At 42.9% G+C, this 132,659-nt stretch overlaps 1 protein-coding gene and 1 pseudogene across 1 annotated transcript in view; both read right to left on the bottom strand.

Moving 5' to 3' along the window:
* Window positions 1–11,842: 11,842 nt before the first annotated feature.
* On the bottom strand, window positions 11,843–105,193 carry LOC135511080 (ryanodine receptor 2-like; annotated as a pseudogene).
* A 9,769-nt stretch (window positions 105,194–114,962) lies between these two features.
* Window positions 114,963–132,659, bottom strand: part of LOC135511079 (alpha-actinin-2) — a 20,427-nt gene continuing 2,730 nt past the window's right edge. The window contains exons 2-21 of the mRNA XM_064932590.1: window positions 128,945–129,059; window positions 128,727–128,846; window positions 128,315–128,401; window positions 127,998–128,085; window positions 127,712–127,790; window positions 126,239–126,320; window positions 125,609–125,694; window positions 124,962–125,054; window positions 124,484–124,714; window positions 124,106–124,253; window positions 123,758–123,908; window positions 121,178–121,286; window positions 118,995–119,135; window positions 118,475–118,657; window positions 118,237–118,371; window positions 117,878–118,057; window positions 117,574–117,720; window positions 116,575–116,640; window positions 116,247–116,405; window positions 114,963–116,052 (exon numbers count right to left, since the gene is read on the bottom strand). Of these exons, the coding sequence (XP_064788662.1) occupies window positions 115,894–116,052; window positions 116,247–116,405; window positions 116,575–116,640; window positions 117,574–117,720; window positions 117,878–118,057; window positions 118,237–118,371; window positions 118,475–118,657; window positions 118,995–119,135; window positions 121,178–121,286; window positions 123,758–123,908; window positions 124,106–124,253; window positions 124,484–124,714; window positions 124,962–125,054; window positions 125,609–125,694; window positions 126,239–126,320; window positions 127,712–127,790; window positions 127,998–128,085; window positions 128,315–128,401; window positions 128,727–128,846; window positions 128,945–129,059 (2,559 nt within the window). The 3' untranslated portion in view covers window positions 114,963–115,893. The remainder of the gene's footprint in view (window positions 116,053–116,246; window positions 116,406–116,574; window positions 116,641–117,573; window positions 117,721–117,877; window positions 118,058–118,236; window positions 118,372–118,474; window positions 118,658–118,994; window positions 119,136–121,177; window positions 121,287–123,757; window positions 123,909–124,105; window positions 124,254–124,483; window positions 124,715–124,961; window positions 125,055–125,608; window positions 125,695–126,238; window positions 126,321–127,711; window positions 127,791–127,997; window positions 128,086–128,314; window positions 128,402–128,726; window positions 128,847–128,944; window positions 129,060–132,659) is intronic.

Below are 132,659 nucleotides of genomic sequence, written 5' to 3'. Positions count from 1 at the left end.
AAGCAAGTCTATTCTTATTATTGGTGTCCTTTAGTAGTAGTTTCTTTACAGCAATTCGAAGGCTGGATTCATGCAGTCTCCACTGAACAATTGATGTTGAGATGTGTCTGTTACTTGAACTCTGTAAAGCATTTATTTGGGCTGCAATCTGAGGTGCAGTTAACTCTAATGAACTTATCCTCTGCAGCAGAGGTAACTCTGGGTCTTCCTTTCTTGTGGCGGTCCTCATGAGAGCCAGTTTCATCATAGTGCTTGATGGTTTTTGCGACTGAACAAATTTTCCAGATTGACTGATCTTCATGTCTTAAAGTAATGATGGACTGTCAATTATCTTTGCGTATTTGAGCTGTTCTTGCCATAATATGGTCTTGGTCTTTTCCCAAATAGGGCTATCTTCTGTATACCACCTCTACGTTGTCACAACACAAATGATTGCCTCAAATGCATTAAGAAGGAAATAATTTCCACAAATGAACTTTTAACAAGGCATGCCTGTTAATTGAAATGCAGTCCAAGTGACTACCTCATGAAGCTGGTTGAGAGAATGCCAAGAGTGTGCAAAGCTGTCATCAAGGCGAAGGGTGGCTACTTTGAAGAATCTCAAATATAAAATATATTTTGATTTGTTTAGTTACTACATCATTCCAAATGTGTTATTACATAGTTTTGATGTCTTCACTATTATTATACAATGTAGAAAATAGTAAAAATAAAGAAAAACCCTGGAATGAGTAGGTGTGTCCAAATTTTGACAGGTACTGTAGATCAGGGCTTGGCAGCCAACCCTCTTGGAGAGCTACTTCTTGGCAGGATTTTCTACAGTTCTATTTTAGAGGGATAGGGCACCCAAATTAATTACATATTTACATGTTGGTTTCTTATGGACAAGGAGAGACTGCAATCCATCATATGGTTAGTCACTGCCACCAACCATTAACATGGGCATTTTCTAACCAAAAAACAATGCCATACAATATCCCCCAGTGAGCAAATATTATATCTTTTTGGGCTTCTTGCGGTCAATTTGCAGTCTACAAATGATTTGTTCTGGCCCCTTGACCAAGCGCTCAAGAAGAAAATGGACCCCGGCTGAATCTAGTTGATGATATCCCTGGCCTAAGCTTTGTGATAATATGTAGAATTGCAGGAAATTAGCTTTAAAACGGTTTGTTTTCTATGGGAGGGAGGGGGTCCTGCACAACTCCCACCTCGGTCACTCTGGCAGGCGGTTCATGTCACCCATGACCAAAACCACCCACCACCTGAACAGTTTCTTCCCCCGGGCTGTGGGCCTCACCATCTGGCCCATAGAGACTAAAGGACTATGCTGTGGGCCTCACCCACTGGCCATCTGGCCCATAGAGACTAAAGGACTATGCTGTGGGCCTCACCAACTGGCCATCTGGCCCATAGAGACTAAAGGACTATGCTGTGGGCCTCACCAACTGACCATCTGGCCCATAGAGACTAAAGGACTATGCTGTGGGCCTCACCAACAGACCATCTGGCCCATAGAGACTAAAGGACTATGCTGTGGGCCTCACCAACAGACCATCTGGCCCATAGAGACTAAAGGACTATGCTGTGGGCCTCACCCACTGGCCATCTGGCCCATAGAGACTAAAGGACTATGCTGTGGGCCTCACCATCTGGCCCATAGAGACTAAAGGACTATGCTGTGGGCCTCACCATCTGGCCCATAGAGACTAAAGGACTATGCTGTGGGCCTCACCATCTGGCCCATAGAGACTAAAGGACTATGCTGTGGGCCTCACCCACTGGCCATCTGGCCCATAGAGACTAAAGGACTATGCTGTGGGCCTCACCCACTGGCCATCTGGCCCATAGAGATTAAAGGACTATGCTGTGGGCCTCACCATCTGGCCCATAGAGACTAAAGGACTATGCTGTGGGCCTCACCCACTGGCCATCTGGCCCATAGAGACTAAAGGACTATGCTGTGGGCCTCACCCACTGGCCATCTGGCCCATAGAGACTAAAGGACTATGCTGTGGGCCTCACCATCTGGCCCATAGAGACTAAAGGACTATGCTGTGGGCCTCACCCACTGGCCATCTGGCCCATAGAGACTAAAGGACTATGCTGTGGGCCTCACCCACTGGCCATCTGGCCCATAGAGACTAAAGGACTATGCTGTGGGCCTCACCAACTGGCCATCTGGCCCATAGAGACTAAAGGACTATGCTGTGGGCCTCACCAACTGACCATCTGGCCCATAGAGACTAAAGGACTATGCTGTGGGCCTCACCAACAGACCATCTGGCCCATAGAGACTAAAGGACTATGCTGTGGGCCTCACCCACTGGCCATCTGGCCCATAGAGACTAAAGGACTATGCTGTGGGCCTCACCCACTGGCCATCTGGCCCATAGAGACTAAAGGACTATGCTGTGGGCCTCACCCACTGGCCATCTGGCCCATAGAGACTAAAGGACTATGCTGTGGGCCTCACCAACTGGCCATCTAGCCCATAGAGACTAAAGGACTATGCTGTGGGCCTCACCAACTGGCCATCTGGCCCATAGAGACTAAAGGACTATGCTGTGGGCCTCACCCACTGGCCATCTGGCCCATAGAGACTAAAGGACTATGTTGTGGGCCTCACCCACTGGCCATCTGGCCCATAGAGACTAAAGGACTATGTTGTGGGCCTCACCCACTGGCCATCTGGCCCATAGAGACTAAAGGACTATGCACTCTATCCTGCACATCGCAGCAAGGAATCTCTTAACTGTACACTAAATAACTGCACTAAACTGCATTGAACTCTGTCCATCTCTCTGCATTTAGAAATACTCATACTGATACTGTAAATTTGTACATCCACTGTATATGAACCGTATACAAACTGTACATCTGCTCATTCTCTTATAGCTCTATGCGACTCTGCCTAGTTGTATATAATGTATATCAACTTTGTTTAAACTCTGTTGCCTGTATTCTGTCTCTAAATGTTGTCTATCACTAGAAGCACCATATCACCAAGTACAATTCTGAGTATGTGTAAATGTACTTGGTGAATGATTCTGATAACATGAGTTACCTGTTCATATAAACCTGGTTGCTGGGTTGCTAGGCAATTCAGTTTTGTTTTGAAACACCATGTTAACTAATAGGAGTTTTTGGAGTTACAAAAAGTTTAATATTGTATAAGGTATAATAGTTTAGATTGATTTTTATGAGGTTTGGAGTGTGCATCTTAAAAGGTGTATGAACAGTAGTGTTCCAAGAATGTCCTATTTTGGTCACCATAGACCTCTATGTTAAATGGTTTAAAAGTATGATGTTGAGTAGCAAAAATAAACATGTAGGCAACTCAAGTTAGATATATGGTATTTGAGATCAAGTTAGTCTGAAGGGATAGGAGTTTTTCATATATATTTTTGTTGAGTCATAAATATGGAAAGACAGACATAAGCAATGGTAAATAATCTGACCCAATTAGTCAACTGAACTTCCTCAGAATGGCAATGGTAGCCTCTGAGCTATGAGCAAACTCACAGAGCTGTTTACACCCATTTATTTCCTTTTGTCATATTTTATTGATTTATGGCCGGTATTATATTTTCCTATATTCTGCTGGTGTTTGGGAAGAAGGAAGTATTAGGATGATTTCTTGAGTGATCCAACAGTATCTACCTTGCCTTGATGCATATACACAGATGTTCTGTTCATGACTTTTTAAAAGAAAATCATATTCCTGACTCCCAGCCACACGCACATTTTCTGAATGCTTTTGTATAATTTGGACCTTTGGGCAGAGTTGATGGATCCATTCACATTGAAATCACATTGAAGCCTGACAACTGGTTCTAATAATTACAATTTCCTTTATGTCACATTTTTTAAGTTAAATCATTTAGCAGACACTCTTATCAAATCAAATTGTATTGGTCACAAACACATATTTAGCAGATGTTATTGCGGGTGTAGCGTAATGCTTGTGTTTCTAGCTCCAACAGTGCAGTACGTAACAATTCACAACAATACACACAAATCTAAAAGTAAAAGAATAGAATTAAGAATATGTAAACATTAGGACGAGCAATGTCGGCGTGGCATTGACTAAAATACAGGAGAATATAATACAGTATATACATATGTAATGAGTAAAGCAGTATGTAAACGTTATTAAAGTGACAGGTCCATGTCTATGTATACGGGGCAGCAGCCTCTAAGGTGCGCATTTGAGTAACCGGGTGGTAGCAGTCTAGTGATCGCTATTTATCAGTCTGGTGGCCTTGAGAAGCTGTTTTTCAGTCTCTCAGTCCCAGCTTTGATGCACCTGTACTGATTTCACCTTCTGGATTGTAGCGGCGTGAACAGGCCGTGGCTCACGTGGTTTTTCCTTGATTATATTTTTGGCCTTCCTGTGACATTGGGTGCTGTAGGTGTCATGGAGGGCAGGCACTGTGCCCCCGGTGATGCGTTGGGCAGCCCGCACCACCCTCTGGAGAGCCTTGCGGTTGCGGGCGGTGCAGTTGCAGTACCAGGTGGTGATACAGCCTGACAGGATGCTCTCAAATGTGCATATGTAAAAGTTTGTTAGGGTCTTAGAGGCCAAGCCACATTTCTTCAGCATCCTGAGGTTGAAGAGGCACTGTTGCACCTTCTTCACCACACTGTCTGTGTGGGTGGACCATTTCAGATTGTCAGTGATGTGTACGCAGAGGAACTTGAAGCTTTTCATCTTCTCCACTGTGGTCCCGTAGATGTGGATAGGGGCCTGCTCCCTCTGCTGTTTCCTGAAGTCCACCATCAGCTCCTTAGTTTTGTTGACGTTAGGTTATTTTCCTGGCACCACTCCACCATGGCCCTCACCTCCTCCCTGTAGGCTGTCTCGTCATTGTTGGTAATCAGGCCTACAACTGTTGTGCCATCCGGTCACGCAGTCATGGGCCAACAGGGAGTACAGGACGGAGCTGAGCAAACACCCTTGTGGGGTCCCTGTGCTGAGGATCAGCAAAGTGGAGATTTTGTTTCCCGCCTTCACCACCTGAGGATGGCCTGTCAGGATCCAGGACCCAGTTGCACAGAGTGGGGTTCATACCCAGGGCCCCAAGCTTTATGATGAGCTTGGAGGGTACTATGGTGTTGAAGGCTGAGCTACTGTATAGTAAATGAACAGCATTCTTACATAGGTATTCATCTTGTCCAGATGGGATAGAGTAGTGTGCAGTGCGATTGCATCGTTTGTTTATCTATTGGGGCGGTATGCAAATTGAAGTGGGTCTAGGGTGTCAGGTAAGGTAAGGTAGAAGTGATATGATCCTTAACTAGCCTCTCAAAGCACTTCATGATGACAGAAGTGAGTGCTACGGGGGGCGATAGTCATTTAGTTCAGTTACCTTTGCTTTCTTGCGTACAGGAACAATGGTGGACATCTTGAAGCAAGTGGGGATAGCAGACTGGGATAGGGAGAGATTGAATATGACTATAAACACTCCAACCAGCTGGTCTGCGCATGCTCTGAGGATGCGGCTAGGGATGCCGTCTGGGCCGGCAGCCTTGCGAGGGTTAACACGCTTAAATGTCTTACGTCTGCCACTGAGAACAAGAGACCCCAGTCCTTGGGAGCGGGCCCGCCGTCGGTGGCACTGTATTATCCTCAAAGCGGGCGAAGAAGGTGTTTAGATGGTCCGGGAAGAAGACAACATGGGTGCCTTTCCCTTTGTAATCTGTGTTTGTCTGTAGTCCCTGCCATATACGTCTCGTGTCTGAGGCGTTGAATTGCGACTCCACTTTGACTCTGTACTGACATTTGCCTGTTTGATTGCCTAACGGAGGGAATAACTACACTGTTTGTATATTCCCAGTAACCTTACTATGGTTAAATGTGGTGTTTTGTGCTTTCAGTTTTATTATCCAAAGCAATTTAAAGGAAGAATTAGGGTTAAGCACATTTCACTTAGTCGGCTCAGGGATTCAAACCAGCGACCTTTAACCGCTAGGCTACCTGCCACCCTATATTCTATATTATTGATTTATGTCATTGACAGAAAACCTAGTGGGGATTTGACCCAGGAGATATGAGACCTTATGCAAACTATTTCTATTCTCCAGTATTTGCATGTGTGTTCTTCTTTGTATGGGGTATAATGTGCCTACCTAATACAATATATACAGTATATCTGTACATAAGCCACTCTTGTGTAGTTGGCAGCTGCTACAGATAGCTGCAGCTCTCTACTAACTGGACTGTGGTCGGCATTGCTATCAGATAGCCCGGGCTGTGCTGCTGTCCACAGTTCTCCATTAGCCCCAGTAATGAGGCTGATCACATGTGGCCCTCTAGTCCATACTCTACCGCAGCAGCCAGGCACAGACGTGTTGCAGACTGCAGAGCCAGGACCAGCTGTCTTCAACATGACTCAACTACTGTTTAAGGACGTTGGGAAACGGCGCCGTCTGGTCTGCTACGTGGAAATAGCATTGCTGTCTGCTTTGCTATCATCCATCTTGTCCTGGGTGCCTTTGATCAAGGCTCGGTGGCCGGTAGCCACTAAACAAAACGTGTTTTATTTGGGTTGGTTTAAGGACGAGTGTCTAAGGTTCAGCACACTGTGTTCCTGTAACAATCGTTTAGAATGCTGCTCAGCTGGTTCAACAGCTAGCTTCTGTTCGTCGAGGGAACCACAAGGCAAGTTGGGCATCTGTTCTTTATTCACATTGGAATGGGATACCTTTCCAAAGGGGAGAGGGTTTCGATGAGAGGGGTTTCATGTCCTTGCTCTAGACGAGGAAGGATGTGACAACCATAGATAATCTCAACCATCCATGCCCTGGGATAGTCTGTTTTACTGTAGGTAAATTTGGGTGGCCTCCTTTATGTTCAATATGTTAGAGACATTCCTTTTCCCCAAGGAGCACATTTCCAATGGAACAATTGCCACGTTATGTGCAAAGGACACAGCAATGGAGTTTTTATTGTTGTTGTTACAATGAACATAATCCAGGTCCATTTATGATTTTATGAAAAGACCCTTGAACGAGTTCATTGAGATCACAATGATGAACAGGGAACGTATTCAACCTGTCTTTGTTCAATCAACTGGAGTAAAACAAAGCAACACTAATTCCCTGCTAGGTCTTATGAGACAAATCAAAACATGGCCACAGTAATACCCTGCTTCCTCCTTGACCTCAGCATAATGAGGACGATATATGCAGGTGGCACGCAGGGCCCCGTCTCGCTCCTGCCAATCTCATACACACAGCATTTAATGGTTAACTGTCCTCGCCGCGGTCCTGTAATCACTTTGTTGCGCTTAGAGCCTCTAAGAACTCGCTAGGGCCCTCTGAAGCAGTGGTCCATCATGCTGTTAAGCATGGGCGATTCATTTCACAGTCATGGTGAGGGTTTGGCCCTGCACCGCTCCGAACGTTGTTCAGACTGGAGAGTCAGCCTGATAATAGAAGGGTGAGAGGAACAGATGTGAGAGCTAAAGTGTTTATCGCTGTGTAAGAGAGGCATACCAGAGAGACATGGCTCTGAATGGACAGATTGGAGACTGACTGAAGATTTGACATGCTCCTTATATTCACACAACTTTTGTTTGCTACTTCTTGGTAATACTCAAGTAGTAGAATCCAAAATGCGTATAAAATATGACTGGAAGCAAAACTACTGATGTACAGTTAATGCACTTGGAATTAATGTGACATTTATTACATGTAAATTTGTAGTTTTTTATGTGAAATAGCTGTTTTACATTTTACACATGAAACTATATTTTCACATGTATTTAATTTAGTTCACATGTTAACACCACCTTTTCACATGTAAGGCGGATAACATGTTGTCACCTCACATGTGAATTTCAGTATCAAATTTGTGGTTTCATGTGAAAATCGTATATTCACTTTCACATGTGAAAAACATTCACGTGATTGTTTTTCACATGTGAACTTACAATTCCATTGGTGAAAGTGAGATTTTCACATGAACGTTTTTCACATATGCATTTATTTTTAAACATGTGATTGTTTTTCCCGTGAACTTGCAATTCCAATTTGAATTTGCCGTTTCACATGTAAAAAAATGGAGTTTAAGTAACTTTATATTCTCCTCGCATGAGAAAAGATAGTGTTAACATGTTGCGCTATCAATGTTCCACAGGGTGGAATTAGGGTGATCACATCTAAAATGCCCAAATGCAGAACAAGGGAACGATTTTACAGGACATTCGCAGAACAGTTTTTGGGGGGCAGGTTAATGGATCACATTCAAATGGCGACATAGTTCTACTGTATGATGGCATCTGCCTGTTAAAGGGGCAATCTTTAGTTGCTACATCCATTTTTGGACATATAAATAAATTATATATACCCATTGATTCTTAAAGAATATAACGCATAAGTTTAGTTCAGCTGTTGTTACCCATCAGAACCCAAAATATAACCTTGTTTTCCTGCAATGTTTGTTAACAACTACTGCATAGCCTCAAAACATGGTTAAAATTATAGTTTTGATATCATGGACAGTCAGCTTGTGCCATCAAACCCCTGCAACTTATTCAGGACAGCAGTCCCTATCCCTCTTCCGAAATCACCTGAAACCCTACCTCTTCAAAGAGTGTCATAAATAATACCCCTTCTCATCTCAACCAGACTTTGCTGATAGCTACTTTATTGAGGAAAAGTGTACATACTATGACTGTGATATGTGTTTGTCCCACCTAGCTGTCTTAAGATGACTGCACTAACTGTAAATCACTCTGGATAAGAGCACCTGCTAAATAACTAAAATGTTAAATGTAATCCATAGTGTAGTCTATAGATTTCAGAGGGGTTGCATTTCTCCAGCCCTGCCCACAGCTTTTTACCACAACTGTGGCAGGGAGTCAACTTTGTTAATGTTTCAATTAAGGATTGCTGCTTTAAACACATTTAATAGAGTAATAGTGTTATTATATGGTGCAATCCTCTAGTGACTGAGTTACTTTTGTGCTGTTAATATCAAGCCAAACTTATGAAATCATTGCAAGGAAATAATTTTGAAATGCGAGAAGAAATACATTTTAAATGGATGAAAAAAAAAAAAATTCAGTCATTGTTTTTATGGTAACACGATTTTAAACACGATTTTAAAATAAACACGTCCTTCTTTCCTGCAATTTTCCCTATCTTTGGATGTTACCCTGGCCTATGCCTTTCCTGCCTTTTTTCCAATTGTAGGTTTTGGCACATTCATTCCAGCAACATAGCACCCTGCATCCCCTGATGGTTTGCCACTGAGGCTAAGCAGGGTTGGTCGTGGTTGGTCCCTGGATGGTAAACCAGATGTAGCTGGGAGTGACGAAAAATAACATGTGAACTCAAAAAAAAACATTTGTCTGACTCATGAGAAGATAAAAATATATATTTTTTCATCTTGTGAACATTTTCCCATGATTTGTTCACACGTGCCTGAAAACCATGTTTTTTTGTAAGGGCAGTCATCTCAGAACAACCAGCGCTGGTGAATTTAAGTGACTAATTCTCTCCACACAAAACACATACATTATGCTTTCAGACCAAGGATAAACGTGGATATCATCCTTCTACATTTGACAGTCCACATTCGTCACTCTGGATTATACATAGGAAGATAGGAAATCTACAAAATGAGTGGTAAACTGTGTTAACAGATGCAGTGTTACAAAAAATAAATAGATCATTAAGCTATAAGGCACGAGGGGGTGTGGTATATGGCCAATAAACCACAGCTATGGGCTGTTCTTACGCACAACGCATTGCGGAGTGCCTGGACATAGCCCTTAGCCTTGGTATATTGGCCATAAACCACAACCCCCCGAGGTGCCTTATTGCTATTATAAACTGGTTACCAACATAATTAGAGCAGTAGAAATAAATATTTGGTCATACCTGTGGTATACTGTCTGATATATATCATATATCAGTACATATCAAAGCTGCAGGCTAACAGGATGACTACACCGCTCGCATTGCAAAATACATTTCGAAATCTATATCATTCAATTATTGCACCCACACTGCTCGCGCGTGCCAACGAGCTTCTGCGTTGCCAAGGGCTAAAATAGAAGTCAGTTATATTTGTGACGCAGATCGCGCTGCAAGTCCTGCCTCTCCCATCTCCTCATTGGTTTATAGAAGCAGGTACCCACGTGCCATCACCTGATTGGTTATACCCACGTGAGTGACTGAAAGACGAACAAGGTCAGTGGCGCTAATGCACCTAATTTATGAAAGTTGCCAAATAAAAAATATAAAGTCAAGAGAAGAAAAAGCCTAGGAGAGATGACTAGAAACGATTCAGTTCACCGTTTTATGTGTGGATTAATTGTCGGAGTAGAGGACCTTGTGCATTTCAGGTAAAATAACAACTCAATGTTTATATCCCAGAACAAATTAGCTAGCAACAGCAAGCTAGCTAAATAGGACAAATTAGCTAGCAAGTGCAAGCTAGCTAGCTAAATTGTCATGAATGTTTAATGCTTTTCGACCTGTCCCCAAATTAATGTAATTGGTTCAGAGTTTGTTTTGATATTTTTTTTTCCTGCGTGTCGTGATCGCATTCGGTGTGGGGGGACAAAATATATTTATGCATGATGCCGCACACGCGCATCCAGTTTGGGTTCCGTGTAAGGTTAAATCTAGACTTGGTTTTCTCTATCGTAATTGCTCCTCTTTTTTTATTTTATTTGATTCACCCCAGCTGCCAAACTAACCCTGATTTAGATGACCATCCTACCCATGCTAGATTACGGAGACGTAATTTATAGATCAGCAGGTAAGGGTGCTCTCGAGCAGCTAGATGTTCCTTGCCATCCGGCCATCAGATTTTCCACCAATGTTTCCTATAGGACACATCACTGCACTCTATACTCCTCTGTGAACTGGTCATCTATGTATACCCGTCGCAAGACCCACTGGTTGATGGTTATTTATAAAACCCTCTTAGGCCTGACTCCCCACTATCTGAGATATCTACTACAGTCCTCACCCTCCACGTACAACACTCGTTCTGCCAGTCACATTCTGTTAAAGGTCCGCAAAGCACACACATCCCTGGGTTGCTACTCTTTTCAGTTTGCTGCAGCTAGCGACTGGAACGAGCTGCAACAAACACTCAAACTGGACAGTTTTATCTCCATCTCTTAATTTAAAGACTCAATCATGGACACTCTTACTGACGGTTGCGGCTACTTCACGTGATGTATTGTTGTCTCTACCTTTCTTGCCCTTTGCTGTTGTTTGTGCCCAATAATGTTTGTACCATGTTTTGTGCTGCTACCATGTTGTGTTGCTACAGTACCATGTTGTTGTTGTGTTGCTTCCATGGTGTGGTGTCATGTATTGCTGCCAAGCTGTTGTTGTCTTAGGTCTCTCTTTATGTAGTGTTGTCTCTCTTGTCGTGATGTGTGTTTTGTCCTATATTTGTTTTATTTTTAATCCCAGCCCACTGTCCTCACAGGAGGCCTTTTGCCTTTTGGTAGGCCGTCATTGAAAATAAGAAGTTGTTCTTAACTGACTTGCCTAGTTAAATAAAAATAAAATATACTGGGTAAGTCTCTAAGACCTTTCCACACCTGGATTGTGCAACATTTGCCATTTACTATTTTTATATTCCTCAAGCTGTCAAATTGGTTGTTGATCATTGCTAGACAACCATTTTCAGGTTTTGCCATAGATTTCCAAGTAGATTTAAGTCAAAACTGTAACGAGGTCAATAACAGGACAAAAACCTTCCTTTGCTTAGCTCTATTCCGTTTCTTTTTATCATAAAAAACTCCATAATCCTTGCCGATGACAAGCATACCCATAACATGATGCAGCCACCAACATGCTTGGCCCCAAACATTTTTGTTTTCTGGACATAAATGTAAAAAATTTGCCACAATTCTGTAACTGTTTTAAAGTTACCATTGGCCTCATGGTGAAATCCCTGAGTGGTTTCCTTCCTCTCCGGCAACTTAGTTAGGAAGGATGCCTGTATATTTTTTTGTGACTGGGTGTATTGATACACAATCCAAACAGTAATGACTTCACCCTGCTCAAAAGGATATTACATTTTTATCCATCTACCAATAGGTGCCCTTCTTTGCGGTTGAATCTGTGCTTGAAATTCACTGCTCGAATGAGGGGCCTTACAGATAATTGTATGTGTTTGGTACAGAGCTGAGGTAGTCATTCAAAAATCATGTTAAACACTATTGTTGCACACAGACTGAGTCCATGGAACTTATTATGTGACTTGTTAAGCACATTGTCACTCCTGAACTTATTTAGGCTTGCCTTAAGAAAGGGGTTGAATACTTATTGACTCAAGACATTTCAGCTTTTCATTTGTAATTAATGTGTAAAAATGTTGAAAAACATAATTAGACTTCTACATTAGTGTGTGGGGTAGTGTGTATAGGCCAGTGACACAAAATCTAAATGTAATCCATATAACATTTGGGCTGTGACAACAAAATGTGGAAAAAGTCCAGGGGTGTGAATACTTTCTGAAGGCACCGTGTCATCCTATATGATGATGTTATCATGAGACATCAGATATCCCTCATCCCTTCAGCAGAGCTGGTCTTCATATTGTTTACGGAAACAGTCACCGACAGGAAAGAATTCCCAGCATCGCTCCTGGTACATTTTCCATACGTAGGATTCCTGTCAAGGACAAGTCAACAGTGTCAAGGGCAACAGGAAATCATATATTAGGCTACATCATGATCTTTCATGTAACTTTATGCACAGAATAGGTGGATATCAGCAGTATTACCTGGCCCGTGTGTTCTGTTTCATCTTTGTTAATGAGGTACATCACAAAGAATCTGTCAGGAGAGAACAGGTTGAGAGACACATTGAGAAACCCCTACCAATATGTGACTGTTACAGGCAGTAGAACATGGTCGATTTGGAAACAGGGTTGAGGCTTTCACAACAAAGAAATGGAATCTCATTCTACTCTATTGAAAATGTACGCTATACGTAGAAAAATACATGTTGAAAGTTACAGTACACAATAACAGTAAGTGTAACGGAGTCAGATCGTACCGGATAAACTCACCCCACAGCTTGAATTGGCGCCAATGAATTTAATCCTTTTTAGTGGGCAACTAGTTAGTACATTCTAAAGCAGCACAGTCACGTGTTGGCGAGGCAGAAGGCTTGAGCTAGTGGTGCGCGGGTCAGCTGTTTGTTCACCTGCAACCGCTAATAACCCATCCGCCCGACTTTATTATAAGGACGGCTCACCTCTCACAGTCCTGGGCGACTTTAACCTCCCCACGTCTACCTTTGACTCATTCCTCTCTGCCTCCTTCTTTCCACTCCTCTCCTCTTTTGACCTCACCCTCTCACCTTCCCCCCCTACTCACAAGGCAGGCAATACGCTCGACCTCATCTTCACTAGATGCTGTTCTTCCACTAACCTCACTGCAACTCCCCTCCAAGTCTCCGACCACTACCTTGTATCCTTTTCCCTCTCGCTCTCATCCAACACTTCCCACACTGCCCCTACTCGGATGGTATCGCGCCGTCCCAACCTTCGCTCTCTCTCCCCCGCTACTCTTTCCTCTTCCATCCTTTCATCTCTTCCCTCTGCTCATACCTTCTCCAACCTTTCTCCTGACTCTGCCTCCTCAACCCTCCTCTCTTCCCTTTCTGCATCCTTTGACTCTCTATGTCCCCTATCCTCCAGGCCGGCTCGGTCCTCCCCTCCCGCTCCGTGGCTCGATGACTCATTGCGAGCTCACAGAACAGAGCTCCGGGCAGCCGAGCGGAAATGGAGGAAAACCCGCCTCCCGCGGACCTGGCATCCTTTCACTCCCTCCTCTCTACATTTTCCTCCTCTGTCTCTGCTGCTAAAGCCACTTTCTACCACTCTAAATTCCAAGCATCTGCCTCTAACCCTAGGAAGCTCTTTGCCACCTTCTCCTCCCTTCTGAATCCTCCTCCCCCCCCCCCCTCCTCCCTCTCTGCAGATGACTTCGTCAACCATTTTGAAAAGAAGGTCGACGACATCCGATCCTCGTTTGCTAAGTCAAACGACACCGCTGGTTCTGCTCACACTGCCCTACCCTGTGCTCTGACCTCTTTCTCCCCTCTCTCTCCAGATGAAATCTCGCTTCTTGTGACGGCCGGCCGCCCAACAACCTGCCCGCTCGACCCTATCCCCTCCTCTCTCCTCCAGACCATTTCCGGGGACCTTCTCCCTTACCTCACCTCGCTCATCAACTCATCCCTGACCGCTGGCTACGTCCCTTCCGTCTTCAAGAGAGCGAGAGTTGCACCCCTTCTGAAGAAACCTACACTCGATCCCTCCGATGTCAACAACTACAGACCAGTATCCCTTCTTTCTTTTCTCTCCAAAACTCTTGAACGTGCCGTCCTTGGCCAGCTCTCCCTCTATCTCTCTCAGAATGACCTTCTTGATCCAAATCAGTCAGGTTTCAAGACTAGTCATTCAACTGAGACTGCTCTTCTCTGCATCACGGAGGCGCTCCGCACTGCTAAAGCTAACTCTCTCTCCTCTGCTCTCATCCTTCTAGACCTATCGGCTGCCTTCGATACTGTGAACCATCAGATCCTCCTCTCCACCCTCTCCGAGTTGGGCATCTCCGGCGCGGCCCACGCTTGGATTGCGTCCTACCTGACAGGTCGCTCCTACCAGGTGGCGTGGCGAGAATCTGTCTCCTCGCCACGCGCTCTCACCACTGGTGTCCCCCAGGGCTCTGTTCTAGGCCCTCTCCTATTCTCGCTATACACCAAGTCACTTGGCTCTGTCATAACCTCACATGGTCTCTCCTATCATTGCTATGCAGACGACACACAATTAATCTTCTCCTTTCCCCCTTCTGATGACCAGGTGGCGAATCGCATCTCTGCATGTCTGGCAGACATATCAGTGTGGATGACGGATCACCACCTCAAGCTGAACCTCGGCAAGACGGAGCTGCTCTTCCTCCCGGGGAAGGACTGCCCGTTCCATGATCTCGCCATCACGGTTGACAACTCCATTGTGTCCTCCTCCCAGAGCGCTAAGAACCTTGGCGTGATCCTGGACAACACCCTGTCGTTCTCAACCAACATCATGGCGGTGGCCCGTTCCTGTAGGTTCATGCTCTACAACATCCGCAGAGTACGACCCTGCCTCACCCAGGAAGCGGCGCAGGTCCTAATCCAGGCACTTGTCATCTCCCGTCTGGATTACTGCAACTCGCTGTTGGCTGGGCTCCCTGCCTGTGCCATTAAACCCCTACAACTCATCCAGAACGCCGCAGCCCGTCTGGTGTTCAACCTTCCCAAGTTCTCTCACGTCACCCCGCTCCTCCGCTCTCTCCACTGGCTTCCAGTTGAAGCTCGCATCCGCTACAAGACCATGGTGCTTGCCTACGGAGCTGTGAGGGGAACGGCACCGCAGTACCTCCAGGCTCTGATCAGGCCCTACACCCAAGCAAGGGCACTGCGTTCATCCTCCTCTGGCCTGCTCGCCTCCCTACCATTGAGGAAGTACAGTTCCCGCTCAGCCCAGTCAAAACTGTTCGCTGCTCTGGCCCCCAATGGTGGAACAAACTCCCTCACGACGCCAGGACAGCGGAGTCAATCACCACCTTCCGGAGACACCTGAAACCCCACCTCTTCAAGGAATACCTAGGATAGGATAAGTAATCCTTCTCACCCCCCCCTTAATGACTTAGATGCACTATTGTAAAGTGGCTGTTCCACTGGATGTCAGAAGGTGAATTCACCAATTTGTAAGTCGCTCTGGATAAGAGCGTCTGCTAAATGACTTAAATGTAAATGTAATGAAACTCAGAGGCCCGCAACCAACCCTAACCCACTAATATACAAAAATGCCTTGTAGGCTTCAGTCAGAGACAGCGGGGGAAAAATTGACAGGGGGTGCAGGATTTTTTTTGTCTGATTTAGTTCATGTTTAGACATTGGTAGGCTACTTGTCTATAATTAGATACATGCAGCTTCCTTTCTGTCATTATATGTTGTCCTAGAACACTAAATAAACTGTTGCTCACCAGAATAATGTCAGAAATGATAGAATGAATGCTTAAATCTAGTTGACATCTCTGTCATCTCTGCTTTTTTTGAAGAGCAAAGACATTTAGGGACCATGGAGAAAATGCAATAACTTTTCTTTACAAAATTCCCAAATGACATCAGTTTGACCGAATGTAACGAAATAAAAAGCTAGGAAAACCTAACATGTTTCTGATAAGGTTTCAGTTTGGCTTGGATGCATATTTTATGGAGTTGAAATAGTATCAGTTTTTATGATGCTTATAAAGCACCTCTACACTCTTTTTCTTTCCACGTTGTTACATTATATCCTTATTCTAAAATGGATTCAATTTAAAAAAATCCTTAGCAATCATGAAGTTTTTAGAGTGATTAGAGAGACTGCCAGGCCATTAGTGAGGGCCGTTAGCAAGTTGGGTAGGCTACCCATCAGCGCCATTAATTTGCCCAGTTTTAGATGTGATTACCATGACCAACAATAACAGGGAATTTGACTGCCATCATGACTCGTGACTGCCATCATGACTCGTGACTGCCATGGTGGCGGGAATATTGTCACGTCGAGAGCTCTAAGTCAGTGTCCAGATTTCAGTTTCCATTTAACCCATTTGAAGAGTAGGCTACAGTTCCCTTGACGTACCATAGGCCTATTTGAAATCTCTGTCTTGTGACTGTTGAATTTGTATAGCGCCTCACAATCATCACACAACATACCCGCTATCATCCTCTTTTACCACTTCAAAATCTTTCCCAAACATTACTTTTCTGGCCCTCCCTTCTCTTTATTTACAACTTTCCATTTCACAGCTTTTCTCCTATTGAATGAAACTCCGACATTGTCCTTTTTGCCTCTGTGGATTGACGTTAACTTTACGAGTCAACCCGCGCATTACTAGCGTGAGCACAAGTACTGGCAAGGATATTGTGAGCAAGGAAGCAATACTGCTAAGCAGCACAGTGATGACTGTTACATAACCACATGCAATGTTAACTGGCCTTAGTAAACTACTGTGGACGTATTGTCTATTTTTGATGGGGAGGCCGGTATAATTGACTCGCCAATTATAACGATATCAGTGATTTCCAACTCATAATAAAATAATAAGTCTCAGCTTACATGATTAGAGATGCATATCAACCAATAGTGCTAAAATAAAACACCCTAAATAATTAAATGGGTTATTAATATTGACATTAGTAATAAACTGTTGAAGAGAGCTAAGAGTGGCCATTTAAGCATTGAGCACCACATTTAATGTAATAGTATGTATTGACATCTATATACAGTGGGGCAAAAAAGTATTTAGTCAGCCATACAAGACCACTGAAAATATCCCTTGATCTGGGGCTCCACGCAAGATCTCACCCCGTGGGGTCAAAATGATCACAAGCAAATCCCAGAACCACACTGGGGGACCTAGTGAATGACCTGCAGAGAGCTGGGACCAAAGTAACAAAGCCTACCATCAGTAACATACCACGCCGCCAGGGACTCAAATCCTGCAGTGCCAGACGTGTCCTCCTGCTTAAGCCAGTACATGTCCAGACCGTCTGTAGTTAGCTAGAAAGCATTTGGATGATCCAGAAGAAGATTGGGAGAATGTCATATGGTCAGATGAAACCAAAATATAACTTTTTGGTAAAAACTCAACTCGTAGTGTTTGGAGGACAAAGAATGCTGAGTTGCATCCAAAGAACACCATACCTACTGTGAAGCATGGGGGTGGAAACATCTGCAAAGGGACCAGGACGACTGATCCGTGTAAAGGAAAGAATGAATGGGGCCATGTATCGTGAGATTTTGAGTGAAAACCTCCTTCCATCAGCAAGGGCATTGAAGATGAAACGTGGCTGGGTCTATCAGCATGACAATGATCCCAAACACACTGCCCGGGCAACGAAGGAGTGGCTTCGTAAGAAGTATTTCAAGGTCCTGGAGTGGCCTAGCCAGTCTCCAGATCTCAACCCGATAGAAAATCTTTGGAGGGAGTTGAAAGTCCGTGTTGCCAAGCAACAGCCCCAAAACATCACTGCTCTAGAGGAGATCTGCATGGAGGAAGGGGCCGAAATACCAGCAACAGTGTGTGAAAACCTTGTGAAGACTTACAGAAAAGTATTGAGATAAACTTTTGTTGTTGACCAAATCCTTATTTTCCACCATAATTTGCAAATAAATCCATTAAAAATCCTACAATGTGATTTTCTGGATTTTTCCCCCTCATTTTGTCTATCATAGTTGAAGTGTACCTATGATGAAAATTACAGGCCTCTCATCTTTTTAAGTGGGAGAACTTGCACAATTGGTGGCTGACTAAATACTGTTTTGCCCCACTGTACATTTCCTGTTGGACAAGTGAAGCTCCACATGAATTGAGATGCAATCAAATGTGGACATGATAATGATTCCTTCAATCATTGACTAATCACAGAGCAGATCTTTTAAATGGCTATACCTAATCATGGTCATCTTACTGCCCACAAAACTACATTACACCTGTAAAAATATCTGATGGAAGTACATGACAAGCAATTACCTCATTTCAAAAGTAAAAAAAAAATACTATAAGAAAATGTTCTGCTTAACAAGTCGTGTAAGGCAGAGGTATGATATGTCTGCAATCATCGTATGACAGGCATGTTATTCCTGTGATTGTGGGTTGGCAGTGTTACGAGCATGTTAGTCCAAAGCCTAGACGTCTGGCACATGACGCTACAGATGGCAGGTTTATTTAAGTAAAGTGTTACATATCAGTGAAACTAGACCGCAGGTATCAACTCACAGATAGTTGGCCAGGTTGTGTTCCTGCAGAGTGTGTGTTTCAAATCCATGGGGCACATTGTCCAAGTAGTCATTCCCGATTCCACAGATGAAACACTTGGTCTACAGGGAATAAAGAGAGAGGTATCTCACATTTACATAACACATTTATAGCACATGCATATTGTTCCATGTGAATAACATAAAAAGACAAGCAACAAGACAAGTACTTATTGTGTTAAAGATAGTGAATGCATTCCCCTAATTCTAACTCTGCTTTAGTTGTTTTCATATACTAGAAGTAATTTGTAATATTGTAAAAGGTCATTCATTGTAGACTAGGAAATCATGAGGGCTGTTAATCAGTTAACTCGAGTTAACGTTTTTGTAATTTTAGTGCACAATTTTTTTAAATAATTGAAAATACACTGAAAACATCCAAAATACATAATCTGCAGTGCCTTTGGAAAATATTCAGAGTATTTTTCCATATTTTGTAACATTACAGCCTTATTCTAAAATGGATTAAATACAAAAAAAAAATCTGAATTAAATCGACACACAACACCCAATAACGACAAAGCAAAAACAGGTTTTTAGAAATGTTTGCAAATGTATTAAAGATACATAACAGAAATACCTTATATGCATAAGTTTTCAGAACCTTTGCTATGAGACTCAAAATTGAGCTCAGGTGCATCCTGTTTCCATTGATCATCCTTGAGATGGTTATACAACTGGATTGGAGTCCACCTGTGGTAAATTCAATTGATTGGACATGATTTGGAAAGGCACACCCCTGTCTATATAAGGTTCCACAGTTGAAAGTGCATGTCAGAGCAAAAACCAAGCCATGAAGTCAAAGGAATTGTCCGTAGACCTCCGAGACAGGATTGTGTCTATGCACCAATCTGGGGATGGGTACAAAAAATGTCTGCAGCATTGAAGGTCCCCAAGAACAGAGTGGCCTCCATCATTGTGGAAGAAGTTTAGAACCACCAAGACTCTTCCTAGAGCTGGCCACCCGGCCAAACTGAGCAATCAGGGGAGAAGGGCGTTGGCCAAGAACCCGCCGAGTTCCACTGTGGAGATGGGAGAACCTTCCAGAAGAATCCGCCCCATTTTTAAAATGTTGTCTAAAATGACATACACAAATCTAACTGCCTGTAGCTCAGGCCTTGAAGCAAGGATATGCATTTTCTTGGTACCCTTTCAAAGGAAACACTTTGAAATTTGTGGAAATGTGAAAAGAATGTATGAAAATATAACATAATAGATCTGGTAAAAGACAATACAAAGAAATAAACAACCGTTGTTTTTGTATTTTTTTCGTACCATCATCTTTGAAATGCAAGAGAAAGGCCATAATGTATTATTCCAGCACAGGTGCAATTTCGATTTTGGCCACTAGATGGCATCACTGTATGTGCAAAGTTTTAGACTGATCCAATTAACCATTGTATTTCTGTTTAAAAAAATTGTAACATGACTGCCCAAATGTGCCTAATTTGTTTATTAATATGTTTACATGTTCAAAATGGTGCACTCTCCTCAAACAACAGTATGTTATCCTTTCACTGTAATAGCTACTGTAAATTGGACAGTGCAGTTAGATTAAAAAGAATGTAAGCTTTCTGCCAATATCAGAGATATCTATGTCCTGGGAAATGTTCTTGTTACTTACAATCTAATGCTAATCACATTAGCCTACATTAGCTCAACCGTCCCGTGGAAGGGACACTGATAAAAGGCACATGACAGCCTGTTTTGAGTTTGCCAAAAGGCACCTAAAGACTCTCTGTTCTAATGAAACCAAGATTGAACTCTTTGGCCTGAATGCCATGAGTTGCGCCTGGAGAAAAACTGGCACCATCCCTACGGTGAAGCATGGTGGTGGCACCATCATGCTGTGGGGATGTTTTTCAGCAGCAAGGACTGGGAGACTAGTCAGGATCGAGGGAGATGAAAGGAGCAAAGTATAGAGAGATCCTTGATGAAAACCTGCTCCAGAGTGTTCAGGACCTCAGACTGGGGGGGGGGGGGGGGAGGGTTCACCTTCCAACAGGACAACAACAATAAGCACACAGCCAAGACAACGCAGGAGTGGCTTCGGAACATGTCTCAATGTCCTTGAGTGGCCCAGCCAGAGCCCGGACTTGAACCCGTTCGAACATCTCTGGAGAGATCTGAAAATAGCTGTGCAGCGACACTGTACATCCAACTTGACAAAGCTTTAGAGGATCTGCAGAGAAGAATGGGATTAACTCCCCAAATATAGCTGTGCCAAGCTTGTAGCATCATACCCAAGAAGACTCAATGCTGTAATTGCTGCCAAAGTTGCTTCAATAAAATACTGAGTCAAGGGTCTGAATACAAAAATGTATAAAAAACTGTTTTTGCTTTATCATTATGGGGTATTGTGTGTAGATTGACGAGGGAAAAAAATGATTTAATCAATTTTAGTACAAGGCTGTAACGTACCAAAATGTGGAAAAAGTTAAGGGGTCTGAATACTTTCTGAAGGCACTGTTTCTACCTAAAAATCTACAATGCGATGTAAAAACAAATTGACATTGAGGTTAAAGTGTACTTCTCAACAACGTGATTAATCACAGCACATCTGACATTTAACATTTTACGAGAGACACTTATCCAGAGCAACATAGTAGTGAGTGGATACAGTTTCAGATTTTTGGGGGTTTATACTGGTCCCCCATGGGAATCGAACCCACAACTCTGGTGTTGCAAGTGCCATGCTGTACCGTCTGAGCCACACGGGACTTGACTATATTTATTTTCTTCATTTGACAGCCCTAGTCATCAAATTATGAAATTAACACATTTGCATTTCACAAGATCAAGTCATTATGCAGCAAATACACTCTCCGACTTTCAGAACATATTATTCCTTAAAGTGGTGTGTGCACGTGCACATGCATCTGAGTGTTGTCTCTAAAAGGTTCCCATCTCCTTCAATTTAAAGATGTATAGGGATGCAAATATGTATTTTCTGATAAACCACAGCCCAGGTTATCTGAATATGCAATTTACAACTTTTTTTCAAAACATGGTCTAATTATCTCCATCTCATTAGAGATAAGTGTATCCTCATTAAGACTACTGATTGAACATTGAACATGCTCTGACAACACTCTCTGAATCCGCTTAAAACATGAGCCACAGTCTCATCAATTTACACACTGATTAGAGTTGACCTCAAGATAACATATGGCAAAACCAATATTGTTACCGCACCCAAAAGTGCACTAGGGTAGGGTAAGGATAACTTCCTTTGATAAGACACTTTTACAGATAATGTTTTAGGAAATGTTTGAAAGAGAGAATTACAGGTGCGGTAGGTTCTACAAATAATTACATAGGTGTGTGTGTGAATGTTTTAAAGAAAGCACATAACTTATCTCACCTCCATGTCCTCTTTCACCTGCTCCTGCTGGTCACGGAGCTCCCCAAAGGCATCAATTATCAAACCTACAGGAAACACAGACTTGAGTGTTTAGTGTCACAAGTATTTGTGCATGATTAACTGACAGGTTACATGAGAACTTTAAGAGACTGGAGGGATAAACAGATACATTAGCATTGCTCTATTCTCAATAACATATGACATATTCATAAAGACTGACAAATCTATCTGACCCACTGGTGAATAACGGAGAAGAATGTGTGTGTGTGTGTATAGCGTCTACATTCTGTCTCACCCTGAATGATGGCCAGGAGGATGACGATGACGAAGAAGAAGAAGGTGATATCAAAGATGATCCTGACCACCTCAAACTCGTCCCCGGCCGGGTCCTCAATCTCATCACCGATGCCACCCCCCGCTCTCACGCCCACATACATGTGGAACATATAGCACTGGAGAACAAGGAGTAGTAGCCAATTGACTTTGCTACTTAACATTGCTGGGGTAGTCCATGGGGCATTCACAGCTCTTATTGTGAACAAGTTGAGCAGTCTTATTCTTTAACTAAACATGTCGTTGCTGAGATACTGCATGCATGTACATATCTATGTGCCATACTAACATTACTGGTGAACCTTCAAGTCTGGTGTATTGTATTGTAATGCAATGCATTTCTAAAGCATAACAAGTCTGTCTGTCCTGAATGAGTGACAGTGAAATCCATATTGGAATAAAACAGACAAGACCATATTAAAGTGGAGAATTCATTCCCAGTGAGACAAAGAGCCCAGCTCAGGCTGGAGAGGGTTATCTTAATCCAAGTGTCCATCAATCTAGGGTGGATATAGAGGGGCATTAAGGCAAAGGCTATGTTCACCTCAACTATGGGGATCACTGTCAGAAATCCTTCTCTTTGGCTTCTCAGACTCCGTGGCTAGTTTAGACTATGTGTCAGTGTGTCTTCATGCATGTGCTACTACATGTGCTGAACTCACAGTGAGCATGTCGTCACATTTCATATCCAGAGCTACTCCATCTTCACTCTTGTTGTAGAACTTGCGGAAGAAGTTGAAGGCCACCACGGTGTAGAGATACACCACCACTGCCAGCAGCCCCAAAGTCAGGACCAGCTGACAAACATATACAGCATTATAAAAATTTAATATTCTCTAACCCCCCCACCACCCCACACGGCAACAGGGTTTTATAGTTGCCTATACTGTACCTGTTTTCCATTGTGGGTAACAGAGGTCAGGATGGTTCTAAGGGTCTTAAAGCCCATGGCAATATCCAACAGGTGAGCAGCGAAGAAGAAGTTATTATAGTGGCCCAGGACAGACATGGTCATATACCATGCCAGGTACAGGAAGGACTGTGTACACACACGAGATAAGACAGGAAGACAGCTTGGGTACATCACAGACACTATAGCAGCTATCATCGTATGGTCTACATTATTATCTATGGAAAGCAATGACTATAAAACACATACAGTGGGGCAAAAAAGTATTTAGTCAGCCACCAATTGTGCAAGTTCTCCCACTTAAAAAGATGAGAGAGGCCTGTAATTTTCATCATAGGTACACTTCAACTATGACAGACAAAATGAGAAAAGAAATCCAGAAAATCACATTGTAGGATTTTTAATGAATTTATTTGCAAATTATGGTGGAAAATAAGTATTTGGTCACCTACAAACAAGCAGGATTTCTGGCTCTCACTGTCATTCACCTCTTTAAGAGGCTCCTCTGTCCTCCACTCGTTACCTGTATTAATGGCACCTGTTTGCACTTGTCATCAGTATAAAAGTGTAACGGCGTTCTTCGTTTGTTGAAAGAGAGTCGGACCGAAATGCAGCGTGTTGGTTACTCATGTTTTTAATGAATGAATCGCGGTACATGAAATAACTGATATAAATCAATAACAACAAAAACGGAACGTGAAACCTAATTACAGCCTATCTGGTGAAACTACACAGAGACAGGAACAATCACCCACGAAATACACAGTGAAACCCAGGCTACCTAAATACGGTTCCCTATCAGAAACAACAAGAATCACCTGACTCTGATTGAGAACCGCCTCAGGCAGCCAAACCTAAACTAAACACACCCCTAATCAACCACAATCCCAATGCCTACAAAAACCCCAACGCATCCTGGGATAATCCACCCTCGCCGCCGACCATGGCCTAGTAGTCCTCACCCAGAACCCCACTGGACTGAGGGGTAGCTCGAGACAGAGGGGCAGCTCGGGACAGAAGGGCAGCTCGGGACAGAAGGGCAGCTCGGGACAGAAGGGCAGCTCGGGACAGAGGGGCAGCTCGGGACAGAGGGGCAGCTCGGGACAGAGGGGCAGCTCGGGACAGAGGGGCAGCTTGGAACAGAGGAAGCCCAGCACTGAGAGGAAGCCCAGCACTGAGAGGAAGCCCAGCACTGAGAGGAAGCCCAGCACTGAGAGGAAGCCCAGCCAGGCAGTTGAATCCGGCAGATCCTGGCTGGCTGGCGGTTCTGGCAGATCCTGGCTGACTGGCAGATCTGGAAGAGTCTGGTCGACTGGCAGATCTGGAAGAGTCTGGTCGTCTGGCAGATCTGGAAGAGTCTGGCCGAATGACAGATCTGGAAGATCCTGGCAGATCTGGAAGAGTCTGGCCGACTGGCAGATCTGGAAGAGTCTGGCCGATTGGCAGATCTGGAAGAGTCTGGCCGACTGGCAGATCTGGAAGAGTCTGGCCGACTGGCAGATCTGGAAGAGTCTGGCCGACTGGCAGATCTGGAAGAGTCTGGCCGACTGGCAGATCTGGAAGAGTCTGGCCGACTGGCGGATCCTGGCAGACTGACGGCTCTGGCTGCTTCATGCTGACTGACGGCTCTGGCTGCTCCATGCTGACTGGTGGCTCTGGCTGCTCCATGCAGATTGACAGCTCTGGCGGCTTTTTACAGACTGACAGCTCTGGCTGCTCCATGCAGACTAACAGCTCCTTGCAGACTGGCAGCTCCTTGCAGACTGGCAGCTCCTTGCAGACTGGCAGCTCCATGCAGACTGGCAGCTCCTTGCAGACTGACAGCTCTGGCTGCTCCATGCAGACTAACAGCACTGGCAGCTCCTTGCAGACTGGCAGCTCCATGCAGACTGGCAGCTCTGGCTGCTCCAAGCAGACTGACAGCTCTGGCTGCTCCATGCAGACTGGCAGCGTTGGCTGCTCCATGCAGACTGGCAGCTCAGGCTGCTCCGAACAGGCAGGAGGCTCCGGCAGCGCTGTAGAGGAGGAAGGCTCTAGGAGCACTGAACAGGCGGGAGACTCCGACAGCGCAGGAGAGGAGAAAAGCTCCGACAGCGCAGGAGAGGCGAGGCGCACTGTAGGCCTGATGCGTGGTGCTGGCACTGGTGGTATTGGGCCGAGGACACGCACAGGAAGCCTGGTGCGGGGAGCTGCTACCGGAGGGCTGGGGTGTGGAGGTGGTCCTGGATAGACCGGACCGTGCAGGCGCACTGGAGCTCTTGAGCACCGAGCTTTCCCAACCTTACCCGGTTGAATACTCTCGGTCGCCCTGCCAGTGCGGTGAGGTGGAATAGCCCGCACTGGGCTATGTAGGCGAACCGGAGACACCGAGCGCAAGGCTGGTGCCATGTAAGTCGGCCCAAGGAGACGCACTGGGGACCAGATGCGTAGAGCCGGCTTCATGGCATTTGGCTCGATGCTCAATCTTGCCCGGCTGATACGCGGAGCTGAAATATACCGCACCGGGCTATGCACCCGCACTGGGGACACCGTGCGCACCGCTGCATAACACGGTGCCTGCCCGGTCTCTCTAGCCCCCCGGTAAGCACAGGGAGTTTGCGCAGGTCTCCTACCTGGCGTAGCCATACTCCCTGTAAGCCCCCCCAATAAATTTTTGGGGCTGATTCCCGGGCTTCCATCCACGTCGCCTTGCTGCCTGCTCATACCAGCGCCTCTCCGCTTTAGCCGCCTCTAGTTCCTACTTGGGGCGGCGATATTCACCAGGCTGAGCCCAGGGTCCTTTTCCGTCCAGTTCTTCCTCCCATGTCCAATTCTCCAAGTGGTGCAGCCTCTCCCACTGAAGCTGCTTCTGTTGCCTCTTCTGTGGCTCCTGCCTGTTAACACGCTGCTCGGTCCGTGTGTGGTGGGTGATTCTGTAACGGCGTTCTTCGTTTGTTGAAAGAGAGTCGGACCGTAATGCAGCGTGTTGGTTACTCATGTTTTTAATGAATGAATCGCGGTACATGAAATAACTGATATAAATCAATAACAACAAAAACGGAACGTGAAACCTAATTACAGCCTATCTGGTGAAACTACACAGAGACAGGAACAATCACCCACGAAATACACAGTGAAACCCAGGCTACCTAAATACGGTTCCCTATCAGAAACAACAAGAATCACCTGACTCTGATTGAGAACCGCCTCAGGCAGCCAAACCTAAACTAAACACACCCCTAATCAACCACAATCCCAATGCCTACAAAAAACCCAATACGACAACACAATAACATAAACCCATGTCACACCCTGGCCTGACCAACTAATTAACTAAAACACAAAATACTAAGACCAAGGTGTGACAAAAAGACACCTGTCCACAACCTCAAACAGTCACACTCCAAACTCCACTATGGCCAAGACCAAAGAGCTGTTAAAGGACACCAGAAACAAAATTGTAGACCTGCAACAGGCTGGGAAGACTGAATCTGCAATAGGTAAGCAGCTTGGTTTGAAGAAATCAACTGTGGGAGCAATTATTAGGAAATGGAAGACATACAAGACCACTGATAATCTCCCCTGATCTGGGGCTCCACTCAAGATCTCACCCCATGGGGTCAAAATGATCACAAGAATGGTGAGCAAAAATCCCAGAACCACACGGGGGGACCTAGTGAATGACCTTCAGAGAGTTGGGACCAAAGTAACAAAGCCTACCATCAGTAACACACTATGCCGCCAGGGACTCAAATCCTGCAGTGCTAGACGTGTCCCCCTGCTTAAGCCAGTACATGTCCAAGCCCGTCTGAAGTTTGCTAGAGAGCATTTGGATGATCCAAAAGAAGATTGGGAGAATGTCATATGGTCAGATGAAACCAAAATATAACGTTTTGGTAAAAACTCAACTCGTCGTGTTTGGAGGACAAAGAATGCTGAGTTGCATCCAAAGAACACCATACCTACTGTGAAGCATGGGGGTGGAAACATCCTGCTTTTGGGGCTGTTTTTCTGCAAAGGGACCAGGACGACTGATCCATGTAAAGGAAAGAATGAATGGGGCCATGTATCATGGGATTTTGAGTGAAAACCTCCTTCCATCAGCAAGGGCATTGAAGATGAAACGTGGCTGGGTCTTTCAGCATGACAATGATCCCAAACACACCGTCCGGGCAACGAAGGAGTGGCTTCGTAAGAAGCATTTCAAGGTCCTGGAGTGGCCTAGCCAGTCTCCAGATCTCAACCCCTTAGAAAATCTTTGGAGGGAGTTGAAAGTCCATGTTGCCCAGCAACAGCCCCAAAACATAACTGCTCTAGAGGAGATCTGCATGGAGGAATGGGCCAAAATACCAGCAACAGTGTGTGAAAACCTTGTGAAGACTTACAGAAAACGTTTGACCTCTGTAATTGCCAACAAAGGGTATATAACAAAGTATTGAGAAAAAATGGTATTGACCAAATACTTATTTTCCACCATAATTTGCAAATAAATTCATTAAAAATCCTACATTGTGATTTTTTGGATTTATTTTTTAATTTTGTCTGTCATAGTTGAAGTGTACCTATGATGAATATTACAGGCCTCTCTCATCTTTTTAAGTGGGAGAACTTGCACAATTGGTGGCTGACAAAATACATTTTTGCCCCACTGTATGTAATGATATATATATCCCATTTAGCAGACGCTTTTGTCCAAAGCGACTTACAAGTCGGCTGGGGCCACTACTTTTACATATGGGTGGCCCCAGCGGGAATCGAACCCACGACGCTTGGCGTTGCAAGCGCCATGCTCTACCGACTGAGCCATCATCATATATACAACACAGTAGGATGATAAAGTAAACGTCTGCTTTACTTACATTGTCAGTGAACACTACTCCTAGTTTCCACACCTGATACTTGACATCAATGGAGTTTAATCTGAAACAGACATATCTAGTCAGTCTTTTTAGGCATGGATACATCCCTGTCTGGTCTCTTCATTTAAGGGGACACCCTCAATACAAATAAGAGAGTCTAACAGGTAACTGTAGAGTTCAAAAAGTACTTACTCTCAAAACCATGAAAAGGAATAACCCAAGGAGACCGAAATGCAAAAATATTATCACTGATTTAATTCATGCTCAAAAGAATACAAAAAGTGAGAGTGCAAGGTGCTATATAAAAATTCAAAAGGAACGGAGCATGTCGGCCTCCTTGGGTAATTCCTTTTCATGGTTTTGAGAGTGAGTACTTTATTATATCTACACATATTTTCTCTCCCACGCACCGGCCGCCTTTCATTCCAGCCTGAGCACAAACCCTCATACTAGCTTTCTTCATGCGGGTAACTGCCATAATAAAAGGAACACTTGAGTAAATGAGGGATACAAAGTATATTGAAAGCAGGTGCTTCCACACGTGCTGTTCCTGAGTTAATTAAGCAATTCAAATATTTATATAGCCCTTACATCAGCTGATATATCAAAGTGCTGTACAGAAACCCAGCCTAAAACCCCAAACAGCAAGCAATGCAGGTGTAGAAGCACAGTGGCTAGGAAAAACTCCCTAGAAAGGCCAGAACCTAGGAAGCAATTAACATCCCATCATGCTTAGGGTCATGTATAAAAATACCCAGTTGCCCATTATTTTGGCTACCATGGCTAGAAGAGATCTGAGGGGTCTCAAAGGAGAATAGGGGGTTTAAAGGATGTGTGTATGTCTCAGTCACCAGATCGCAACCCAATTTAATACTTTTGGGAGATTCTGGAGTGGCGCCTGAGACGGTGTTCTTCATCACCATCAACAAAACACCAAATTATGGAATTTCCCGTGAAATAATGGTGTCGCATGCCTCCAATAGAGTTCCGGACACTTGTAGAATCTATACCAAGGTGCATTGAAGCTGTTCTGGCAGCTCGTTTATGTTGGTGTTTCTTTTATTTAGGCAGTTAGGCAGTATATTGTACTTAACATAGAACTCCTTGAGTTTGAATAACCACATATTACTCAGATATGTAACCAAAAGGACTCACACGTCCTGTTTTATAATTTGTCATTACCATTTACAAAACACATTGGATTATTGCAATACAACCTGATTCAAACTGCACATTTCCGCCACCTTCTGTCAAGACACTTCAGAATGTAAAGTACAACATATTCTGTTTTATTCTCATTTCTTCAAGTAAGTGATACACACAGACACACCCATGCCTGACATCAGTGCTGTCACTTTAGCCGATAATGCTCAAAGTGCTGCTGAATACAAGGTCATGTTTTCTTTGTAAAGTGTCTGTTGTTGAAGTCATGAGGTGGATAACAATAGCCAAACATCCTTAAAGCGTATCTAGAATTACAATTACATATTCTATTTAGTTTAGAGACAAACATTTGTGGGGATTCTATAGATGGGTTGGCTGGCAATGTCAAGAAAATGATGGGTGCGCATCGTTGAGGCAGAAGTCCGTGTGGTGTTATGATTCTGAACGGTCAGATAGCTAGCAACAACAAGAAGCTGCCATGTGGGGAATCGTAGGTGGCTCGTTTCAGATAGTTTTATGTTCTTATTGATACCATGTCTTGTTTGGAGACATTTTGACTCATATAGCTAACCAACAACTGAAACAATGTACCTGAGAGACAAGTGCTCATTGTGCAAATGTATGTTTTCAATAAACATTGGAGACGAAATATAGTTTACATGTTGTCAACTATCTAAGCCAATCCGGTCTGTTTTGCCACACAATTATGCACACGTCGGTTTTGATGCTAAACAACCAACACGTCTATCTATTCCTGGCTAGTGAAGGGTGTGGCTACAGCCGACTTAGTTCAGCGATGTAAGTTTGTGACTGATAGACCTAGACTCTAGCCTCACACAGAAGGTATGTACAGTACAGAACAGTATAGTACAGTAAACAGTACATGGATTTAAGGGATCACACATATCCACTCACAGAGCAGTCCAGGCTCCCTCTCTCCTGGGCCTTCTCCTCTCTTGTCCCTCGGAGCTGAAGTCGAGAGCAGCCTTATCCAGCCCCAGCAGCTCACTGATGCGGTCACAACCATAAAACTTCCCATACTTGTCCATCACCTGAAGAGAAAGGTTGAGGGTGATTGACTTTAACGGCAATGCTATGGAGAGAGTATAATTGCTTAAGCCATTACATGGTTCATAGATCTCCAGTCTCTTTTTATTACACTAGTCTGTGCTGTGATATATGTGTAGACGCTGACGCAACTATACACAGAGAATCATGTGAGCTGAATAGGGCTACTGTACCTACCTTCCTTTTCACAAATTTATCCCAGTAGTTACTGGGAAATGATCTGAAACAAAAAACATAATCGAGCATCATAAAACACAACTTATTGTTTTGTAGAATAAATCAAAGAGTTCTACAGTAAAAGTTGTAATGGTCTATGAGAGTCTATGAGAGAGATCTGCGCATGCACAGTGATGCACTGACAAACTGGTTCTGTATGTCATTCCAGAATTCAGCCTGCTCCTCACTGAACTACACGGAACTGTAGATCAGATGAATGTAGGACTTTAGAGTGTTGTAGTTAAACCATGTCTTGTTAGCCAATAGACAGGGTTTATTAAGCAGCTATAAAGGCCCTATGAGAGGACTGACTGTGTGGTGATGACAAGCCTGTCCCATTGGCCTTTGATGTCCTCATCAGGTGGCTGCTCAGTGACATAGAGGCCGTCAAACTCCATCTTCCTCGACACGTCTTTCTCCCGCTTAAAAATAACCAGCGGGACCTACAGTAGCAGCCAATCACAAACAACAAAGTGATACAGTAAGTAGAAAAAACACTATTACTTTAAAGCTCACATTTAAAATGCACTACATTTTATCCTTACACTCTTATAAAAGATATGCTATCTAGAACCTTAAAGAGTACCTCGGCTGACCCCACAGGAAAACCCTTTTGGATTCCAGGTCGAAACCTCTGTATAAAAGGTTCTACACGGAACCCAAAAGGGGTCTACCTGCAACCAAAAAGTGTTCTCTCATGGGGACAGCCAACCAAAGATGTGTAGCCCTCATTTAATTACTAGCTACTACAAACTAAAGACAGAATATGATGTAATGTAGAATGACGCAACACTCATTGGTATGCACTGTCACAGAGGACTGATTGGCTGTCTGTTCCCTGTGAGCTGTTGTACCTTCAAGCAGTAGTAGCCAATGATACAGCAGAAAGAGATGAGGGTGTGAGCGATGGACAGGAAGCGGAGAGAGGGCTCCATGTAACCAGTGCTCTCCTCCAGGACAAACTGCATACTGCCTGAGGTGTTGTCATTGATCAAGGGGCCTTCTTCATCCAGGTCCCCTGAGCTGTCATATAGCACTGCCAGCTTCTCCTCTTCCTCACTTACAGAAGATGATGACACCTGGGACACAGTAACAATGAGACAGTTAAGGACAGTGAGACAGTCATTCAATTTCACAGACCAGCCAAAAATGTCAATTTAAATATTTGCACTGGCAGTCACACAATAACTCACCTTGTAGAAAAGGAGAATGAAGTTGATAGAGAAAGCAACAAACAAAGCCAGCATCCGCATGTTGTAGAAATTCCTCGCAAAGTAATTCTGAGAAATGAGATTATGGTCAAATTCAGAGGAGAGAGAAAATACTTGTGTGTGTCTGTGTGTGTGTGTATATATCTGTGTGATAGAGAGTTTCTAACCAAAAGTCTCTTCTGGTGAGTGGTTATCATTTCCCAGAAGGCTGATTCCTTAGGCTCTGTCTCCTCAGGTTTGCTGGAGCATATCCTAACTCTCCGTTTAGCCTTTGCCTCCTTCTTCTCAGAATCTTCCCTTCTGCAAAGTCAGTTTTAAACTTCAGCTCAAAGTCAACCTAAACAGTTTTATATTTATATATAAATTATGCTAACACAACAAAATATTCAGTCATTTTCTTAGTTTCAATTTGCCTGAAGTTATTCTGATGCTGGATTACAGTCAGCATGTAATCAGGTCTTTAAATGTGAATTTGAAAAATACTCACTCTGCTTTCTCCAACTCAGACTCTTTGTCTTCTCCTTCCTTACTATCTCCTTCTCTGGCACCTTCAACCTGAAGCCATTAATAGGATATGCATTAAACATGACCCAAGAGTACATTACTAACCTCTTTCACACAATAGTGTTTGGACAAACTGTCAACAGGTTTCGACCTAAACTGAGCAAAATGTTGAAGGGAAAGATTTTATGGAATAAATACAGCATGGTTCTCTGGCACCAACAAACCAAGCATGCCATATCCAGCTCATGAAGGACAAGTCACAAAAATCTGCAATAATACCTGTTGTTTCCCATTGGGCTCAGCAGGGGATTGTTGGCCAGTGGCTGTGTTGAACAGGTCAGTCAGACTGGCTGTTAAGTCATGAGTCATTAGTCTGTATTGACCTCCTTCTCTCCTCACTCGCAGACCGAAAATGTCTGACAGGACATTGGTGTCACTGGAGGAAACTGTTGACTGGCCTAGCTCCCTCAGCTCCTCCCGGGAGGACCTTGTGCTGTATCTCCTCTCCCTGTAACCCCCTGACCCCCCTGTAACCTCATCGAGTGTGGGGTCAAGGATGCCTCCAAAAAGGTCGAACACCCTTATCTTCTTGGCCCCCTCTATGAGTCCTCCACTTACAAAAACAATATACAGTACATATAAGAAGAAGCGAACTACAGAACAGACAAAGTGGACCAGACCCATGATCATGGCCTGGAAGAAGGAAGCAAATACCATGACTAAATCTCTCAGAGTTGTCTTCTTAATATGCTTCTTCAGGTCTTTCACAGAGAGCATAGACATCAGCATCATCAAGCCATAGGGTAGAGCGAAGACGATGAGCCAAATTGTAGACATGGAGAAAAATCCCATTTTTGATCTTTCCAACTCCTCCTCGTCATTCTTCCCCCTGTCTTTTACTTCCTCTTCTTCAGCCTCTTTGCCTGCGGTCCTCTCCACAGTGTCTGTCCCTGATATCTGGGCAGCCAGCTGCATCTCAAAGATGGTGTCTTCGCAGAAGTTGACAAACATCTCCATCTTCTCTTTCCCGTCGCCCTCATTGACCACGTCAAATATGAACTGTCTCTTGGACTCTTTGACCTGAGGCTTCTCCCACTGCGTGCGGCTGGACTCGCTGATCTCAAAGTAGACCCTCTCGATGCGCTTGCCACTGCCAAGGATCTCAATACGGCCCAGGTAGGGCTGGAAGTAGCTCAAAACACACTCTGCAAGCTGCAGAAAGGTACCAAGACGTGAATCGTGAGGCATGTGCTCAGACAGGTTGGTTAGGAGAACAGCAATGTTGAAGCCAATGTCTTTGGCTGGCTCGTGGAAGCGATCCACGAAGGCCTCATAATCCAGGAGCTCACTTTCATCCGTCTCCGTGCAGGAGAGGAGGAACTGGGTCTCGGATTGAGAGTATCGCTTGTAGGCCTCCATGGCCTTCTGGAAGTCCTTTTTGGAGATGCGACCTTCGCCGTCGTGATCATACTCTTTGAATGCGTCAGAGGATGTCAGGTCTTTGAGTTTGAGGAACATGTCGAAGAACTTTAGGATCATCTCAACATTGCTAGATGATTCCACCAACATGTCCACCATCTGCTTGCCAATTGTTCCATTTATCACATTACCTAGAGAAGAAAGTGAGATGAGTTCACAAGTTTAGCTTTGTCTATTGCAATTCACAAATATATTCACCATGTAAACAACTCAACTAGTTTGAATCTTACCTTCTAACATGGACAACAACATAACAACCATGTCCTTTTGCAAATCCATCAATTCTTTCAGAAGTTCAATTTGGCTAGAATCCTATAAATGACAAAACACCAAAACAAACCATGTAACAACTAGTTTGATTAAGTGTAAAACCTAAACAAAGAAACGGCCCATTGAGAAAAAGGGAAAGCTTGTTAAGCTCTACACGCATTCTTTACCTGACCCTGGTCCTCCACCTCTTGAGTTCTACACTACACTGACCTGAGACAGCTTCATCTGCATGTGAGCAAAGACATGGAGAAAGCCCACCACTGCATCCCATAGGCGACTGTGGGCCAGACTCTGCTGGTTACCAGTACACGGCCCCTGGAGAAGATAGTAATACAATGAGCCAGTTAGCTTCCCAGCTGGGTAAACTGTCAATAGCCAGAACTGAGACAAACACACATACTGTAAGAACACAAATAACAACATTCACAACCTTTAAATACATGAAATACCATTTGAAATGGGTCATCCTCTCAGTGGAGAAAATGACACCCATCCCACTGGGCAGAGATGTCAATTCAACGTCTATTCCACATTGGTTCAACGTAATTTCCTTGAAATGACGTCGAAAACAATGTTGATTCAACAGTGTTCGCCCAGTGGGATGAATCAGCACCTAGGGCTCAACCAACCTGGATGTACTCTGTGAGAGAGTTGAAGACCTGTTTGGCCACATTGATGGCCTTGGAGAAGTTACGTTGGCCATGTTCGTCAATCACATCCTTCCCAGAGTAATACCAGTAGAAATCACTTATCGACTCCTGGAGACATATTAGTAGGAAGGAGATTCAAATCATGATAGTACCAACATATTTAAAAGGCTTGTAAATTATATTGAATCAGGTTACAGGCCAAATCAATCAAAATGTATCATACAGATAATGTCTCGTAGATCAAATTGTTAACCTGCACTCTGAGAAGGTAGTCCACAGTGGATATAATGATGTTCACAGTCGTGTTGTTTCCTGTTTGTGTTCTCAAATAATTCTGAAAATCTATGGGACAATTTGCAATCGTAATCAGTAAACAGCCCAATAACACACCTCTGCCATAACACACAGAGAGAAGTGCACTGTGGTTGAAACGGTTAAGGGTGAGCACCTGAGTTGTGTCCTTCACAGAGGAGCTGTAGGAAGCGAAAAAGATCACAGGTCAACTTCTCGTCAGGCATAACCTTCTCCCCTGAGAGAGAGAGAGCGAGAGAGAAAGAAAATAGATATGTACAGAATGACAGGTCATGAGTACGCATCAGAGCCAAGGTCCTTTACATTCAATCTTAACTCACTTCAGCTGTCAGATCTTAGCGGTCAGTGGATTTTTCATTTCCATAATGTACCTGAGCTCTCCTCGATGACCATCCCTAATCCTTCGGCTTTGTTCTGCCTCTCAAACGCATTCAAATCCAGCACACTGAGTCAGAAAAGACAACAAAAGATGTAAAGAGGATGAGAGCAGTCCCTGCATGTGAGTCCTGTCATGTTCACCAAGTATAGCCTCTGTGACAGATGATATTGAGGATTATGTTACCATGTACACAGGGCCAGCCATAGCCTTTTGTGGGTCCCACACTTTGCGGCAAAACATTTCAGTGGCCACCCAACATTTTATGCTAATTTTCTTCAGTTCTACACATTTTGCCATGGGGCGGAGAGAACATTTTGCAATTTTACAACACATTTCATGCAATTTTTTAAAAACAATTCACATTTTTTTTTGCAATTCTACACATTTCGCTATGACTTATGCCATGTTAATATGATATCTCAATGAGAATGACTAACCAAATCAAATGGGGGCCACCTGGAGGTCAGGGCCCCTGGGCATGTGCACTGTGTGCCCGGTCAGATTTCGGCCTTGATTACTACAAATTTAGATAGCTGGCAAGACTAACAACCAATCAAATAAAAAAATTGTTAGCTGACATGGCTAATTGAGTGACTGTCATTGGCTGACATAAGAGAAAAACTTTTGATATTTATACAGTATCAGTCAAATGTTTGGACACACCTACTCATTCAAGGGTTAATCTTTATTTTTACTATTTTCTATATTGTAGAACAATAGTGAAGACATCAAAACTATGAAATAACACATGGAATAATGTAGTAACCAACAAAAAGTGTTAAACGAATCTAAATATGTTTTATGTTTGAGGTTCTTCAAAGTAGCCACCCTTTGCCTTGATGACAGCTTTGCACACTCTTGGCATTCTCTCAACCAGCTTCATGAGGTAGTCACCTGGAATGCATTTCAAGTAACAGGTGTGGCTTCTTAAAAGCTAATTTGTGGAAATTCTTTCCTTAATGCGTTTGAGCAAATCAGTTGTTTGAGCCAATCAGCAGAGGATAAGTTCATTAGAGTTACCAGCCTCGGAAATTTCAGCCCAAATAAATGCTTCAGAGTTCAAGTAACAGATCCATCTCAACATTAACTGTTCAGAGGAGACTGCGTGAAATCAGAACTTCATGGTCGAATAGCTGCAAAGAAACTACTACTAAAGGACACCAATAATAAGAAGAGACTTGGTTGATCCAAGAAACACGAGCAATGGACATTGGACCAGTGGAAATCTTTCATTTGGTCTGGAGTCCAAATGTTTGATTTTTGGTTTCAACCTCTGTGTCATTGTGAGATGCAGAGTACGTGAATGGATGATTTCTGCATGTGTGGTTCCCACCGTGAAGCATGGTGTAGGAGATGTGATGGCGATGAGGATGCTTTGCTGGTGACATTGTCAGCGATTTATTTAGAATTCAAGGAATACTCAACAATCATGGCAACCACAGCATTCTGCAGCGATACACCATCCCATCTGGTTTGCGCTTAGTGGGACTATCATTTGTCTTTCAACAGGACAATGACCCAACTCACCTCCAGGCTGTGTAAGGGCTATTTGACCAAGAAGGAGAGTGATGGAGAGCTGCATAAGATGACCTGGCCTCCATAATCACCCAACCTCAATCCAATTGAGATGGTTTGGGATAAGTTGGACAGCAGAGTGAAGGAAAAGCATCCAACAAATGCTCAGCATATGTGGGAACTCCTTCAAGACTGTTGGAAATGCATTCCAGGTAAAGCTGGATGAGAGAATACCAAGAGTGTGCAAAGCTGTCATCAAGGCAGATGGTGGCTATTTGAAGACTCAATTATAAAATATATGTTGATGTGTTTAACACATTTTATGTTTACTACATGATTCCATATGTATTATTTCATAGTTTTGATATCTTCACTATTATTCTACAATGTAGAACACTTGACTGGTACTGTATATTTCCAGTGGCTTGCGAAAGTATTCACCCACCTTGGCATACTTCCTATTTTGTTGCCTTACAACCTGGAATTAAAATGGATTTTTGTATCATTTGATTTACACAACATGCCTACCACTTTGAAGATGCAAAATATTTTTTATTGTGAAACAAACAAGAAATAAGACAAAAAAACAGAAGACTTGAGCCTGCATAACTATTCACCCCCCAAAGTCAGATACTTTGTAGAGTCACCTTTTGCAGCAATTACGGCTGCAAGTCTCTTGGGGTATGTCTCTATAAACTTGGCACATCTAGCCACTGGGACGTTTGCCCATTCCTCATGGCAAAACTGCTCCAGCTCCTTCAAGATGGATGGGTTCTGCTGGTGTACAGCAATCTAAAAGTCATACCACAGATTCTCAATTGGATTGAGGTCTGGGCATTGACTAGGCCATTCCAAGACATTTAAATGTTTCCCCTTAAACCACTTGAGTGTTGCATTAGCAGTATGCTTAGGGCCATTGTCCTGCTGGAAGGTGAATATACGTCCCAGTCTCAAATCTCTGGAAGACAAACAGGTGTCCCTCAAGATTTTCCCTGTATTTAACGACATCATTCCTTCAATTCTGACCAGTTTCCCAGTCCCTGCCGATGAAAAACATCCCCGCAGCAAGATGCTGCCACCACCCTGCTTCACTGTGGGGATGGTATTCTCGGTGTGATGAGAGGTGTTGGGTTTGAACCAGACAGCGCTTTCCTTGATGGCCAAAAAGCTAAATTTTAGTCTCATCTGACCAGAGTACCTTCTTCTATATGTTTGGGGAGTCTCCCATATGCCTTTTGGTGAACACCAAACGTGCTTGCTTATTTTTTTCTTTAAGCAATGGCTTTTTTCTGGCCACTCTTCTGTAAAGCCCAGCTCTGTGGAGTATATGGCTAAAAGTGGTCCTATGGGCAGACACTCCAATCTCCGCTGTGGAGCATTGCAACTCCTTCAGGGTTATCTTTGGTCTTTTTGTTGCCCCTCTGATTAATGCCCTCCTTTCCTAGTCTGTGAGTTTTGGTGGGCGGCCCTCTCTTGGCAGGTTTGTTGTGGTGCCATATTCTTTCCATGTTTTAATAATGGATTTAATGGTGCCTGTGGGATGTTCAAAGTTTCAGATATTTTTTATAACCCAACCATGATCTGTACTTCTCCTGTCCCTGAACTGTTTGAAGAGCTCCTTGGTCTTCATAGTACCGCTTGCTTGGTGTTGCCCCTTGCTTGGTGGTGTTGCAGACTCTGGGGCCTTTCAACAAAATAAAGAAACAACTTTGAATGTTCTAAAACCTTTGACTGGTAGTATATATATATAGTATATATACCGGTTAAACATTTTAGAACATTTAAGGGATTTTAATTTTATTTTTTACATCCATTCACCCACACCGCGTCTCACAAAGACACGGCGGATGGAACCAAAAATCTCCAATTTGGACGACAGACCAAAGGACACATTTCCACCGGATCCTGGACTTCTTGACGGGCCACCCCCAGGTGGTAAGGGTAGGTGACAACACATCCTCCACGCTGATCCTCAACACGGGAGCCCCTCAGGGGTGCGTGCTCAGTCCCCTCCTGTCCTCCTTGTTCACTCATGACTGCATGTCCAGGCAGGACTCCAATACCATCATTAGGTTTGCCGATGACACAACAGCGGTAGGCCTGATCACCGACAATGAGACAGCCTATAGGGAGGAAGTCAGAGACCTGACCGTGTAGTGCAAGAACAACAACCTCTCCCTCAACGTGATCAAGACAAAGGAGATGATTGTGGACTACAGGAAAAGGAGGGCCGAGCACGCTCCCATTCTCATCGATGGGGCTGTAGTGGAGCAGGTTGAGAGCTTCAAGTTCTTTGGCGTCCACATCCCCAACAAACTAACATGGTCCAAGCACACCATGACAATAATGAAGAGGGCACGACAAAACCTATTCCCCCTCAGGAGACTGAAAATATTTGGCATGGGTCCTCAGATCCTCAAAAGGTTTTACAGCTGCACCATCGAGAGCACCCTGACGGGTTACATCACTGTCTGGTATGGCAAATGCTTAGCCTCTGACCGCAAGGCACTACAGAGGGTAGAGGGTACAGAGGGCCCACTACATCACCTGGGCCAAGCTTCCTGCCATCCAGGACCTCTATACCAGGCGGTGTCAGAGGAAGGCCCTAAATATTGTATAAGACTCCAGCCACCCTAGTCATAGACTGTTCTCTCTGCTATCACACGGCAAGCGGTACCGGCGCGCCAAGTCTAGGTCCAAAAAGCTTCTAGACAACTTCTACCCTCCAGCCACAAGACTCCTGAACATCTAATCAAATGGCTGCCCAGACTATTTGCATTGCCTGCCCCCCCCCCCCCCCCGCTGCTGCTACTCTCTGTTAATATCTATGCACAGTCACTTTAATAACTCTACCTACATGTACATATAACCTCAATTACCTCGACACTGGTGCCACCGCACATTGACATTGACTATGTACCGGTACCCCCTGTATATAGCCCCGCTATTGTTATTTACTGCTGCTCTTTAATTATTTGTTATTCTTATCTCACAATTTGTTTTGTATTTTCTTAAAACTGCATTGTTGGTAAAGGGCTTGCAAGTAAGCATTTCACTGTATTCAACGCATGTGACAAATAAAATTTGATTTGATTAATGTGCATTGCTCGTGTTTCTTGGCCCAAGCAAGTCTCTTCCTCTTATTGGTGTCCTTTAGTATTGGTTTCTTTGCAGCAATTCCGTCATGAAGGCTCTCCTCTCAACAGAGGATGTTGAGATGTGTCTGTTACTTGAACACTGTGAAGCATTTCTTTGGGCTGCAATTTCTGAGGCTGGTAACTCTAATGAACTTATACTCTGCAGCAGAGGTAACTCTGGGTCTTCCATTCCTGTGGCGGTCCTCATGAGAGCCAAAATCATTATTGTGCTTGATGGTTTTTGTGACTGAACTTGAAGAAACATTCAAAGCTCTTGAAATGTTCCGTATTGACTGACCTTCATGTCTTAAAGTAATGATGGACTGTCGTTTCTCTTTGCATATTTGAGCTGTTCTTACCATAATATAGACTTGTCACAATACAACTGATTGGCTCAAACGCATCAAGAAGTAAAGAAATGTCACAAATTAACTTTTAAGAAAGCAAGCCTGTTAATTGAAATGCATTCCAGGTGCCTACCTCATGAAGCTGGATGACAGAATGCCAAGAGTGTACAAAGCTTTCATCAAGGCAAAGGGTGGCTATTTGAAGAATATAAAATATAAAATATATGTTTTATTTGTTTAACACTTTTTTGGTTACTACATTATTCCATGTGTTATTTCATAGTTTTGATGTCTTCACTATTATTCTACAACATAGAAAATAGTAAAAACAACAAAAACTCTTGAATGAGTAGGCGTTCTAAAACTTTTGACCAGTAGTATATACAGTTGAAGTCGGAAGTTTACATACACCTTAGCCAAATACATTTAAACGCAGTTTTCACAATTCCTGACATTTAATCCTAGTAAAAATTCCTTGTCTTAGGTCAGTTAGGATCACCACTTGATTTTAAGAATGTGAAATGTCAGAATAATAGGAGAGAATGATTTATTTCAGCTTTTTTGTCATTCACCACATTCCCAGTGGGTCAGAAGTTTACATACACTCAATTAGTATTTGGTAGCATTGCCTTTGAATTGTTTAACTTGGGTCAAATGTTTCAGGTAGCCTTCCACAAGCTTCCCACAATAAGTTGGGTGAATTCTGACTCATTCCTCCTGACAGAGCTGGTGTAACTGAGTCAGGCCTCCTTGCTCGCACACACATTTTCAGTTCTGCACACAAATTTTCTATAGGATTGAGGTCAGGGCTTTGTGATGGCCATTCCAAAACCTTGAATTTGTTGTCCTTAAGCCATTTTGCCACAACTTTGGAAGTATGCTTGGGGTCATTGTCCATTTGGAAGACCCATTTGCGATCAAGCTTCCTGACTGATGTCTTGAGATGTTGCTTCAATATATCCACATCATTTCCCAATCTCATGATGCCATCTGTATTGTGAAGTGCACCGGTCCCTCCTGCAGCAAAGCACCACCACAACATGATGCTGCCACCCCCGTGCTTCACGGTTGGAATGGTGTTCTTTGGCTTTCAAGCCTCCCCCTTTTTCCTTCAAACATAACAATGGTCATTATGGCCAAACAGTTCTATTTTTGTTTCATCAGACCAGGGGAAGGTTTTCCAAAAAGTACGATCTTTGTCCCCATGTGCAGTTGCAAACCGTAGCCTGGCTTTTTTATGGTGGTTTTGGAGCAGTGGCTTCTTCCTTGCTGAGCGGCCTTTCAGGCTATGTCGATATAGGACTCGTTTTACTGTGGATATAGATACTTTTGTACCCGTTTCCTCCAGCATCTTACGAGGTCCTTTGCTGTTGTTCTTGATTTGCACTTTTCGCACCAAAGTACGTTCATCTCTAGGAGACAGAACGCGTCTCCTTCCTGGACAGTATGATGGCTTCGTGGTCCCATGGTGTTTATACTTGCATACTCTTGTTTGTACAGATGAACGTGGTACCTTCAGGAGTTTGGAAATTGCTCCCAAGGATGAACCATTTACCATTTTTTTCTGATGTCTTGGCTGATTTCTTTTGATTTTCCCATTATGTCAAGCAAAGAGGCACTGAGTTTGAAGGTAGGCCTTGAAATACATCCACAGGTACACCTCAAATGATGTCAATCAGCCTAAAGCTTCTAAAGCCATGACATAATTTCCTGGAATTTTCCAAGCTGTTTAAAGGCACAGCCAACTTAGTGCATGTAAACTTCTGACCCACTGGAACTGTGATACAGTGAATTATAAGTGAAATAATCTGTCTGTAAACAATTGTTGGAAAAAGTATTTGTGTCATGCACAAAGTAGATGTCCTAACCGACTTGCCAAAACTATAGTTTGTTGACAAGAAATTTGTGGAGTGGTTGAAAAATTAGTTTTAATGACTCCAACCTAACTGTGTGTAAACTTTAGACTTCATCAGCTTAGGTCACTTATGCCTGGAGCCGGCCCCATATGTACCCACCTACAAGACTGCATGAGTCCTGCCACACTCTGGAAGAAACCCACATCCCTCTTCTCTTTCAGGTAATCCAACATTTTCTGTGAAACAAAACATCAAACAATTAGCTGAATATAGGATGAGACAATATTGCATGACTAAGAGAAAAGGATATTCCTCTTGTTGAGAATATCATCATGATGTTGTATGTAACAGCCATGTAACTTGCAGTACAGATGCAGGATCTTAATTTGATCACCCTGTTGCAGGATAACTGTCCTGCAATGCTGGAAATGTAAAACTTGTAGTGTATTTGGGTTTCTGAAGTTTGTAATTTCCATTGAGAAATTTCAGACTAGATTTTCCCTTACGAAAAATGTATCAACCCCTAGAAAAATGGCCATTCATTATAATCCACATAATAATTCACATTTCTTATTGCTGCAGGATTATTTTCCTGCTGTTGCAAACTGGCTCAAATTAAGATCCTACATTTATATAGAGTGAAAAAAAATGCTTGGAGAAAGTGTGGAACAGTAACAAATATAGTTTATTCTTAACCTGAGCAGTGTTTACCTGAACCAGCATTCAGAACAAAGTGTCCTGATCTGTAGCTAAAATCGGTAACTAATTATGTTATCAAAGACTAACCGTACCTGCTGAACAGTGGTATTTCCTCCATTCAGAATAGAAATACCAAGCTTCAGAGTGGAGGCCACCATGGACCCCATGTCACCTTTGTGAAATAAATAATTACATCAACTCAATGCCACAAATTGCAACAATCACAAGCCATTTTTCAATTGACTTTCAATCTTTAAACATTACTGTATTTTGGATTGTAGGTAACTTTGAATACTTTAGTGATATCTACAAAGCCACATTCAAAAACAGTTGGTACTCTGGTTACCTTTACTAGCACTGATAGTCTGGAGGACCATCTGAGCAGCTCCACGGTCATGCAGCCTGGCCTGCTGATACAATAACTTCTGTTTCTCCATCTCCTTCTCCTGATAATCCATAGATCCATCAACAAAATAATCAAATCAATCTGATGTCAGTCAGTTAATCAATATTGGACTGAATAATCAATTTGCAAACAAAGCAACAGACCACTCAATAAACGAATTATCAACTCATTAATAAACCAATACAATCTCATGATTAAAATGATCAAAATTAATGAAATATAAAAAAACATACTACACAGGAGAGAAATGAGTCACTTACTTCAAAGCTTTTCACCTTATCTTCCTCTGTAGTGTATTTATTTTACAAGTGTCTATCTTTCCATAATGAGATTGTATTTCCATCATGAGATTGTATTGAAAGGCGGAATTGAGTCACTTACTTCAAAGCTTTTCACCTCCTCATCCTCTTCACCACAGCAACTCTGGGGAGATTTGATTGGCCAGAAAGATGGATTGAGCAGAAGTTGAGAATCTCAGATGAACAGTGATGAATAAGAACATTCCCAAGTATAGAAATACACACTGCTACTGTATTCTCTGTCTTACCTTTGCCATTATGGCAGCATAGGACATGTAAAGACTGTCATCGCCAAGCTTACTGTGGACATGGGAAGTGGCAGAGAAATGTCAGCGCAGGCAAGGCTAATTGCTTTAGAATTTGAATAAACATTTCAATTAACTTTCCTTTGCAACTGAGGATAGGAAAAGATAATGACTCATTGCACAGCCGATAAAACTAAACTATATTGCTTCGAATAAAAAATGGATAAGGCAAATGTTTCTAATTCAATAAAATTAGGAAGTTTAATAATCTGATGTTTGTTTTTTATTTACTCCCTTTTTCTCCCCAATTTTGTGATATCCAATTGCGATCCAATTAAGATCTTTCCTCATCGCTGCAACTCTCCAACGGGCTCAGGAGAGGCGAAGGTCAAGTCATGCGTCCTCCGAAACATGACACACAAAACCGAGCTTCTTAATACCAGCTTGCTTAACCCAGAAGCCAGCCGCACCAATGTGTCGGAGGAAACACACCCTCAGGTGCCTGGCCCGCAACAAGGAGTCGCTAGAGCTTGATGAGCCAAGTAAAGCCCCCCCAGCAAAAATCTCCCCTAACACGGACGACACTGGGCCAATTGTGCGCCGCCCTATGGGACTCCCAGTCACGGCCAGTTGTGACACAGCCTGGGATCGAACCCGTGTCTGTAGTGATGCTTCATTCACTTAGACTGCTGCCCCACTTGGGAGGCCCAATATTCTGATGTTTTACCTCTGATCATCCTTAATACAGGAATAACACTGGAGTACACACACACACACACACACACACACACACACACACACACACACACACACACACACACACACACACACACACACACACACACACACACACACACACACACACACACACACACACACACACACACACACACCTCCTCTCGGTCAGAGCACTCCGACTGAACAGTGTGATGAGCTGCAGGAGCGGATCAATCTGTTTGTCATCGTCCTCTCCATCCCCTTCCTCCTCTCTCTCAGAACACTCCTGCTTTCCAGCTCTCTGCAACGTAAACACACCACTAATCAAATATAATTTTATTTGTCACATGCGCCGAATACAACAGGTGTAGACCTTACTGTGAAATGCTTACTTACAAGCCCTTAACCAACAATGCAGTTTTAAGAAAATAGAGTTAAGAAAATATTTACTAAATAAACTAAAGTAAAAAATTATAAAATAAATAAGTAACACTAAAATATCAATAATGAGGCTATATTCAGGGGGTACCGAGTCAATGTGCGGGGGGTACAGGTTTGTCGAGGTAATTTGTACATGTAGGTAGCAGTAAAGTGGCTATGCGTAGATAATAAACAGCAGTGTAAAAACAAAGGGGAGGGTGTCAATGCAAATAGTCCGGGTGGCCATTTGATTAATTGTTCAGCAGTCTCATGGCTTTGAGGTAGAAGCTGTTAAGGAGCCTTTTGGCTCAACACCCACTCTGTACATGTGCGTCACACTGACCGTCTAGCTACAGTATAGGCGCCCATGCCTGACCCCCCCCCCCTCAGACCCAATGTCATATACATCAATTCAGTCACCCATCCCTTAAGCCAATGAGTTCCACCGTAACGCTGGCATGATTTAGGACTTCTATCCGCTTTTGTACATAGTGTGCTTGAGATACAGACTTCTGGGTTGTACCAGATTCTGTATACATTGGTAACAATCATTAGTGTGTGTGATTGACGGGAACGTAGAGCGGTGTTCGTGAGACAAGGGATGATCCCTTGACAAAAACGTCTGTAGAGTCCAAATGGTTTGAGCTACAAACTATTAAAAGCTACTTTAGCTTTGAAAAGCTGAGACTCTCAAAAACATGCACATGTATGTTTTGCTCTATGGCACAAGCTACACAAGAGTTAGAAGGTAAGGGGTTCCTCTGCATAGAAGATAAAAGGAAATCCCAGGACATAGTGTCTATAATACTGTAATAAGCTCACATACAGTGCCTTCAGAAAGTATTCAGACCACTTGACTAATTGCACATTTTATTGTATTAGAGCCTGAATTTAAAATGTATTAAATTGTGATTTTGGACAACTACACACAATACCCCATAATGTCAAAGTGAAATTATGTTTTTAGAAATGTTTATAAATTAATAAAAAATTAATAGCTGAAATGTCTTGAGTCAATAAGTATTCATCCCCTTTGTTATGGCAAGCCTAAATAAGTGAAGGAGTAAAATGAGTTTAACAAGTCATATAATAAGTTGCATGGACTCACTCTGAGCAATAGTGTATAACATGATTTTTGAATGACTGCCTAATTTCTGTACGCCACACATACAATTATCTGTAAGGCCCCTCAGTTGAGCAGTGCATTTCAAACACAGATTCAACCACAAAGACCAGGGAGTTTTTCCAATGCCTCGCAAAGAAGGGAATCTATTGGTAGATGGGTAAAAAAACTGACATTGAATATCTCTTTGAGCATGAAGTTATTAATTACACTTTGGATGGTGTGTCAATACACCCAGTCACTACAAAGATAGAGGCGTCCTTCCTAACTCAGTTGCCAGAGAGGAAGGAAACTTAGGGATTTCACCATGAGGCCAATGACTTTAAATGGTTACAGAATTGTGGGAAAGAAATTAACTTTATATACTGAATACAAAGCATTGTGTTTGGGACAAATCCAACACAACACCTCACTGAGTACAGTACCACTCTTCATATTTTCTAGCATGGTGAATCATGTTATGGGTATGCTTGTCATCAGTAAGGCCTAGGGAGTTTATATGGATAAAAATAAATGGAATAAATCCTAGATTACCTGGTTAAGTCTGCTTTCCAACAGACACTGGGATACAAATTCACCTTTCAGCAGAACAATAACCATTTTGTCAATATGGGGTATTGTGTGTGAGAATGTTTTATTTAATCCAATTTGAATTCTGGCTGTAACACATCAAAATGTGGAATAAGTCAAGGGGTATGAATACTTTCTGAAGGCACTGTAGTTGCTATCACAAACGCCAAACAGTTATCTCTGACTAGTTGGATATTAATTTCCCACTGAGTAAACCATGTCTGTACTTACAGCATTAATATAAATTCATTTTTTATTAGCTTTTTGCTTTGGTGGACCTTTAAACTTATGAATGCAACTGTTAATGTCAAATTGTTTTGTGCTCTGGTTGTCCTGAAAATAAAATGGTAAAACACTTTATTGTGAGGCTAAATATAAGGGCTGGACATGCAGATAAATGAAAGTCAGATAAATGAATAGCAGATTTTTGCAGTGGTTTTGGGACTGATAGGGTTAGCACCCTTTTTAGCACTCTATTTAGTTGTTAAGCCCACTGAGTGCCGGAAGTGTCTGGGAATTGAGCTTTGCCATGTTATTTCCCCCAATCCTACTTCCATGGAGAGAAACAAAGTTCTAATTGAACCCAGAGTAACAATGCCCTCACAGAAAAACTGTATGATTTCAGATGTTGAAAATCACGTGTTTTTTTACGTAAGGGTGACAACCCAAATAATAGAGCCCTCACAAATAATCACTAGGTAAAACTCAATGGCAAATGTGTCCATTCAAACAATGAATTAAGTAGTAATGAAACACCAGAAAACTGATAACATGAATGAATGGATAGCTATAATAGGACCTCGTGAAAGAGTCGTACAAAGATGAAGTAATGAGTTGAATTAAACTTTCACACTGTTGCCGGTTGAGAATGCTCACACTGACACTTACAGCCAAATCGTCAACCAACTTTTCTTCAAAGGAGTGATCCTCAGCATATATCCAGGACTTGTCATAGCCCTGTAGAAAGAGGTTGACAGCCCGGTGCCTATAGAGGAGGTAAGTGAAGCAGGGGAGAGAGGGAGAATCGAGACACAGGAAGGAATAGTGTATAGGAATGAGTTGTGATTAGAATCATGAGTTCAAGGCTTCTTATTTAATCTAACTCAGGCTCCTTTTACATTGGACAGATGGTAGAGAATTGTCTTGGGGCTGCTAGTTTATATGTTAATCTTGTATGTAAATCTAGAAGTTATATCACTGTACAAACCCACAAGCCTTTTACTATGCTAACATTGCTGTGTTCATATAACCTGCCTGACAGGGGTATGATTATATGGACTTCCCACTGAGAACACCACGCCATTTCAACATGGATAATTGGGTAATATTTGGTTGATCAATGAGATTACAACCTATATTCACCCACTCAAGAAGACAGCCAAAATGTTGTTGAATTTATAATGTGTTATCACTATGCTATCAACCATCTTAAAGCACAACAAAATTCCAGTGGAAAACAACGTCAGATTTTTGGTTTAGTTGTCACCCAAATGTCTTTCCCTAGCCGGAATTCTTACTGGTTGGTAGGTGATCAAATACTTGCAATAAACATGCAATAAAATGCAAATTAATTACTTAAAAATCATACAATGTGATTTTCTGGGTTTTTGTTTTAGATTCAGTCTCTCACAGTTGAAGTGTACCTATGATAAAAATGACAGACCTCTACATGCTTTGTAGGAAAACCTGCAAAATCGGCAGTGTATCAAATACTTGTTCTCCTCACTGTACATCTCTTTTAATGTTGATATTTGGTTGCATTGTCAACCAAACACAATTCAATATCACTTTTCATCATTACAATTGAATATTACTTGTAATAATTGATATGCTGGAATCACATCAAGAATAGGACTAAATCAAATCAAACCTTAAACACATTTTAAATTATGTTTGATTTAGTCCTATTGTTTAGTTTAGATTTCTGGTTGAGATGGAGATGTGAATCCAACATATCAATTATTAATTTGCAGACAAACTGAATTTAAAGCCAGTCTAAGTCAGTGGCACAGATGGAACTATCCAAGCAGAATATACTGTACATCTACTTCAAATGTTGATATTTGGTTGCGTTGACAACCAAACACAATTCAATATCACAAAATATCATTCCATTTGAAATCAACCAGAGCTTGAAACACTAGGCATATTATATTGTCTATTTTTAGTTGAATTATGGGTTGAATTGAAACAATAGCTGTTGATTACTTTGCAGATGCTATATACTGTAGGCATAAATAGCATCATTGATGATATTTGAGTGATAAAGTCTGGTCACATTTGATTGTCTCTGCTAAATCTACTCTTTGGAATGACTTTGATAACAACAATGAATCTATTTAGTTTTTAAGTGGAGATCTCTTTACAATCATTCTCGCGATAGCACATTGGTAATAGCCAGTGACAAACATCATAGCTAAACTGGACTTGGTTAAAACCCTGGACGGGGGAACAAAAGGTAGCTGTAAAATATATTATCCAGTAGGTGTACTGTCCAGCCCAAAAAATGTTTTCTGATAGTGGATATAACATTGAAGATCTGACATATTTTCTAAAGGGTTTGTCTATATTGAAATTTGGTTACCAGGATGACAATCTTGTGGTTGAAATTTCATCATCAAAACAACAGTTGAGGGTTGATTACTTTTTTCAAATCAAATGCATTTTACGCATAGTTTCCACGTCACAATACATTGACAAATTACGCTGAAACAATGCTGATTCCAACCGTTTGTGCCCAGTGGGTCATCTCTGGGTTTTACAGTGCATCCCAATCACCAACACACTTCAATATCCTGCTCTGCCATTTCATATTCTCACTGTACTTACCAAATGAACCACTGTTTACTGTGGTCTATTGGTAAATTAAACTGTGCCCATGTCTTTTCTATTAAATCTGACACCACTCATCCACTAGCTGAGGTTTCTACGATACCTGGGTAGGTTGTAGAGAGGAGCCATTCTAAGGCAGGCCACCACAGCTCTCTTCCTCTGTTTGGATAACACCTTGTGCCACACTGCCTTCTTCCTCTGGGGATGCTCTACCTATAGACAAAGGCAAATGTTCAGATAACAATCAAATTGCATTTTTAGCTACTTTTTAAAAGGTATTTAGCCAAGTCTAAATAGCTTTGGGAGCCAGAGAGTAGCTAACTTCTGTGATTCAAGGCTTTACTAAAAGCTCTACTATTAGCATATCATAGGGTAAGAGAGCAGCATTCGCTAAGCCCACCTGGTCCAGGTGGTAAAGCACACAAGCAATGTCCAGGACCCTTTCTACTGTCCTCAGAGGGTCCGAGGTGTCCCGTTTGGGGCCTGGGAAGTCCCTGAACAGGACATCCTGCCACCGAGCCCCTGGGGCCTCCCGCTGGTACAACACAGAGAGCAGACTGTTAGCACAAGCGTCCCTGGGACTTGGCACATACACATTCAGTGTTTCCCATATATGCATTTAACAGCTCCACTGCAAAAATGTTTTATAAATGTAATTATAATGAAGTGTTAATGTATGCCCCAGGAAGGCCCCATCCGCTGCCCCCCGCAGGACAACATCAGTGTGTTAAATAGACTGTTTAGGAAAAGTCAAGGACAGGGGGGCATGACTTGAAAAATGGCAGAGATATTACAATTTTCAATTCACATGATGCTCAAAAGACATCATTGGCAGTTCTAGTTAGTGGGGTTAGATTACTGGAGCTGATCATGTGTGTTTTATACATGGATGTATTCAGTTCATTTATGTCATATGATAATTGAAGTGGCAAAATAAGCATTGTTGTAATAGCTACATAAGATGCGGGCAAGTTAATACATAGTTTGGACCTATGGTTCCTGTGTGCTATGAGTACGACAAGGAAAACTATTGGGGTTTAAATCAGAGGTACTATGACTGCAATTACTTTGCTCTGAAGACATAGCAGGCCATTATGAATGCTCTCTCGAATCTCGTCTTCTGTGTCCTTCTGTGAAAAGCAGTGAGCTGTCATTATTAACGATAGCAGATTGGAGACACAAAACATGGGGTTTGCACATTGCAGTTACATGACATACAGTGACAAAACATCTTTGAGCAGTACCAGGTATAGACATGTCATTTACGTGCTGCACTCGGTCCCTGACAGGTCATCATTGTAAATAGGAATTTGTTCTTAACTGACTTACCTGTATAAATAAAGGTGAAACAAAATAAATAAATAATTGTAGTTCACTGTGCAGTGAAAGATGGTGTGTGTTTAGTACTCCACATAGCTCTGAATCCACAATACGGCAGAGGTTGAAAAGCCATAACACATACGTTTTTTCAACAACAGGTTATTATTGACCATAACATGCTGTTGAAAAAAAAACATATGTGTTATGGCTTTTCAACCTCTGCCATATCGTGGATTCAGTGCTATCTATCTAATAGAACAAAGGGTTTTCTTTAATAGAAGCTTCTCTAATGTCAAACATATAAAGTGTGGTGTAGCACAGGGCAGCTCTTTTTTCTATTTTTACCAATGACCTGTCACTGGCATTAAACAAAGGATTGATATGTAGGCTACGTGTGCCTTTTACATTTTTTTAATGCAGTTCTGTCTTTGAGGGGTTCTTGTCTATTGATGTCCTGTATTATGTCATTCTGTATTATGTTTTGTGTGGACCCCAGGAAGAGTAGCTGCTGCTTTTGCAACAGCTATTGGGGATCCTAATAAAATACCAAATTCCATACCTGAGTGAAGCGGCTCTTGGCCAGTGTGATAAGGCTGCGTTCTGCTGGGGAACACACACTCAGTCCCACAGGAAGCAATCTCTTCAGGGAGGCTACGATGAGAGAGGTTTGTGTGGAGTAGCGATCCCCTTTCCGCTTCATCTTCCTCCTCTCCTGGTCTGACACCTGCTCATTAAAAACCATGAATAGAAATACATAGTTGACTTATACTTCAATCATTCACTTTGCATGGTTAGAATGTAAATGATTTATTCATATGTTTTACGCAACCACAAAGCACACATAATGGACACCCAGTGCTGTTTGTGGTAGTTAAGAAACAAATCTGTAAGGTTCTCACCTTGGACATTCTGTGATTGTTATTATTGACCAAGAAAGCCATGTTGTTGATCTCATTCTGGACCACATAGTTCTGTTCCTCCCATTTGAAGTTCTGCAATAGCAAATCAGACAGGTTACAAGTGAGAACATCATTAAGATGCGAGGCAACATCCAAATCTTTGTTATTTCACACACGTGAGACTTGGCCCAGAATATGAAGATCTCTGCCACCATGCCGAACATCTTCTCAGCCTCATGGTTCGGTTCCCGTAGCCAACTTGCTCTGAAACAACAATATGTGAGAGCTGTAAACAAAATGCATTAACACATTCTACACTGAACAAAAAACACAACATGTAAAGTGTTGGTCCCATGTTTCATGAGCTGAAATAAAAGATCAGAGAAATTTTCCGTATGCACAAAAAGCTTATTTCTCTCAAGTTTTGTAAACAAATTTGTTTACATCCCTGTTAGTGAGCATTTCTTATTTGCCAAGGTAATCCATCCACCTGACAAGTGTAGCATATCAAGAAGCTGATTAAACAGCATAAATCATTACACAAGTGCAACTTGTGCCGGGGACAATAAAATGACACTCTAAAATGTGAAGCTTTGTCACACAGCATAATGCCACATATGTCTCAAGTTTTGAGGGAGCGTGCAACTGGCATGCTGAATGCAGGAATGTCCACCAGAGCTGTTGCCGGAGAATCTAATGTTAATTTCTATACCATAAGTCGATGTGAACAGAGTACCTCATGGTGGCGTTAGAGTTATGGTATGTGCAGGCATAAGCTACGGACAACAAACACAATTGCATTTTATCAATGGCAATTTGAATGCACAGAGATACTGTGGCGCGATCCTGAGGCCCATTGTTGTGCCATTCATCCGCCGCCATCACCTCATGTTTCAGCATAATTCACAGCCCCATATCACAAGGATTTGTACACAATTCCTGGAATCTGAAAATATCCCAGTTCTTCCATGGCCTGCATACTCACCAGACATGTCACCCATTGAGCATGTTTGGGATGCTCTGGATCAAAGTGTACGACGGCGTGTTCGAGTTCCTGTAACTTTGCACAGCCATTGAAGAGGATGTGGCAAATAGTGGTCACACCACATACTGACTGGTTTTCTGATCTATACCCCTACCTGTTTTTTAAGGTATCTGTGACCAGTAGATGCATATCTGTATTCCAGTCATGTGAAATCCATATATTAGGGCATAATTCATTTATTTTAACTGACTGATTTCCTTACATGAACTGTAACTCAGTAAAATCTTTGAAATTGTTGCATGTTGTGTTTATATTTTTGTTCAGTATAATATTGTCAGAATCTCAGATAAACATTTTTATAAGAAAACACCACTTTCCATGTTGTCAAAATATAACCTTGACTGTTGATATATGACTGGTATATTACTGGTTTGTTATGTATTAAATAATGATCAGTGAACATTATAATTTTACCTCCCATATCCCCATCCCCTGGGCAGGATGCCTTACCTATTGTAGTCCACAAATGGGATGAGGACAGGGTAAAAGGCGTAGAGGTCTCGCACCAGCACAATGAATTTCTCCTGAATCTGTAGCTCCGCCTCAGACGCATCGGCCCTCCCCTCAGCCTTTATCTGCTCCTCCTCCTGAAGCACCGATTCTGCCCTCTTCTTCAGTTTCTCCATCAGAGGCAGGAAGTGGCTCCTCAGCAACTGTGGGTGGGCCTGGCAGATGATTGGCTGAGAGAAAACTGAAAGGAAGGATTAATTTAGTCTAATTAATTTAGTCATTCAGCAGATGCTTGTATTCAGAGAGACTGACAATTAGTGCTTTAGAATGAGAGAACTGATTGATACAATCATGACATGAGTGGAAGGAATGTCTAGATGAAACAACTGGGAAATTAGGCCTGAATGTGTCTAAATTAACACTGTTGTCATGACGTTGGTCTAGGGGGAAGGTTTATGACAGTCATAAATACCTCTTTCCCCCTTTTTCCTCTCTCTACCCTACTGAGGTTACATTTGCAAAACCCTTGGTTAACATAGAGATTCTGGGAACATCAGAAGGTGGGGGGAAATGAACTATGTTCTGGTAATCCAACCAATGGAACATATGCGGTGGTACTTAATGAATATGATGTCAGTTCGGTTGTCATCTGAGACATTCTCATCAATGATAAGATGACAAACTCTACAGTGGAAAGTCTACACATCAGAGTTATCGGATTCACATGGAATTGTTGTTAAATATAAAAATGTTTGAATATGAAATTATGTGATGGGATGAAATGTGATTTTAGCTTCTAAAATGTGAGATTTGGGTTTTCATAAGATAGGGCTCTGCTCAATCAGTGGCCAGCCCCTGTGAAGGGACATGGGCTATAAAACTTTTCAAACACGCCCTCCTCTCCATTCCTATATAAGCACTTGACAACAATATAACCTCCTGTTCCGAGGACGTGAGGACGACGGTCCGATGTCAGAATGGTTCTGATAATAACTACAGAATGAAGCCAACATCAGCGTGAGCTTTGGTTGCGAATGGTATGAACTTTGAAGTCTTATTCACTACAGAAGTGATACCTCCTAGCCGTTGAGTTAGCAACAGCAGCTGCAAACGCAGGTTCTGACGTTCCCAGCAGGTTAGGAAGGAACAGACAGAGTATCGCGTCTACCACACAACGACATTACTACAACGTATCCAATTGACAACCAGAGACATTCTTCAAAAGACTTGGTTGGGCAACACGGCCTTCCATCTACCACCAACCTACCGAAGCGCAGCTCAGAGTAAATATTTATTGCATTTTCCTTTTCCAAATGGGCGGTAATTTAGAATGCATAAGATACTGTATTTACGATAGCACAGCTTCTACCCTTTGTTCCTCAGTCTTCCCGCTCTTTCACTCAAACCCAGCCCTTTTCTTTTGTGTAACAAACTGTCCTATCTGTTTCGCCCGCTAGGGACGTTTTCCTTTATGAGGTAATTTGTAATCAAGTTATGATTTAATTATGTGTATGTGTAATTCTGTGTGATTAGTTAGGCATTTAATAAATAAATAAGTAAACAAACATTGTATTGTTGATTCAAATTGTTAGCCAGGGTTCGTGCAAGAATTTACAACTTTCAGATGAGACTGAATTAAGATGACGATTGATATTGACTGCTATTGATGTAAAATATTACTAGGTCTTTAAGAGTTTATTCAGAAGATAACATCTTTATAAATATTATTTTGTGGTGCCCGACTCTCTAGTTAATTACATTTACATGATTAGCTCAATCAGGTGATTTTAATTACGGAGAAATTATTTTATAGAATAGCATGTCATATCACTTAATCCGGCATAGCCAAAGACACGACACTGTTTCATGGTGCCACAAACAATGAGTAATAGTGAGTGATTGAGGCTATGAGGCAAACATATGGACTGAAGACAACTGGATCCTGTGCAGGTCTGTGATGACAACTACTATATCATCCTTAGGGTGGACAGAAGATGCAGATGGAAAAGAGAGCAGTATAGGACTACCTGCCAGGCGCTTCATCCAGTCTCCCTGGCCTGTTCCCAGGTGGTTGTGGATGATGCGGAGGATGTTGCCCAGCAGTGTGCTTGCATGCTGGGAGGTGAGTGAGGTGCAGACTGGGCTCTCCAGCTGGCCCTCGGGACCGTGCTGCCACCAACGGGACACATAGCTGCAGAGCAAGGGTAGGGTGATCTCAGTAACATGGCTGTACTGGGCTTGGCGTGCCCCTGAGCCTGCCCCTGCCAGCTCCTCCACCTCCCCCAGGAGCTGCTGCAGAGATGGCAAGAGAGGACACACCTCCTCCACCTCATCCGGAACTCCCACATCTGAAACAAAGGAGAAGGGACAGATTCAAACACCTCAGCTTCACTCCAAGGAAAAAAAGGTTATTTGTGGAAAGGGCTCTACAAGAAACCCAAGAGTTCTTCTACCTGGAACCAAAACGGTTTCTTCAAAGGGTTCCCCTACGGGGACAGCCAAATAACCCTTTTAGGTTCTAGATAGCAACTTTTTCTCTAAAAGTGTAACTAAACAGAGTAGTAGGTGTGTGTATGGTTACCCTCTCGCTCTCTGGGGCTCATGGTGTTGTAGATGGAGTACGGGTTGTCCTCATTCAGAGCTGGCTCCAGGAAACATACAGGGAAAGCCCCTGACAGCGCTGCCAGACACGCTCCTGCTGACGGCCTCTGCCTACAAACCCACGCACAGATTGCTGACAGCTCTGTCTCCCACACAATACACCATGTGCATGACAACACAGCCATATTAAGCCACTGAGAGAGAGGAATATTGATGTGTACAACGTCGTGCATACTTTACGACTGTATTCATCTGGAGCATTTACAAACATATACATTAACTGTCATATATTGGAATGCTACATCACACAAAGCTAAATGACAAAAAGTACCCCTCCACGTAGAAACTTTTGCTGATGCCAAGTGAGTGGAGGCTGTTGAGGATCTTATAACAGGACACCTGGACACTGTCCACTGTAAAGGAGAAGGTGAGACTCGCTGAGATTCGTCCTCTGAAGCTTAAGATTTCCAGACAACTTCCTGAGTGTTGGCTAGTAGCTACAGTGTGAAGGCTAGAGGGAAGTTGATATGTAGAGACAGCGAGGGCTCACAGTGGGTGAGATTTGATTAATGTAATAAATAATTAGTGAATAGCCGTCGTGATCACTGGCAGAGAGAATGTGCCACCTCGCCATGTAAATGACTGAGATTTAATGAGATGAGGCATGGAAGCTGGCTGGGCATTTCTGAATGATTTAAGAGGTCTTAAATCCAGCTGCTCACTGGCGTCTCACCCACTACCAGACACATGGAGGGCATTGACAATGTACGGTATGATGGAAGATGGGCTCTTGTGGACAACGTAGTTGGAAGACAAGCGGTTGTGATTACAGATAGATTTGGATGATTGTATTTACACTATTGATACTGTGGGTTTTGAGAGTGACTCATACAGCCAGCAGATTAGCATTTGTCATCATGAATCTTGTTCTGGAGTCAGCTCTGCAGATTGGTCACTAGCTGGCACAGCCACAAAGTCTGATTTTAAACCTTACCCTCACCACACTGCTAACCCTAATGCCTAACCCTAACCTCAAATGAAGACCACAAAGCTCATTTTAGTTTTCATTAATTTTTAAAATAATGCCAATTTTGACTTTCCAGCTGGCCTATGTAGTAGAAATCACCCAGTTCTCCCTCCAGCACAAGACTCATTCCAATAAACGTCAACCTGGAAAATACACAAGAAATCCATTTATCCCACAAATAACCATAAATACCTTACTCAACTTTGAGAGGATGAATGATTATTCTTATGTATGGCCTCCCCAAACTGACAAACTCTCATAATAACACCACACATATTATTCTACCTCCCAGGATACAGAGCCACACGTACCCAAGAGGTCCTCTCCATACTGATTGTGGCTGAGGTGTTCAAAAATGGAGGTGAGAGTCGGCAGCAGGGTGGTATTGGTGTAGTCCAGGATCTGGGCCACCCCTCTGGACTGGGTCCAGTTCTGGGTCATAGAGAGGTTCTCCACGGTCATCTCCAGGTCCACCGCTGCAGCCTCGAAGAAGGACCGTAGCGAGACCCTTGCTGATTCTGGAGCAGTCTTCATCAAAGTCCTGAAGGAGGTTACCCATATTATTGAATGAATTGAATGCCATTATTGGCTCATATATAACATCTGGTCTAAATTAGCAATATACTGTTTATAATGTCAAAGAGTGTAATTTGCAAACATGAATGAAGAGCATTTTTATAGTCTTTTTCTTCATCAAATATACCTGCTCACTAAAAAAAAGAGTACTACACATGAGTCCTCTAGCTATTGGCAACACTATTTGTTCATTTATCAACTGAGTCCTTTATCTAAGCAGGTGAGTTCCATTGAGATCGCAATCTTACAAGGCAGCCCTGGCACCAACAGTGATACCAACAGATATTTTTATTTATTTCACCTTTATTTAACCAGGTAGGCAAGTTGAGAACAAGTTCTCATTTACAATTACGACCTGGCCAAGATAAAGCAAAGCAGTTCGACACATACAACAACAGAGTTAGACATGGAGTAAAACAACAGTCAATAATACAGTAGAAAAATAAGTGTCACGCCCTGACAGAGAGCCTTTTTATGTCTCTATTTTGGTTTGGGTAGGGTGTGATTTGGGTGGGCATTCTATGTTCTTTATTTCTTTGTTTCTGGCCGAGTGTGGTTCCCAATCAGAAGCAGCTGTCTATCGTTGTCTCTGATTGGGGATCATACTTAAGCAGCCCTTTACCCTCCTTCTGTGAGGGATCTTGTCTTTATTTTTGTGCAGGTAGTTTGCACAACGAAGCTGTTCGGTAATTTTATTCTTTATTGTTTTGTCTTTTCTAAAGTTTCACTTCGTTAATAAATTAAGTGGAACTCAAAGTACGCTGCACCTTGGTCTCATCCTTCATCCGACGACACCCGTGACAATAAGTCTATATACAATGTGAGCAAATGAGGTGAGATACGGGAGGTAAAGGCAAAAAAAGGCCATGGTGGCAAAGTAAATACAATGTAGCAAGTAAAACACTGGAATGGTAGATTTGCAGTGGAAGAATGTGCAAAGTAGAGATAGAAATAATGGGGTGTAAAGGAGCAAAATAAATACAGTAGGGGTAGAAATCCAGGGATATGGAGAGAAAAATAGGTCCGGTATGTTCTGGTCTGAGTCGCGTTGTACAAAACTGGCAATAGCTTTTCGAGCTAAAGGATAGCTGATGACCACCAACCGTGGTTAGCTGAATACTAACGTTAGCCAGTAAACTGGCTAGCTACTGGCTAGCTTCTATTTGTGGATGTTAGATTTTAGGTAAATAATACATTAAAAAAACGATATATATATATATATATATATATATATATATATATACAGTGCCTTGCGAAAGTATTCGGCCCCCTTGAACTTTGCGACCCTTTGCCACATTTCAGACTTCAAACATAAAGATACAAAACTGTATTTTTTTGTGAGGAATCAACAACAAGTGGGACACAATCATGAAGTGGAACGACATTTATTGGATATTTCAAACTTTTTTAACAAATCAAAAACTGAAAAATTGGGCGTGCAAAATTATTCAGCCCCCCTAAGTTAATACTTTGTAGCGCCACCTTTTGCTGCGATTACAGCTGTAAGTCGCTTGGGGTATGTCTATCAGTTTTGCACATCGAGAGACTGAAATTTTTTCCCATTCCTCCTTGCAAAACAGCTCGAGCTCAGTGAGGTTGGATGGAAAGCATTTGTGAACAGCAGTTTTCAGTTCTTTCCACAGATTCTCGATTGGATTCAGGTCTGGACTTTGACTTGGCCATTCTAACACCTGGATATGTTTATTTTTGAACCATTCCATTGTAGATTTTGCTTTATGTTTTGGATCATTGTCTTGTTGGAAGACAAATCTCCGTCCCAGTCTCGGGTCTTTTGCAGACTCCATCAGGTTTTCTTCTAGAATGGTCCTGTATTTGGCTCCATCCATCTTCCCATCAATTTTAACCATCTTCCCTGTCCCTGCTGAAGAAAAGCAGGCCCAAACCATGATGCTGCCACCACCATGTTTGACAGTGGGGATAGGGTGTGTTCAGGGTGATGAGCTGTGTTGTTTTACGCCAAACATAACGTTTTGCATTGTTGCCAAAAAGTTCAATTTTGGTTTCATCTGACCAGAGCACCTTCTTCCACATGTTTGGTGTGTCTCCCAGGTGGCTTGTGGCAAACTTTAAACAACACTTTTTATGGATATCTTTAAGAAATGGCTTTCCTCTTGCCACTCTTCCATAAAGTCCAGATTTGTGCAATATATGACTGATTGTTGTCCTATGGACAGAGTCTCCCACCTCAGCTGTAGATCTCTGCAGTTCATCCAGAGTGATCATGGGCCTCTTGGCTGCATCTCTGATCAGTCTTCTCCTTGTATGAGCTGAAAGTTTGGAGGGACGGCCAGGTCTTGGTAGATTTGCAGTGGTCTGATACTCCTTCCATTTCAATATTATCGCTTGCACAGTGCTCCTTGGGATGTTTAAAGCTTGGAAATCTTTTTGTATCCAAATCCGGCTTTAAACTTCTTCACAACAGTATCTCGGACCTGCCTGGTGTGTTCCTTGTTCTTCATGATGCTCTCTGCGCTTTTAACGGACCTCTGAGACTATCACAGTGCAGGTGCATTTATACGGAGACTTGATTACACACAGGTGGATTGTATTTATCATCATTAGTCATTTAGGTCAACATTGGATCATTCAGAGATCCTCACTGAACTTCTGGAGAGAGTTTGCTGCACTGAAAGTAAAGGGGCTGAATAATTTTGCACGCCCAATTTTTCAGTTTTTGATTTGTTAAAAAAGTTTGAAATATCCAATAAATGTCGTTCCACTTCATGATTGTGTCCCACTTGTTGTTGATCCTTCACAAAAAAATACAGTTTTATATCTTTATGTTTGAAGCCTGAAATGTGGCAAAAGGTCGCAAAGTTCAAGGGGGCCGAATACTTTCACAAGGCACTGTATATAAATATATACATATATACATATATACATATATATACATATATACATATATACATATATATACATATATACATATATACATATATACATACACACACACATATATATATATATATATACACACACATATATATATATATATATATATATATATATATATATACACACACATATATATATATATATATATATCTATATATATCTATATATATATATCTATATATATATATCATATATATATATATATATATATATATATATATATATATATATATATATATATATGGTGAGGCAGGTTGCAGGATTGTGTTTTGAAGTTGCGTTTTTTAGAAAATAAAATATATAAAAGATATGCGAAGAAAGATGTAAATATATGTATATATATATATATATATATAAACACGGGACACGACGAGAACAAAGGACGTCTGACTGCAATGCCATCTTGGTTTAAACAAGATTTTGTCGATTTTCATTTAGTAAAGAAGCTTCTTTCTTAACCAGGCAAAAGGTAGCTAACTAGAAGACTGGTGGGGACTGGTTAGCCATGGGGAAGTAAGAGGATCAGATAACATCAAGTGCCTGATTGACAACAGCTTAGCCAACCTGGGTAACAGTGAGATGGTGTTATCTACCTGACATCCAGAGACTGGGCCAGTATGAGAAGACAGCTGACGATGGAAGGTGCCTCGCTCCCTGAGGAAACACACACAGGGGAAATCAAAATCATAGGGATCACAATCTCATAAACTGCTAATAGGATCTGGGGCTTAGGTGTGTGGAGACGGATAGGTTATGTGTCTTTGTACACACTAAGAACAAATGCTTCTATATAGTACCAAATAAGGCTTATTTGTCTTGTAACCATAGCGGAACCCTTTTTGGTGCTATATGGAACCTTTTTTGAAGGTTCTATAAAGAACCATGCTCAAGGTTCTAAATGGAACATGTATGCTGCTACAAAGAACCATTTCATAAGGTTCTATAAAGAACCATTAAAAAAAGGTTCTAAATTGCACCAAAAAGGATTCCACTACTTACAATCCTTTTTAGGGCTATATAGAATCCATTTTTATGGCTCTTTATATAACCTTTATGGAGAATGGTTCTATAAAGCACCTTGCTTAATCTCAAAGGATTTTTGTTGAGCGATTCAAGGTTTTTTATTCTTTTGTAATAGCCATATTAAATAGTTACAGGTTGTGTTTATAGGTGTGTGTATTAACAAGTTGAATTAGGTGTGCTAGCTCTGGAACAGATGGGAGTCCCTGAGGAGAGAATTGAGTACTACTGACTTAGTCAACAGTTCTCAAATTACACAAGGCCATACGTGAGTCTTTCACAAGACACCATCACTGGCCATAGTTATATACAGTATAACATGCAATAGCATAACACAATAGATTAGATCAACTGAAATGACACTCATTCATTGTTGCACAAAAAGACATGCCCCAAAATATCTGAATAAGCCACCGGCCCTACATTATAATTATCACTAAATGAGGAAAGAAACATTTTTTGAACAGCAAAGAACCACTGAAGGGCTGGAAGGGTTCTGTGGGGCAGTATGATTCCACATAAAACCATCACTCTGTCGCACCCTGATCTGTTTCACCTGCTTTGTGCTAGTCTCCACCCCCTCCAGGTGTCGCCCATCTCCTCAGTCATGTTACACCCTTCCCAAATCATGTTCTATTGTATATGCAGATGAACGCAAACAGTAGCAATATGACAACATGAACAGAGACATGAGATGTAAACAGATCTTGAGTAAATAAGCTTCATGTTAACTTTACACCATCCTTACCAAACAGAGAGATCCTTTGTCTGACAAGAGCTCCCAATTTGCAGAACAGGCTGAAGATGGGAGGACAAGAGAGAGGGATGGAGAGAAGAGGAATAGAAATATGATGAGAATGTAAAAGGTAGAGAAGACAGAGGACACCTATGTTCCTGGGCACATTTAAAGCCAAGTTGGTTTAAATGCCCCTTTTAAAGTGCTTAGACAGTTATGACAAAAACACTTAAAAGCTAAATACTGCTAACATGTTATTATTGTAATATGTTAATAACTGATACCTGGTGACCATCTCCTTCTCCTTATTGGAGGCATGACCTCCGTTGCCTCGTGATCTGGCTGTGGTGGAAAGGAAGTAGAGGCGATGGTTCTTCAGGTACTGCTCCAGTAGGGGTAACGCCACCTGTGGGAGATGTGTTTTTAGGCTAATCTAACCCAATAGACCTAACACACTATTTATTTGTGTCAGCACACCAATATGGACTATTCATATCACTTTATCAATGTAGTTTGGTAAATTGACCCTGTTTTTATCCATTGCATCAGTTTTGAGTTATTTCCTATGGAAAAGTCAGTTGTTGTGCTGTATTTGTTGCTATGTCTTAGCATTGATCTCTGTGTGGAGACTGCAGAGATACATGGCTGGCTGCAACATGAATCAGCGGTCCCATCAGTGGGAATTAGACCCTTTTATTTTCTGTCTCTTTACAGGGAGCGTGGGAGGCTTAATCAACGGTCTGATGGCAATCGACACGCCCACATGGGTTTCGAAAATGGCTGTATCAATTCCTGGAGCCACAATAGCTTTCAGTTACTGAGTTGCCCATGGCAACCACCCAACAAAACGAATTAGCCTATATCAGTGTGTGGTTGTAAAGAAATGAATAATAGCCAGGGACAAATCAAGCAGGACAACAGAGTGGAAACTGTTCTTTCACATCCACCTACAGTACATGCCCATCTCAGTTGTTGGACTGGAAAATAAAAGTGGTTTTACATTTACAAACCTTGCTGAAAAAGTCAATCTGCTGTTGGTGGGGAGCCTCTACTATTGGCATCTGACCTCTTGCCTGCATAAGCTCTGAGGAAAAACACAACATATCCAATTACATGCTATGTGTTGTAAGAGATGAGTGACGTCACTTATAAAAGGAAAGATGCCTGGTGATGTATGACTACCATCCTTACCCAGCTCCTGCATGTATTCTTGGGCCTCCTCTGTGTATGAGAGGAGCTGCTGTAGGAAAGTGTAGGCAAAACGGTTTGCTATGGCTGGTGAGTCCATCTCTGCTGCCTTTCTGTCCCTGTGCAGAGATGCAGCACAGTGATGTCGTCAAGAGGTCAGGAAGACAGATTGTCTGGACACTGAGGCTAATAGAGGTTTACTGTATACATTTGAGTAAGGCACATAACAGTTCGATATTTAATGTAAGTTTTAGGTTAAGGATGCACAACAATGATTAACCCCTTACACTGGTGGGAATTAGACTATATGGATATGGCTACATTTAATAAATATGGATAGCATATGCATAAACATTGTATCAATTAAAAAGTAAAAGTTTGGAGATTATGGGAAAATTATTAGACTAAAAGGTGAGGACTGAATCCAAACGTTACACTGTTGATTTCATGTGCATTACTGTTCTTTTCGCCGCATTTGTTGACAACAAAATCTGAAAATACTCTGGATACATTCAGTAACATAAGAATATTCTTTGGGGTAGGCGCAACATAAGACCAAAAAATGACAAGGGTTTGAGTGCGAGGTCTAACTGTTATTTCTTAGTTGCCACACACCTCTCCAAAGTGTAAACAGTTCCTACGTCATTTCGATGCACTTTTATGACTCAAAGAAGAGTCTTCAACTATATGGTGCTTTTCTTGGCACTCCTAGCTGTGCCATTGAGGAACTAGAGCAAAAACACTTGTAGTTATTTTCTTTGGAACACAACTCTGCATCCCCACCTTCACACAATTAGTGTTGTTGTTTACGCAATCCAAAAACGGTCCATTATAAATTGCAATCTGGGTCAGGTGGGCCTAATTTGAAAGCTTCTTCTATTGCCAACGTGAATAGCTAAATTATAAAATACAACCTTGTAGTGTTAGCCTTTCACTAAGCAATTCATATGCATAGAACGGAATCATGGGTGCATTCAGATGCGTGGTCCGCAGGAGATTTTCTTCACAATACAACAAACATAGGCTCATTCATGTTCAGAACAACCCAGGGTATAAAGTCATGTCATCTTGAAACTGTACATTAAACATTATGAGGTTTATGATATGGAAATGTGAAGTGCACATTCATATTCACGGATGTTTGGCTTGCTTGTTTGACATCAAAGCGGAATCCATTATAATCCTGAACTTCTCATCTTTGAAAATAAATGACAGCAATTCTTTTTGCAAAAGTTGGCACAGTTAGCAGGAAGGATAGGGGCAACTTCTTGATGCTTGTGGTGCTCAAGTTCAGAACAGCTGTCAGTCAAAGCCCATACAGCACTGTGAAGTGCAGACCCAGAGCTTTGACTTCATGTATAGCATGTTACTGTACAACCACTGCGTTCCAATTTAGGCACTTATAAAATCAAATCACATTTTATTGGTCACATACACATGTTTAGCAGATGTTATTAAAGGTATAACGAAATGCTTGCTCGCTCCAACAGAGTCCAAATCTGCCATTTGCAACCTGTATACAGGTTGTAAAGGACTACAGTGTAAAGGACTACAGAACAATGACCACTGGCCATTAGCATCAGTTGTCAGTCATTGACAGACAGTTCCTCACCTCCACACTGTGTAGCCGTTCAGCTGGAAGAACTTCAGGACATCCTGGGCTTTCTCTCTCAGTTTGGCTTTCTCCTTGGTAGGGAGGGCATCATAGGGCACCAGCGTAGAATGACCCCCTCCCCCTGGAGTAACAAATTAGATCAAAGTATAATAGATTAACGTATATGAAATTCAGAAAGGATAGCCAGCGCTTTTGAGAGAATTTACCAATCTTTTTCACATAAGCATTTAGATGAAAAGTAAAAAGTAATTCTGTATATTAATCACTCTGCATAGCACTTTGCTTCAGAACCACTGAGTAACTTTTTGGCCTGGTTTCAAGTTGCCAGTGGTACACGAAATCACCTACAGTAGAGGCAAAAACCCTGTTTGAGCTTAATTCATCATGGTTTGTGATGAAATGCTACCTTTAGCATCCACTTCCTGCTTCTTCTTCCTGGACCAGGTGTTATGGTAGTTCTCAGCCAGCAATTCAGTCACAGACTGAAGGAAAGTATAAAACAATCAGTCAATAACAATAATCCTAATTGTATATGAATACAGTATGTCTATGTCCTGACTTACACACTGGTCCCATGAGAGTGTCACACTGCTCATGTCCATTGGCTTGGGGGTGAAGGTTGATGCTCCTTCAAACGACAGCTAAACCGCAGAGACAGAGATATGCATTCATTTACATCTTTTTATGAATCCATTGCAATAGTTCAGTAAATTCAGTGTGAATGAAAGCAACAGCAACAACAAATGGGAACAACATCTACAACAACAATATGGACAGTACAGCTGCTCAGTTTCAAAGAAGAAAGCAAGGAAGGAAGAAATGCAACAGATGGGAAAAGTCAGGTTCATATCAGAGCAGGACTTGTGTGAGGTCTTATGGATTCGGGTCCTATAATAACGTAGTACTTTACCTGTCCAGCCTGGGAGATGCGGTGTGAGCAGGTGAGTAGGCCAAGGCCATCTCCCTCTTTAGTTCTCTCTATGGTCCAGCCAAAGGCCAACATACTTCGCACGGTCTCCTTTACAGACCAGCGATACGCCTCTTTGTCCTGAGGAAAACCAATGTGACAGAGCAGGATGATAAAACTCTGGGACTGCAATATGTTCACGACAGACAAATATTAGACAAATCGACATTTTATTCAAAATATCAATCAAATCCTAAAACAAACAGTACTCTGTATGTTGTAGCTTAGACCTACCCTCTCAGCCAGAGCTCTGTAAGGCTTCAGGAGAGGGTGTACTTTGGTCTTTTCACAGAGCTCCCCATGGACCCAGCCATTTGCAAACTGAGACAAGGGAAAGATAAACATACATAATGAATCATATACAGGATGATATTCCTATACACACACAGCATAATCTTCTTCATACACAGCAGTTCACACATTACATAGAATGACAGTGTCCACAGAGTTCTTGTACAGTACATATTTTAAACTCAAAACTAATATACTCATAGTAAACTCAAAGCTCAGTTACCTTGTCCATTGACCACTTCTCATGGGTGTGTTCTGCATATTTATTCACCACGAATTCCAGGTTCTCTGGTACTGACACACTAATAACGGGAAAAAATTATAACTTTATAACACATATCAGAACAATATAATATATAAAATGCTCTTTAAATGGACATATATATTTTATAATATATATAGAAGGCGACAGGTAGCCTAGCAGTTAGGAGCATTGGGCCAGTAACCGAAGGGTTGTTGGTTCAAATCCCCGAGCAAACTAGTTGAAAAATCTGCCGATGTGCTCTTGAGCAAGCCACTTAACCCTAATTGTGCCAGGGTCGCCATCAATAATGGCTGATCCCTGGCTCTGACCCCACTCTCAGGGGAAGTAATATATGCAAATGTCCAATTCACATGTGTGAAATAGGACCAATGTAAGCACCAGCTTAATTATTTTATATATATATATATATATATAAAGAGCATTTCCACAAGAGAGGAGATGAATAATGGTATCACTAAGGTTCTAGCCACAGGCTTACTTGGAGGTGTCTACAGGCTGGGGGTCAAAGTGTCCCTGTGCGTCCATGGAGGGGTGTCTCTCAATCCAGGCTACACAGCCAGGGTCCGTGTGGTCAGGAGGGAGGGCTCCAGCTGTAGCTGCCAGACACTGCAGAGCCAGCTTGGAGAGCTCCGCGTCATAGTGCTGTTTAGGAGAGGAGACAGGGAGATGAACAAACACATGCCTTGGGGCTACATGGGAAAAGACATACGTAATATAAATCATAGACTGGGTGGGTTAGTGTGGGCAGTAGCATTAAAGCTTGGTCTGAAAACAAACCCCATGCCCCCTCCCATATCCAATAGATGTTTATAGATGTGAAGGGATCCAATTACAATATGACTTATCCTTCAAATAGGCTTTTGGGAGCTCCCATTGCAGGCCATTGCTTACACTCGTTCCATTAGCTTTGTTAATATCAAATGGTTGTTTTGAGACAGGCTGAAGAGTTGGTCCAACTGTACCTTCCTGGACAGAGCATTGAACACTCCCCAGAACAGCTTCCTGGAGAGGTGAAGCTCCTCCTCTGAGGCAGAGCCCAGGTGCCCCAAACCTCCAATCAGACAGTAGTACTTCCAGCTCTGCTCATAGTGATTGGTCAACAGCTGGAAGGAGGGAGTGGCGAAAGTAAATTTCTTCAGAAATGTCGTACATGTCCAAACACACACATACATTACATGGCCTGTGTAGGTGTGTGACTAATATTATATAACTAACCTTGAGTGGTATTTTAGTGTGGATTGTCAGAAGGGGCACATCAAAAACAAGCCGTCGGAGTAGAGGTTGCATCATGGACGGCCTGAGCTTACTAAGGACACAAGCAGAAACACATACACAGAAATAGAGTATGCACCGACAATTCCTTTTGAATTATATCTGATTCTAAATAACTGCTCCCGTTCTGCCTCTATGGTAGAGAAGGTGTGCAAGTGATAGAGGAGAGAAGTGAGCTGTGTGGAGTGACTATAATAATATTAGTTCCTCCATGACCCCACCTGCATATGGCCAGCATGCAGTCCTCGATTGAGTCTCTCTGGGCCTTGGTGAGGCTGAGGGCCCTGGACAGGCGGTAGATGGCCTGGAGGAGAGCATCCACCAGCGGCCCCTGGCCCTCTGTCCCAGAGAACAGGCTGGAGCACTTAGTGAGCAGGGGCAGCACTGCTGTACACAGGTACCTGTTTAGTGCCAGGGCCATGTCTGTGGCACTCAGATCAGTCTGCAGGGAGAGGAGCAGCCAGGTGACATTTTGTTTACAGAAGTGTCAGGACCAAAAAGAGAGGGGAAGTTTTAGCCTAGGGGAGGCAAAAGAGACAGAAAAAAGGGTTTGATTCATAAAAGTCTGACAGAGTCAGAAATGGAGAGGGATAGGACATTGAAGACTAGTAAGAATGAGTGGAAGGGGGAGTGAATGAGTGAGGAAATATGCAGAGCGTAAGGTAACACTGCCCCATGTGTTTGTTAGTAGACACTCCAAAGCCTAGATCTCCAACACTAACCCTAACTCAAATCTCATGAATGTATTAATGTTGCACGTCATTTGAGTTACAGGATAATCCTTGTGATGTGATAGTCACACTCTGTGTCCCACAATGTGCAGTGGCTGAACACTCGAATGGGGGTTATAGTGAATCACTCCAGTGGGCATTCCTGTAGGTCCCTCAGGTCCATAACAGTGGATCATTCCAGTGGTGCTGTGTCAGTATGGTCAATGTCTCCCTCACTGTGTCCAGGGAGGCCACAGCCTGCAGGTCTGGCAGGAAGCCCACTTCCAGCAGGTGGAGCAGGAAGTTCTGGTCCTCAATGCCGTACACACGGTCCAGGAACAGCACCATGGCTGCCTTGTGGTCCGGGCAGAACACAGTGGATGGGTCTGGTTCGACTACTGTGCCATCTGGATAAATGACAAGCACAGAAGGAGATTTGGACAATCATTTCACCACATTATATTTTGGCTAATTTTAAATGATGGTGGTTCTGTAATACATGCTTGGCGAGCCGTCTCAAAACTTGAGCCAACTTAACCCCAGGCTAATTGCTACCATATAACAGAGAAAGCACCAGCGAGAGGATGAGACTAGAACAAACTTATCTGTAAAAAAAAATGTAAACAGTACTGTACAAGTTGCAAAGATTGGGTTTACAACCACATAAGACTATAGTGACTTCTCACAGAGGACTGACCTTTTGCTAGAGAGGGGATTTGGAAGGGGATGCCGATGACTCCCTCCAGGTCCTGGACGGGGATGAGGGACCTCAGGATGGCCCGGATACGGATGGCCTCGCCCTTCCCAGCATGGATCAGCTGGACAAACATAATCAAGTCAAAGTGATCAGCTTTATTGGTCTTTAATTCTTAAGCTTTGCCAATCATTCCAATGTCTTCAAAGACTTTAGAGAAACAGCCAACGTCAAATGATCTAGCTGTCAGGTAATGTGCAGTATATGACAGACACTTGACACAAATGACACAGTTGCCAGAGGTACAAATATGACACAGACACAAATAAAGCTTCTTAACCCATAAGGTTTGGATTATTCTGCAGTCACTGCATGGCCAATCAATGTAGCCCCAGGGGAGCTTCTTCTAGTCCTACATTAGAGCACTAGTCTATCGGACTATTGACAGGGTCCCATCAGGAGGTGAAACAGACTAACGTGCATCTCCGGGGCACAGCGGCCCAGCAGGTCGATGAGGGCGGAGTAGAAGGTCATGATGGAGTGGCCCATGTGGATTATGTCATCCTCCTCATCCTGCAGCACGTTCCTGTGTGGGCGGGGAGAGAGAAGCGTTTACATGACTCAGGTGCTGTGCAACATAATGATTTTACTCATGTTTAAAGGTCAGTTGACATAACTGGATGCCTTATTGAATCAAGCTGAAGAGGGGACTGTCATAGAATTACAGTACATACAATATAGTATATATATATACATATATAGTATTTGTCTTCTAATTGTGTGTGGGGAAGCCTATCTTCTGGCTGACCAGTAGGAAAAACCAAAAGTCACTGGTTTACTAGGGCAAAGACTTGTTCTTCCAGTGTTCCCTTTCTAACTCACAGTGTTCTGTTGGACTCATAGGTTGTGGAGGGTCTGTCCATAGTCAGGTCCTCTGAGATCCTGATGGCTTCCTCCATGGCTGCCAGGAGACCATCGCCACCCTCACCTCGCAGGGCGGGGCCAAAACACTCCGGATGGCGAATCAGCAGCCTCACCACCGAGTAGGCATTCTCCTCCACACTCTCCCCTGTCAGGAATCAACTGATTATTAGCCTAATTTTACTCTGTAGTCTAGCTGTTATCAGTCATGAACTACATCTACAGTTAGAGTATCTGTATAGTCAGTTGTAACAGGTTACCGTTGCAGAAAACAGCAAAGCGTAGGAAGTCCAGGTAGCGTTCCCCCTCCACAGGGTTCCAACCAATGTCAGGGTAGCCTTTAGACACCAGCATGGGACAACTCTGTAGACCACAGCCTGCCAAGTACTGCACCACCTACAGAGAGACACAGAGGACAGAGAGAAAGACAGAGAGAAAGAGAGAGAGAGAGAGAGAGAATAAAGGTAAAGGAGAGAGCTGAACAGACTTAAGAGGATAACATACTGTATGCAGTCAGGGACAGAAAAAAGATTGAGGGAGATAAAGAAGGAGGGACAGATCTTTCTCACTTTTTCCAGGTCTGGTTCCCTCAGGGCCAGGGCCAGCTCATTGTTGTCCATGACAGAGGCAGCTGCCACGTCCAGAGGGGTGGCTCCACGCATGGACGGAGATGCTAAGGAGAGTACTAAACATATTTAAATCCTCACTGGGATAATTAAACAAATAAATAATAATAAGTATAAGGCTTAGAGTGTTGCTGTTTTGCTGTTGCTGACACTGGGAAACATGCAGAGAGAATGACATTTCAAGTTACTGTTGATAGTAATCATATAGTCTTCCACAGCTCACCTAGGCCAACACTGCTATTATCCAACAGGTAGCTGAGGTGCTCGAACATGGATCCCTGATTGTGCCTACTGATGCGACAGAAGTAACAAAGGAAGCGACAGCAATGGGCCACCATCTTAGGAAAGGTGATCTCCTAAAGAAGCAGAGAACAATTCACACTTAATTCCATTTTCTCACAATGGACACATTCATTATTTTTCGATACATAACACATCAGTCTCACCTTGGACTCTCCCTCCCCCAGGACGTTCACCATCACCTCCATGACTGTCTCGTGCATCCCCAAAGCCCTCATCAGGTTGGGCTGCTGGTAGAACACCTTATTGTTCATTATGTCTCTGCACAGGAAATAAACAATGGAGGGGTTCAGCGCCAGGGCTGGGGATTGGTGAACAGATATTATGAATGTGTTTTTGGGCTCAATGTTGCTTTCACATTTTTAGAAGTAAATTGAATTACATTTGAACATTTCCACAGAACAGAGGTTGTATTATGAATCAAGACATGGGTTAGCTTGGCATTTATGTACAGGCAAGAGTAGAGCTAGCAGAGAACTAGCAGTTGTTCTCCATTCGTACCCCAGTCCCCGGATCATGAGTCTCTCCTCCTCCTTGCCCATGCGAACGCTGAGCAGAGAGCGAATCTGCACCAGAGAGGCCAGCAAGGCCATGGTGTCCTCCACTGATACCTGGCTGATGGTGTAGGCCTTGTGGAGGGGAGTGCCCATCTGGCCCCTCAAGCCCTCGTACTGCCGGTGCAACAGAGAGAACATGGCCCTGACCAGAGCTGGGTTCTCTATCACACACTCCTGGGCCCAGCTCACCACTGTGTCAGAGATGAGCTGCTGAAGAGTCACTATGGGGGAGAGACAATGACCAATGTTAGTAGCCTACTTCTAGCTTGACCATATAAAAAATCATCCTTAATGTTGTGTCGTAAGATCCACCCCCGTTGTGGAGCTTGGCTCACTGGTATTCTGTGCTCTGTCTTCCTCTTCAGGATCGGCAGATCTCCTCTTCAAGCTGATTACTCTCCCAACCAAGCTGAAGAGACGATCTTTGATGGAGCGATTGGAATCCTCCACAACCTCTGAATAATGGTCAACTTCAATTCCTGCACATTGAGTGACAAGAAACAATATGCAAACCCTTTGGAATTACCTGGATTTCTGCATAGATTTGTCATAAAATTTGATCTGATCTTCATCTAAGTCACAACAATAGACAAACACACTCTGCTTAAACTAATAACACACAAAGAATTACACGTTGTGATAAAAAGTGTGATAAATAAAAACATATACCAAATTAATTTAAGGACCAAAAAACTGACAGCTGTGCCATATAAATTGCAAAATAGTTGGTTAGAGATTTGCGATGTACCCATTCCATGGCACATGGTTTATGAATTGATACGCAAAACAACGCCGGATTCAAAACTTCAAATTTTTCCATTGAAATTACTATTACTAAATTATTGCAACCAATAGAATGTTATACTGTATATGTGGGGGATACAATCTTCCCAGCTCTGCAGATTTTGCTGTGAGGAGGCTGAGTCATTAGATCATTTATTTTGGTATTGTCCATATGTAGCTCGTTTTTGGTCACAGGTCCAGGAATGGCTGAAGAATTGCAACATTTGCCTAGAACTAACGCTGCAGATAGCAATACTGGGTGATTTGAAAAGTCATAGTCAATCAATCAATAATATAATAATTATTTTAGAAAAAATGTTTATTTTTCATTTACAATCTGTAGAAGCTGTGAGAATAGTAAGGTTCAGTACTTTTGTCAAGCATCACAGCACAGGCAAATAGAAATCCAAAATGGATGGTGTTGAGATTGATGTGAGGGGTTGAATGGAGCTGAAGGGTGAGACTAATAACAAGATAACCAACGTAAAACATATGGGGTCTGTAAAATGTATATAGGTTCAGAAATTCTGTGAAATAGCACAGTTACAAATATAAATCAACTAGATGGACATCAGAAATAGAGGAAGGACTAAAAGCAAACAAAACACATTGTGTCTGTAAAATGTGTATAAGATGTATATACTGACGGTAGAAGCCTAAGTGTTATTGTTTATTAGTTTACTCCAATTGGGGGAAGGGTGGTAGGGTTTGCTGGGAATAAAGGTATATTAATAAAAAAAAGTATGTCTATATAGGTATGTATATATGTATGCATGTGTTTGTGTATATATATATATATTTACAAAATAATATATGGGGGATTGGAAATTATGCAGATAATTACATTGATGGAAGCAACAATCTTTCCGCAATATTAAGCTGATTCACCCCTAAGAAAAAAAGAAAAAATAACAATACATTTTCATGTCTTTATTGAACACACTGTGTAAACATTCACAGTGCAGGGTGGGAAAAGTATGTGACCCTTTGGATTTAATAACTGGTTGATCCTCCTTTTTGCAGCAATAACGTGAACCTGTCACACCCTGACCATAGAGAGCTGTTTATTCTCTATGTTGGTTGGGGCGTGATAGTGACTAGGGTGGGTCATCTAGGTGATTAATGGTTTATGTTGGCCTGGTATGCGTTCCAATCAGAGACAGTTGTTTGTTGTTGTCTCTGATTGGGGATCATATTTAGTTAGCCAGTTTCCCCATTGTGTTTGTGGGATCTTGTCTACAGTTAGTTGCCTGTGTGCACACCAGTAGCTTCATGGTTTGTTTGATTTATTAAAAGATGTGGAACTCTACGCACACTGCGCCTTGGTCCATTCATTACGGCAATCGTGACAGAACCAAACATTTTTTTGTAGTTGTGGCTCAAACCTGCACAACGGTTAGGAGGAATTTTGGGCCATTCCTCTGTATTAGTTAAGCAAAATTCTTTAACCGCTCTTTTGAGGTCATGCCATAGCATCTCAATCGGGTTGAGATCAGGACTCTGACTGGGCCACTCCAGAAAGCTTACTTTCTTCTGTTGACGCCTACTGTTGATTTACTTCTGTGTTTTAAATGTCATTGTCATGTTGCATCACCCAACTTATGTTGAGCTTCAATTGCTGGACAGATAGCCTTACATTATCCTGCAAAATCTCTTGGTAAACTTGGGAATACATTTTTCCATCGACGATAGCAAGCTGTCCAGGCCCTGAAGCAGCAAAGCAGCCCCAAACCATGATACCTCCCGTAACCATACTTTACAGTGGGGAGGAGGTTTTGATGTTGGTGTGCTGTGCCTTTTTTCTACTCACATAGTGTTGCGTGTTCCTTCCAAACAACTCAACTGCAGTTTCATCTGTCCACAGAATATTTGGACAGTAGCGCTGTGGAACATCCAGGTGCTCTTTTGCAAACTTCAAATGTACAGCAATGGTTTTTTTTGGACAGCAGTGGCTTCTTCCGTGGTGTCCTCCCATGATCATCATTCTTGTTTAGTGCTTTATGTATTGTATACTCGTCAACAGAGGTGTTAGCATGTCCCAGAGATTTCTGTAAGTCTTTAGCTGACAGTCTAGGATTCTTCTTAACCTCATTTAGCATTCTGCACTGTGCTCTTGCAGTCGTCTTTGCAGGATGGCCACTCCTAGGGAAAGTAGCAACAGTGCTGAACTTTCTCCATTTGTAGACAATTTGTCTTACCGTGGACTGATGAACATCAAGCTTTTAGAGATACTTTTGTAAGCATTTCCATCATTATGCAAGTCAACAATTCTTAATCGTAGGTCTTTTGATATCTCTTTTCTTCAAGGCATGGTTTACAACGGGCAATGCTTCTTGTGAATAACAAACAAAAATTGTGAGTGTTTTTTATAGGGCAGGGCAGCTCTAACCAACATCTCCAATCTTGTCTCATTGATTGGACACCAGGTTAGCTGACTCCTGACTCCAATTAGCTTTTGGAGAAGTCATTAGCCTAGGGGTTCACATACGTTTTCCAACCTACACTGTGAAAGTTTAAATGATGTATTCAATATAGACATGAAAAATACAAGAATTTGTGTGTTAATAATTTATTCACACTGCATTTGTCTATTGTTGTGACTTAGATGAAGATCAGATTAAATTGATTGACCAATTTATGCAGAAATCCAGGTAATTCAACTGTAGTAAGCCAACCAACAGAACATTGTATATAGCTTTGGAGAAATACATGTAAAAAAAAACAAAAAAACAGGAGGTACCATACCATGCCCTTTCAAAGTCTCTAGAAAGCATAGTAGGACAAGTTAGGAACTGTATGCTCTCTTACACAAGCTTACGCTGTTCAGGTTATTCTCTATGACCTACCACAGTGAGTCATGAGGACAGGATTACAGTAGTCTAGACTGATCTGGTACCTACCACAGTGAGTCATGAGGACAGGAGTACAGTAGTCTAGACTGATCTGTTACCTACCACAGTGAGTCATGAGGACAGGAGTACAGTAGTCTAGACTGATCTGGTACCTACCACAGTGAGTCATGAGGACAGGAGTACAGTAGTCTAGACTGATCTGTTACCTACCACAGTGAGTCATGAGGACAGGATTACAGTAGTCTAGATTGATCTGGTACCTACCACAGTGAGTCATGAGGACAGGATTACAGTAGTCTAGACTGATCTGTTACCTACCACAGTGAGTCATGAGGACAGGATTACAGTAGTCTAGATTGATCTGGTACCTACCACAGTGAGTCATGAGGACAGGAGTACAGTAGTCTAGACTGATCTGTTACCTACCACAGTGAGTCATGAGGACAGGATTACAGTAGTCTAGACTGATCTGGTACCTACCACAGTGAGTCATGAGGACAGGATTACAGTAGTCTAGACTGATCTGTTACCTACCACAGTGAGTCATGAGGACAGGATTACAGTAGTCTAGACTGATCTGTTACCTACCACAGTGAGTCATGAGGACAGGATTACAGTAGTCTAGACTGATCTGGTACCTACCACAGTGAGTCATGAGGACAGGAGTACAGTAGTCTAGACTGATCTGTTACCTACCACAGTGAGTCATGAGGACAGGAGTACAGTAGTCTAGACTGATCTGGTACCTACCACAGTGAGTCATGAGGACAGGATTACAGTAGTCTAGACTGATCTGGTACCTACCACAGTGAGTCATGAGGACAGGAGTACAGTAGTCTAGACTGATCTGTTACCTACCACAGTGAGTCATGAGGACAGGATTACAGTAGTCTAGATTGATCTGGTACCTACCACAGTGAGTCATGAGGACAGGATTACAGTAGTCTAGACTGATCTGTTACCTACCACAGTGAGTCATGAGGACAGGATTACAGTAGTCTAGACTGATCTGATACCTACCACAGTGAGTCATGAGGACAGGAGTACAGTAGTCTAGACTGATCTGGTACCTACCACAGTGAGTCATGAGGACAGGAGTACAGTAGTCTAGACTGATCTGGTACCTACCACAGTGAGTCATGAGGACAGGAGTACAGTAGTCTAGACTGATCTGGTACCTACCACAGTGAGTCATGAGGACAGGATTACAGTAGTCTAGACTGATCTGGTACCTACCACAGTGAGTCATGAGGACAGGAGTACAGTAGTCTAGACTGATCTGTTACCTACCACAGTGAGTCATGAGGACAGGATTACAGTAGTCTAGATTGATCTGGTACCTACCACAGTGAGTCATGAGGACAGGAGTACAGTAGTCTAGATTGATCTGGTACCTACCACAGTGAGTCATGAGGACAGGAGTACAGTAGTCTAGACTGATCTGGTACCTACCACAGTGAGTCATGAGGACAGGATTACAGTAGTCTAGACTGATCTGGTACCTACCACAGTGAGTCATGAGGACAGGAGTACAGTAGTCTAGACTGATCTGTTACCTACCACAGTGAGTCATGAGGTCCTGGTGGAAGTCCAGCAGCTGCTCTCTGATGTCCTCTGGACACGGACAGTCCCCCTGCTCCTCTCTGAAGCCCAGTAACATGTTGATCTGAGTGGATGGGAGTAGAGGAGATACAGTAATGCTCCAGTAGATAAAGATCTTATTATATAATTGTACACTTTATGGACATGGACACAACTATGAACTACAACTGCCCCCCTGCATGAGAGCACCAGCTCTTCTGGACGACAAGCGCTCCATAGCCGACGTGAGCAAGACCTTTAAACAGGTCAACAAGGCCGCAGGGCCAGACGGATTACCAGGACTGGCAAGTGTCTTCAATGACATTTTCAACCTCTTCCTGACCGAGTCTGTAATACCTACATGTACCTGTAATACCTACATGTTTCAAGCAGACAACCATAATCCCTCTGCCTAAATGACTACCACCCCGTAGCATTCACGTCAGTAGCCATGAAGTGCTTTGAAAAGGTTGGCCATGGTTCACATCAACACCATCATGCCAGAAACCATAGACCCACTCCAATTCGCATACCTCTCAAACAGATCAAACAGATAACGCAATCTTAATTGTACTCCACACTGCCCATTCTCACCTGGACAAAAGGAACACCTTCTGTATGTGAGAATGCTCTTCATTGACTACAGCTCAGTGTTCAACACCATGGTGCCCACAAAGTTCATCACTAAGTTAAGGACCCTGGGACTAAACACCTTCCTCTGCAAATGGATCCTGGACTTCCAGACGTTGCCTACCCTTACCACCTGGTGGCAGCCCAACATACCTGCCATGCTGATCCTCAACACTGGAGCTACTCAGGGGTGCGTGCTTAGTCCCCTCCTGTACTCCCTGTTCACCCACGACTGTGTGGCCAAGCACGACTCCAAAACCATTATTAAGTTGGCTGACGACACAACAGTGGTAGGCCTGATCACCAACAACGATAAGTCAGCATATAGGGAGGAGGTCAGAGACCTGTCAGTTTGGTGCCAGGTAAACAACCTCTCCCTCAATGTGAGCAGGACAAAGGAGCTGATCGTGGACTATAGGAAAAGGAGGGTCGAACAGGCCCCCATTAACATCGAGGGGCCTGTAGTGGAGCGGGTCGAGAGTTTCAAGTTGCTTGGTGTCCACATCAACAAACTATCATGGTCCAAACACACCAAGACAGTTGTGAAGAGGGAACAACAACACCCTTTCCCTCTCAGATGACTGAAAATATTTGTCATGGGTCCTCAGATCCTCAAAACGTTCTACAGCTACACCATCAAGAGCATCCTGACCGGTTGCATCACCACCTGGTATGGCAACTGCTCGGCACCATACCGTAACGCGCTACAGAGGGTAGTGCGCACGGCCCAGTACATCACTGGGGCCAAGCTTCCTGCCATCCATGACCTATATACTAGGTGTGTGAGAGGAACGCCCCAAAAAATTGTCAAAGACTCCAGTCACCCAAGTCAGACAGTTCTCTCTGCTATTCCACGGCAAGTGGTACAGGAGCGCTAATTCTATTGTCCAAAAGGCAACTTAACAGCTTCTACCCCCAAGCTATAAGACTGCTGAACAATTAATCAAATGGCCACCCCAACTATTTACATTAGCCCCCCCCCACCCTTGTTTTTACACTGCTGCTACTCACTGTTTATTATCTTTGCATAGTCACTTTACCCCTACCTAAATGTACAAATTATCTCAACTAACCTGTACCTCCACACATTGACTCGGTTCCGGTACCCCCTGTATATAGCCTCGTTATTCTTATGTCATTTTATTGTGTTACTTTTTATTTTATTTTATTTAGTAAATATTTTCTTAACTCTATTTCTTGAACTGCATTGTTGGTTAATGGCTTGTAAGTAAGCATTTCACGTTTGTTACGCCCTGACCTTAGTATTCTTTGTTTTCTTTATTATTTTGGTTAGGTCAGGATGTGACATGGGTGATATGTGTTTTTGTCTTATTCTAGGGTGTTTGTACTGTCTAGGGGTTTTTGTAGATTTATGGGGTTGTTTTCATCTAGGTGTTTATGTTGGTACATGTTTGCCAAGATTGGTTCTCAATTAGAGGCAGGTGTTTATCGTTGTTTCTGATTGGGAACCATATTTAGGCAGCCATCTTCTTTGGGTATTTCATGGGTTATTGTCTATGTTATGTTGCACGTTAGCACATTGTTTATATAGAGGTCACGTTCGTCTTCTTCCTTTTGTTGTTTTTGTTTAAGTGTTTTTTGTGTTCTTCATTAATAACCCACCAACAATGGACCAAGCAGCGTGGTAACGGACAGCAGCAGCAATCAAAGAACTTCTGGACTTGGGAGGAGATTCTGGCTGGCAAAAGACCCTGGGCACAGCCAGGGGAATATCGCCGTCCCAAAGCATAGTTGGAGGCAGCGAAAGCAGAGGCAGCACGGCTGGAAGCACGAGTGGCAGCCCCAAAAATTTATTGGGGGAGGGCACACGGGGAGTGTGGCGAAGTCAGGTAGGAGTCCTGCGTCAGCTCCCCGTGCTTACCGTGGAGAGAGAGGGCGCAGTACCGGGCAGGCACCGCGTTATGCGGTGGAGCGCACTGTGTCCCCGGTGCGTGTGCATAGCCTGGTGCGGTACATTCCAGCTCCTCCTATCGGCCGGGCTAGAGTGGGCATCGAGCCAGGTGCCATGAAGCCGGCTATACACATCTGGTCTCCAGTGCGTCTCCTCGGGCTGGCATACATGGCACCAGCCTTACGCATGGTGTCCCCAGTTCGCCTGCACAGCCCAGTTAGGGCTATTCCACCTCGCCGCACTGGTCTGGCTACGGGGAGCATTAAACCAGGTAAGGTTGGGCAGGCTCGGTGCTCCAGATCTCCAGTGCGCCTTCTCGGTCCGGTCTATCCGGTGCCATCTCCACGCACCAGCCCTCCGGTGGCAGCCCCCCGCACCGGGCTTCCTGGGCATCGCCAGAGCCCAGTTCTCCCTGTTCCTCCTCCGCGCACTCGCCCTGAGGTGCGTGTCCTCGGCCCAGTACCACCAGTGCCGGCACCACGCACCAGGCCTACGGTGCGCCTCGTGTGTCCTGAGCTGCCAGTCTCCCGTCTGTCCTGAGCCGCTAGAGACACCCATCTGTCCTGAGCCGCTAGAGTCTCCCGTCTGTCCTGAGCCGTCAGAGCCGCCAGAGCCGTCAGTCAGCCAGAAGCTGCCAGAGCCGTCAGTCAGCCAGGACCTGCCAGAGCCGTCAGCCAGCCAGGACCTGCCAGAGCCGTCAGCCAGCCAGGAGCTGCCAGAGCCGTCAGCCAGCCAGGAGCTGCCAGAGCCGTCAGCCAGGACCTGCCAGAGCCGTCAGCCAGCCAGGACCTGCCAGAGCCGTCAGCCAGCCAGGAGCTACCAGAGCCGTCAGCCAGCCAGGAGCTGCCAGAACCGTCAGCCAGCCAGGAGCTGCCAGGGCCGTAAGCCAGCCAGGAGCTGCCAGAGCCGTCAGCCAGCCAGGAGCTGCCAGAGCCGTCAGCCAGCCAGGAGCTGCCAGAGCCGTCAGCCAGCCAGGAGCTACCCTTCAATCCGGAGCTGCCCCTCAGTCCGGAGCTACCCCTCAGTCCAGTGGGGCCCTTTAGTAGGGTTGCCAGGTGGCAGCGAGGGTCGCCGTTCCTAGGAGGCCACAAAAGCGGACTAAGACTATGGTGACTATGGTCATTAATAAAGAAGAATGTATTCTAACCACGCTGCACTTTGGTCTACTCCATACGACGATCGTGACAACGTTATTCAGCGCATGTGACAAAAAATGTGATTTGATTTGAACAAAAAGTCTCTCTCCGTGTCTATTTTGTATTCAAGTTATTTAATTCCTCCAATAATCTTAGCCACTTAGACCAGATGTGTACATTTCCCTCAGCAGTCTCCTCTCTGACCCCTGACCTGTTCTTGTGGTGGGGAGCGGAACTCCTTGGTCTTGCGGGCGGTGAGGGCAGCAGACATGTGGAGCGCCTGCATCACCTCGTTATAGCGGAAGCGCTGGTTCTCCTGCAGGTACCCCACGAAAGTGTCTGAGAAGGCCACCACCGCCTCCACCCTGTGACGCACCTGACAGTCACACAGGTATTGGAACAGGCGGCAGATCTGAACAGAGAGGGACAGGAACATCAAGGTCAGGGGTGTGAGCTCATGTCAAGTCATTCAATTTTTCCATTGACAAAGAAGACAGATCATGTACCACAAAGGAAAACATCAGATCCAAAATCAAGGTATTTCTTCCTAAATTGTACCTCAAGTTTGACAGCTTCTGGTAGCTTCATCTGTAGCAGTCCTTTTGTTGGAAGCTTTGGAATTTTCCTCCTTTTATCCCCATCCCTCTCTACACTTTCCCTATCACTATCTGGCACATTTTCATCCTCCTGCTCTTCCTCTTCCTGCTCCTCCTCCTCCTCCTCTTCTTGGGAACAATCTGCAGGTCGGGAGAAGACTCCAGGCTCAATCAGTGTCAGCACTTTCCCTAGGTCCTCGTCCCCAAACAACCCCATCACCAGCAGGGTGTGGAACAGCCGAATTAGGGGCACCAGCAGCAGCTCAATGCTGCCCCCTTCAGGATCCCTCACACCCTGCCCCACAGCCCACACAGCCTCAGTCAGCATCTTCCCTGTCAGGTCCTTCAGAAGTTTCAGTGGGATCTCTGGGCTGTCTATATGGATGCCTTCCCCAGTCGCAACCACGCCATCACCACAGGTATCACCATTGACTCCCATGCCATCTCCTCTGATGAAGCAGGGGGAGGTGAAGTGCATCCGGGGTCTGAGGGAGGTGCTGAGGCCCATTCTGGGAACCCACTGGGGGCTTCGACTGGCCCTGGGGCTGGGGTAGAGGGTGATGGCCCTGGTCTGCTCCGTCATGGGGACGATGTACTCGTGGTTCATAGCGAGGCGGGCCGTGGCGTGGGTGTTGAGGTGCACCTGGCCCAGGAGGTGGTAGAAGGCGGAGCGGAGCGGCCCGGGGAGGCGGGGGCACTGGATGGCATAGAGGAGCTGTGATTGGTCCAGGTGGCTGCAGAGAGCGTGGCCCACACGAGTATTGCCCAGAGCACAGAGGGCAGAGTAGAGGAGCAGGGTGTGGTGATGGAAAGACAGAAGGTCACCTAACTCAGAGAGTTCCAGGATGTCCACACACCTACAGGGGAGAGATAAATAGTTTGACCTAAATGCAATGTAAAAAAAGCTCAGGTTTACCCATTAAATTGTTGGGAGCATATTTAGAGTGTGCAACCTTATTTAATTTTAAGTGCAATGTTACAATGTGTCTTTGCTTTGAAAGTAAATTCTTTCCTGACTCAATATGTTCCTCCTGGAAAGCTCTGAGGCATTAGTAAATATGACCTTTGACCTCTGACCTGTTTTCCTCTGGGATGAGCAGGGTCATGACTTGCAGGGGCTCTAAGCACTGGACCCTCCAGCCGAGGCGGTCTTCAGGGTGGGCAGCCTGCACCCTCAGGGTGTGGTCTGGTACACGGGTCCAAAGGATGGGCGACAGCACCTGCACCTGCAGTCTGGGGGGACACTGGGGCATAGCATTCCTCCTCTGGCTCCTGAACAGACCCGCTGACAGGGGCAGCATGTTCTGAACAGAGAATAACACAGGGTTTTTCATTCAGGACAATGTTAAGTAACCCTGTGGATGCGGTAGCAGGGCCATTATGGTAATATATATATATTTTTTTTTTACAGTATGGACATGCATTGGGGATTGTATAGTATGGTATTGTAAACAACACATTTGAAATTGGACAAACTGAGAGAGTCATCACAGTCTGACCAATGAATAAAGCATTTAGGTTACCTTTACACGCCCTAGCTCAAACTGGAACACATTGGAGCTGTTGGCCTTGGCAAAGACTGCAGGAAACAGCCTAGTGCTGGGCTCCACCTGGTTGATAGCAGTTTGGTCAGTTAATAAGAATAGCTCAGAGACACATTCTATCATATCCCAACTGATAGGAACTTCTCTTTATAAATCAACCTATTGATAAAAACACAAATTCACATGAAATACTAATGACTAATATGTATTTACTTGGGAGCCTTCTTCTCTTTGTCACAGCAACATTGTCTTTGCAACATTGTTAGTTGCCTTTAACAGTTGACTTTACCTGAAAGAAGGTCCCCAGCTCCATGCCGTTGGAGCTGAATGTTAGCAGACCAGTGGTGGTGTCTATCAGACAGCCTATGGCCAGGCCTGCACTCCTCCTGCTCTGCCCCAGGCCTGTGCTCTCTCCGGCGCACACCATGTAGCAGTTACTACGTTTCACACTGACATTCAGAAATAAGGTGGGAATGTCAAAATCTAACTTTTGCCTGAAAGCATTATTGTAATAATAATACAGTGATTGTAAAACACTTTTTAAACATTATGATCAAAACATGTCTAGAGAAAATGTAGACACAAAATGATGTTGCTTTGTCCCTTATTGAACCAACCTCTCATGGACCTTGCCCATGTCATTTCCAAGGGTGATGGTCACTGTGCGGATCTTTTCCAGGTCAAAGGTCAGCTGGTGCTGGTGGAAGTCAGAGGTGACCCAGCCCACCCAGACAGTGGAGGGGTCCTGACCAGGTAACACCCTCACTGAGTAATAGTACTGTGGAAGATTACAGGGAGTTACTGATTTTCCTTCAAATGCCCTCAATTGACTTTGCTATCTTTACCCTTTTCATACACAGACAAAAATCTAACTATTTTACCATGCCTGCTTCTTTTTACCATTTGTACATCTGAAAGCAGTAGGGGGAAAAACATGGAAAAATAATACCCACCTAAAGACAGTCATGATTCCAGAATTTTGACAGACCCGGTTACCAAAATACAGCTATCGGGGCTATGTGAATGGTTCTCTGCTTTCTGCAGGTAAATTCATTAACACTTTCATTGTTTAACACCTCCTCTTAATTTCAAATGCAAACAGACTCCATGGTTTAACAACACCCCCCACCAGGCACCAGGTAATTTAACCATATCACACTTATTTTAGCTGATCTATACTACCAGTCACTTTTAGAATATATTTTAAAATGTTATTAATCACGTTTAAGGCTAGGCTTGGTTTAGCTCCATCCTATGTCTCAGATGTTATCTCCCTGAGATCCTCTGGCAGGGCACTGTTAACCATGACATGATGCATTCTCTCATGTCAACCATACAGCCCACCACTATGCCAGGGCCAACCCAGGGACTCACCAACCTGGTGACATCTCTAGGCCTGTGTGAAAACTAAAGGAGACCTGTCATTTTCCATTAGGGCCCCTAGACTTTGAAATGGTCTGCCAGAGGAGATCGGGCTTGCAGATTCAGTGCATCTTTTTATCTCCCTGCTGAAGACACTTTTATGAAGATGTTTGATTTCAATGTATGATTTTAATTATATATCTTTTTTTTCTCCTCTTTTTTTGTTTCTTTGTTTGTATTTTTTATTTGATTGTATTGTTTTATAATGTGAATCACTTTGTTACCTGTATTAAAAAGTGCTACACAAATAAAGTTATTATTATTACCTGCAAGAAAGTGCTTCATAAGGGGCTGTGTGAAAGGAAATCATATAAACATTGCCTTATATTTTTTTGTACAGGTAGTATACCACATATCTGTCTGAAATGGGTCAAAATAGTTGAAGAGTGTTACCGTAGTGGACCGGGCCAGATGGTCATAGTCATCTTTGTCAGCATGAACCTCCTGCAGTAGACGGGCAGATGAGTGGCTTTTGTTCAACTCTGGTTTGGGTTTCTTCAACATGAACCTAGGAGCACACATACACAGATTTACTTTTATTTAAAAGTGCATATCAACACCATGAAATGCGAGCATTTTTCCCCCTGAAAATGTTCCCAAACCATTATACAGTATACGTATTGTTTGTCATAGCCTGGTCTCTTCTCCCTACCGTTGTTTGAGTTTGGATGTTTTATCATGGCTGTAGTCCTTGTGGTTAAGCTCATCCCTGGAGCCAGTGTAAACATGAGCTGATTTCAGCAGCATCTCAAAGTCAGAGTCCACCTCAAACTCCTGCAGGTCTTTCCTGGCTGTGGAGACACTGCTGCTGATAGGTAGAGTAGCCCCTACTGGTCTGGAGAAGGCCTCAGCACACTCTATAGGCATACTGAGTCTGTAGAACCCCATGTCACTGCCACAACTCTGGGGCCCCAATGACCTCTGTGTTATCTTTAGGCACGGTGGGCTCTCAGTGGACCCAGTGATTCTTGTCACCTTGTAAAACAAGACAACTTATAGAATTATACTCACATTTCTACAATAAGACCTATGCTACTAAATATAATGGTAAGATTAAACTCCCTTGTACATGCTTGTAGTCGAGAGATTGACCCATACAGTGCTGAGGGGTATACTACAAAGCAAGATCAATGACTTTAATAAATATTCTGAAATAACTTTCAATTATTTAGAAATATAAGCTTGAAATGGGCATGGTCTAATTGACTGAAAAACCACATCCAGTATTTAAGTTGTCAGTAGGTATTTAACTTTAGTCAGTAGGTATCAAATCTAGGGCTGTCCCAAACCCCTAGAATCATGTGTTCTTTCGACCAATCGATTGGTCAAATTGTTTAAAACGTGTATTTTTCCCTATATAGACACACCCTATGTGTTTTAATAAAATCAACTATATGTAGGCTACTGAGAAAGTCTGATGCTTTAAGCACACTGTGATTAAATAATTATGACACACAAATGACTCGAGGGAGCCAGAGATCAAGCTAGCCTAACCAGAAGAGAAAGAAAACTGTTCCTCCCACTGCTGCTGGCTTTTGCAGATTCTGCTGTTACGCTCCTGCTGTTACGCTCCTCATAAGCAACACCAGCGGACGGCAACCTTTTCCATTTGGAGTGCCAATTTTCTTACCATTTCTACTGATCTGCGTACCAGTTATAACTTTTATATGAACATTTTTGTGGAACAGTTTCATTTCATTTATAATAGTCTTCGTATTTCAACATCATTATCATGTGGTTAATCACAATTCTAAAAGTAACTTCTACTCCCATCTATGTAAAAATAGCCTACATAAAGCCAAAAAAGAAAAACATTGCAGCCTGCAGGTTGAAAATAACCTGATAAAAATAAACATGCTATGAATCACATTGGCTACGCATGGACTGTCTGCACGGAACTTGAAACAGCATATCAACTATTAACTTTGGTCAGGCCTGAAGCTCCTGCTAGCAAACTTGCAACATTGCATAAAATATTCTGTGCCCTCAGAGTTTCTCTTCCAGTGAGCTCCAGACAGACACAGCTGTAGGCCATTTGCGCAAGGTTTAAAACCTCTCTGGGATAGGGGGCGGTATTTTCACATCCGGATGAAAAGTGTGCCCAGAGTAAACTGCCTGCTACTCAGGAGGATATGCATGGATAGTAAACACTCTGAAGTTTCTAAAACTGTTTGAATAATGTCTGTGAGTATAACAGAACTGATTTGGCAGGCGAAAACACGAGCACAATCCATCCAGGGAAAAACATTTTCTGAGGTCAATCTGTTTTCCATTGGTTTCCTATGGCAAGCCTGTTTTAATAGAAATATGCTTGCAGTTCCTATGGCTTCCAACAGATGTCAAGAGTTTTTAGAAATTGGTTGATGTTTTTCCTTTGAGTAGTGAAGAAGTAGCCCTTTCCTTTCTGGGTGTACAGCCAAGTGTACTCTTTTGTTTGGGGCGAGTGACCTGAAGCTCGCTCCACATTCATTTTTATCCTCTATTGAACACAGTTTATCCCGTCTTAAATTTGATTGATTATTTACGTTTTAAAATACTTAAAATTGGATTAGGAAGGTTTTTTGGAAAAAGTTTACAGGTAACTTATTAGATATTTTGTAGTCATGCTGGGCGAGTTGGAACCGGTGTTTTTCTGAATCAAATGTGCCAAATAAATGGACACTTTAGGGATATAACGAAGGAATTAATCGAACAAAAGGACCGTTTTTTTTAAATTTCGCGCTCTGCCATTTCACCGGATGTTGTCAAATCGATCCCGCTGACCTGATCCATGAGAGGTTTTAAAGTCCACTGAGACAGGCGTGAATAAGACAGGTGTCTCATGTGCCATAAAAAAAACATATGTTAGACTGCTGAAAAGAAAACCTGGGTCGACCAACAGCCTATCGATCAAACAATCGTCCAGTTAACTAAATGGGGTCAGCCCTAATCAAATCAATAGTTATTTCTGGTTCTTTACCAAAGTTAGCCGGCTAACTCATTGATCCTGCTTTGTAGTATACCCCCTGGTTCAGGTCAGGTTGGCTTGTGGATGTGTGGTGACTAACCTGTATGCTATCATGGTCTGTCTGTACAGGGATGAACTGTGGTTGTCTCCAGCTCATCCACAGGGCTGGGTCTCTGGCCATGTTTACAGCAAATGGCTTATAACCTTCCTGTAGGCCACACTCTGTGAAGTAACACAATGAGGCCACGTCACGACCCAGATTCAGCCTGGCCTTCTGGTTCACCCCAAGACTACACACAGGGAGGAAGCCTAGCAACGACAGGAACAGGGGAAGGAGGGAAAACCAACAGGTCAACACATTAAGTTGGTGTTTATGAGGTTGAAGAGATTGACCAAATTAACAAACCCTGGTTGATGTCAAAGTCCTTGGCAGCCAGCTCTGATCCGCGGTCGTTCAAAAGCATCTCTCCATTGAGAGTGACCATCATGGTGCATTCCCCCATGTCAACCATACAGCCCACCACATCACCACTCTGCCAAGGCCGACCCAGGGGCTCATCTCCCTGGTGACACCACTGGGCCTGTGTGTGAGAGACAGAAGTGAGCAATTGCAAGAGAACTTACCAATGGATACACGCCTAGCTGTGTGTAATGTCCAATCCATGACTCGCTTCTAACGGTGGGAGCTTATCTATGTATCCTAAATAATATTAATGATTACAGCATGTCACCAGTAGTCATTTCAGTCTTCTCACCTTGGAGCCGTCAAACACAAACGCCTGCATGTCTGATCCGAGTTCCCCATTCGGTGGGCAGTGGGGACGAGCCCAGCCTACCCTCATGTCCCCTGCCGTCACCGCCTCAAACTCAAAGTACCACTTCCCCCTGGTCACAGCATACAACTTGTCTGCCCTGAAGACCCTGAACTTCTCAGCCACTGTGTGACATGGGTCTGGCATCACAGCTGAAATCCAAAGGAGTAACAGTACAGAAATACTAGCATATAACGAGACAATTCTTTAAGCAGTAAAACACGGGATAGCATGACAACTTTTCCACCACACAGCACATTGAGGGTAGCCTAGTGGTTAGAGCGTTGGACTAGTAACTGGAAGGTTGCAAGTTCAAATCCCCGAGGTGACAAGGTACAAATTTGTTGTTCTGCCCCTGGACAGGCAGTTAACCCACTGTTCCTAGGCCGTCATTGAAAATAAGAATTTGTTCTTAACTGACTTGCCTAGTTAAATAAAGGTAAAATTAAAATAACCTTTGAATAATTATTAGAGGTATATATGATTAAAATAATTTCTAAAGTGGAACGTGAAATCATCCATACCTCTGTCCTGGTCCAGGGGCTCCAGACTGTAGCCGTAGCCCAGCAGGGTGCACACAGCCTCCCTCACACCGTCTCTGCCAGATTGTCTGCTCCTCTCATCCAGCAGGCTGTAGGGCACCAGGTGGGGGCTCCGCTTGGCCTTCACATCCTAGACAAAACAGAGAGAAAGAATTAGCACTCATTACCCGCTATATTACTATCACATACACTGAGTGTACAAAACATTAGACTGACCAGGTGAATCCAGGAAATTATTATTATTAATTATTAATGTCACTTGTTAAATCCACTTCAATCAGTGTAGAAGAAGGGGAGAAGACAAGTTAAAGAATGATTTTCAAACCTTGAGACAATTGAGACATGGATTGTGTATGTGTGTCATTCTGAGGGTGAATGGGCAAGACAAAATATTTAAGTGCCTTTGAATGGAGTATGGTAGTCGGTTCCAGGCGCACCGGTTTGAGTGTGTCAAGAACTGCAACGCTGCTGGGTATTTTACATAACAGTTTCTTGTGTGTATCAACAACGGTCCACCACCCAAAGGACATCCAACCAACTTGACACAACTGTGGGAAGAATTGGAGTCAACATGGGCCAGCATCCCCGTGGAATGCTTTCGACACCTTGTAGAATCCATGCCCAGACAAATTGAGGCTGTACTAAGGGCAAAAGGTGGTGCAACTCAATATTTGGAAGGTGTTCTTAATGTTTTGTACACTCACTGTACAGACCAAACTAGTCTGCTCCTTCAAATCCTTCATCAAGACATATCAGGAAGGTCTTCTCATCCAAAATAACAAACCAGGTTTACCACTATCAAAAGACCAGCTAACATTTTTATGGATTTCTATTTCAAGGCTCTTGGTAAAGCAGATATTTCATTCATTCCGCTATTGTAGTTTGGCTAGGTCTACCCTTGAATCAAAGCCTACCTGGTGTGAGCTGTAGGTCCAGCCCTGCCTGATCCGGTCCCTGGCCCACACGTTGTGATCGTTCTCAGCCAGCAGCTCCACCACCGCCTCCTGGGCAGGACTCAGGATGATGTGGCTCAGGTCTACCGGGGCTGGTCTGTACCCACTAGGCATCTCATACCTAGACAGGAGAGGAAAGGTTCATTTAGTACAAAAGACACGAGGAACACTCACTCATAAAGAGTCTCAAGAGTAGAGCTACATACTTGTTGGAGAGCCTAAGGTATCTAACTCCCTCATCAGCACGGCCATCTGGCAGACCAATATGCAAACCAAGGGCAACGAGAGTCCTTCACAAAGAAGTAGAATAAAGACAAAATAAGTGTCTTGACAGGTCATTTTGATGTGAATGTATGAATGGCAGAGGAGGCTTACCGGAGTGTGTCCTGGGACATCTGAAGGCTGTGGTTTCGCTCCTGTTCTGGGAGCCTGGAGAACTCCACCAGACAGGGGTCCTGCTTCTTACTGTCATCTCTCACCTACATCACAATACACATCGGTCAAAATACATATACACTGTTGACATGAACAGCTGCGAGCAGCTTGCTATGGAAACCATACAATCAGTAGACCAAGAAACAGGAATGTATGTAAGGGATTTGGATACAAGGCCATAATCCATTCAGTAGCTGCATCACTCACAGCTCCATGGGTCCATTCAAGGTCAATCTTGTCCATGACCCAAAGCTCATGGGTGTTCTCTGCTAGTCTCTCACGAATATGTTCCAGTTGAACGGGCAACACCACCTAAGGAACAACATGGGGTTGGGGTATATGATAAAAGAGGGAAGGTCCTACTCTGTTTTCACTTAGCTAAAGTAGGTTGTATACACCGACATGCTTTAAAGGCCATGGACAAATGTGCAAAGTACTACTGGATTTGGTACCTGGCTGATGTCTACTGGACTAGGGGTAAAGGTTGCTGGGGTGAGGAGTACAGTGGGTCCCAGAAGGTATTGCTCCTGGGTGAAGTCCTGACAAGGCTCCAACCTCAGCTTCACCCTGGGGAGCAGAGCCTCGGAACACGGGGCGAAGCCTGGAGGGGGCAGGAAACGGAACTCTCCATGTCTCCCACCCAGCAGAAAACGCACCCTGTGGTCACAGTCCAGACAGACAGATAGATTTGATCAGACAGAGCCATCCATTTATTACTTGGACATTGAAACAGAATCAGATCACATTCATATAGACATTCATATAGAAATGGGAAATTCTGTTTTCAGAAAAGCACTCCAGAAATATAGGTAGATGCAGTGAAAGAACGGAAAGCATGCCAACAACACATATAGGTAATACTCTCACTTGACACCAGCAGAGAAGCTGACCACTGGGAAGAGCAGTCCGTCAGTGTTGAAGTTCTCCAGCATGCCCTGGACCGGCTGCCCGTTGACCCGGAAGGAGATGCAGGGGGCAACGAGGTCAATGCAGCAGCTGACCACATCGTCCTCCCTCAGAAGGTGGTGATAGGGAGAGCTCACTCTCCGACCAACACAGCCTGATGTACAGGACAGATATAGTGCCAGTCTTTACATTCATAGTTGGAAGACGTAGATTCTGTATGAAATACTTTCCCCCTGTAACCTGAGTATGTAATAAAACTAAATAAACTAATCACAAAAAGTTCATGGCAGAAATGACAGATGCATTTGCTTCATGATTGTGAAGACTTTCGCAATGAAACTGCTCCTATCCAGCACATAATAACACCAGCGAACATTCATTAATTTTCCCTTCTTGTAGTGTTCCCTCACCTGACCAGAGGTACAGCCCGTCAAAGCCATAGGAGCTGAGGTCATCTCCTACCCCGTTGCCTCCCCAGGCCTCTCCCCCCGTGAGATAGGGGTTGTAACCCTCAGTGTTGGCCCAGCCCACACGCAGGTGAGTGGGCTCAGCCGTGAGGAAGGGCTCCACCTGGTCTACAGTCATCTCATAATACCACCTCCTGTATTGGGCCGAGTCATCACCCAGGGCCAGGAAGATGTTGGGCCTCATGCTTTAGTAAAGAGGAGATGTGTGATGAATACAGTTCATCATTACTTTCAGCAACTGGACAAAAGACTTATGACACTGGAGCACTTGTTTGTCTTATAGTGACTGGTCTAACAGATATTAATTTAATTGGTTTGTTTCTTTCTTATTTTGTTTGTTTGTTTTGCTAGAGGGAATTGTTTTGTTTTTGTTCAGGAGGGATGCATAAATGGGTAATGGGGATACTGTTAGCGCCCTATTCAATAAACATAAAAAATAAACTTTAAAGAAGAAAAGCTATCAGATGTGGAGTGCTTAAATTAAAAAAATGTCAAGATGAAACTAGATAGATTTTTTTAACAGAATGGTTTAATGTTGATGTGTAGTGAAATGTGGTAGGCTAGTACTTCTTATTCCAGTATATCACAGAGCCAGGTCTTATTGATTGTTACGGATACAAGTATCCTGTGTGTGTATCCTGTGTGTGTGTGTTTCTTTTCTCTCCTTCTCCCCTCACAGGTGAAAATCATCACTCCCCAATCAACCACCAATCATCAATCAGAAGACACACCTCCTCCTGTTTCCTACCCAATCACAGTTACTTTCCCTTGGTTTAAAAACCCTGTCAGTAGTTTGCTCTAGAGCTCAAGCTCTCTGTAAATGCCATGTCTGTAGATCTCTCTGTTTCACTCTCTTTATGTATTGAACTATCTTTTGTTTGAGTACCTCCATAGAAATTTGTCATCACCTGTGAGTATTGTTTTTGGTTATGGTGTTTGTTTGTTTGCTGGTGGGAAAAGAGGGAATCAAGACAAGTCGCCCATGGGCATACACTACCCGTAGGTAAACTTTGTTAAATACACTAGTTAGAACTGGGCGGACCACACACTGTATTTTTGGTTAGTTAGCTGTTGTTAAAGTAGGCTAGTCTAGCTTAGGGGTGTTTTTGAATACTTATTGTTTCTTTCCTTGGGTCCAGCTCCGCCCCTTTTCCTGCTCCCCCCATTGCCGTGTGTTTATTAATAAACCCTGAGTTTGACGGTAGATTTCAGTTGTCGTAGTTATTTCGTTCTCACTTTTACTTTGTCACTATTAGAATGTGTATGAGTTGTTACGGGTCTCATTACCATCCCCCCTAGACTGTCGGGCCAAAAGGGATTCGTAACATTGATGATGACATACAAATAGTTATTTCTTACATTTTAAATGGGATACTGTTGGCCATAAAGCTGTTTTATTCACTACCTCAACTGATTATGACATTACAGTTGATGATGTCAGAAAGAACCATGCCATCACAACAGAGAACAGAAACCATAAAGACAGAAAAAGATAGAAACCATAAAGATGTATCCTGATGACCATAGCCTGGCAATATCCAGTACAGAGCAACATAGCGTACTCATTCATAAATATTTAGCGAGACGCTCCATGTTGGTACTGAAAAAGTATTTAACTATCAAACACTGGTATGAAATAATACTAAAATCAATGTTTCCGCTGCAGTCATTTAGCTGTGGTGCTGCACCATTGCAAAATCATTGACACCATGGCAAAAATATATAGAACATTAACCTCTTACACTTATGGTGGCGCTATTTCATTTTTGGAAGAAAAACGTTCCCGTTTTAAACAAGATATTTTGTCACAAAAAGATGCTCAACTATGCATATAATTGCTACTGTTCGAAAGAAAACACTCTGACGTGTCCAGAAATACAAATATCTTCTCTGTGCGTGCCCTAGAACGTGAGCTTCAGGCAAAACCAAGATGACTTGGCATCCAGGAAATGACAAGGATTTTTGAGGCTCTGTCTTTCATGATCTCCTTATATGGCTGTGAACGCAAGAGGAATGAGTCTGCCCTTTCTGTCGTTTCCCCAAGGTGTCTGCAGCATTGTGACGTATTTGTAGGCAGATCGTTGGAAGATTGACCATAAGAGACCACATTTACCACGTGTCCGCCCGGTGTCCTGCGCCGAAATTGGTGCGCAAAAGTCACCTGCCAGTATTTTTCCATGGGGCAGAGAGAGAAAGCAAGCTTCCAAGAACTGCATGTCAATGAAGAGATATGTGAAAAAACACCTTGAGGATTGATTCCAAACAACGTTTGCCATGTTTCGGTCGATATTATGTAGTTAATCCGGAAAAAGTTTCACGTTGTAGGTGACTGCATTTTCGGTTCGTTTCGGTAGCCAGGCGCAATGTAGAAAACGGAACGATTTCTCCTACACACAGACACTTTCAGGAAACACTGCGCATTTGGTATGTGGCTGGGAGTCTCCTCATTGAAAACATCAGAAGCTCTTCAAAGGTAAATTATTTTATTTATTTGGTTATCTGGCTTTTGTGAAAATGTTGCGTGCTACATGCTACACAAAATGCTATGCTAGCTTTGCATACTCTTACACAAATTAGTCCATTTCTATGGTTCAAAAGCATATTTTGAAAATCTGAGATGACAGTGTTGTTAAGAAAAGGCTAAGCTTGAGAGCAAACGCATTATTTTAATTTTATTTGCGATTTTCAGAAATCGTTAACGTTGCGTTATGCTAATGAGCCTGAGGCTTAGTCACAATCCCGGATCCGGGATGGGGAGTTTCAAGAGGTTAACTTATATTTCTGCCGAGGCGCTTTGAAGTAGCTACAACAGTCCACATTTACTTTTCCTCTGCAAACAAAACGAGTAATGAATAAAACAAATCTGACAACCCCATTGTAGAATAGTTTATCTATTTACCTAGTCAGCTTGTTGTGTGTTCTATGAGAGAAATATTCCTCTCGAGGCGCATTCAAGTTACAAGTGCCATAGGGAGGGAAATATGCATTCTGACAAGCACTCAATGTACAACAATACTTCTAATCGCAGGAAAACAGCAGTTCTGCTCTCTTCCTGATGGCATTTTATATTTCCTTAGCCACATGGTTTCATATTATCATATTTAAATTATCCTAAAAATATGATAACTAATTGCAATCAAATTCTCATCGTATATTTGATGGTGAAGGATGTAAGTGTGGTCACTGGCATTGGTATGGTCATCATTACTTTCACGACATCTCTGAAATGTGTACCATATCATATAATTTTATAACATGGCATTGTTGAATACTCATTTCTGATTGGATTGAAGGGCAATTTGGAGCATGCATTATCTCCCTATAACGCACGGTATATTGTACTGCACAATTCAATGGCTGTAGCTCATACATGTTCTATGTCTAAGCTGCTTTTGAAAGCAAAAGTAAAACTGAAAACATTATTGCCATTTGATTGATGGTTAGCAAAACTAGCAGGTCTGTTTGTTTGATAACCAAGGCAAAAACTGTCACTATCTAGAAACCTGTTAGCTACAGTGGATGTTGAACACATTTCTACCTGCAAATGAACACATTTCTAGTGGCAAATGTGTTAAATTATAGCCATGGTATAAAAGGGATAATCAACTCAGGGCTCTATGCGTTCTCTGGAAAATAATGCAACTCTGTGGAAAGTTGGTTAGACTCCACGGCATTCATCATGTTCCAGAGAACGCATAGACCATCATTGATTATCCCTTAAATATTTTTATGACGTGTATAACGCTGCACAGAACTATAGTCATGGTTATCAAACATTATGTCAGAATGTTGTCACGAGATTGTTGACAAAGTAACTGTAGAAAAAAAGTGTCTATGGCAACATGACCCAGTGCAATATCACAGTGTAATTTTAAAACATTAATGCAATAGCACTACGAGAGTGAGCGCACCCTGTCGGTTGTAGATGGTGGACGAGCTGAAAAAGGAGTTGGTGGGACGGGAGGAAAGTGTGACAGAACGAGAGAAGAAGGTAGAGGGAAGGAGACAGAGAAGACAGGAGAATGAGTGAAATTGAGACTATTGCCGAGATCAGGGAGACGGGGCAGAAATGGAGAGAGAGAAACTAAAAAAGGGAGAAGAAGATAAAGAGGTAGTTGGGCAGGAAGAGGGATGGTCTCCAGAAAGATATGTAGAGTTCCCTCGATCAAAGGGTACAAGAAGAAAAGAGGAGGTTGGAGATGGAGAAAATGGCGGAAGAGATAAGAAGAGGCTGAGACTTCTAGAGAAATAAGTGATGGTGAGAGAGATGGAGGGAGCATCTGAGCCTTGCAGGGACGGAGAAAAAGTAATGAAAATGAAGGAGAGGAGATGGGGGGACCAAGCAAAGCAGGACAACATTTAAGAAGAGGAAGATTGACAAGTGCTGTGGGAGCATTAAGAGCAGAGAGAAGGAGCAGGTGAGCTGTGAAAAAATGAAGAGCTGTGGGAGTGACAGAGACGTTGCTTGTGAATCTGCCTTTGAAAGCTCAGAAGATGAAGAGCAGTCAAGTGTTGAAATGGAAAAAGAGAATATCAAGGATAAGAAAGGGAAAATCTTCACCGGGTGGTTTCCTAAGTAATGGTGAATTGACAGAAACAGAGAAGGGTGGTGAGAAGGAATAAAAAATTATATATATTAAAATATAAGGTAGTTTACTACCACAAAAACATCCCTTGTCATTTCTGAATTATAAATGGTTAATCAACAGAATGTCATGATTTGGTTTCACTAAATCCATAAATCATTGACAGCTGAGATCCTGTCAAATTACTAGTCACAATTTACAAGTAACGAAATAAGGTGTTTAGGTGACACTTTCACAAAAGCTGTTTTTCTTTAAATAGCCATGGCAATACTTGGGAATATAATGTACAGTTGAAGTCAGAAGTTTACATACACTTAGGTTGGAGTGATTTAAAACTCGTTTCGCAACCACTCCACAAATGTCTTGTTAAGAAACTATAGTTTTTGGTAAGTCGGTTAGGATATCTACTTTGTGCATGACACAAGTAATTTTTCCAACAATTGTTTACAGATTATTTCACTTATAATTCACTGTATCACAATTCCAGTGGGTCAGAAGTTTACATGCACTAAGTTGACTGTGCCTTCAAACAGCTTGAAAAATTCCAGAAAATGATGTCATGGCTTTAGAAACTCATGATAGGCTAATTGACATCATTTGATTCAATTGGGGGTGTACCTGTGGATGTATTTCAAGGCTTACCTTCAAACTCAGTGCCTCTTTGCTTGACATCATGGGAAAATCAAAAGAAACCGCCAAGACATCAGATTTTTTGTTTAGACCTCCAGAAGTCTGGTTGATCCTTGGGAACAATTTCCAAACAACTGAAGGTACCACGTTCATCTGTACAAACAATAGTGAGCAAGTATAAACACCATGGGACCACGCAGCCATCATACCGCTCATGAATGAGAAGCGTTTTGTCTCCTAGAGATGAACGTACTTTGGTGCGAAAAGTGCAAATCAATCCCAGAACAACAGCAAAGGACCTTGTGAAGATGCTGGATTAAACGGGTACAAAAGTATCTATATCCACAGTAAAACGAGTCCTATATCAACATATCCTGAAAGTCCACTCAACAAGGAAAAAGCCACTGCTCCAAAACCACCATAAAAAAGCCAGACTACGGTTTGCAACCGCACAAAGATCATTCTTTTAGGGGGAAATGTCCCCTGGTCTGATGAAACAAAAATAGAACTGTTTAGCCATAATGACCAGCGTTATGTTTGAAGGACAAAGGGGGATGCTTGCAAGCCGAAGAACCACATCCCAACCGTGAAGCACGGAAGTGGCAGCATCATGTTGTGGGGGTGCTTTGTTGCAGGTGGGACTGGTGCACTTCACAAAATAGACAGCATCATGAGGCAGGAAAATTATGTGGATATATTGAAGCAACATCCCAAGACATCAGTCAGGAAGTTAAAGCTTGGTCACAAATGGGTCTTCCAAATGGACAATGACCCGACGCATACTTCCAAAGTTGTGGAAAAATATCTTCAAGACAACAAAGTCAAGGTATTGGAGTGGCCATCACAAAGCCCTGACCTCAACCCTATAGAAAATGTGTGGGCAGAACTGAAAAAGCGTGTGCAAGAAAGGAGGCCTACAAACCTGACTCATTTACACCAGCTCTGTCAGGAGGAATGGGCCACAATTCTTATTGTGGGAAGGCTACCCAAAACGTTTGACTCAAGTTAAACAATTTAAAGGCAATGCTACCAAATACTAATTGAGTGTATGTAAACTTCTAACCCACTGGGAATGTGATGAAAGACAGAAAGCTGAGAAATCATTCTCTCAACTATTTTTCTGACATTTCACATTCTTAGAATAAAGTGGTGATCCTAAATGACAGGGAATTTTTACAAGGATTAAATGTCAGGAATTGTGAAAAACTGAGTTTAAATGTATTTGGCTAAGGTGTATGTAAACTTCTTACTTCAACTGTATGTATTAACAAATGGAAATGTCAGTGTGAGTCAGAGGGTGAATAATGGTTGTGTACCTTGTGACCTGGTTGACGAGGCGAGTCTGGAGAAGCAGGTCTCGCTCTGGTAGCAGATTATCACAGATCAGATGCTGGTTGGAACGCACTGCCATACCATGACACACACAAAGAGAACACAGCACATCCAGGACCTGGGATAAAACCATACACAGGTTAATATGTCAATAAAACAATTATTTAACAGAGAAATGGTACTGTAGTGTATGTACCTTATGGTTCCGCCCATGCTTATCGAGTAGAGAGATGATGGATTTAATGTGTCCTTCCCTTATAAAGTTGAGAGTCTCAGGACTCTCCACAAGGACACAGTGTAAAACCTCCAAGACACCTACACAACAGACACAACTTAGTGGCAGCATCTACATGTAAAATCTAATGTGTGTCACCCCTTTATGGAAAAAACACATGTATATCACGTGATCACATGTGAAGTGTTCCAAAAACACATGTTTTCACGTGAAATCATGTGGTTTTTCTGAAAGGGACCATTCTTGTCCTAAGAGGTCATGGGTAAAAGTAGAACCCCAAAGTTATGCACTGACCAGTGGAGGCCTCCAGTCTCTCCAGTCTGCTCACCAGCCAGTCCAGGGAGCCTGAGAACTGGGCACAGTTCTTGCGATTTCCCCTGATAAGAGCAGCTGGAGGGGAATAGAAAACAAAGTATGTGATTGTAGGATTACTTGTAGATCTGTACAGATTTCCCAAGCATACTTTTTAAAGTCACTCAAATGTGGGGTGCATGAAGTTCTTATACAGAATATTTGATGCTGAGTGGGTCATTCTCACCCAGTAGTTCATAGAAGGAGTTGAGGATGTTCTCCCAGTCATCTCCTGCCTCCTTCCCAGCAGCTGCAGCAAAATGAGAGGCACTGCTGTATAGGTGTAAACGGTCAATGCAGTCAAGAACTAAACCAATGACCCCCTGAAAGAGAAAGAGATAAATTAGCACTTCCAAACAAAAACATCCTTGAACCATACAAATGCAGAAAACATATTTTGTCATGGCACTTCTATAGACAATAGATTCAAGGGCCCCAAGGCTAAATAAATCCACTATTACCTCCTCTTGAAATAGATTCTGTCTGTTCTTCAGAGCTCGCACACTGTTCTGCCTAGCCTCATGTCCTAGCCCCTCCCCAGGTGGCTGGAAGTAGCCAATCAGATCCTGCAAACTTAGGGCCACTGTTCCCAGTGGCAGGTTGAAGGAGGGGATGTTCGCTCGCTGACTGAGACCATCAAGTCTCCTAAAAACAAGAGAGGAGATTGAGAGAAGATAGAAAATATTAAATTAGAACATTTTAAATTTCCAAATGTATAGATTTTTTGTCCAGGCCTTGCTAATACGAGCCCAAATGGCCACTACACCATGGCTCCATCATTTACACTCTGCACGCTCAACCAATCACACTGTTACCTCAACTAAATCCCTCTCCGGGGGAACCCAGTTAGCCAGGTTTCAGAGGGCTGTATGATGGCCTACCTGATGAAGCCTGTGAAGAGGAGGACGGTGCTGCGGATGAGTCTGGCCGTATGGGACTCCTCCCACTGAGAACGTGACAGGCTCAGACCATCATCCATGTGACCCTCACTGTGCATAATGGCCTGGAGAAAAGGTCATAGGACAATGTGACAATAAATCACTATATAGTACACATTTAACAGGAAAAAAAGTCAACAACTAAGAGCTACGCATATGTCCAAGCAATGACTCAAATACTGAGAAAGCCTACAGTGTGATGAAGTTCAGCAGAAATGAGTACTGGAAAAATACATTATATTACCTTGCGCTGCACCGCTCCCAAGCGGGCACACTTGGCATCAATGGCTTGGTAGGTGAGCCACAGACCAGAGTCCACATGCTGGACGTAGCACAAGGAGTCTCCATACTTGATCTCTGAGGCACCCATACCATCAGTGTCCTTCTTTGGGCCACATTCTAGCTTCTCCTAAAGAGTGATATGGAATTGTAATTCTGATCAACACCAACAATTGACACCACTGGTTATCCGATTTGGCCCATCTATTTGGGGTAGGCAAAAAACTATGAATTTGGCATTTGACCTCAGACCTTGGAGGGTCGGAAGCAGAAGGATGTGGACGTCACGTCGGCCCTCTCCCTGTCCACCAGGTGAAGGCCTCTCTCCTCAGTCAGACTCAAGTACCTCCCTGTGGTGACATGGCGGAGCCTGAATGGCTGACCCCAGCGTGTGTGGCTACTACTCCAGCTGTTGGAAATAGTTGATATGCTCAGTCAGCTAGAGCTCAGTCAGTATGCAGTAAGTGCATGGAGTTATGGCAGCAGCGCTAAGGAAAGGGAAGAATGCTGTCCGCACTCAAATCTTATGATTATTTTTGCCTCATCTTACCGTTACCACTCTACCTGACCAAATACAAGTGAGCGTATCTTTAACGACCACAGATACACATGCCTGAATTTTATGGGGTGGATTTGGAAAATCTCTATGAAAGGTATGGGGAAAAGATGTGAGAGACTTACGCTACACGAAGGATCTCCAGCCTCCAGAGAGAGCGGGCATGACTGGACACTGCTCCACCCTCGTAGTGCACCACCCTAAGGAAATGAGAGAGTGCAAGAGAACGAGCGATGAGAGAGCATAGGCTTGCCTGAGTAAATGATTGGGAGCATTTAAATAATCAAAATGCTTGGTCAAGTGTATGGGTGTGATTCTGGGACTTACTTGCGTAGCTCCTCCCCCTGATCTGTAGACGGGACAGTCAGACATTCGTCTGTGTGTCCATGCAGCAGCCTCAATGTGTCCCCACCCTTCAGATACCCTACGATTAGCACACAAAGGAAAGTCAAGGATTACAATCAAGAAATAACACGTAATAATATCCCATATACAGTACACTCCCAAAATGGCAGGGGTTGTAATGTGCATTTAGATGGTGTTCTTTGTAATGACAGAAAGAGGTAACCTGCCTTGAGCAACTCCACTCCCAGAACAGATGGGGGCGACCCTCCAGAGGGTCTGCTGGAAGGCTGCGTCCACAATAAGGCTGCCACTCTCACTCGTATTGTCTATCACACTCCCATAGGACAAATGCTGCAGGGAAACAACCAAGACAAGAGCCTTAACAAGATCATGACAGTTATGGAGAATCAAGAGAGATCAGGATTAACAAGGATTTCACATAATGGAAACTGTTTCTAAATAAACCATCCATAAAGTGGCTGCTATTATTCTGGGGTCTATTTCAGACACGATTGAAGTTTATTCAAACATTAGCACGTTAGCTATTTCTCTCCTCTTTGAAGGGTACCTGCCTTGTCTGCCATCTCTTTATATCTCTTCATGCACTTCTCTGGTAACTCACCAGGTATCTCTCAGATGACACACTGACCAGGATGAGGTCGTCCCCGACACGGACCTTCTCCCCCTCTGACCTCTGCTTGGATGCAGGGTGAATGGTCCACCAGCATGCCTCACCTGGACACACAGGTAATTTGTAAGGACTGTTGTTGATTGCCAGAACAAAGGGCCTCATCAAAAACAAGCACTTTCTGATGTTCCACCAAGCACTGGAACACATCTTTAAAATGATGTGAAATACCTGTTTTATCATCCTGCAGACCAACATCAAACGCTAGCTTATCTGTCGAAGACTGGGATGTGGACAAACAGCAAAGATACTGAAGAAGAAGAAAACATAGAAAGGTCAATTTAAACCTTGAACAACCCCTTATGACTGGAATAAACAGCATAATCAAACACACAGGTTTCCTCATGGGATTTACACAACCAATATTAAAAGTCTTAGTTCTCCAGAGAGATACAGTGATTGGTTGAGAAAGCTCACCATCCTGCTGTAGGAGTGTATGAGCAGTACAGCATGACCGTAGAGGAGGGTGCGATGACCACCTCCCTGACCAGCCTGCACAACACAACATAACTACAGCTCTTATTAGAACACAACCATGAACCATGACTTCACAGAAATCCATTATAGTTAGGCTAGAATGAGACCCAAGCTGTTAACTCACCCCTGCTGCTTGGTCCTCCCTGTTAGCCAGCATCTCCTGCAGAGCTCTGACAGACAGACACTGGGCCAGCACAAAGGAACACACCGACAGGTCTGGAGGAACATTCTGGGGAACACAGTGCACATACTCCTGATTAATCAGACTCTTATCAATCCTCTGATCTGGCATTCTCTGATTCCAAAGACCATGCTGTGGGATGAAGCTTTACCTTGCAGTTGGAGGTGGACTCCAGACAGCAGAGTCTGCAGCCAAAGCCCTCTGCAGCCAGGCACAGTTTCAGATGCTCCTGTTGGGATGTGAAGATGCACTGCAGCACCACCTCATCATTCTGTCAGAGGCAGGGGCACATAGTAGACCACATCGCTGTTAATAAATATTGTGAGCTAGTTGTTTTCACCTAAAAAAACATCCAATGAAACTGACAGAAATAATTTCATGCTGTAAAATGAACTTAGACACGACTTCAACATTGTATAACAGTGAGTGATTAACCCTAAAATCAGGTCACGGCCATATAAGGAGAGCTGAGAGACTGGAGAGGAGGGACTAGCAGCCAGAGTGGAACACCTCTCAGTTCCCAGGGCATGATGCCACCATTGAGGTGTCACTGTGTTGTCTGACACCTCACACTCCATTCCACTCTACTATCAGCAACCTCTGGACTTTATCAGTCCCGCTGCACAGTAGAACCACTTAGGGACCCAACTGAATAAGGAATAGGGCTCAGAGCTGGCTGGGGTCAAGAATGCCCTTTTCACTCAGGCCATAAATAAAAAATGGTCAATATCCCATAAGCTTTCGAAGGGTCTGAATTGGATCCTAACCTCAATCATGCATTGCAGAGTAAGTCAGGTCAGGGCAGAGAGGCTAACATGGCCCATCACAAGTTCTTTACGAGCAGAGATAAGGGCCACAGCCAAATCAGTTTTTCCCCATATTAATTTAAAAGCAGCGGGCCGCCACTTCTAAATTATTGCCACCCCTCCAAAAAACATGGTAAAAAAATATAATAGTTGGTCAAATGTGTTCAGTGTAAACTTAAATGACTAAAACCAGAAATACAGTATTCACACTCCTGAGTCAATAATTTTTTGAAGCACCTTTGGCAGCGATTACATCTGTGAGTTTTTCTGGGTAAGTTTCTTAAGAGCTGGATTGTGCAACATTTGCCCATTATTATTTTCAAAATTCTTCAAGCTCTGTCAAATTGGTTGTTGATCATTGCTAGACAACCATTTTCCTGTCTTGCCATAGATTTTCAAGTTGATTTAAGTCAAAACTGTAACTCGGACAGTCAGGAACATTCACTGTCTTCTTGGTAAGCAACTCAGGTTACTGTCCTGCTGAAAGGTGAATTCATTTCCCAGTGTCTTGTGGAAAGCAGACTGAACCAGGTTTTCCTCTAGGATTTTGCTGTTGCTTAGCTCCATTCCATTTATTTTTTCTCCTGAAAAACTCCCCAACAATTACAAGCATACGCAGATACCACTATGCTTGAAAATGTGGAGAGTGGTACTCCGTAATCTATTGGATTGGATTTTCCCCAAACATATAACTTTGTATTCAGGGAAAAAAGTTAATTGCATTCCCACATTTTTTGCATTAGAACTTTAGTGGCTTGTCGCAAACAAGATGCATGTTTTGGAATATTTTTATTCTTTACAGGCTTCCTTCTTTTCACTCTGTCCATTAGGTTAATATTATGGTGTAACTACAATGTTGTTGATCCATCCTCAGTTTTCTTCTATCACAGTCATTTTAAAGTTACCATTGGCCTCATGGTGAAATCCCTGAGCAGTTTCCTTCCTCTCCGGCCACTATGTTAGGAAGGCCGCCTGTCTCTTTGTGGTTACTGTGTGTATTGATAGTCCATCCAAATTGTAATTAATAACTTCACCCTGCTCAAAGGGATATTCAATGTCTGCTTTTTTAAAAATTTGTACCCTTCTACCAATAGGTGCCCTTCTTTGCGAGGCACTGGAAAACCTCCCTGTTCTTTGTGGTTGAATCTTTGTTTGAAATTAACTCCTCGACTGGGAGACGTTACAGATAATTGTATATGTGGGGTAAAGAGATGAGGGAGTAATTAAAAAATCATGTTAAACACTATTACTGCACAGGGAGTAAATCCATGCAACTTATTATGTGACTTGTTAAGCACATTTTTACTGATGAACTTATTTAGGCTTGCCATAACAAAGGGGTTGAATACTTATTGACTCAAGACATTTCAGCTTTTCATTTTTAATGAATTTGTACACATTTATAAAAACCTAATTCAACTTTGACATTATAGGGTATTGTGTACACCAGAGACAAAAAATCTCAATATATTTTAAATTTAGGCATTCTTTGTTGGAATATTTTATGAAGGCACTGAAAGAACACCGCGTAAGCCATGACAAAATGTGTAGAATTGCAGGAAATTAGCTTTAAACTGCACATGTTCTTTCTGCCCCTTGGCAAATGTTCTCTCAACTTTGACACCACTGCTGACAACAATCATAGGGGAAACACTGAAAATGAACTGCATACTTAGTTTCTGAAACTTTTAGTATGGGCTGAGAGACCAAAATGCCCTCTCCAGTACCTGTCACCATAGCCCTCACCAGCCAACCGAAGCATGTGACTGTCCCACACAGCATCAACCAGCACTCCACTAATGACATGTCTTTATCAGAGAGCTGAGATACCAAGCCCTGAGAGGACTCACACACAACCACACAGAATGATAGGCCTCCATCATTCTCTGTGATTGAAAATACAGTTAAAAATAGAACAAACACTTAAGCTCAATTTACTGTAAACCCATGTAGTTGAACAGAAAAAATAAATAAACGAATACATTTCTACAAAAATAGGTTAATGAGTTTGAATGTGGAGTAAAGGTTAACAATTAATTTGTCAGAGTGACAGAAAAAGAGACAAATGGTTGTTGTTATTCGCTCAAATGAGAGGAGAGCAATAGAGAGAGTAACAATTCTGTAACTCTTATTTCCTTAACAAACTAAACATGTCATGGTAGCCAACACACAGTTCGTTTTAAAGACAAGTAATAGCCATTCAATACATCCTAATAACTTTCAAATAGACAAAGTTTCTTTTCGTGATAGAGTTTAGAGTAGAAACTAAGGTTTGGCTTTTCTTCTTTGTTTAAGTAACTTTCAAACAAGTGAGTGACCGTGGGAAAAAGTTAATAACAACTAAAAAGGCATGTAACGTTACACTTGACAATTGTGGCCAAACGTCCCAGTGATTATTATAATACACCTGTAAATGTTTATTTTTCTGGCTACCGTATCGATGCCCTGCAAAACCCAACCTTCTTCCAACTTTGCCGCAAATGCCACCACCAGAGTTAAATACTACGTAGCATTAGCCTACTTACCGTACGTAGAAATTGGATTTCATCTTCGCCTTCTCCTGATTCAGCCATGTCCGAATACGTAATGCAGTTCACTGTCTGTAGAAGGCCTAGTTGAAAAATAATCAGTGAGATTGACCAACGCTCATTGGCTGGCGCCTTATCAGTTTTGACACAGCGCGCCCTTGGCAGGTAAAAATAGGCTACAGTCTACCACTGTCCACGACCACGCACATGCATCGACCAACCTGCGCAATTCCGTGCATTAAAAGCGCAATATGCTAAATGTATTGTTGCTCAATAGCTTGGCCACCCACGTCTCTCATTGTCAAGGCCCATAATATCTCACAGGCAGCCAAGGGAGGTGATAGGTCAGGTAGCCCTATAACACACGAGGCAAGACGATTTATTGAAAAGTGCAGAGTAGGCCTCATGAATAAGACTTGCCACAGCAAAAGTTCCCACTTTAAATATTTGAAAAATGATTTATTGTTATAAGTGGCAGCTCTTCATTCAGGGTGACCTCACCTGTTTTGAGCCCCACCGTTTTTTGTGTGTGCCTGTTTTGCATGTTATTTTGGAATTAATACATGTCACATATCAGTTTGCAAACAATGTAAAAAAAAAAAAAAAAACATTTGAGTTAATAAAGCCGCATACAAATATGGTCTCTATTTTGCTTTCTTGAGTTATTAAGCAGCTTCAACATGCAAGTGTTTCAGCCGAGCTCAGTGCTTTCTGTAGTGGTGGGGCAGCAAGCAGAAAAAAACAGAGTGTAGGGGTTGGTAATGTTCTCTAGTTGCTCAGTGATTGGCTCAGTGTTCTGTCACTCATGGGGACACTATGTCACCGCAAAATCTACGAGGGGGAGCTCAACAGCATTCTTACATAGGTATCCCTTTTGTCCAGGTGGGCGATGGCAATGTGGAGTGCAATAGCAATTGCATCATCTGTGGATCTGTTGGGGTGGTATACGAATTAGGGGGGTCCAGGGTGTCTGGGATGATGTGAACCATGACCAGCCTTTCAAATAAGTTCATAGCTATGAACATGTGCTACAGGTGATACCCTGCAAGCAATAATGATTCGCTACGACGTCCCTGGCACATCACAAAATGGTTGCCTAAAGACATTGTGTCATGTTCCCCTGGAAGTTTTGTCTAGTTACTGATTGGTCCCAGAGGACGTTTTTAGGACATTTTGGGGATGTTGTGTCATTGTCCCCTGGAGGTTTTGTCTAGTTCACCAGGTGACATGCTAAAATGGACTTCAGTTTCCCTGCATTAAAATCACCGGCCATGAAAAATGCCACCTCTGAATGTGCATTTTCTTGTTTGCTTATGGTCCTATACAGCTCTTTGAGTGTGGTCTTAGTGCCAGCATCAGTTTGTAGTGTTAAACAGACAGCTATGAAAAATATAGATGAACATTCTCATGGTAAATAGTATAGTCTGCAGCTTATTATGAGGTATTCTAAATCAGGTAAGCAAAAACTTAAAACTTCCTTATTAAAATTAGAGATCACACACTAGCTGTTGTTAACAAAGAGACACGCCCCTTCTCCCTTCATCTTACCATTCGGTCTTGACAATGCATAGCAAAACCAGCGAGACATCGTCACAACTGATTGGCTCAAATGCATTAAGAAGGAAAGAAAATCCACAAATTATCTTTTAACAAGGCACACCTGTTAATTGAAATGCATTCCAGGTAACTACATCATGGAGCTGGTTGAGAGAACGCCAAGAGTTTGCAAAGCTGTCATAAAGGCAAAGGGTGGCTACTTTGAAGAATCTCAAATATAAAATATATTTAGATTTGTTTAACACTTTTTTGGTTACTACATAATTCCATATATGTTATTTCATAGTTTTGATGTATTCACTTAGAAAATAGTCAAAACAAAGAAAAACCCTTGAATTAGTAGGTGTGTCCAAACTTTTGACTGGTATATTCATGTCCTCATTCAGCCACAAGAAACATAAGATATTACAGTGTTTCAGGTCCCATTGATAGGATAGCCTCAAACAGGAGCTCATCCAGTTTGTTCTCCAGTGATTGCACATTACCCACGCTAACGCTGGGTAGTTCTGACTGTGTGAAAAACTGATAGTGAATGTTTTGAGGCCAAGAATACTTGCTAGCTTCACAATTAATTGCACAATCACTGTCTAATTAATGTGCTACTAGTCAAGAACAGAAAGAAAGAGGACACGAGGTTTATTCAAAGAAGTTCAAATGACTGTAAGTAAGGTTCTTGGAAACTGCCTGCACATCACTCCTGGCAAACTATCTGGAAAATGTGAGTGCTTTAAGGTCTTGAACTTCATCACAGTAATTATGGGTCAAGAAAGTGTGTTCCATGTGTTAAGACTTTGTTTGTTGTTATCATGAACAGACAAACAGGCAGAGAGGGAGTGATAGAGAGGCCACAAACCAACAGGCATGATAGTGAGAAGTGCCTCTCCAAACCCGTAGAGTTCATAAACTGATGATCTGTCATAGTATGAATCAATCGGAATTATCATATATCAGTGCCTCCAGGATTCTGCAATTCTGTGATCTCAATGTGAGGGCTTGCAAATTTTACCAATCTCACACTATTTCTGCATAAAACAGTCAAATCCTCTCAATATTATTGCACAAAACTGACCCATCACAGCAGTTCAATCAAGCCACACGTCAACAAACTATATCCCCCTCATCGGCACATTTGCGTGACAATTGGATAAAATCATTGCATATTGCCATGCAAAATTTCAGAATTGTAGCAGCAGAATCAAGCATTTCTGCCCGCAAATATAACAAAAATCCCTGCAAAATCCTGGAGGGACTGATATATAATCTCTGATGAAATGACTGCAGCATAAATCTGGAGGGTGTATTGCATGCATGCAGAGGCAGCCATGATGATATTTTACATTTACATTTACATTTAAGTCATTTAGCAGACGCTCTTATCCAGAGCGACTTACAAATTGGTGAATTCACCTTCTGACATCCAGTGGAACAGCCACTTTACAATAGTGCATCTAAATCATTTAAGGGGGGGGGTGAGAAGGATTGCTTTATCCTATCCTAGGTATTCCTTGAAGAGGTGGGGTTTCAGGTGTCTCCGGAAGGTGGTGATTGACTCCGCTGTCCTGGCGTCGTGAGGGAGTTTGTTCCACCATTGGGGGGCCAGAGCAGCGAACAGTTTTGACTGGGCTGAGCGGGAACTGTACTTCCTCAGTGGTAGGGAGGCGAGCAGGCCAGAGGTGGATGAACGCAGTGCCCTTGTTTGGGTGTAGGGCCTGATCAGAGCCTGGAGGTACTGTGGTGCCGTTCCCCTCACAGCTCCGTAGGCAAGCACCATGGTCTTGTAGCGGATGCGAGCTTCAACTGGAAGCCAGTGGAGAGAGCGGAGGAGCGGGGTGACGTGAGAGAACTTGGGAAGGTTGAACACCAGACGGGCTGCGGCGTTCTGGATGAGTTGTAGGGGTTTAATGGCACAGGCAGGGAGCCCAGCCAACAGCGAGTTGCAGTAATCCAGACGGGAGATGACAAGTGCCTGGATTAGGACCTGCGCCGCTTCCTGTGTGAGGCAGGGGCGTACTCTGCGGATGTTGTAGAGCATGAACCTACAGGAACGGGCCACCGCCTTGATGTTAGTTGAGAACGACAGGGTGTTGTCCAGGATCACGCCAAGGTTCTTAGCGCTCTGGGAGGAGGAAACAATGGAGTTGTCAACCGTGATGGCGAGATCATGGAACGGGCAGTCCTTCCCCGGGAGGAAGAGCAGCTCCGTCTTGCCGAGGTTCAGCTTGAGGTGGTGATCCGTCATCCACACTGATATGTCTGCCAGACATGCAGAGATGCGATTCGCCACCTGGTCATCAGAAGGGGGAAAGGAGAAGATTAATTGTGTGTCGTCTGCATAGCAATGATAGGAGAGACCATGTGAGGTTATGACAGAGCCAAGTGACTTGGTGTATAGCGAGAATAGGAGAGGGCCTAGAACAGAGCCCTGGGGGACACCAGTGGTGAGAGCGCGTGGCGAGGAGACAGATTCTCGCCACGCCACCTGGTAGGAGCGACCTGTCAGGTAGGACGCAATCCAAGCGTGGGCCGCACCGGAGATGCCCAACTCGGAGAGGGTGGAGAGGAGGATCTGATTTGGATCAAGAAGGTCATTCTGAGAGAGATAGCGGGAGAGCTGGCCAAGGACGGCACGTTCAAGAGTTTTGGAGAGAAAAGAAAGAAGGGATACTGGTCTGTAGTTGTTGACATCGGAGGGATCGAGGGTAGGTTTTTTCAGAAGGGGTGCAACTCTCGCTCTCTTGAAGACGGAAGGGACGTAGCCAGCGGTCAGGGATGAGTTGATGAGCGAGGTGAGGTAAGGGAGAAGGTCTCCGGAAATGGTCTGGAGAAGAGAGGAGGGGATAGGGTCAATTTTATTTTGGATAATTGTGTCAGTTTGACCTTTAAAAAAAAAAATGTTTTAACTGTGTATGTTGCTGGTTATTATCACAGAATAATTAGTGTATTATAATTAGAATATATTACGTTAAGTTTTAAACCATACAGTAAGTTGAGCAGCAGTAGTACTGTAACAATCTGACATAGGGGAAGTGAGAAAAATATTAGGAAATTAATCAACAGCAGAGAAAGAGTACAAATGGTTTGTTATTTGTCTCAGCCTCCAGTATTTATGCTGCAGTAGTTTATGTGTCGGGGGGCTGGGGTCAGTTTGTTATATCTGGAGTACTTCTCCTGTCCAATTCGGTGTCCTGTGTGAATCTAAGTGTGCGTTCTCTAATTCTCTCCTTCTCTCTCTCGGAGGACCTGAGCCCTAGGACCATGCCCCAGGACTACCTGACATGATGACTCCTTGCTGTCCCCAGTCCACCTGGCCGTGCTGCTGCTCCAGTTTCAACTGTTCTGCCTTATTATTATTCGACCATGCTGGTCATTTATGAACATTTGAACATCTTGGCCATGTTCTGTTATAATCTCCACCCGGCACAGCCGGAAGAGGACTGGCCACCCCACATATGCTCTCTCTAATTCTCTTTCTTTCTCTCTCTCGGAGGACCTGAGCCCTAGGACCATGCCCCAGAACTACCTGACATGATGACTCCTTGCTGTCCCCAGTCTACCTGGCCGTGCTGCTGCTCCAGTTTCAACTGTTCTGCCTTATTATTATTATTCGACCATGCTGGTCATTTATGAACATTTGAACATCTTGGCCATGTTCTGTTATAATCTCTACCCGGCACAGCCAGAAGAGGACTGGCCACCCCACATAGCCTGGTTCCTCTCTAGGTTTCTTCCTAGGTTTTGGCCTTTCTATGGAGTTTTTCCTAACCACCGTGCTTCTACACCTGCATTGCTTGCTGTTTGGGGTTTTAGGCTGGGTTTCTGTACAGCACTTTGAGATATCAGCTGATGTACGAAGGGCTATATAAATAAATTTTATTTGATTTATTGAATATATCCATATTAACAGTGGCTATTCAGTATTCAGTACAGTATGAATGGCCATGGCAATGATACTGTACCAGACTAAGTGCCCCAATCTAATTCCTTTTGATTAAATGTGTAGTAGTCTGAGTGTAGTTGTTTGTGATGAAATATGTGATCTAACTGCCCAACACTCCAAAAATAATAAGGTTACATTTGCACATTTTAGTCATTTAGCAGAGCTTACATTAGTGGATTCAACATAAGATAGTTAGGTGAGACACCAAGGTTGATATAGTAGTCTGTCAAAGTAATCAGACCAGATATTTTAATATATTTAACTTTAACTATATATTTCACTGCTTCACTTGAGTAAAACATGTTAAACTTCTTCAACTAAACACAAACATACTTTTAAAGTGTTAAAGTGCTGAAGCAAGTCACAATATTTTACTTAAATGTAAACTTCAATTTCTAGTCATTCAGATTGCATTCGTGTGCTCAATACTAAAGGAGAAAAAAATGTATTCCAAAGAAAGACACTTGGGCTCAGTGTGACATTGCAAATAACCTGTAGCGAAATAAATTGGACCAAACTTGACATATCGTACCATACATCTGTCTGTTCCCGGCCTTCTCATCTGAAGTACATAGTGGGACATTGCCATGTTGGCACAAAAGTACTCAAAAAATGAATGTGTCTCACAAAGTAAACACCCCATCGTGACACGACAATGTATACGCTTATTCATAAACTACTACATGCACTCCACTGGCCGCATGCACACAAAAGCAACATACCCCTCCCCTGGGAAACATAGACAAGATACAGGTTAGAAAGGTTTTTCTTGAATACTGGATTGATAACAAAAAATTCTCAAAGGCAGGAAGATATTGACAACAATTTTAATGAGCTACAGGGAATATGTCTGAGATATGAATATGTTAACAACTGTCACTGTATGCGACATTAGCATCAATTAACGCTGAAGAAAATGTTTTTCAGTGTGGGTCACACATTTTTATAGTTAATGTCTAACTGTATTTAGCAACATTAAATAGTTTGTATGTAGCGGAAATAGTGCATCACTACACACATGATGATGGCCCTCTTTGGGCTCATTATCACACTCATACAGTATTTTGTATTTATTATGGTCCCCATTAGCTACTCTTCCTGGGGTCCGTAAAACAGTTAAACCATTTTAAAAACATTAAAATAGATTCATTACAGAACTCACAACACACTAAGTGTGTGCCCTCAGGCCCATACTCCACTACCACAAAAATCTAGGCCTAGATTGATTTGCATAGCATACAGTAGCTCCTACCGACAGGAATGCTACCATTGACAGCCCTTGCCCTGCCAATCTTAGCAAATGTAGGACATATTCACATCGGATTTTACAGACAATTTTTATTTGATTATACAGATCATAATTTGAGCCAGTCTGCTACAGCAGGAATACAATCTTGCAGCAAAAGGAAAAGTGATTTATTACGTGGATTACAATGAATTTACATTTTTGTAGGGCTTGATACATCTTTCGTAGGTAAAAATCAAGTCTGAAATGTCAAAGTGGAAGCTTTCTTAAACTTTTGACATTTCCTGCATCACATGAAAGTTATCCTGCAACTGGATGATCAAATTAAGATCCTACATCTGTATCCATATGTTTGAATTGCGAATTTAATTTTCAGTGTCTTAAACCAGTAGCCTACTGGCTGTAAGAAACGGAAACTTGGCTTTTACAGTCTAGGCCTACAAAAAGTATCGTTTCCACATTTCTACCCCCAAAGAGAGAAACACAATGTTGTATTTAACTGCACTCTCTTAATATGCAAAGTAAAATAAACATAAGTGATAAGGGTTTATTGAATAATCGATTCACTTCAAAGCACAAAGTATACTACTCTTGTCAACATTACAGTGTCTCAAACAGTCACACATCTTCAACTGGGAAATCCCAACTGCTCCACAGGCAGCAGCCTATGAGAGTCAGGCTAAACCCACTGAAGTTTGATACAAAGTATGTAGGAATTTGATAGGATTTATTTAAGACAATAAGCAACATCATCAAACAGGCAAAGCTATTCATTTTGGTGTGACCAAACTCCTTTTGTCCGCAAATAAGAAAATGGTGTGTGGCAAAGAGAATTCTAATTTTCAATGAACATTAAATCCTTGCTTTACCTCAGAGAGCAGGCAAAGAGGCCGAACTCGGCTGACAATCTGTGATGAGTTTTTGTATGGACGTCAATGAGCGTCGAAAAAAATGTATGGCTTATTTGCTAAGTGAGGTTTATTTGCTCAAATTGAAGTTACGCCATGCTTAGGCTGTTACTACTCTATTGATAAGTAGGACACGTGATGGCAACTTTGAGAAAAAACACTTTATATTGGAGTTGTCTTGAGATGCATATTCATGAAATAAAGCTAGCAGCGTAGCATCGCTCTCCATTGAGTACATGTGGTTGACGTGAACAACCCTCATCGAATATTTTTTAAAGTATTAAAATAATTAGATGTATGCACCAATCCAAAGAAAGGATAGGGGGAGCTAGGACATCCCGATGTGTCACTGGACAAAAACTCTCATTGTTAGGGAGGAGAGACAAGTATATTGTCAGTATATCAATAATCTTTGCTTACCTTTTTTTGTGGCTGGCAACGGCACATTCTTGGTCCGCGACCGCAGCTCAAATTGACCGTAAATATCACAGTATCCATTAGCCGGTAAGCACAAACTATTCAACAATGACAGAAACCTTTCTTGTAAAACGTATTACACTATTGAATAATGCAACCAAATCATATTGCAATCTTGAATAATTCAACAATTAAAGGGGTTTATCTTCTCGTCTGTAGGCTACACTCATTACATGTTTAGCTTCAAGACAAAATCTCGGCGTTGCTATAATGGCATGTCTTCAAGTACTGTAACATTAGCCTATCAAAAACAAACGATTAACCCTCTCACACGAATATAAAAGTACAGAAGGCCTACCTTACAGTATTACAACAAACCAGGCTTAATTTTGATCAAAATCATGCAAATCATTCCATGTTAGAAGCAAATAATTGCGACTGAAAACGTGGGTATAAGATAATTTACCGCGATGAGCTGTTTTTTTTTGAAGCCCATAAACGGCACCAATTTTATTTAATTTTATTAATCGTGATTTGCCAACATGAACAATTAGTGTGTGCTTTCGTCTGTTCAACTGTAGCCTACAGGTTACAACGACAGCTGCAGGTAGCCTAGAGGTAGCCTTTGTGCTCTGATCCTATCTGGGCCTGTGTAACAGTATAACTTTAGACCGTACCCTCGCGCGAACCTATGCACACATCAACAACAGTTACCCATCACTCCACAAAACCGCGGCCCTTGCAGAGCAAGGGGAACCACTACTTCAAGGTCTCAGAGCAAGTGACGTCACCGATTGAAACGCTATTTTGCGCGCACCACCGCTAACTAGCTAGCCGTTTCACATCCGTTACACCTGGCCAGGGAAAACTTAACATCACGATTTTATAGCATAATACATGTATTTATAGCCCAAAATAGGCCCATTTATTTGTCTTTTGAGAAAATGTGAATGTGATCATATTTGGTTTATATTCACACTTCAGGTGGCTAGGCTACCTAGGTCTTTTTAATAAAACAAGTATTGACTGGAATTAATGAATCAACACAATAGTGATGACATTCAGTATGAGTATATTTTTAATTATAGATACAAAGGCCTAAATGATGCAATCTTGCATACAGTGAGCTCAGATCTGTTCATTTGTCTTTTTTTTGTCCAATCGCAGTTGTTCTCTCTTTGTCTGTGTAAAGGGTTTAAATGTTTCCATCCTCCCTAGGGCCTGGGGTTTTCCAGGGGCTTTTAAAAAACACATATGACTTGATCAGAAAAATTATCTGGTGCCATCATAGCCCATATAAAACCCTTTTTTTTGTACAGTTGGTTTTTTACTATGTCAAATGCTACAACTATAGTACAGAGTTGGTTAGGTTAGCCTACTGCCAGATCGTGAAAAACGTTGGGCCCTAGGGAAAAAATTCTCCCACCATTCTGGGACCTGTGGTGCCACCTCTGAAATCGCCACACAATGTTACAAATTTAAATAAAAAAAACATAGCCATCATTTGACGTGTTTTTGGTGGTGAGGATGGGCTTCCATAGTTTTACCTGGCTCAGTGCAGCCGGCAGCTACTGCAAACATTTCAGAATGTAACAGACTGTTACTGCAATATTTAGTCTCAAATATTAGGAAAATGTCTATACATTTCAACTGTTTGAAAAACATTGCTCAACTATTACCATTTATACTGTAGGAGTGTTAGCCCAATTAACAAGACAATTCTGTTTACACTGCTTCAAGGGGGGCAGCTGTTGAGAGAGTGTTGTGCACTACCTCCAGAGGTTTACATTTGAGTAACGTGTAGCCGACATGTTTACTAAAAATGTCAAGTAAGTGTGTGAAGAGGCTCTTAGCTTAGGGTTTGAGATGTATATATTGTGTATGAACTGTGGAACGTATTGTTCAATTAATCACTCATAGCCTTTAGCCAAACTGTTCTTCATTTATATTGGGTAACTTGTGAGAAAAGTTAGCATAGAGCAGGCACCATGTGCTATGATTATATCACACGTACATTTTGTTGACATAAACAACATGTTGGTCATTGCTTTTTTAGAATGGAGTATGAGAGGCACACTTGATAACCTTACACAGTTATCAGTGTGCTATCATAGAACCTATTATGATACTTAAATGGCATACTTTACTGTCATTTCAATCAAGCTTTTGCTAAAATAGGCCAGATCTAATCTCACAAATCAGCAAACGGATATCCCAACATTTAAATCATCATAATCCTGATATTTGGATCATCATATACCACTCTGTCTTATTCCCAATCAGAACTCATACTGTATGTTAGTTCCTGATGAGGCACTAACAGGAGATGAGGACACAATGTTTACTATTAGGCTGCTATTTTTCTGTTCTAGCTACATATCCAACTGCTGCTATTACTGTAGTCAACTGTTCTATTATATCAAACTATTGTAGCTTATACAATCATATAATTTTTCTTAGAAGAACAGTTTTTGTTATCTGCTATCTTGACTTCACCGCAGAACTCATATGAGGGAAACTACTGTGCCACACAATAGTAGGCAAATGTACAATATCTACCTTATGTGAATCTAACATAGCTAACTTTGCCTTGCTTTTACAGTGTGTTTGGTTAAAGGGGATTTCATCCAGAAGTGATGGCTGGCATCAAAAGGTCAATCTTGGGGGTCATCTTGAAGGGTTAGAGGTCACTCTCTCCGTAGAGGGCAGTGGAGAAGGCAGTGTAGTCTAGAGCCCCCGCGGGTCCCCCTGGACCACTGTAGGGGGCCATCCTCAAGATGCAGTACTCTGCCTGGTCAGGGGGGAGCTCCCTCCTCAGCTCCTCAACCAGGATGTAGGGCTGTGGAGGGGGGAGGAGAAGGGGTAGGGGGGAGAGAACGGGCTCATTTGGAGAAGTCCGCTCTACCAAATGTTCCTAATCTGACAGAATAATATGCCTGTTTACTGTTATACTGAATTCACCCCTTCTGTGTGATTGACATGGTACACTTAATTGCCACACTCCCATTCACATTCTCTCTCTCGCACACACACCTTATTGGCTGCCAGGATTCTGAAGGATGCCACGACCTGGTCGGCGGTGTCTGTGTCAGTGGTTTCTCTGGTCATAAAATCGATAAAGGATTGGAAAGACACCATGCCAGTGGCACTGGGATCTACCAGCATCATGATGCGGGCAAATTCCACTTCACCCTGACAGTCAAAGAGAGACAGAGATCAGGGAGAGAGAGATCAGAGAAAGGAACACATATCTTTATTTGCCATTGCGTCATTACACATACAGTATATTATCAATACCTTTTGGTATTATTATGCATTGTTTGCATACTGTAATTCTGCATGAGCATATTGAGACTCCTACCAAATCATAACCCATGGAAATCAGACAGGCCCTAAAGTCATCAGTGTCCATCGCCCCGTGTTTCTTCTGTAGTCAGAGGTCAAGGGTCGTAGGGTGGAGGTTGGGAGTGGGTCACCGCACAGGGAGGAGAAGGGATGGGACAGGGAGGAGAAGGAAGACCAAGAGAAGGTGGATGGAAGAGCAGTGGAGATCGGGAAGGGGAGAAGGCCAAAGCTAACACAGAGAAATGGACACAGACACAAACAGACAGATGGACACAGTGACAGTAACATTAGAAGACATGGAGTGAGAGACAATAAATACTTTAGGAGTCCATTCTAAATGATCTGTCATAACAGGCCAAAGCTGCTGCCACCAACATTGTCATGCTGTAGAGCCCAACTGTCAAAATATCGATACAACTAAAAACATATGAGAGGTAGCAGCAGGTGTGGTCTACTCTAGAAGGGATGGAAGAAGGCCAAGTCATCAGCGAGATGTCAGTCAGGGATCATGAAAGTTTAGAGGTCAGTAGGGTTGAGTACCTGATGGTCATTGCCCACATGACCCAGGCTGATCAGACAGGCCTTGAACTCCTCACAACGCAGTTTGCCTGTGTTCTCCTGGGGCCAGGTGTTAGAGGGGGTGTTAGTCACACTCAGAAGTGTCTCTCTCTTACACACATGCAAGTGTTTATAACATATAGCATTACAACAATGTGGAACCAATATCAAATACTTTGTTTTTTATAGACCTGTACATTACACTATCATACAATAGTTATTATATTTTTTAACTGTCTAAACAACCAAGCCCAGAGAGCAGTGACCGTAGTACAGTATCAACAACAATATACATTTACCCCAGTTTCCTTACGCAGCTTCTGAATAAGAAAGGCAAGACAGGTGAGAATGATTTATTTTGTCAGTGGTATTATGCTACTTAACATGCCATTCAGGTTAAATGTTAATATATGAATCAGAGAACCCGGGAGTACAGGAAGCGGAAGGAGCACTGTACCCGATCAAAGTGGTTGAAGGAAGAGCGGAACTCGTGCATCTGTTCCTGACTGATGCCCTTGGCATCACGGGTCAGGATCTGGGTCTCGATCTCGTTGATGGTGCGGGCGATGGTGGTGAGGAGGAGCTCCCAGCCCACACGGATGTGCTGTTACCATGATGCCAAGACAGGTATAGACACAGACAGGCAGATTAACCAGCTGCCAATGAAATCTCAAAGACATCCAGCATCATTATCCCCATGACCACATCTAATCTTAATAGACTGCATGCAAAGACCGTCTCTCTGTGGTGCTCTGCAGTACCTCCATAGTGTAGTTGGTGTGCTTGTTGTCAAACACAAGAGACTCCTGGATGAGCTGGTGGTCTCCCTCCAGCTTGTCGATGTTGGGCTTGTAGGTGACGATGACGTGCTCAAACTGCTTCAGCTGGGTCATCTGGTCCTCCAGGGTACCACCCACCTCCAGGGAGCAGTGGCCAATCTCCTGTAAGAACCACACACATGAGCAATTCAGGTTTTTGTTCCAGATACCCCTAGACCAGGGCTCTCCAACCCTGTTCCTGAAGAGCTACCATCCTGTAGGTTACAACCAGAGAGTAGCTCTCCAGGAACAGTGTTAGAGACCCCTGCCCTAGACACTAAACAGATGGCTGACTCTCTGACCTCCATCCTTGTCTGTATCCATGGGCCGATGAGGTTAGCCTGGACAGCAAACTGCCGTCTCAGCCTCTCGCTAGCATGCTGCCGGGCTAGCTCTTCCTGGAGGGAGCCTTCTCTCTGGGGAACCAGCTTCTTCACCTGGTCAGCAACATGACGACAACACATACATCAATCTGACATAGAAAGTGACTGTATATGCATGCGTGTCTCAAGTGTGTGTATGTGAATTTCGAGGTCCTACCCTGTCCCACTTGGCGAGGAGTTCCTCGGTGGTGATGGTGCTGTAGGGGTTGATGAGGTTGGCCTTGATGCCGTAGCTCTGGGAGATCTTCTGCACCTCCATGTGGACCCCCAGGATGGCCTGTCTCTCTCCGTCTGCCTCTGGGAGGGTGGCCTTGAACTGCTCATGGGAAGAGATCAGGCTCTGCAGGGAAGGAGGAGAGGAGAAGTTGCCTTGTTGGTTTGTACTTACAAGAACATGGCAAGTAATGGGCGCTGTGTCAAAATGATGTAACAGTTGTAACAACCATAGAATGATTAAAATACTAATAGCAAGCATTATGGGGCGGCAGGTAGCCTAGTGGTTAGAGCATTGGACTAGTTACCAAAAGGTTGCAAGATCAAATCCCCGAGCTGACAAGGTCAAAATAGGTTGTTCTGCCACAGAACAAGCCTGTTAACCCACGGTTCCTAGGCCATCATTGAAAATAAGAATTTGTTCTTAACTGACTTGCCAAGTTAAATAAATAAAAATTATATACCTGGACCTCATCGATAGTGTGTACAATAAACATGTCCTGCAGATCCTCCATGGCCCCTTCCATCCAGTTGTTGAAGGGTGCTGATCTCTTGGCAAACTCCAGGAACAACTGATCAATGGTTTCCAGCAACTTCTCTGTCCTCTGGAAAACAGGAGAGAAAAAAACAGTTGTCATTAATCTCATTGACAATTCATCAACATTGCCTGTTTGGACTGCTAATCCCAGGATGCATCACATTGACATGACCCAATTTACTGCTGAGTTGGCAAGGTGGTCTGCATGGATTAGACCCCCTTCCTTTGGGCAGGGAGAGGGGGCAGACAGCAGCCCATTTGAGTCACCCTAATCCCAGTCCTGGCTGTTTTTTGACAAATTTGTAGGTCACGAGTGTCCAGTATGGATCAGAGGAAAAGGACTGTGGGCATCCTGCCAGCCAGATGCTGGACAGGTAACCATATCTATATACAGAGCCTTCACAAATTATTCATACCCCTTGCCTTATTCCACGTTTTGTTGTGTTACAGCCTGAATTCACCCATCTACATACAATACCCCATAATGACAAAGTGAAAACATGTTTTATTGAAAATGCAATACAGAAATACCTAATTTACACAAGTCTCTAAGAACTTTCCACACCTGGCTTTTGCAACACTTGTCCATTATTTTGTAAAAATTGTTCAAGCTCTGTCAACCATTTTCACGTCTAGCCATATATTTTCAAGTAGATTTAAGTCAAAACTGTACCTCGGTCACTCAGGAATATTCACTTCTTGCTAAGCAACTCCAGTGTAGATTCGGTCTTGTGTTTTAGGTTATTGTCCTGCTGAAATGTGAATTAATCTCCCAGTGTCTGGTGGAAAGCAGACTGAACCAGGTTTTCCTCTAGGATTTTGCCTGTGCTTATCTCTATTCCATTTCTTTTTTATCCTGAAATACTACCCAGTCCTTAACGATTATAAGCATACCCATAACATGATGCCGCCACCACTATTCTTGAAAATATGGAGAGTGATACTTAGTAATGTATTGTACTGGATTTGCCCCAAACATATAACACTTTGTATTCAGAAAAAAAAGTTAATTTGCTTTGACACAACTTTCGCAGTACTACTTTAGCGCCTTGTTGTAAACAGGATGCATGTTTTGGAATGTTTTTATTCTGTACTGGTTTCCTTCTTTTCCCTCTGTCAATTAGTTTAATATTGTGTTAGGGCGTGATAGTGACTTGGGTGGGTCATCTAAGTGATTAATGGTTTATGTTGGCCTGGTATGGTTCCCAATCAGAGACAGCTGTTTATCGTATGTGGAAAGTGTAATTAATAACTTCACCATGCTCAAAGGGTTTTCAATATCTGCTATTTACATTTTTAACCATCTACCAATAGGTTCCCTTCTTTGCGAGGCATTGGAAAACCTCCCTGGTCTTTGTGGTTGAATCTGTGTTTGAAGTTCACTGCTCAACTGAGGGACCTTACAGATAACTGAATGTGTGGAGTACAGAGATGAGGTAGTTATTCAAAAATCACATTAAACACTTATTGCACACAAAGTGAGTTCATGCAACTTATTATGTGACTTGATGAGAAAATGATTTACTCCTGAACTTATTTAGGATTGCCACAACAAAGTGGTTTAATACTTATAGACTGATGACATTGCAGCTTGTCATGTTTTATTTATTTGTAAGCAGTTCTGAAAACACAATTCCACTTTGACATTGTGGGTTATTGCGCGTTTAGGCCAGTGACCATAAATCTCAATATAATATAATTGAAATTCAGGCTGTAACACAATTTCATGTGGAAAAAGTCAAGGGGTGTGAATACTTTCTGAAGGCACTGTATATGTGCCATCAGTAGACTAAGTGGACCATTTACCCCACCCTCCTCAATCAGCTGTGTATTCATATCTCACCCCTAGCTATCTCAATATAATATACATGAGATTTAGCATTACTATGGGTTAAGTTGTCCTGTGAACAATCCGCCCCACCCCAAGGTAACGTCATTCACTGCCTTACCTCTTCAGCTCTCTTCTGGATTCATGGAACTGGTTCTCATTCCCACACTACCAAGCTGTACTGTGCTGGCTTACTTTTCACTTGGCACAACAGCTTAGCCAGTTTACCTTAGCTGGGAATATAACATGTCATGTCCCAAACTTCAACCCCCTTCACTCACCTCCAGAGCCTCTCTCCTCTTCTGGGTCAGTGTACCAAGTTGATCCCACAGGTCACAGATTCTCTGGCACCTCTGGTTGACAGCAGCCACATCATAATAGTCCAGCTCACTGCACAACACCACAGGTAGCATATAGGTCAATGAAGAGCAACTTCAGACGGTTTGGTTGTCACACTCTGACCATTATTTGCGTTGTTTGTTTCTATGTTTTGTTTGGTCAGGGTGTGATATGAGTGGGCATTCTATGTTGCATGTTTAGTTAGTCTGTTTCTATGTGTTTTGGCCTGATACGGTTCTCAATCAGTGGCAGTTGTTTGGCGTTGTCTCTGATTGGGAACCATATTTAGGTAGCTTGTTTTGTATTGTGGTTCGTGGGTTATTGTCTATGTCATGTTGCATGTTAGCACTCAGTTTCTATAGCGGTCACGGTCGTCTGGTTAGTTTGTTTTGTTTGTTTAGAGTACTTCGTGTTTTTTCGTCCATTCATTAAAGTATGCATTCACACCACGCTGCACTTTGGTCTTCTCAATACGACATTGGTATTATTTAAGAAGAATTCCAGTCGCAGTCCTTGTCAAAGCCATGATTTTAGGAATAGGACTTGGTTGGGATGATGGTTAGGAGGGTTAGAGGGTCCTTTTTTCTCAATTTCCGCCTGACTGACGTGCCCAAAGTAAACTGCCTGTTTATCAGGCCCTGAAATCAGGATATGCATATAATTGGTACCATTGGAAAGAAGACACTTTGACGTTTGTAGAAATGTAGGTGAGTAAAAAATAATGTAGGTGAGTAAAAGAATAGATATGGTACGAGAAAATCCAAAGAATTCTTTTTTTTTGAGAGCCCATGCTCTTACAATGGAACATATAGGGAAATGATTCAATCCTATGGCTTCCACTAGGTGTCAGCACTCAATGTTCAAGGCTTCAGGCTTGTTTCTTCCAAAACGAGTAAGAATAATGAGTTTAACTACAGGGACACAGTCTTGGAAATTCGTGTGTGAGCGCGCAATGAAGAGAACACGCACCTGCTAATATTGGTTTCCTATTGAACATACATACATACTTGTTGAAACAAAGGTTAGGGGTAGATTTTCGGATTCCTATCTTGGCATGTTGAACGAGTGGATTACTCAAATCGATGGCGCCAACTAAACTGACTTTTTGGGATATAAAGAAGGGTTTTATCTAACAAAATGACTACATGTTATACCTGGGACCCTTTGGATGACAAATCAGAGGATGATTTTCAAAAAGTAAGTGAATATTTAATCGCTATATGTGAATTTATGAAACCTGTGCCGGTGGAAAAATATTTTGATGTGGGGCACCGTCCTCACAATCACATGGCATGTTTTCACTGTAATGCCTACTGTAAATCAGACAGTGCAGTTAGATTAACAAGAATTTAAGCTTTCAACCAATATAAGACACTTGTATGTATCTAAACGATTAACCTCTTGAAACTCTAGGGGCGCGATTTCATTTTTGGATGAAAAACGTTCCCGTTTTAAACAAGATATTTTGTCACAAAAAGATGCTCGACTATGCATATAATTGGTAGCTTTGGAAAGAAAACACTCTGACGTTTCCAGAACTGCAAAGATATTTTCTGTGCGTGCCCTAGAACGTGAGCTTCAGGCAAAACCAAGATGAGACGGCATCCAGGAAATGAGCAGGATTTTTGAGGCTCTGTTTTCCATTGTCTCCTTATATGGCTGTGAATGCGAGAGGAGTAAGTCTGCCCTTTCTGTCGTTTCCCCAAGGTGTCTGCAGCATTGTGACGTATTTGTAGGCATATCATTGGAAGATTGACCATAAGAGACCACATTTACCAGGTGTCCGCCCGGTGTCCTGCGCCGAAATTGGTGCGCAAAAGTCAGCTGCAAGTATTTTTCCACAGAATTCAGAGAAGAATGCAGGCTTCCACGAACGATATATCAATGAAGAGATATGTGAAAAAACACCTTGAGGATTGATTCCAAACAACGTTTGCCATGTTTCGGTCGATATTATGGAGTTAATTCGGAAAAAGTTTGACGTTGTAGGTGACTGAATTTTCGGTTCGTTTCGGTAGCCAAATGTGATGTACAAAACGGAGCGATTTCTCCTACACACAGACGCTTTCAGGAAAAACTGAGCTGAGAGTCTCCTCATTGAAAACATCCGAAGCTCTTCAAAGGTAAATGATTTTATTTATTTGGTTATCTGGTTTTTGTGAAAATGTTGCGTGCTAAATGCTACTCAAAATGCTAAACTAGCTTAGCATACTCTTACACAAATTAGTCAATTGCTATGGTTCAAAAGCATATTTTGAAAATCTGTTAAGAAAAGGCTAAGCTTTAGAGCAGGCGCATTATTTTCATTTTATTTGCGATTTTCAGAAATCGTTAACGTTGCGTTATGCTAATGAGCCTGAGGCTTTAGTCACGATCCCGGATCCAGGATGGGGAGTTTCAAGAGTTAATATCCAACATTTTTATGATTATTTATTTGAATTGCGTGAATTCCCCTCCAGGTTCACCGGAAGTTGTCCCGCTAGCGGGATGCCTAGCCTGAAGATCAGAGGAAGGATCCGTACTTGAGCTCCTGTGCAATGGCAGCGATCTGCTCCACCCTGTCCTGATGAGCAGCCAGGTCACTCTCAAACGACTCGTGTTTCCGTAGCAACGCCCGCACCTCAGTCAGGGTGGCCGTCTCGTAGTCCTTCTGAGACAGAATCAGCTCTTTACCTGGGTCATACACACAGACAACGAGAGAGACTGAGACATTAGCCAAAACAAATGCTGATGATTTACTGACATTTTCACATTTACAATTCTCTAAGGATTTGGAGCTAATCAATTACATTCAAACTTCAAACTCTAGACAAACCAGAAACATAAGTAAACCCTCCACAGACAGACAGACAATCATATCCCAGACAGACCATTAGCCCAGGTCTCATGGGTGCTGGCTTTCTGGCGGAACTTTTCAGCCAGGTGGTCCAGTCTCTCAAGTCTTCGGATCTCTGTCAGAAGCCACTCCTCGTAGCCTTTCTCTGCCCCCTCCAGCCCCTGCCATGCACTGGCTATGTCCTACAGCCACACCGAGACACAAAGACACGGGTCAAAACCAGCAAAGCACCACGATCAGTAGATATGCTATTAAAAAGGCTTTTAAGTCTATCAGCATTATAGCAAAAGTGTTTACCTTGGTATTTTGGATGATCTATATCCATAGCTATCTACAACTACTGTAATTTGACTGATGACTATTTCATCAGTTTGATATGATGTTTCATTGAATGCTGGGTGTTTACACTTACAGACACCATCTTTCCCTCCGAGGGCATGAAAGCGGGACGGTTGCTGATGCGCAGCTTGGTCTGCAGGGTGTTGAAGCTGATCTCCAGCTGGCACTTCTCCTGCACCTTGGGGGGCTTGTGCATGCGGCGGTAGTCTCTGAAATCTTCCAGCTTTCTCTGCATCTCAACCATGTTCTTCTCTGCAGTCCTGTTCTCCAACCATGGGGTGGTCCGGCGGATCCACTCCAGTAGCTACAAACACAGTGGGTGGTGATGGGGTGGAGCTTCATTTGCGGTTCATTTGTTGTCATTCCTCTCAATTTAGTTAAGTAGGAATTCGACATTGAATTTGATTTAAATACTTGGAAATTCCATTCCTACAAGTTTGTGTAAGACAATTGACTTTTTGAGTATTCAGATTGAGGTAGAAGTAGCTCTCCTAAGAAAGTTGACCTATATGAAAACATATGTCCAAATGTATGCTTCTGTGTTGCTTTACCTCGCTGGCCAACCTCTCGTATTCCTCCATCAGTTTCTCATTCTCCTGGTTCACACCCAGCACTTTACAGATCCTGTTGGCCGCCGTTTCAGCCTACCAAGGGGAGGGAGGAAAGAGAGGTGAGGGGTCAAAGATACGTGAGGGGAGAGGAGAAAGAGAGGTGAGGTGAGGGGAGGGGGGGAAAGAATGGTGAGGGGATGGGAGGGGAGGGGGAAGGAAAAGTGAGGGAAGGTGGGAAAGAGATTTGAGGGGAGGAGGAAAAGAGAGGTAAGGGGAGGGGGAAGGAGTAGTGAGGGGAGGGTTAAGGAGAAGTGAGGGAAGGGGGAAAGAGTGGTGAGGGGAGAAGGGAAAGAGTGGTGAGGGGAGGGGAGGGGGGAAAGAGAGGAGAAGTGGGGGGAAAGAGAGGAGAAGTGAGGGGAGGGGGAAGGAGAAGTGAGGGGAGGGGGAAGGAGAAGTGACGGGAGGGGGAAGGAGAAGTGAGGGGAGGGGGAAGGAGAGGTGAGGGGTGGGGAAAGAGTGGTGAGGTGAGGGGAGGGGAGGGGGGTAGGCATATGGTAATCATCATCAATTGGTTTAGGAAGTATTGTGCCCACAACACATTGCATTCACAAACTTAATTCAAACTGTTCATGGTGCAAGCTGTATACCTGCTCGGCTCCAGCAAATGCATGATAGAAGCAGGACACATAGGTCATGATAGCTCTCTCGTCAGGCTTGGGGGTGTTGATGATGTCTACAGAGGGAGGGAGGGACAGAAGAGAGTGACAGACAACAAGTACAAAAGGAGGAAGATAGGGAGGGTGGAGACAGGAAACACAAGAGCACTGACAGAGGAAAAGGACCACAGATCAACTCCAAACCTGAACATCTTAGCGCAGGGCTATCCTGGAGGGAAGATGGGGGGGTCTATGGCAAAGAGATCTAAACAAGGACCAGGTCACGTTGTATCTAGGACTACACAGCATCAATGTCCCCTCACCTTCTGTACCACTGCAAATGTGTGATACAAACTGGACATATAGGTCATAACAGTCCTGTCGTCTGGCCTGGCTGCGCTTATAAAATCTGTGTGGGGAGACCAGGCATATAGGACTTCATCATTACAATGTGCATACAAGTACAGGCAATCTCTTCCAGGCAATCCTGTAACAAAACCCACAGTCTGACTCCCACCATTACAGTACCAGATAAGATGGTTTATGTTTTCATAATGAGCAGAATGATATGCCTATAGCTAATACCGATTTTCAAAACTTTGTTTCCTTAGAAGACATTACCTTCTGCGTCCAGCATCTTGGGAATATCCAGGTGCTTCTCTGCTATTTCAAAGGCCAGGTTCAGGTTCCCCATAGGATCATCCTAGAAAATTATAAATATTATAGAAACATACTTTCCAATTAAACAAATAAACAAAGTCATCTTCTCATTTACTTTTTATATGCGAAAACATGTGCATGTGTACAGTATTTGAAACCAGTTTACAAACTGTCGTTTATCCAGTGATGGAATTAACCATCAGGTGACAGACAGTCAGTCAGTAAGTGCCTCCTCACTAATGGGGCAGGGTGAGTCAGTGTGTTTAGTGGGAGGAGAGGGCTCATGCTGCTGCTATTGTCCTAAGTCTGTTCCACTGATGCCGGCCGAGGGGGAAAGGCCTGTTACAGGACAGTGGCAGCTGCAGAGATCCAGGGCGGGCAGATACCCATCAGCCTGTTCCCCACACGGAGACATTTCAGCAAGCTAACACTGAGGGCTTACTGAGCCTGCTCACCTGGAGCCAGACATGACAGCTGACAGGGTCTGTCTGGGCTCAATGCACTCGTGGGAGTGTTGGGGGGACAGAGGGGCATATAAAGGTGATTCTGATATAGGTGTGTGTGTGTGCGTGTATGTACGAGAGAGGGGGGACTCCTCTACTGAAACCCAAAGCCTCTGGCTTTCCAAAAGATTTAGGTTCCACTGATCTATCCATTTTCCTGTCTATTTCCAAACAACCGTGAATAGATTGATTGCCCTATAAAGAGCAGTACCAGGCACAGGTATCTGCCAGCCACAGCTGAGGTAAACCCTGGGCTCTCCTGGGATGTGACTCACATTTCTCTGTCTATTCCCAGTCAGGACTAAGTCAGTTCAGGATGGAGATGTAAATGTCAGTCACTATTAAAAAGACCACAGCTTACCAGGTATAAGGAGAAACATGTATATTCCACACTGTGGCCTACTCTTTACATGTACACATTTTATTCGGCAAAATGTGTCTATACACAACACCTGAACACCGATACACCAATATACTCTTGAACTCTAATGAACGCACTACAGTGACCCAGTCTACCAAAGGATACACCTAGAACAGCATACAACTACACAGTGGACACGCAATTCTACACACAACATAGTCTACTTATTATTTACACATACGATACCTTCAGATTGTGATAGTTCATTAGATCTGGCCTGTGTTTGTGTATCAGGGCACAGAAGGCTAAACCGTCCTTCCAGCTTTATACAATGGTGGGCCAGGTGAGCATGTCATTAAGACAGTGAATGCAGACATCAGTAAGGAGAATTTGGGCGAGTTAAACATAACAAAGCACTCTAATATCTGCTTCTCAAAAGTCAATAACTTTCTGTTAATCCACACTGTGGGAAAGACTGTGGAGTTATTAATCTGGACATAGGGAACCCTTCTCTGTTAGTATGTGTGCACTTGACACCATCATGGTTAGTGTTTGGGACACACAAGAGACCTTGTTGAGCTTAGCGTAGTCGATGAGGTCAGGCCTGTGTCTGTGAATCAGGGCACAGAAGGCCAGTCCGTCCTTCCAGCTTCACCAGCAGGCAGCAGAGATAACCAGGTCAGAGGTCAGAAGTCAGAGTTGTATGATAACTGAGTAAAGTTTACCAGTGCTGGTCCTAGAGAGCTACAGTGTTTGCAAGCTTTGCCTGTCTTATCACTTAGTACTAACACATTAGTACAGAATATAATAAAATAGAAAAAATACATATAAGTCAAAGACTAAAAAGTGTTCTCACCTAACATGGAAGTTCTGGACATTGACGTTCCTGTAGGGGGCAGTCTTTCTCTGGCACCACAAGAGAAGGCCTTCCTTTGCAGAGGTTTCTGAGGGGAGAGATAAATAGTTCTTCAACAGCGCTATTCCCCAGTGAGATCTCTATTTCATTAAACCAGGAAGTCAATACAGATCATCTCTTTTCAAGGGAGACCTGGCTAAGAAGGTAGCTGCAGTATAAAAACACTGTGTATCCATATGCAGGACATCATCTATTATACAATGGTAATAAAGGCCTCTTTTTAAGTATCCTATTTTGTTTGAATTGTTGTATCTTACCTTCTACAGAGATGTCCTGGATGGCAAAGCGGAGGATGATGGTCCATATCATTCCAAGTGTCATCTTAATGTTACCATCCACAATTTCTGAGGGGAAAACATCCAATTGCCATCAGATCTATCACATAATTAGAGTGGGAACTGCAAAAAGATAATGGGGTGGCAGGTAGGCTAGCGATCAAAAGTGATGGGCCAGTGACTGAAAGGTCGCTGGTTCGAATCCATGAGCCAACTAGGTGAAAAAATCTATCGTTGTCTCCTTGAGCAAGGCACTTAACCCTAATTGCTCCTGTAAATTACTCTGGATAAAAGTGTCTGCTAAATGACTAAAATATAAAATAATGAATGGATTAATCAAATCAAAAGATACTGAGCAGCTTGAACATGAAGTACTGCCTGAATAAAACATCACCTTCAGCTCCAATAGAGACAAGTTTCACTCCTTTGCTGGTGATGAAATCTAAGGCTTTGTTGACGTTGGCAATCTTGTGAAAACGCATCTTCCCTCTGTCAGGCTTGGGTAACCTCTCACCTGGAAGAAACAAACAGCATTTAACTCTAAGTGGAAGGACTACCAATCAATGTATTCAACTACCATATGTATACAACTATATATTCAACAAACATTACCTGAAATAACTTCCAAGAGAAGCATGAGTTTGAGGCCATTCCTAAAGTCGTCCTCAATGTTCTCAATCTGTGTTCCTGCTTTCCTCAGGTGGGAGTTACACCAGGCTGTGAAGGTCTACAAAGGAAATTATATTTTGGTGAGTAGAATACAAATAGTACAATTTAATTTTCACATAACTTTGACGCAGTGAATTCAAATTAGGATGGGGTTTGAGCATTGATGATAGAGACTTCCTGTGAGCTCATCAGAAAACCTTGAGTGAGCTTTCCATCAATGGTCTTATTCATCTAAAGTAGAATGTTCCACGTTTTAAAACTTGAACGGTGAATTTGACATTAACTTTTCCAATTGGAAGGATCATATACGCTTCCCATTTGAAAGTGTTTGCCAACCAACGTTATGAATGTAGCTACCTCCCCAATTTCTTTCATCACAATATGGATTTTTGTCCATATCGCCCAGCTCTGGTATATAGCCTGGTTGTAAACATACAAGAGAACAGCTTAGCAGAACTTAGCCGGAGGTCATAAATTGTGATGACTCTGGTCCCTGTGGCAAGTGCCACATATTGAGATGAACCTATTTGTTGAGGGTCAGCAAACCCCTTGGTTTAAAATAACACTTTCCTTCCAACCAACCTAGCACCTATTGTAAAGGATAAAATAATTTGTGCTCCCACATACACAGGAATTCGATTTTAATTATATGTTCATGCTTTGCACTGTATCATTATGCAAGACTTCAACATGAGCACTCTCTTCTGCTATGTTTCTATTAAGTCTCACAACAGCAAACAGAATGCAAAGGCAATCAACATGGTACAGTTGAAAGCCCTGAGCAGACACCAGCTCACTTTCCAGAGGATATAAGGTGTTCAATTTAGCATGCTCTGGTGGTCCTAGTGATAAGAGACAGGGAGAAAACATTTTCACTGAATATCAAGATGAGATGAAAATGCCACATGCAAACAGTGCACTCTTCTCTCAGGTGTTTCTCTTTGCAAAGAAAAGATACACACTTTTACAAAAATGTTAACTACTGTCGGGTAAATAAAAAATGCTAAGTGGAGCTGTTGCCATATTGCTTTCCCAATCTATCCAGCCCTTCCAGGTATGTGAATACCGAAAGAGCAGAGGCTAAAACGGGTGGAGGGCTATGGGACTCATTTGAAACACCTAAATATGTAATTTCTGGATGTGTCACAAACTGGGAGTGATCTAAAGTAAATTGAACGGGATACTTTGAACATCTCTTCTCAAAAGGTCTCAGTGGATCAGCCTCAATTAGACTCCTTACAACAACCAGGAATGTGATTTCTAAATCTGCCTCCAGCTTCCATCTACAGTGCTGACTGTACTGTGTGTAAACACAGGGAATGTTTGTAGGCTTTATTGACATGCTGTGTTTTCAAGCCATTCCAGTTCACGCAGCATGACTGGGAGAGTGATCCTCTGGCCCTTAAGTTCTTATAGCACATAGCCTGGTCCCCCAAAGGCTGTGGGTTAATGTCACCCATCTGGAGAGGCTGCCCGGTGGAATGCCTGTCCAAATTAGGAATATTAGAGGCTTTGAAACAAAGGCCGCATTCCACATGACAAAAGAGACCAAAGTGTATGTGACATTGAACGGCTGCCTCCTCGTTAGAACATGGCTGGCCCTCCAGACCTGACCCCGCCAGAGTTGCTGACCCCCCCACCCCTTTTCCCCCTCCATCAGCCCTGACGATCAGAGCTAAATATATTTATGAATCATGTCCAATGAGGACCAACCGTCATTGAAGTAGCTGAGCCTTTGTGGCTTTATGGGGTGTGTTCCGGAGGTAAAGAATCTAAGTTCAATAATGTTTTGTAAGGTGTCTAAGAATCCTACAGTTATTTGATAAAAGAAAAATAGGTGATTTTACGAGATCATTTCAAACTTGTTCAAACACCTGAGGCTGTTTCTTCATTGTTCTTCTTGATTCCAAGAATGTCTTATGTGCCAAGGTTATTTTCACGACACCAGGCCAAATCAGTGGGTGGCATACCTGGTTGTGTCAGGTGGAACACCTAGCATGTGCTACAACATTGTAGCCTAATGGGCATGTTAGGATACTGTATAAAGGTAAGGACAGTTCAGGGTGTCAGCAGGTCTTATTCAAGGGCAGCCCTGTCTTCCCCTGTGGCTCTTACTGGGTAATAGGATTAAAGTTAAGGGAAATTATTAGAAAAGCTAATATAGAGTCCTACTTAAGACGCCAGAGAAGATACTGAGAACTGAAATAAATCCCACGTGGTCAAAATTGCTATCCAACTATATCAGGCAGAAGGCCCTCAGTAGGCACATGCAGTTGAAGTCGGGAGTTTACATACACCTTATCCAAGTACATTTAAACTCCGTTTTTCACAATTTCTGACATTTAATCAGAGTAAAAACTCCTTGTCTTAGGTCAGTTAGGATCACCACTTTATTTTAAGAATCTGAAATGATTTATTTAAGCTTTTATTTCTTTCATCACATTCCCAGTGGGTCAGAACTTTACATACACTCAATTAATATTTGGCATTGCCTTTAAATTGTTTAACTTGAGTCAAACATTTTGGGTAGTCTTCCCACAATAAGAATTTTGGCCCATTCCTCCTGACAGAGCTGATGTAAATGAGTCAGTTTTGTAGGCCTCCTTGCTCGCACACAGATTTTCAGTTCTGCCCACAAATTCTCGATAGGTATGAGGTCAGGGCTTTGTGATGGCTACTCCAACCTTAACTTTGTTGTCCTTAAGCCATTTTGCCACAACTTTGGAAGTATGCTTGGGGTCATTGTCCATTTGGAAGACCCATTTGTGACCAAGCTTTAACTTCCCGACCGATGTCTTAAGATGTTGCTTCAATATATCCACATATTTTTCCTGCCTTATGATGCCATCTAATTTGTGAAGTGCACCAGTCCTCCCTGCAACAAAGCACCCCCACAACATGATAATGCCACCCCCGTGCTTCAAGGTTGGGATGGTGTTCTTTGGCTTGCAAGCCTCCCCCTTTCTCCTCCAAACATAATGATGGTCATTATGGCCAAACAGTTCTATTTTTGTTTCATCAGATCAGAGGACATTTCGCCAAAAAGTTCCATCTTTGCCCCCATGTGCAGTTGCAAACCGTAGTCTGGCTTTTTTATGGCGGTTTTGGAGCAGTGGCTTCTTCCTTGCTGAGCGGCCTTTCAGTTTATGTCAATATAGCTCTCGTTTAACTGTGGATATAGATACTTTTGTACCTGTTTCCTCCAGCATCTTCACAAGGTCCTTTGCTGTTGTTCTGGGATTGATTTGCACTTTTCGCACCAAAGTACGTTCATATCTAGGAGACAGAACGCGTCTCCTTCCTGAGCGGTATGACGGCTGCATGGTCCCATGGTGTTTATACTTACGTACTATTGTTTGTACAGATGAACGTGGTACCTTCAGGCATTTGGAAATTGCTCCCAAGGATGAACCAGACTTGTGGAGGTCTACAATGTTTTTTCTGAGGTCTTGGCTGATTTCTTTTGATTTTCCCATGATGTCAAGCAATGATGCACTGAGTTTCAAGGGTAGGCCTTGAAATACATCCACAGGTACACCTCCAATTGACTCAAATTATGTCAATTAGCCTATCAGAAGCTTCTAAAGCCATGACATCATTTTCTTGAATTTCCCAAGCTGTTTAAACGTCTGACCCACTGGAATTGTGATACAGTGAG

The sequence above is a fragment of the Oncorhynchus masou genome, chromosome 23 (assembly GCF_036934945.1).
Source record: "Oncorhynchus masou masou isolate Uvic2021 chromosome 23, UVic_Omas_1.1, whole genome shotgun sequence".
NCBI classification, from domain to species: domain Eukaryota; kingdom Metazoa; phylum Chordata; class Actinopteri; order Salmoniformes; family Salmonidae; genus Oncorhynchus; species Oncorhynchus masou.
Note: the sequence above shows the minus strand (reverse complement) of the source record. Positions and strands in the feature narration are given on the sequence as shown.